General features: G+C 42.6%; 1 protein-coding gene across 1 annotated transcript; it reads right to left on the bottom strand.

Annotated features, from left to right (window-relative positions):
• Positions 1-55,395: 55,395 nt before the first annotated feature.
• Positions 55,396-139,237, bottom strand: ST8SIA4 (ST8 alpha-N-acetyl-neuraminide alpha-2,8-sialyltransferase 4). Its single transcript, XM_035100005.2, has 5 exons — positions 138,854-139,237; positions 128,564-128,695; positions 116,447-116,704; positions 106,601-106,894; positions 55,396-59,968 (listed from the first exon to the last, which is right to left on the bottom strand). Exons 1-5 carry the CDS (start codon positions 138,964-138,966, stop codon positions 59,686-59,688), a joined length of 1,080 nt encoding a protein of 359 aa, XP_034955896.2. The 5' UTR covers positions 138,967-139,237; the 3' UTR covers positions 55,396-59,685.
• Positions 139,238-144,179: the final 4,942 nt, after the last annotated feature.

Genomic DNA, 144,179 nt, shown 5'->3' with positions numbered 1-144,179 from the left:
CATTCAGTTCCATTCATTCATATATTCAGTTCCATTCATTCATTTGCTCCCTAAAAAAAGCTCAACCACCTTGGCTTCCCCCAAAAAGCTCAACAACTTTGATCCATCCAACAACAATGGGTAGATCACTACCAGTTTTTTTACACTGTGAGTAGATCACAGTCTATTGGGAGTTGGATGTCCCTGCACTAGAGTATTGCAACGTGCATGGGAATGGGAGAGTCCAGCCGTTCACATCTCAGACATTCTGCTTAATGGAATAAATTAGTAGTAGTTGCTATATGTGGGGATGCTTTTGAACACAGTTTGGAAACTGCAGCTGGTGCAGAACGCAGCAGATAGATTGGGAACAGGGACAAAGTGGTTGGATCATAATACACAGTTTGTGGCCCAGCAGCAACAACTGCAAATATATTTCTGAGTCCAATGCAAAGTGCTGGTCTTAACCTATAAGGCAAGAGTGTGGAGCCTCCAACCCAAGGACCAAATCTGGCCCAGAATGTGTCCCAATCTGGCCTATGAGCCCCCCCCCCAAAAAAAACCATGCCCACCTACTCCACACCTGATGTCACACATGGCATTAAATTTGGAACAGGTAGAGATGGAGGTGGATCAGCTGCATGACTTAGTTCCCTGTAGCGAATTTAATCAACAGCTGATCCTTGTAGAAAGCAAAGTTGAATTCACCACCCATCAGCTGGATGGAGGTTTGTTCCCTGTATGGGACAGCTGCATATTTTTGCATTGCAGGGGGTTGAACTAGATGATCCTCTGAGTCCCTTCCAATTCTTTGATTCTATGATTCTAAGAAGTGGCATACAACAAGTCTCTATTATAGGTCTAGGGAAGCTTAATGTATTTATTCATTACATGGAGAACAGAACAGAAAGCACATTACTAAAGTTGTCACTATGAAACTGGAAGGGATTGGAAGCAGTTTGGATGACAAGAGCATAATTCAAGACTCTCAACAATTTGGGATAATGGGCAGAAATAAATGGGATGAAATTTAATAAGGGTAAGTGCAAGGCTCTGCATTTCATCAGAGCAAACCAAGGTACAATAACAGCTTTGGGAATGTTTGTTTACCAAGGAAAAACAGAGAAGGTCTGGGGGTTGAGGGCATCATTAATGGTGAGAAGTTACAATGTCTTTGCAACAAAAGCAAAGGGTTGTAGGAAGAATAATGAGATACTTACCATAATCTATTCAGTGTTGGACTTGGCAATGGTGGCGCTGTGGGTTAAACCACAGAGCCTAGGGCTTGCCGCAGAAGGTTGGTGGTTCGAATCCCCACGACGGGGTGAGCTCCCGTTGCTCCGTCCCAGCTCCTGCCAACCTAGCAGTTCGAAAGCACATCAAAATGCAAGTAGATAAATAGGTACCACTACAGCGGGAAGGTAAACGGCGTTTTTGTGTGCTGCTCTGGTTCACCAGAAGCGGTTTTGTCATGCTGGCCACATGACCTGGAAGCTGTACGCCGGCTCCCTCAGCCAATAACGCGAGAGGAGTGCTGCAACCCCAGAGTCTGTCATGACTGGACCTAATGGTCAGGGGTCCCTTTACCTTTACCTTTATGATGATGTTCACAGAACAGGAACACAGAAAGCGACCTTATACCAGGTCAAACTAGCCCAATATTGTCCCATCTGACTGACAGCAGCTCTTGGGCTGGAGTCCTTTACTAGAATACTCTTCAGTTCTGATGGCCCCATTTCAAAAGAAAGATGTAAGGGAACAGTTCATCATTTGAAGGGAATAGGATGGAAAGAAGCAACCATTTACTGTACTTCAGTGTTTCCTCTTATGTCGCTGGACGCGGGTGGCACTGTGGGTTAAACCACAGAGCCTAGGGATTGCCGATCAGAAGGTTGGCAGTTCAAATCCCTGTGATGGGGTGAGCTCCTGTTGCTTGGTCCCAGCTCCTGCCAACCTAGCAGTTCGAAAGCACGTCAAAGTGCAAGTAGATAAATAGGTACCGTACAGCGGGAAGGTTTCCATGTGCTGCTCTGGTTCGCCAGAAGCGGCTTTGTCATGCTGGCCACATGACCTGGAAGCTATACGCCGTCTCCCTCGGCCAATAATGTGAGATGAGCGTCGCAACCGCAGAGTCGGTCACGACTGGACCTAATGGTCAGGGGTCCCTTTACCTTCCTCTTATGTCATATTCATAGACCAGGCTTCCCGAAACTGGCCAATTGTTAGGGATGATGGGAGTTGTAGTCCAAAAAACCTTGAGGCTATCTGATTGGGGAATACTTTCTTAGACCATTGATATTTTGTGTTATTCTGTTTTTACATTCTTTCTCGCATTTCTATGGCGGATGACTAATTTACCACATTCTTGCTGCATAACAACAATTCTAAACAGTAGCTCTGACTGCACAATTCAGAGCATGACCATTTGGAATTTAATCTTCTGTCTGGGGTTGGCTAGAGTCCCCCCCCCCAAAAAAAATGTTAACAGGCTTTGTTTGCTTTGAAAACATCTTGAGAAAGAGAGTTAAATTGAAAGCCCCATTTTGGCTGGCCCATTCCAAAATAGAAGCACAGTATAAATGCTCAGCTGCAAAGTTGGACAGCTGTAAATATTTACACATGAAGAGACATCCTTCCATCTCACCAACACCTGTTCACATCAGATTTGCTCAAATATTTGCATATCTAATTCTAAACATTAAAAACGTTTTTGTCTCTGTCAAGCAATTTCAGAATTACAAGCATAAAATACAACCTGTGACTGCTGATTCGGGTAAACAAGGAATCCTTTTGTAGCTGGATTGTCTAATGTATGTAATTTTTAAAAGAACATAATTTGAGCTTGCTGGATCAGGCCAGTGGCCCATCTAGTCTTCCAAGTGGCAAGCCAGATGCCTGTGGGCAGCCTGCAAGCTGGGCATGAGCCCAGAAGCCCTCTGCCCACCTGCAATTTGCAGCAACTGGCAGCTGCATACATGGGTTGTAGCCTTCTCTTCCACGAATTTGTCTAATTCTCTTATAAAGTCATCCAAGTTGTTGCCTATCACAGGCTCCTGTGGCCGCAAATGCCATAGTTTAACTAGGCACTGCATGAAGAAGTACTTCCTTTTATCTGTGAAGGATCTTCCAATCTTCAGCTTCCTTGCTTCCCCATAAGTTCTAGTGTGACGAAAACAGGTTCTATGTGCTCCAATGGTAGCCAAGAGACTGATATTGATGAACTGCAAGAATAAAGATATGATCCCCTTTCATAAATGCATAGACAATATGATAACCCTTGCAACTTACGAACGGGCTGCTTAGGCTTTGTTTGGCTAAATATGGCAATATTTGGAATAAGTTTATAGAAAATGTAGCAGGCTATTAATATTTACATAGACATTAGGATAATAATATCAAATTTATAAAAGAGTTCCCAGTAGTGATGTATGGAAGTGAGAGCTGGGCCATAAAGAAGGCTGATCGCCGAAGAATTGATGCTTTTGAATTATGGTGCTGGAGGAGACTCTTGAGAGTCCCATGGACTGCAAGAAGATCAAACCTATCCATTCTAAAGGAAATCAGCCCTGAGTGCTCACTGGAGGGACAGATCCTGAAGCTGAGGCTCCAATAATTTGGCCACCTCATGAGAAGAGAAGACTCCCCGGAAAAGACCCTGATGTTGGGAAAGATGGAGAGCACAAGGAGAAGGGGACGACAGAGGACGAGATGGCTGGACAGTGTTCTTGAAGCTACAAACATGAGTTTGACCAAACTGCGGGAGGCAGTGGCGTGCTCTGGTCCATGGGGTCATGAAGAGTCAGACACGACTAAACAACAACAAGAAGTTACTAATAACCCCTAGCTGGGTAATCAGGCAAACATAATACAGGAGATTCTTGCTGTAAAGTTTGTTCATTTGTTCATTTTCCAGCTTCTTTCTTTCTTTCTTTCTTTCTTTCTTTCTTTCTTTCTTTCTTTCTTTCTTTCTTTCTTTCTTATAGCAAGCCCCACAACTGCTCTAGTCTCAGAGAAGAGAAACAGTCTGCTTAGTTAATATACTGTAGTCAGATATGATTATATAATTATAATTATTTATTTATTTATTTATTATTTTTATTATTAATCAGTATTTTACTGACCGTTGACTAAGTTTGGAGAGGTTCTTTTGGAGCTCTTCGCAATTGAGTTTTGTTTTAATGACCCTGAACAATTTAATATCACCAGCAAACTTGGCCAACTCACTGCTCATTCCCAGCTCTAGATTGTTTATGAGCAAGTTAAAAAGCACAGGTCCCAATACTAACCCTTTTGTTCTTATAGAAACAAAGCAGAGAGAGAAAAAGGGAAACAAAACATGTTAGACAAGTTTTTCCTTTTTATTAAAACACTAGAGTTTTCCCCTCAGGCCTTTCATCGGGGGTGAAGGGCAATCAGGGTCTTTTTTCCCTATTATTATTATCAATTAGGTTTATTTGGGTTTATTTGATTGTAACTTATTTTGATTATTGTTTATGTATGATTTGTATGATTTGATTGTTTTTCAATTAAAATTTTTTTTTAAAAAAAGAGTTTTCCCCTCAGGCCTTAAATATTATCAAAATCAGCGTGGCTATCAAAGATGAAAAAGGTTGCTTTATTTCCTGTCCAATTCTCTAGAAGAAAAGCAAATGTTCCCAAAAGTACTTATAGCACAATTTTGCAGAACACATTTGAAGGATCTTATACATAATGGATTGCCACTTTTTTGCTGTCCAACAAAAGCTTAATTCCTCAAGGTAAACAACAGTCCTTCCCTGCCCCTGATCTGCTTACCAGAGCACAACAAAAATCAATAGGATGCTTCCCTCCAGAGAATGGGGTCGTTACCTTTGTGATGCAAAGTGTATTCTCCAAAAAGAGCTTCCTCTCACTCCTAGGCAGTTGGTTACATGCAAATTGTCCTAAATATTAAGATATTTCATGTTTAAAGAGTGGATGAGGGAGAGAGCTCCATAGTCTGCAATAGGTTACTCTATACTGTTTTTGTGGCTCTTTCAAATCCACATTTTTGACATATTGCCAGGGGCTATCTGAAACCCATTGGCTTGCTTGCCATTTGGGGAACCTCTGCATAAGGCTAATATTTTTTTTAAAAAAAAGTGGGGGAGAGAAATTGGATGGCAGATGAGAGTTTGGCATCATGCAGATGCAGTCAGTCTCCAGTCAGCAGCGGAGCAGATGCCCGTGCTGCCCAGGGCGGGAGTGCTCCCAAGGTGGCCATGGCGTGGAGGGTGCCCTCTCAGGTGCAGAATAGCTGCTTGGGTGCTCGGAGCAGCGTACACACCCTGCAGCCGGGGGCGGAGCGAACCGCCCATGGCAGACATTTGGCCCGCCACCTGCACACGACTCCTAAGCCTCCCCCAAGCTGTCAAAATAAAGGGGGAAGGGGGGGGAATGCCACCGGCAAAGCGGCGCAGCTCCCCTCTTACCCTGACAGCTCGGGGTAGGCTTGGGAGCCACGGGCGTGCGGTGTGCCGAATGTCACCCCCCTCAGTGAGGGCACCCGGGGCGGTGCACCCCACTGCCCCCCTTCCAGCTACAATAACCAATGGCAAATGTTCTTAGTCACCTGAGCTTTAAAAAAAAGAGTGGGAGGAGAGCATAAGTAGAGCTCCAGACCAAGGCCCATCTAGCACAGCATCCTGTTCTCACAGTGGCCAACTAAATGTCTCTGGGAATCCAATAAGCAGGACAATATCCTTCACCTGAAGAATTTTTCCAGTAGCAGCCCTCAAGATACTTGAAATCCCAGTATGGAAGGCCCTTGCACAGGGCAAAATATTTCAAGTCATGAATGTAGATGTTCACTCAGATGTAAATTCCATTGTGTTCAGGTAAATGTTTAAGGCAACAATGGGGAACCTATGGCCCTTCCAGATGGACTTTAGCTGCCATCATCTTTGAACATTGAATCTTTCTAGGGCTGACAGGAGTCTAATTATTATCTGGAGGACCACGGGTGTCCCATCCTTGGTGTGCAGAATGAGAGCTTTACTTCAGCTTTGATAGTTGGGTTGTTTGTTTTTTTACCTGGCCCAGGCATTGCTTCTTGGCATGTTAAGGGTTGGGTACCGATAATTGCTACATTGTCTCTCTTCAACTTCACTCTGTCTCAGCCTCAGTTCTACATCTGTAATGTCAGGAAAATTGATGACTCCGTCGCTGGGCTAAAGATGTATGAGCAGCATTGTGAAGCAATTTACGTTCTGTAAGTGCTGCAAAATGATGAGCCGTGATTATCATTGCTATAGCATTCTTACATAATGTGGATTTGATTGAGAACAGTTGCCAGTGATGAGCTAAATGGTATTGCACCTTTTGGCGTTTAATTATGCCAGCCTTCGCCAACCTTCCAGGTGTTTCAGATGACGACGGCCACCATCCCTAGTCTGGGGCAGATGGGAGTCGTAGTTCAAATCACCTGGAGGTTGCCATGTCAGTGAAGGATGCATTATGCCATTACCCACTGAACATTTTTTTTTAAATCTCCTTCTGAGTCAGTGATCTTTGACATTTTTCAATCATATATGTTATACCAGGGGTGGCCAACTCCCAGAGACTGCAATCTACTTACAGAGTTAAAAACTGGCAGTGATCTACCCCCTTTGGGGGGGGTTCATGTCAAAGTTGTTGAGCTTCTTTGGGAGGAGCCAGTGATCTACCAGTGATCTATCACAGGCGTCCAGTGATCTACTGGTAGATCAGGATCTATCTGTTGGACGTGCCTGTGTTATACTATTCCACCACCCTCCACCCTGACCCATTCATCTTCCAGCAATCTTTCCTTGGCCTAGTGCTTTTTTTAAACTGTAGCATGCTGGTGTGCAGTTCCGGCACCTCTCAGGTGGGCACCATTATGGGTTGGCACTCCCCCTGCTCACTTCTTGCCTTTAAGTACCTCTTAGAAGCCCAAAATGAACATTTCAAGTCAAAGTGGAAGCGGGCTAGTGCGTGAAAGTCTACTCTTTATTTTAGATCTGTTACTCCAATTCATATTTCCTTTTCTTCAATGCATCTCCTGTGTAGTGGTGGAAGGCTTTAATTTTTCCAGCCAGGCATCTACTGTTGCACACACATGCATTTGTGTGAAGGTACTTCTGAGCTGCCCTAGCCATCTGCCTGAATCTAAGACGACAAGAGAGGCAGGGGTGCATTTATTTGTCCTGCACCAGAAACAGGGGTGACCCACAAACCAGCTAGGGAGACAACTTGCTCAGAGGCATAGTGAGGTATGTGTGTGCCATGGGCCCACAGGTGCAATTTTGAGAGGGGGTGCAAACAGGCACCTCCACAGCAGGTTCCTTCATTGGACCTTGGCTCCATGCCAGAAGGAACTGTGCCTTGGCTGCGGCGCTTGAGCCTGGTACAGCTACGCCCCCTGGGTCAGGTCTGCCCCAGGGGAGGAGAGCCGGAGGAGAGTGGGCAGTATCTTCCTCACCCCTTTCCTACTCCGCCGCTTAGTTTGCCATAGTTTTTAGCACCTCTGTGGGCAGTGAACATGGCTACTGTCAAACCAGCGTCTATTCAGGGCTGCCTTGAGTCGCCCGGCGACATACTGTAACAACTTCATGGATGAACTCTGCACCTATTTTTATTGGGGGGGGGGGGAAATCACTGCCTTAACCCACATCCCTAGGCGAAAGAGTGCTGTCAAAACAATTTCTATCACTAGTTCAGGGTTCCCCCCCCCCCACACACACTTTTCCTGAAGGACACTGCAATACATTTTGGAAATATCTCCCCTGTTCTTTTCTTTTTGTTATGTAGCCTAATGCAGAAAGCTACTTTATTTCATCGACAGCACCCCCCTCGATATGAGTTTCAGTAATCTTTTCTCTACATGCTTTTACTTTAGGTCTTTCCGATGAAAGCTAGAGTCATATTTTTTGTTGCATTCTTCTGCCTGACAGTGCCTTTTCTTAAGTGGTCGGTTGCTTCTGCAAATCCAGCTGCAGGCTATCTAGTCTTGTTCATTTGATGGAAAAGGCTGTCCCTGAGCCGGTAGTTCTAAGGATGGGTTTATGATGATAAACTAAGTTCCCATGTAAAAGGGACAACAATCCCACAAAGGGCAGAATAGTGGCAGGGGGAGGCATTATTATTGTTTGTGGCAATTCTCTAACGTCTTTGCGTTTTTTAGGCAAGTCGCTCACTAGCAGGGCAGGGCTTCACAAACACAGCTCTTTCTCCTTCCTGAAATCCTCACCAAAGCAGGAAAGTTTGCCAGCGAAAATTTCCAAGGACAGATTCAGCTTGGCAGTAATTTTCAACAATCTTGTGCTAGCATAACACAAAGAATGCACTGAACACTGAACACAAAGAATGCACTAATACCCCTCCCCACCCTCTCACTATATATAAGGCTCTGGTGACTTCTGTTTCAGTGTATCTGAGGAAGTGTGCATGCACACGAAAGCTCATACCAATCACAAACTTAGTTGGTCTCTAAGGTGCTGCCGGAAGGATTTTTTTTATTTTTTATTTTGTTTCAAGCTTTTATTTATTCATTGGTAACATGTTATCAGTGCTTACAATCTCATGGGTAATGTGGAGGAGAGAAAAGCGAGTTGGCTGGCGCAAACTACCTATGCACAGTGCTCTGTGAAGAAATCAGATTTCAAAAACAACCAGAGGAAATGACAGTTCTGAATGCATTGATTTGGCTTCAAGGACAGGACTCAGTAATGATGGAACCCATCCCTAGACAAACTACCGGTAAGCCAAGATGATTAACAGGATGTTTCTTAGGAATCACCTGAACACATGGCACTCTCTGCAAGAAGGATGGTACCTGCAACTTTCGTATTATAGGGTCTGTCATTCAGACCTTGCATTTCACAAGCTATTTGGACACCGAAAATATCTCATTTCTGCCACAGCCTCAGTTGTGCTCTTTGTTTGATTAGTCTATTTTATCTAAATATATATGACAAGATATAACAGTCCAATCAAGCCAAATGCTCAACTGAGGCTAATCTAAATTACCTTTTAATAGTGCCATTTATATTCCTCTGTACATGTTATTTAATCATGAATTGAAATACTCATTTTTCATGCAGATACACAATTTTTAACAGAAGGCACTGGGAACCTTCCCTTAGAATTGCTGGGCTTTCTGTACGGTTAATGAGATTCTTTTTCACTGAGTATCTAAGAGTTGCTCGTATTTGAATGTAGGTTGAAAGAAAGCATCCCCAGGAGAGTCCCTGATATATAGTCCTGATAATCTAAAAAACCCTTTTTAATCCATGTCTACTGTGTAATGTATCCTAGTTCTCTCTTTTGTAACTTGATTTGACAGCAGAAGTGAGAGGGATGCCAAAGGAATGATCCTGAAAACCTGGTTAGCCTACGCCTTGTGATCATGACCTGCCCCCAAGACTTCTCCATCACCATGCCTCTGGTTCTTCCTGTCCCCAGTGGATAATCTTCCTTCTCCCACTCTTATATCTCCTCCCAGTTATGTAAAACACTGCATGAAGATTTGTACTTTGCGGGAATGCTGCCCACATTAAACACTGCAAAAGTGTTGGCCTGGATGGAAGGCCAAGAATGAAAAGTTGCATATTTTGTGAACAGACAAGGGAGCATTCAGATGTGGGGGATATTGTGTTAGTATTTTTATAGTACAATACAAGCACTTCTGCCCCATTTTTAATGCTCGTTTCACACTGCAGTACCTGCTGTGTTACAGAACTGTGGCTTTTTGACCAATATCTATCTATCTATCTATCATCTATCTATCTATCTATCTATCTCTCTATCTCTCTATCTCTCTATCTCTCTCTCTCTCTCTCTCTCTCTCTCTCTCTCTCTCTCTCTTTCTTTCTTTCTTTCGCGATCACTCGTAGCCGAGTAAGATTGTCTTCCATAAACAATGGGTCCGTAAGGGACTGTGGAGGCCAATTCTGGATCCACACGTCCTTCCACAGTGGGGACATTGGTTTCCAGGCGGGAATTGATCATGGTGTGGATTTGCCAAGCGTGCCTTCCTCTTAGCACGGTTCTCCCTTGCATCCTGAGATCGAGTTTCTTCAAAACCCATGACACCTTTGGTAAAGGCTGTTCTCCAACTGGAGCGCTCGCAGGCCAGTGTTTTCCAGTTGTCAGTGTTTATTCTACATTTTTAAAGATTTGCCTTGAGACAGTCTTTAAACCTCTTTTGTTGACCACCAGCATTATACTTTCCATTTTTAAGTTTGGAGTAGAGTAGTTGCTTTGGAAGATAATCAATATACTGGCACGTCGTGCTAAATTTCATTCCCACCCATGGGTGTGGCATGACACAACAGCAAATGTCATTGGACAACTTTGCTACTCCCTTGCCCCTTGCACACTTGCCTGCTTCTGTTCTACCATGATCCACCCCCCCCCAATGAAAACAGCAGGAAAGAACTTTATTTTGGTATATTGCCCCAAATTTCGTCACATTACTCCCATGATTTTCTGGGCTAAAGGTGCGGGAAACAGACTCCCACCCCCCTAGAATCAAATGACACATAAATGTGTGCTAAACATTACACTGTTTGAAAGCTCTGTGGGATGTAATCTACTGGAGCAGTCAAATACAACATTCCTTGTTTCCCTAGAGTGGACACAGGCTGGGTGTGTGTGTGTGTGACTCCAGTCAAGGTAGAGTTTCCTGTTACACCTGGTCTGGAGCATCCTCCCCCTGCATGTGACCCTTGCAGACCCCACAAAAGGTCCACTCATTCTCTCTCTCTTGATGCACTCTCTCCCATTTTGGCCACTGCTCCTGATGAATCTGATGTTGTCTGCCAGCAGCACATTGGCCCATCCTTACAAGGATGTAAGCCACACTGTATCTGTAACTACGAGCTAAAGGCTGCCATCAGGGATCATACTATGGACTGAATGTGAGTAAACTTTTCATTACTTATAAGGAAGACTCTTGTGACTTTGTTCTTTTAGGAGGGGATCAAAGGGGTCTTACCAGGAATATACAGTGGAACCTCAGTTTATGAACACCTCGGTTTATGAATTTTCGGTTTATGAACGCTGCGGACCCATCTGGAACGGATTAATTCATTTTCCATTACTTTCAATGGGAAAGTTTGCTTCAGTTTATGAACGCTTCAGTTTATGAACAGACTTCCGGAACCAATTACACCCATGCTTCAGTTTATGAACGCTTCAGTTTAAGTACTCCGCGGACTCGTCTGGAACGGATTAATCCACTTTCCATTACTTTCAATGGGAAAGTTTGCTTCAGTTTATGAACGCTTACTCCGCGGACCGTCTGGAACGGATTAATTCACTTTCCATTACTTTCAATGGGAAAGTTCGCTTCAGTTTATGAACGCTTCAGTTTATGAACAGACTTCCGGAACCAATTGTGTTCATAAACCGAGGTACCACTGTACTCCAATCTGGGAATGCCAGATTGGATTGTTTAACTAAAGAGATTTAAATGAATCTGCAACTAGCTTCTTGCTGTGTAAAAGGGGAATGAGCTCGTGTGTATGTGTATATGTGTGTGTGTGTGTGTGTGTGTGTGTGTGTGTGTGTGTGTGAATATGAGAGACTCACTAGAGCAGGCATCCCCAAACTTCGGCCCTCCAGATGTTTTAGACTACAATTCCCATCATCCCTGACCACTGGTCCTGTTAGCTAGGGATCATGGGAGTTGTAGGCCAAAACATCTGGAGGGCCGCAGTTTGGGGATGCCTGCACTAGCGTGAGTTAGGAAGGATAATATTTACTGGTAATCAATATATCCTCTCCTACTATCCACAACATTCCCACAATCTATATATATATAAATGTAATAAAGATGAAACTGTGGGCTCCACTTTTCTCCGAAACCGCTTGACCGATTGTCCTGGAATTTGGACACAACGGTCCATGCCACTACCCAAGTGCTTGCACAACCTCGGATTGCTCACATCTCATACCTGCACAGGTAAAAACCTGCTTTTCCACAAACTAAAACAGTGTCCTCAAGTGGCACTATTCCCACAGCTCCTCCTCCACCTCCTCCTCCCACCCCATGGAGTCTAGCCCACACCCACAAACCCCGCCTCCACCACGAAATCCTGTAAAACGGGAACTCTGAGACTCAGGGGGATCTGAAGGGGGCCTATTACCCTCCATTTGACAGACTAACGCACAGCAACACATGCAGGGCCAGCTAGTCTCAAATTTGGTGTGGAAATTAACAGGAAAATGGAATAAGCTTCCATGTGAGTGCAGCCAGGATCTCGCTTCAAATCCATCCATCCCTGAGCTTGAAAAACAGAGAACATAAATCACTCAAGCCACAGAAAGAGAGGTTTAAAATGATGACTGTTAGCTTTACCAACCCTGCCTGGAACCTCAACCACAGCACTATTCATTTATTCTCAGAAAAGATGACTCTTGTTTTCTCCTCTCCTTCTGTCTGGGTGGCATGCTGCCCCCATTGAGAAAAGGGCAGGTTTTCTAGGACAGGGATGCTATCAATAGTTGGTTAGCATCTGTTCAGCTTGCATAACACTATTTTTATTCCTAATTGCTAATGCACTTGTAATATGCCGAGAGCGCTTCACTCCTTATTCTCACATCAATCACGTAAGATATTTATTGTATTTCTATTTATTTGGAACATCTGCTGATGCTCCATCAGCTAAGTTCTCTGGGTGTTTCACACAGAATTCAGGCAATATATAATTACAGCATTAAATGAGGTGTAGCCCCCTAGATCTTTTGGACTTTGACTCCCATTAGCCCCAGCCAGGATGGCTAATGGTTGAGGTGCAAGTTCAGGCCTTAGGAGCACTTACTCTGAAGTTCAAAGAGTGTATGCAGGAGCAATGAATGGGATGGGGTTGAAAAGCATTCCCTAAAGATTCCTTGAAGTAAAGACTCCTAAAGTGCCAATGGTTTTGTCCTCTCTTTTTATCCCATTTCTGGATTTAATCATTATAATACAGACCACGGTGGTGCCTTCACTCCTGGGTTCTCCTAGGATCTTAATTAAAATGTCAAATTAAAATGTCCTAGGATCTTAATTAAAATGTCAAATTAAAATGTCCTTCTGGAGGGAAGATTGAGCCTGTGACTTCTCTCATCTAGGAGCACTAGGAGTAAATAACATTTACTCACTCAGTTTACGTCTTCAAGAATAACAGCAGCTTGATGTAAGCAGGCTTAAAATGCTAATGAGTTACTAACATATGTATACTAAAGTCTAGCTTAAAAATGGAGTCTGAGCTGGGACTCAGACTTATAGATGCTCTCAAATTATAGACATGATAGAAAATATAGTGTGCCCAGGCAGGGAGGAGCATATTAGGTTAAGCCTCTTCCTGTCAGGGCACAAAAGGAAAATAATGTCACAGAGTTCTCTCTAGCAAGTTTACAGCTCTGTGATCCTCAGTCCCTTCATGTGGCCAAACATGAATAGTTGGGTTTGACAGCAGTAAATATCCCACAGAAAGGCCCCAACTTTAGCGGGATTTAAGATATTTCTTTTGGAAGTCGTCCCATTGATTTGATGGAAACTTGTTTCCAAGTAAGGAGGTCAAAGTGTAAGGTTGTGTGCATAAGAATCAAACTTTGCAGTGCACAAGTTCAGAAGATGAAAGTATGCTAAGCAATAGAATAAAGTGGAATTATAATGTGTAAATTTCTTATGCCAGAAACAGAGTATCTAACTACCTAAACACAGTTACAATTTAAAGGAATAAAAAGACACAGAAATCTTTAATCACTTCCTAATCAGCCGTTCATTTCCTTTGCAAGGAACATGTGGAAAGTGCTGCGGGCTGAGGTCAAAAAATGTCCTTTCTCTTCAGGAGATCTTTGCCTTCATTGTACAGCTCATCTTCCTGTAGTGCTGGTTTAGATGGGGCTAAACTGCCAGCATACACTCCAGAGAGCCGTAAATGGTCTGTTAGAGTTTCCTTATCTCAGCTGTGACTGCACTGAAGGCTCCCCCCCCCCACCTCTTTGTGAGTGATAATAGAAGTCCCCTACAGGTACTAGATTTTCAAGTGCTTGCATATTCATTCATCTCTGCAACATTCAGTGGGAAGAATTTGATCTAAACTCCTGTTATTTCTAGTTCAGCGACTTCTCTCTCTTGTTAGCCAGTGAGTAGGTTTGCCAGTGAGTAGGTTTGCTTGTCACTTGAGGCTGAACTGGTGAGCATGTTTAATGCATTTGTCTGACCTACTTAATTAACATATGTTACTTAAAGATAAAACCAGAGCGAACCTCTGAGGCAGATGTTGCTTTCGCTGCCAGGCATGCCTTGCACCGGATCTCATATTTGTACAGTCAAGACTCTGGATCAGGAAGTGAAATGCCTGAGGCCTCCGCTGTGTTTGGTCACAGGGTTTGTTGCATCCAAGGTGGGACAACTCAGCTCGTCTGTAAAGATCCTGGGTCAGGAAGGATTCAGTGCTTTTTCTCTGGGGGTATTCAAGGGTTTGCAGTACCAGCACCTTCCCCCCACCCCCCCAAAAATGTTAAAAGTGTGGCCATTGTTGTAACAACAACAATGGAGATTCACAAACTCTCCTTGGTCACCTCAAAAATAAGTTAAGCAGCACCAAAAACTCTCCAGAATTTCACTGACATTTTCTGTTCCTGTTTTTGAATGCAACTTCTTTTCTCATTAATCAATTAAGAATGGATGAAGAAAATGTGGGATAACTTTCTGTCACAGCACTAAAAATAAAAATAAAAAACCATGTAAGTTAGGTAATGGGGATTTGGAAATGAGGCTTTACATATAAAAACATTAATAGAAGGAAACAACTAGTTTACATTTTGAGGACACAGTCCGGGCGAAATTGCAGGCCAGTCTAATGAAATGAAGTTATGTTGCTAGGAAACTAGTTTGGTGGGAAAGATCTCTCCTATTTTAATTAAGAAATGCAAATCAATAAATGTGCCTTATGGACAATGAACAAAGGTATCCAATGTATTGCCGCTTAAAGACAGAGTTGAACATTTAATGCCTCCACTGAACAGCCAATGGCAAAATGAAGTTTTCAAAGGGAAGGGAGGCAAAGTATGTCATAAGAATTAAGTGCCCCAAGGCTTGTTAAGTGTTTGATTGGAATTACACAGCTCAGAATTTCTCAGAAGTGATTTTTTAGAACACGAATCAAACAAGAATAAATAAGGATAGTAAACAGATGCGGTGGCTTCAAGATCATACAGCTGCTTTATCCTGTAGGTCTTAAATCAAGCTAAGACTGTTGAAGAGGGAGCAATTCAAGTACCTTTGTACATTCTTGTATACATTCTTGATGAGTTTATAAAAACTACAAAAAACATATAACATGTTTATTGTTGTTTTTTAAATTTATACAGAGACCCTCAACTTCTGCAAAACTGGTTCAGTAAAAACAGAAAACTCTTTCCTGAAGTAGAGCTAGGCAATTGCTATTATTTAATTATTTTACGACTTCCCTTTCATATAAATTTCAAGGCAATTGACAATCCCATATTAAAAACTAAAAATGGGTTTTAAAGCAATAAAAGCAATGCAATGTAGGTTTATAAAGGCTCCGGAGAATATATAACATGTATGGTGTTGCTATTCAGTTTATACAGAGACCCACAAATTCTGCAAAGCTGGTTCGATAGAAACAGAAAACCGTTTGCTGAAGTAGAGCCAGACAATTAGTTTACCTTGAATCACATCTCGTATAAACTAAAGATAAGTTTTAAAAGAATACTCAAGGCAGAGACCTAAAACCATTTTTAAACAGCTGGGAAAGCTTGTTGAAACAAAAATGTCTTCAGTTGCTTCCGGAAATGACATGTTGTGGGCACCTATTGTAACTCAAGAAGGGATGACAGACCTTTTGAAAATTATTAGAATGTGAAGCTGCAAATCCAGAGTAATTTTCTTGCTCTGTCCTAAGCCTCAGCCACCTTCTTACAATGTAATGTCTGTGAGTTGGATGGAATCGCATTTCCTGAAGGAGCGTCAGCTAGGCCCCATCCCAGTTTAATTCTGAATGCTATTTGAGAGTATCCTGAGGTTCCCTAAAAGTATGGCAAAGACAATTTCATACATCAAACATATATACCAGCCTCTCCAACCTGATGCCTTCCAGAGCTCCAATACCCATCCAGTATGGCCAGTGGTAAAGGATGATGGAAGTTGTAGTTCAGCAATATCTGATGGGCCACAGCAAAGGATAATGAAGATACTTCATGCAATAAGTATGAATGGAAGCCATGTGGTGAAATGCACCAATAGTTTGAATCAACCATAGGTTTTGTACTCTTTTTGCCTTTACTTCATGATTATTCATGATGGTGTCCTTTATTTGGGAGGGTGGCCATCCCTCTATCCCAAAGACTTCTTAACTTCATGATGTCCATCACGGTATTCATAGAACTAGAGATAAGGCAAGAAGATAAATACTTTGGCCTGACATTGTCCACTGATACCAAGAAGGAAACTGCTCTGACCACTGTTTTGTGTTCTCCAGAATGTTCTGGGGACATTCCATAGCATTCTTGGGGGTCTTTCCATAGCATTCTTGGGGGAGGGAGATGACTGTCACATAACTGTGGCTAAAGTAATTAGTCACACTGTTGTTGCCCAAGCCATTCTCTTGCTTAATTAGCTTTTGTTGATAGCTGCTTATTTTAAATTTCTTGCTGTTAAGTTGCTTTGATCTCTTGAACACTGGAAAAGCAGGCAAAGGACTTTGGCACAATAAACAATGGCAGCTAGGTAAGTAGCCACTAAGTCCCCAGAAGATTTTCATTCTTTCAGCTATGTTTGAGTCTCATGCAGTGCAATTCTATCCATGTTTACTCAGAAGGAAGCCCTGCTGTGCTTAATGAGGCTTACTCCCTTGTAGGTTTTGTTTAAGAGGTTGCAGCTGGACAGTGATGTTATCTCCTCAGCATCTTCCTATCGGCTGCCTAACAAAAGGGTGAGCCATTATTTTAATTTGAAGATCATGCATGTTGTAAATGGCCGACAAGAATCATAAAATCCCATTGATGTGTTCAAATATTGACTCGTGTGCATGCAGTCATTCCGATAGAGAGCTACACAAACTCCAGTTAATTGCATAGATTAAACTGCCTCTCAGGGGGGCAGGGGAGAGTTACTGCACAATGCTATAAGGAGAGTTATCGCATGTCACGAGGGAGTTGGGCCTCAAAAGTGAGTTGCTGCATGAAACGAGATGGTAAATGCAAAGGGACGCTGAGCTAGTCAGCTCACTCATGAGGATATAAAAATAATGGTTTGGAAGAGCAACTAATTAGTTAATGTATTGGAAATGTGAAACACATAAGAAGCTAATTAAGTGGAATTGATGTACATAATCTTAGAGTCTGCTGACCTTCGCTCTGAATAGAGCTGTCCTCCTGTTGTTCGAAACATTATCAAAAAGCAGCAAGCGCAACTCTGTGAGGTCAGATGCAGAGAAGAGCCAATACTTTCCACCTTTTCTTTCTTTTCACTTTTTTCCAAGCCTGTCTTCCCAGTTGGGCTGCCTTCACATGCTGCTACCTCTCCAGCGATTTTATCTGGGAAGTTGGCAAAGAAACACAAAAAATGCATATACATAATTGTTTATAGGCAAAATGCTAGGCTTAGGTTAAAATACAGGGGACTAGCTGCAAGCATCCTTCAACATCAAGGCCATCAGGGCCAAGTGTCCCTGCTATGTTTATGCATACTTTGAAGAGCCAGCATAGAACATATATAGCATGTTGCAGTAATCACTTCCCTCCAGTTAGGGGGGGGAAATGGAAGGGGGAAGTATAGGAAGGAAAGAGTTCATCATTCTTCTTGTACCAGCCTGCCTGCTCTTTATATTGCTACCCAGCCCTGCTTTTATAGGAATTAATTTGGTGGCAAGCTGCATTATAAAACCTCGATATCACCATCATGTCTAACTTGCCCTTTGGGCAACTGCAGCAGATCCCAGCTGTCTGCAGTTGTTGCCATGACAAAGGATTGGAGGGTAACCAAAGATCATCCAGTTGAAAGTTCTGCCGATGCAAAAAATCTGCTGCTACAGCATGTGAGATCTTGGCTTCTCATGGTTTTTTTCAAAGCTGTGTCCAAGGGGACGCGGGTGGCGCTGTGGTCTAAACCGCTGAGCCTCTTGGACTTGCCGATCAGAAGGTCGGAGGTTCGAATCCCTGCAATGGGGTGAGTTCCTATTGCTCTGCCCAGTTCCTAGAAGTTTGAAAGCACTCCAGTGCAAGTAGATAAATATACCGCTGCAGCAGGAACATAAACGACGTTTCCTTGTGCTCTAGTTTCCATCACGGTGCTCCGTTGCACCAGAAGCAGGTTTGGTCATGCTGGCCACATGATCCAGAAAGCTGTCTGTGGACAAACACCGGTTACCTCGGCCTGAAAAGCGAGATGAGCGCCGCAACCCCATTGTTGCCTTTGACTGGACTTAACCATCCAGGGGCCCTTTTACCAAGGGGAAATGTTTTAGAGTATTGGAAATGTTGTTGTTGTTGTTGAGGATGATGATACCTGACTATGCTGGCTGAGACTGATGGGAGTTGTAGTCTAAAACCTCTGAAGGACACCATGTCAGCTAGTTCTGATTTAGAATTATTTTGTTGTGATTCAACATTAACAGCTGAAGCAATTTATAGCAGAGATGCAGAACGACAGGTTCACCATTATGCTATGGATCCGCAATGCAAACAATTTTGGATGAAGCTAAGTACTGTATATTTCTGCGTATAAGACTACTTTTTAACCCAGGAAAATCCTCTCAAGAGTCGGGGGTCGTCTTATACGCCGGGTCGTATTTCTTATACGGCGAGTATATCCCAAACTCTATATTTTAACTGGAAAGGTTGGGGGTTGTCTTATACGCCCAGTCGTCTTATACGCCGGAATATATGGTAAGCCTTCCATCTGTGCAATAGTTTATCCCCTTCTTTCCCCCTGCAAGCAGCTTAAAGCTGTCCTCTGAAGCAGCTTTGGGGAGGACATGGGGCACACATGGGAGGAGGAGAGGGGAAAAGTCCTAGTGGGAAATCGTAGTTTAACACCACTGTAGGTAAATGTCTGGTGTCTGACATACATGAGAGTACAGAATCCCGCCATAGTCCAGTATTTCTAACTTCATAATCTTAGACACTGCCTGCCTTCTAGTAGCTCTAGGTTTCTAGGAATTAAGATGCTTATTGCATGTGATAGTTAGTTACTGATGGTGGTAAATCTGATGCCATGATGACAACCCCTCTAATACTAGCATCACTTTATCTTTATTCACAGCCAGCCAATTCATCAACGCCTTTTAAGGAGGACATAACAAGGCACTTTTAATATTCCCAGAATTGTCTACTTAAAAAGATTTACAAGAACTTCCGAGCGAGAATGGAGAGCAGAATGTGAAATGAAATGAGGTTAGTCTGCTAGGTTTCATCATGTACTGACTGCCCTTTAAAATGCCAGTCAAGATACAGCATGCTCAGTGCAAGGCTAAATGGCAGAGAAAAGTGACTCTACCTCTCCATCTCGCTCCTGACATGATTAACAATTCATATCAACAACACATCAATAAAACATCATTAAATATATATATATACATATATCTGCAAGTACCGGTAAGTGTCATAATTGGTCCTAAAATTCACTGTATCATATTGCAAGCATCCGTTTTGTTTTGGTTTTCCCCAGTTTCCTGATGGATCTAGGTTTGGCAATTGTTCATGGGCCAACTTGAATAAAATATGAGGGGGGGGCAGATATGTCCCACCCTGTAGAATTGATCACAACGAACAGTGCATACACAGCATTTGAATGGTAATGCCCATCAACTTTGAGAGGGGCTGGCCCCCTCAGATATTTTTTGAGGGGACTGAAGGGACCTCAGCCCCTAGGAGTTAGCTTCTATTGTTGAGATCTAGTCTGAAACCTGAGGAGAGGGAGAGAGAGAGAGAGAGAGAGAGAGAGAGAGAGAGAGAGAGAGAGAGAGAGAGAGAGAGAGAGAGAGAGAGAGAGAGAGAAGCATTGTGCTGAAACCAACACCCTCCTTCTAATCTATTCCTTGTCTGCTTGTACCTTCTTGTGTGCATGTGTGTGTTACTTAGCTGTAGTTATGATTATTTCACTAATCCCTTCAAACCTCAGAAATATATGCATATTGTTACTGCGCTTTTCCACACTGAAAGTTGAAAACATTGAAAAGTTAAACAAGAAGGTGAAAGCACACATTTTGATTCTGCCTGTGCTAATAATAATAATAATAATAATAATAATAATAATAATAATAATAATAATTTATTTATACCCCGCCCATCTGGCTGGGTCTCCCCAGCCACTCTGAGCGGCTTCCAACAGAAAAATAGAACACAGTAATCTATTAAACATTAAAAGCCTCCCTGAACAGGGCTGCCTTCAGATGTCTTCTAAAAGTCTGGTAGTTGTTTTCCTTTTTGTCATCTGTTGGGAGGGCGTTCCACAGGGCAGGCGCCACCACCGAGAAGGCCCTCTGCCTAGTTCCCTGCAACTTGGCTTCTTGCAACGAGGGAACCGCCAGAAGGCCCTCGGTGCTGGACCTCAGTGTCTGGGCAGAATGAATGGAGGTGGAGACGCTCCTTCAGGTATACTGGACATCCCAGCACTTAAGACCTGTTTACGTATGTGTAAATTACTGGACAAATCTGCCAAGACGTACTATTGGCAATGCCAAAAGATCCTAATTCATGAGATTCCTGGAATGTGTGTATGTGAAGGCATGTGTCTATAGAGGAGGCTTGCTAATCAGATTCCAAGATCTTCTTCAGTGGCCCTTCTTAGCCATGCCACCAAATGAGGTATGGTCAGTGGTTGCCAAAGAAAGGACCTTTTTGTTGTTGGTGCCCCAGTTGGTATGCTCCCAAGGTATGCTCACCTGGCACCTATGTTGTGGTCTTTTAGCACCAGGTGAAGACCTTAGTGTTTTGCCAGGTATATTAAGATCAGTTTAAGATATTCAGTATTGTTAGCGCTGCAGTATTAATGCCATTGCTGTTCTTATTTATTGAGTTAGTTTTGTGCTGCAGTTGAGGTCCCCCCCCCCGTTTGATTATTACGGTTCTTATTGATTGGTTTTATGATTTTTAGAAAATATCTTTTATGGTAAACTGACCCAGCGGACATCGTTAATCAGGCAGCGTGCAAACAATGTAAACAAACAAATAAATTGCTGTTCAGAAATTGCTACCCTATTGCGGTTTGAAGGCACAACTACACATTCCAATTCAACCATGGGTCTATAAATCCCAACACTGCTTTGCTGATCGCGTGCAAGCAGAGGAAACAGTGGCCTGCAGCTATTTCCTTCAGATCTTCAACAGAGATCCATAAGGGCAGCTGTTCATATTTTGTTTCAAAAAGTGGCCAGCAAAGCAACCAGCCCTTCACACCATTGACAGCTTTGATTGCACCAAACAGCGAGAGCTGGCAACAGCCTCATTCTGGAAACCTATTAAGGGCATTTATAAAAGTAGACTGATTTAGCTGAGAAAATAGAGAAGCATATATTTATTTTCTCTCTCTCTCTCTCTCTCTTTTTATACAGCATGAAGCCTCCTACAAACATGACAATAAGGCACAAACATTATTTTAAAAGAATGGTCAAGAAGCTTCATGTACCAAATCCCATACACCAGGTGCATCTTTCAGTAATGGTGCCACAAATCCTCCTTATTGTATTGTTCATCATTTTCCTTCTCCCAAGGCAGTAACTACCACCCAACTCAGAGTGGTGGGTGACATATTTTCTTTCTTTCGCAGTAGCAGCATCTAGCATCTCACCTGATGGCTCGAGCAATTTTCTTGGCAGCTCTGCACCTGTCCCATGGCGAGGTTACAGCTAATAGGCTGTTTGAGTGATCTGGGCCTCTTTGCTGCCATTGTTCCATGATGTGTCCTTTTCATTTTGATGATGTGGCATGTTCATAGACCATGTGAAGTTTTGCAAGTCGCAGAAGATATTAGAAACATTGTCGCCAGCAGGCATTAAAAAGCTGGAATGAGATTGCCCAGTGGGTTCTGTATTTCATTTAACTGTATCCCATCTCTTTTTGTCCCAGATTGTAATGGTGAGAGTGTATCTGTTGTACACAGAACTCGGTGTCTCTTTCCTTTACAGACACATCCGGCTTTTATATTCATATGCTTCAGAATTATATTGACCAGCTGAAACTTGCAGAACATTTTTTTTATTACAATGCATTACACATATTATCATATTCCAGGCACGTCCAACAGGTAGATTGTGATCTACCAGTAGATCACTGGATGTCTGTGGTAGATCACTGCTAGATCACTGGCACCCCTAAAAAAAGCTCACCCAAAATTTTCCTCCTCCCTTAAAAAAAGCTGAACTATGACCTGAAGCCCTAAACAAAAATGGGCCTCACTCCCTTCTAAAAGAAGCTCAACAAGTTTGACCTAACCCCCCAAAAAACAGTGTTTCCCTTCCTTAAAAAAACTCAACAGCTTTGACCTGAACCTCCCAAATGGGGGTAGATCACTCCCAGTTTTTAACTCTGTGAGTAGATCAGAGTCTCTTGGGAGGTGGCCACCCCTGTCATATTCCATCCATCCATTCCCCACCCCACCCCACCCACCCCTCTCTCTCACACACACACACACACTACATGTTGCCTGAGTAACAGCCGGAACCTCAATAAATGCACCAGGCCCCCAAGTGGCAATACAGTGGTACCTCGGTTTGCGACCGCAATCCGTTCCGCGGAGGCAGTCGCTCGCCGAAGCGGCTGCTCACCAAAGGCACGCTTCTGCACGTGCACAAAGCGCCAATAGAGTGCTTCTGCACACGCGTGAGCTGCACAGATCGCATCTGCGCATCCGACGCCGCGGAACCTGGATGCAAACACTTCCGGGTCCGCGGCAGTCGCTCGCCGAAGCGGTCGCTTGCCGAGGTAGTCATAAACCGAGGTTTGACTGTACAATGATGGGCAAAGATTCACCTGTGTGATTTCTGCCTACTGTGGAGCAGTTAGAGGCACAGGAGGAAAGATATATATGTATGTTTATGTGTATCTCTACAGGAGGACACACCAGACATCTGTCTCTTGCCTTTAATAGTTATGAATAGTCAAACAGTGTAATGCTTTGCTTATGTCTATCATAAGCTATAACTTGAACCAATTCTTTTTTAAAAAAATAAATAAATGTTGCCTTCGAGGATAATTATTACTTTTTATGGTGAGCTTCAGTAAACTAATCAGGAAAGAAAGGGATTGTTTCCAGAGATGATAACAAATACAAAACAGGGAAATGTAGTAACTTTCTAAAATGTTGTTTTCCACCCAAAATGCTGTCTTTAAGCACTAAATGTTTTATGCAGCAGTAATCAACCGTCCTTCTTGCTGAGATGTGAAGATGCAAGGATGTCATGGGATCAAAATTAAAGTGTTTATGGTTTCCTTTAGCCAATCAGAGAGAGATGCTGAGTGCTTACAACTCTCATTAAAGTCAATCTGAGCTGAAAGCATTCAGCAGGTGTTCATTTTATCCTTTGTATTTTTCTTTTTTTAAAAAAAAACCCAACAACTCTGGAGAGGGGGAGAAAAGCATATTAGTGTCTCCGTTTGCACTAAAAAAAACAACCCCATTTCATCCCTTGATTATTGTTCTAATTGCTGTCATTTAAGTACTTCAACCACCTTGCATTCTCCCTTCTCAAATCTTGGGCTCATTTGGTATTGCCAACCCTCTTGCTTGCCATTTAACCACTTATCCATAGAAAGAAAGGACAGGGAATGAGGGCTCTCTGGATCCGTTTGATGAGCTTTAATGGCAAAGTAAGTGTGCCTATGTGGAGAGAATTTAAATAACAAAAAGCTGAGGATAGATGGAGCCATGAACAAAAAAAAATGCCCCACAGTGTTACAGCCCCTTGGTTATTCCCTCAAAAGTTAAATATACTGTGGGACAATGAAGCTGGATGATGACTTGTATCCACTCGCCTGAAGGTTAAAAGCTACCTGATCCAACTATGCCCTATGAACAAAAGTGCAACCTCTGAAAACAGAGGAAGAAAGTGCTACCTTTGAAAGAGCAGAAAGTTCAGCAGGGGGCCTGTTCCTTGGCAATTAGGGTGGGCATGTGTCCTAATATGCAGAAGACATTCATTTATTTGAAGAACTCTGGCTTAAAGATGAAGAAACAAATGAAGGGAGAGCAGGAGTCTTCAGGTTGCCTTTGGACAGCAGGCCGAGCAGGCAAATAGTTCACCTGTCTACAGTATTCTCCACTATGAGGAGATGGATTTATGTGGGTAAAGGTATGGCAATTTTCTAAGGAGGCTTAGCTTGGACTCTCTTCTTCTTCTTCTTCTTCTTCTTCTTCTTCTTCTTCTTCTTCTTCTTCTTCTTCTTCTTCTTCTTCTTCTATCATTTTTATTGATTTTCCAATAAAAACAGCCAATTAACATATCCATCAAATCATCATAATCCAATTAAAAACAGTAAACTAAAATAAAAAACAACCAAATTACAATCCAAATTATTAATTATTATTATTTTCCTGGCTTCCCATAGTCTGCCAGGCATGTCAAACCTGTGGCCCTCCAGATGTTTTGGCCTACAACTCCCATGATCCCTAGCTAGCAGGACCAGTGGTTGGGGAAGATGGGGATTGTAGTCCAAAACATCTGGAGGGCCGCAGGTTTGACATACCTCTGAAGTATATCTACAATATCTTTGCCCCTGCCTTCTTCTTGTGGTTCTCATATTCTCCACATTCCGATCTTAAGATGGAGACCCACCCTACAGATGTTCTTGCTGTATGCATGGATGTTTGGGAGGAGCATGAGATTTGGGGCCATAGCTACCCACTGTGCCACTCCTTGATCCCAGATTGATGGACACCTGAGCAAAAAACACCTGGTCTCTTAAAGCTACTCACATCAATAGGGGGGGAAAAGAGGACAGATGGGAAATTGAAAGAAACAGTAGAGGTAGGAGATTAGTGCTTCAAGGCCCAAATTAAGTGGAGAGCTACAGGGATGAATGACCTGTGAATTTCAGTTTCTCGTTTTTTCAATCTTAAACTCAGTTTACCACACCCGTTTGCAAATGTTGTTTTAAAAAGTCCTCATGATAATTCCCCAGCATTTTAGCATCTTCTAAAATGTACATTTTTTGCACGCAATTTCCCTAATAGAATGTATTTTGATGTGCACTCTCCCCTAATATGCAGTCTCCCCTAATATCTGTACAAGCATGGGCATAGCCAGGATTTTTCTTTTGGGTATAGCCAAAATTGTTGAGGTCACCCCCAAGAGGTGGACATTACAGGGGGCTGGTTTGGGGGGGGGGCAGGCTTCTGCTGGAGAGGGAGGCAGAACCTCAGTTAATTGAGTACTTTCAATGCTTTTCAATATTTTTTGTGGCTATGCCCATGAGGACAAGTGTGAGTTTCAAAGGACAGCTCAGTTTCTGTTGGTGTGTTGTTTAAGGAAGTCAAGGTTAGCTTGGTTCACATTAAATTGCAATCTGAACCAACTTTCTCCCACATCCCTATTTTGTGTTCAGTTGTGGCCAGACTGACTTGCCCTTGTTTGTTTGAACAGAGCTTGTTGTCATCCCCTCCTGCCCCTTTGGCTAATAAGGCCAACTTTCTCTTTTCTTCCTAGCACACCAGAAAATGAAATACCGTACTGTCAGTTTTGCCCTCTTTTTACCACCAGTCTACTGTATTTCCTAGACTTCTTCACTCCTCTGACATGCCCAATGCAATTAACCTTAAAACATCCTTGGAAGCAATCAAGAGGCAGGAATCTTTCACTTGCTCAACTTGCCCAAACTACAGTAAAGTGTGATTGTTTCCCTGTTAGCAACAATGCATCTTATTTTAGTAGAGGCACAAAAACAAATTGAACCTGGCTCCTTTGCAATTCACCTAAATTTGACTAAAGAGCAGAGTTTGGATGGCATACAAAGGTTCTGATGATTCCAGATTTTATTCTGAAGACTGTGAGAGACTGACTAAAACCCACCATGTGTTTTGTTGTCAAACCCTAGTGCTTCGTTACTTTTTCACCCTGCTGCGGTTTTCCTCTGATATTTTTTTGCAATAACTGTATCCTTGTAGTATTTTCAAATCCTGTTTGCAGTACATCAAATCATCTTTAACAGGACAAATCTCATGCATCGGTAGGATCTCTATTAAATACACATAAAATTGTAAGCCCATAAGAAGCGCAATGTTCAATCAGACTATCTAGCCTAGCACTCAGATTGCAGTTGTAGCCAAGCAGATGTTTCCGTGAAATCACGGTAAGTAGGACATGGCAGTCCTAACCCAGTTATACAAGACCAGCACCAGATCTTCAATTGTGCAAGGGGGACCTGCAACAAAATGTGATCAAGGGGAGTGATCTTGTTCAGGATTACAGCTACTCCATTCTTTTCTGCCCCTTATTTTCCCGTTCCTTCCCTCAGCAGCCAGCCAGCATTTCACGCCCACAAAGATTGCTCAGTCCTCATTGGGCTGTATTAGAGGTTCTTCTCTTTAGAGTCCCCCCCCCTACTTTGGCAAACTTTGGCTTTCCCCCAGGCCTGCTTGCATGTCCCATTTTTCATGATTGTTGCCATTTTGGCTACATAAGCAATGACACTCATGAATGATAATTGGATAGAGAAGGGACAACACATTGCTTCAGCTAAACTCAAAGCATAACTTGTGTACAGGGTATGAGCACTTTGCATGCGTTCAAAGCACGCACGAATGTGCACACTTGCACCGTTTTTGGACCCAGAAGAGGACTGGGGTGGTGATGGTGGAGACAAGGCCTGGGCAGAATGGGGGTGGAACGGGGATGGGCGAATTTATGCACACAATTATCTGGAAAACAACCTCCGTGGAAATTGGGGGTTGCCTGTGTTTGTTGGTTATTTCCTAAAACAGGGGTTAGACAACCTAAGACCCGTGGGCCGGATGCGGCCCAATCGCCTTCTCAATGCAGCCCGCGGAAGGTCCAGGAATCAGCATGTTTTTACATGAGTAGAATGTGTCCTTTTATTTAAAATGCATCTCTGAGTTATTTGTGGGGCATATAAATTTGTTCTTTTTTCCCCTCTCCAAAATATAGTCTGGCCCACCACATGGTCTGAGAGACGGTAGACCGGTCCACGGCCGAAAAAGGTTGCTGACCCCTGTCCTAAAAGAATGGGAAAATGCACAGGGGTTAACTTTTGGAAGGGATGCAGGAGAAATTTGATTTGGTTTGCATTCAAAGGTGAGTCTATCTAATTCCCACGTTCCAAAACAGCATAGGGGAAGGGTGTCCCTGGTTCAGTCCTCAGCATCTCCAGGTACGTCGGAAATGTCCTCCATCTAAACCTTGGAGAGCTGCTGCCAGTCAGTGTAGATAATATTGAGCTAGATGCACCATTGGTCTAACTCTGTATAAGGCAGAAGTTTCTATGTTTATATTTTGCATGTTAAGTACTAAAAACAATGCAAAGAGAATGTGATAAAGAGGGTTTTTAAATTTGCAACAGCCAAAAAAAAATAAAAAAATCTAGGTCATTGTTCCTGACGTGGGAGAAACTGATATCCACTATTTCCTGGATGCATTTCTATTAAAGATTTCATTTAAAATGCAGACAGAATATGAAGCTGGCTTTACTTATCAAGGAGAAGGAACATTATTAATCACATTCTTGCGACTGAGATCAAAATAATGGTTTCAAGAGTCGCAAAAGCAGCTGGAGAAAACTTTTGTCAGAAAAATCGTATGTGTACCAGACAATGTCTTTTCCTCTCCTACCAAAATCAATCATAAGGATGTTGCAGTAAATAATAACTTTTGTGGAGAGAGATTACAATTTGACATTACATGGCATTTAAAAAGCAATTTGGGATGGGGCTGTAAGAAATTACTAAGCCAGTTGATGAATGCTGTAGAAATAGTTGATGGAGCTAACAAGAAGATTAGGAAAGTGATATCATGGGTCAGTGGAACTGAAGAAGTGAATAATGTGGAAGACAGTGTGAATAAATTGGCATTTGTGAATATCAAATGTCTAAATGAAATCACACAAGGCTTGAAAATATATGAATAATAATAATAAAAACAGGTGATAGTCTGTATTTCCCAGAAGAGAGGGACAACTGGAATGGAGAGAAATAGAGTGGATTTCATCTTTCACCATAGAATGCCCATAACATTGTGATTTCATACTCTCAACTGAAGAATGAAATGTTTTGATAAAACTCCATCACGTTTTCCTGATACCATGTCCCCGCCATTCTCATCCACCTTTAACCACCAAACTGAAAACACAGAAATATAAGAGCAACCTCTGCCTTTTGAAGTCCATGTTTAAAACTTGGTTTAAGATTAATTGCTCATGCAAAGTTTTTTAAAGATGGCAAAAAAGGTAAGTCCCAATGTACCTACGTATAAAGAAGGTAAAGGGGCCCCTGACCATCAGGTCCAGTCGTGTCCGACTCTGGGGTTGCGGTGCTCATCTCGCTCTATAGGCCAAGGGAGCCGGCATTTGTCCGCAGACAGCTTCCGGGTCATGTGGCCAGCATGACAAAGCTGCTTCTGGCGAACCAGAGCAGCGCATGGAAACGCCGTTTAGCTTTCCGCCGGAGCGGTCCCTATTTATCTACTTGCACTTTGATGTGCTTTCGAACTGCTAGGTGGGCAGGAGCTGGGACTGAGCAATGGGAGCTCACCCCGTTGCAGGGATTCAAACCGCCGACCTTCTGATCAGCAAGTCCTAGACTCTGTGGTTTAACCCACAGCGCCACCTGGGTCCCTTATAAGAAAATACAAATGAAGTTTTAAATGGTATTTCAGTGAAATGATTCAGGATGGCAAAATTAAACCCTTTGGCTTATTCTGGTGGTTCCACATGTACATCCTGATTTTAAGCATGTTTTGAAAGTAGATGCTGTTGCAATGAATGGTACTCACTGCCAAAAATTGCTGGTGAGGCTCATGTAGTCACCAGGAGCCCAACCAATGAAGACTCCAGAGAGACCTCCTCAAAGGAAGAGGTGTGGAATTCCATAGAGCATCTCAGCACACCTGGTGCCCTGAGAGAGCCCATCATACGTCTAGTGACTCGGACATCTTGCCTGTCTCCCCATCACAAACCATATGTAAACTCCTTATCCAGCTTCAAAAGGAGCTGTAGACTTAGCAGGAAGCTCAGAGTTACATAGGAGCACATCATTAGCTGCCAGGAAGCTTTATCACCAGGTCTTCATGGAGGAATCAGAGACAATTCAGCTGTGAACAACGACCCAGCAGGTGATCAAGAAGGGAAGGGATCATCAGTGAAGGTACAACCCTCTCAATTGCTCCTGGACTCTTACGAGGAAAAACAGCTTCAGCTTATGGGCAATGATATCACACAATGGCATCAGGGTTCTTTAAGAAAGGCAGTGTCACACTCTGATTGTCTGTTATGTTCTTGTTTATACTCCCAGTGGCTTGAAGGGGAGTTCCTCTTTCCTTTAGGGATGCGGGTGGCGCTGTGGTCTAAACCACTGAGCATCTTGGGCTTGCTGATTGGAAGGTCGGTGGTTCAAATCCCTGCAACGGGGTGAGCTCCCATTGCTCTGTCCCACCTCCTGCCAACTTAGGAGTTCGAAAGCATGCCATTGCAAGTAGATAAATAGGTACCGCTGTGGTGGGAAGGTAAACAGTGTTTTCGTGCACTCTGGTTTCTGTTATGGTGTTCTGTTGCCAGAAGTGATTTAGTCATGCTGGCCACATGACCCAGAAAGCTGTCTGTGGACAAATGCCAGCTCCCTTGGTCTGAAAAGCGAGATGAGCATGGCAAGCAAGATGAGCATGGCAAGCTGCTGGGCTGTTGTGTCTAGTTCAGGTTGTGAGCCTATACTCACTAAGCTAGGAGCCAACCTCATTAAACTCTGTTGTAAAGCATTCACTTTGTATCATAAGGTCATAGAATCATAGAATCATAGAATCATAGAGTTGGAAGAGACCACAAGGGCCATCCAGTCCAACCCCCTGCCAAGCAGGAAACACCATCAAAGCATTCCTGACAGATGGCTGTCAAGCCTCTGCTTAAAGACCTCCAAAGAAGGAGACTCCACCACACTCCTTGGCAGCAAATTCCACTGCCGAACAGCTCTTACTGTCAGGAAGTTCTTCCTAATGTTTAGGTGGAATTTTCTTTCTTGTAGTTTGAATCCGTTGCTCCGTGTCCGCTTCTCTGGAGCAGCAGAAAACAATCTTTCTCCCTCCTCTATATGACATCCTTTTATATATTTGAACATGGCTATCATATCACCCCTTAACCTTCTCTTCTCCAGGCTAAACATACCCAGCTCCCTAAGCCGTTCCTCATAAGGCATCGTATCCAGGCCTTTGACCATTTTGGTTGCCCTCTTCTGGACACGTTCCAGCTTGTCAATATCCTTCTTGAACTGTGGTGCCCAGAACTGGACACAGTACTCCAGGTGAGGTCTGACCAGAGCAGAATACAGTGGTACTATTACTTCCCTTGATCTAGATGCTATACTCCTATTGATGCAGCCCAGAATTGCATTGGCTTTTTTAGCTGCTGCATCACACTGCTGACTCATGTCAAGTTTGTGGTCAACCAAGACTCCTAGATCCTTTTCACATGTACTGCTCTCAAGCCAGGTGTCTCCCATCCTATATTTGTGCCTTTCATTTTTTTTGCCCAAGTGTAGTACTTTACACTTGGGCAAAAAGGTCACAGGTTTGGTCCCTGGCATCTACAGTTAGACAAATCAGGGAGCCACAATGAAAGAGAAACACCTTCCTCTGCTAGCTATCTTGGAGAGCTGTTGGCAGTCAGGTTCATGTTCTTGCTTTTACTACTGCTACCACTAGTATTATTTTATTAACATTATTAATTTTAGGTATTACTTGCCCTTCACCATAAGGTCTTAGGGTGGGCTGCAACAATTTAAACCACCATATTAAAGATTAGATAATCCTACGCTAAGCAGTCAGATAGTCTGCTCTAGGAATGTATTCCCTATTGCTCATCAAACAGATCCATTGAAATAAATTAACTTGGGTCTATCGATTTCAGTGGGTTTACTGTGAGTAAAACTTAGTTGGACACAACATAATACAAAAAACCAGAACTCATTTGAATAACACTTGGCTTCTTATACTGAAATATCTTTTAGGGCTATTTTATTGTTATACTTTATTAAGTCTATCCATCACTTTAATTATATCTCTTTCATGAATGAGTTCCATGTGACTTATTACCCATCTATTACATTTGGATCTGCAATTTTATTTTGAGTAAAATTAATTTTAACATTGCTCATTGTTGTCTGTGTGAAGTTCTTGGGATGTGAATGAGAACTTCCTTAAGAGAGAAATCAAATTTCTAACTTATCAGTCATGAGTCATGATGTTGATCCATTAGTGCCAAGAAAAGCTTGACATTGATGGGCCATTCATAAGTATCAGTGAAGTGTACTTTACAGAGTAATATGTAGGAAGAGAAAACTTAATTTTTCCCACTTACGTGGGTGAGATCTCATTTTTATTTTGGTGATCTCAAAAGCATACGGTCCAGAGAAGATATCTACGCTTAATTGTACTATGTATATTTCCTCTTAAACTGAGTGAAATATTAAAACATACATAATAGCTGCATTCTTTAAAAGAACCTACAATATCTGTAGTGTAATCCTGATGTAGCTATCTGTGACAATGAGATATGCATTTCTGTGCCTCTGGAAGAAAAGTTAAACATATATTATCATGATTTGCTGCTCAAAAGATTGTGCAGAAAGGCATTAGACACACATCAGCTATTCCTAATTAACCACTTAGAAAGCTCCGCTAGTTCTTTTGTGTTTGTGTTTAATAAACTCTTGTAATAGTTCTAGATTATCTTCAAACGAAACCCTCCCCTCTTCTCTTCTGTAAGGAAAGTAACCCACAGTAAATGGCGGAAATAGTTCGCACTGGGGATTAAATTCTCTCTCCTTCCCTGAATTAATATTTCTTTGCACTCATATATATATATATATATATATATATATATATATATATATATATAATCCACAATTTAGCAAACCTGTACGTGGCGAATTCTTAACAATCCACATTTTAAAAAAATGAAATGGTATTTAACTTGAAAAATGTGAAACCCAGAAGGAACAGAAAAACAGAGATCTGTTCATCTGTTGAGTTACAACATTTCCCCAATTTAAGGACTGTGTCTGCTCTGTGCCATACCATTGCTAACATCATACAGCCATCTTCTAATCAGGTTTTTGTAGCTGGCAATGCATTAATTAACTGGTGCTATGTATGCCATTCCAATTTTAGTGAGGAAATTTTTATAACTACTATACTTGTGTTGTGGAACGCGGGTGGTGCTGTGGGTTAAACTACTGAGCCTAGGGCTTGCCGATCAGAAGGTCGGTGGTTCAAATCCCTGCAATGGGGTGAGCTCCCATTGCTCGGTCCCTGCTCCTGCCAACCTAGCAGTTCGAAAGCACCTCAAAATGCAAGTAGATAAATAGGTACCGCTACAGCGGGAAGGTAAACGGCGTTTCCATGTGCTGCTCTGGTTTGCCAGAAGTGGCTTTGTCATGCTGGCCACATGACCTGGAAGCTGTACGCCGGCTCCCTTGGCCAATAATGCAAGATGAGCGCCGCAACCCCAGACTCGGTCACGACTGGACCTAATGGTCAGGGGTCCTTTTACCTTTACCTTTACTTGTATTTGGAAATGTCACGAAAGGTACATGGGGTGAAAATATGGGGCAGGGGTGGAAATATAAGGAATGTTGTGAGTGAAAGTAAATTATAGTACTGCTGCTTTGAAAACGGCATTTCAATGTCTTGTGGGGGCATTTTATCTTTAGAATACCAGTGTGATCGTGTGTGAGAGTAACAGGAATTTTTAGGTTACATATTAGCTTCTGTGTGGCCTCTGTGTAGCTATTTCAACAACGGCCAATATTATTTTATATTTTGCACAGTGCCACCTTTTCCTTTGATGCAGGCAGTTACCCAAGTAGTCTTCAGACTTTGTGCAATTAATGTTCCCACTGCAGATAATATGGACTCCATTCATGCAAAGATTAGATGATAAGCGACGCCTGCACTTCTTCATTCCTTCTCCATCTTCAGCCTGCTGACAGAATTTCAGCATTTGAAAGATAAAACCAGTAGTTGCTGGTTTGTTGTGCCACCACAGGTGAATTGAAATTTTCTCCTTGGTAAGAGTGGACAATTTACAGCACTCTTCCTATTTGCACAAATTGCACTCAAAACACACTTCAGTCTTTCTATACATCCTTTTCGTACACATTGTTAATGTGGCTATTTTCAAAATCAAGGGTATGTATTTGTGTCAACTCCGCTCTACAGTCACTGAATAACAGACATTTATTAATTAATTAAAGGATTTCTATGGCACTTTCCATTTACAAAAAGAAACATCAAAGCACTTCATCCTATAATAAAGCATAATAATATCTAGTAAAAATCAATATTGGTCAATGCAATGACTAAAATCATCACAATGACCACGGACATCAGGAAGAAGTATTGATAATATTAAGGATGAGAAAAAGTCTGGGTGAAGAGGTATGTAGGCAATTGACAAAGAAAACACCCAACTCAGTGAGAAGATAAGGCTATATGACAGGTGCCACAATGGAGACATGAAAATGAAATGCAAACAGTAAGCTCCTAAAACTCAAAGAATGATAGCCAATGATGTCCACAGGATTGCACAAAGGATTTCTAATTACACAACAGGTCTGCTTCTTCCTTTCTTCCCATTGTAGGCACCAATCTTCTGGAGCATTTTTGGGGAGCTGCAGCCAAGAGGAAGCACATGTCCAATTGCATAAGCAAACATCAACCCATTGACACTGGATTCCGCCAACAAGTTATTGTCCCTAATAAGTCATTGCACTTTGTAGTAAGCCCTGCGCTGCCGATTGCACAGATTTAAGGAACTGTTGGTGAGCCTGCATGCCCCACCCAATCTCCCCCAATCTCCCCGTGTGGTAGGGCTGTGCTGCAGAGGGGTTATTCTTGCTCCTGCCTTTGGAGAAAGTATTGGGTTACAAAGCTGAAATACATCATGAAACGGTTAAAAAAGAGAGATAATAATACCAAGGTAAAACTCTTAGCAAAGCAGATTCCTGATTCCATTGATTCAAACATTTTTTTTCTTCATTGCAGGGAAATATCGTTTGATCTCCAAATGATGGGCAGGTTGTCCTTTGTTTGGTTTCATGAATAAACATTAGTATTCTACTTAGTAGGATGAAAATGAAAATAAAGTCAGATAGTGGGAGGCAATAGAGCACTCATTTTCTGCCAAAGTATAAAGCAAAAGCTGCTGTTTAGATTCCCATGGCCTACCCTCTAGCTAAAATAATCCCATGGATATGAAATATTTTACATTTTGAGTCTTTGGAAAACAAACACCCTTCTACTAATCAACCTGTTTTCTTGGTCTGAAGCAATCAATCCTTGCTGTAAACTAGTCAATATGTTATTCTAAGCCATCTGCTCTCCACTTCTAGAATGCATTTGTCCTGAGAAGCCTACAAAAGCTAAGGAAAATAATTTAGTAAACCCTAGCCGACTGGGGACACAAAAAGGAGCAGTCATGGGAAAGTGTGCATCTCAAAACTGAATTAAGCTCTCAGATCTAATCTCATGCAGTAGTATTAAGGCTTACCAACCACCCCCTGGCTCACACTCAAGTTTTTCACACATTCAGCATTTTACGCCAATCCAAGAAGGCGACAGCCCAAATGAGTCAGCTCAACAGCAAGAGTTTTATTCCCCTTTCAATTCCATTTTTTTCAGAGCAGCTAGAAATGTTTAAAAAGACAGAACTGTAGAATTTAGTCAATTAAAGAGAGAGAGAGACCATTTTAAAATGATATTAAAAGGTAAAGGGACCCCTGACCATTAGGTCCAGTCGTGACCAACTCTGGGGTTCCGGCGCTCATCTCGCGTTATTGGCCGAGGGAGCCGGCGTATAGCTTCCAGGTCATGTGGTCAGCATGACTAAGCCACTTCTGGTGAACCAGAGCAGCACACGGAAACGCCGTTTACCTTCCCGCTGTAGCGGTACCTATTTATCTACTTGCTTTCGAACTGCTAGGTTGGCAGGAGCTGGGACCAAGCAATGGGAGCTCACCCCGTCACGGGGATTCGAACCGCCGACCTTCTGATATTACTTGTCGCAGTACTTGGATTTATTGTTTCTCTCCCCCACCACAAATTATAGCTATTTACATTATTTTAAAAATGACTCAAATGGATGGAAACAAAAAGCAGGATTTGCTGGACAAATGTGTGACTTAAGAACATACAATTTATATTGGAGATGGTAAACAGCCATCATGGCTAGCAGCCATCAATAGTCTCATTCCCCATGAATTTGTCTAATCTTCTTTCAAAGCCACCTAGTGAACCTATTGTAGGCATACAATAGGTGCCTTGGAGATCTCTGTTGTGTAGGCAAGGGAATAAAGGTTATCTATGTGAGTAAGATTATTTGGCTGGTCCATGGGGTCACGAAGAGTCGGACACGACTAAACAACTCAACAAAACAAAACAAAAACCATTCATATAGAGGCAATTATTGATTGAGTGGGTTATGGAAGGGACACCAATACAGCAATACCCATTGAAGAGTGAGTCTACTACCTTAGAGATGGTACTTCACTGAGGGACAATCTCTTCATGTTCCCTTGTCCTTTTGCTGATCTCAGACAAAAGAAGGAAGGAAATGATTTACTAATCTCTGTTGCTTCTTCCTGACACAAGAACTCTCTCAGATGTTACCTTTAATGGTTACATCATTCCCACCAACTTTCAGAAAGACCCCCAAATTCTCTCTCATCTGTCTAGTTTCCTGACATGTATACCCCAGTAGTGTTGCTCGGCTGATGATAAAGGTTCTATCAGCATAATGGAAAGGAAAATATTTTTGGGGTGATTCCTCCTACCACCTACAACTCCCATACCCCAGATCAGCCTCAGAGGGTTGGAGGACTGTGCAGAACAGGTTTAGGTAGGTCACAGGTGCCATGTGGTATAAATCACTGAGCCTCTTGGGCTTGCTGATCGGAAGGTCGGCGGTTCGAATCCCTGCGATGGGGTGAGCTCTCCCGTTGCTCTGTCCCAGCTCCTGACAACCTAGCAGTTCGAAAGCACGCTAGTGCAAGTAGATAAATAGATACCACTGTGGCAGGAAGGTAAACGGCATTTCCGTGCACTCAGGTACTCGCCATGGTCCTCTGTGTGCCAGTAGCGGTTTGGTCATGCTGGCTACGTGACCTGGAAAACTGTGGACAAACGCCGGCTCCCTCGGCCTGAAAGCAGGATGAGCGCCACAACCCCATGGTCACCTTTGACTGGACCTAACCATCCAGGAGTCCTTTACCTTTTTTTTTTTAACCTATAGGGAAAGTGGATTGCTGAAAATGGCTTCTCTCCTCATTCAGTTGTTTATGGTGTGTTGAATGTCACAATTGGATACAACACTGGGTATCCTGCCATGCCCTCCAGCTCCCTTTGGCTTGAAGAGTTTGGATTTGATATCCCACTTCATCACTACCCGAAGGAGTCTCAAAGCGGCTAACATTCTCCTTTCCCTTCCTCCCCCACAACAAACACTCTGTGAGGTGAGTGGGGCTGAGAGACTTCAAAGAAGTGTGACTAGCCCAAGGTCACCCAGCAGCTGCATGTGGAGGAGCAGAGACACGAACCCAGTTCCCCATATTATGAGTCTATCGCTCTTAACCACTACACCACACTGGCTTGAGATTTGGTTTATGAAACCAGCCCTACACTATGGCTTTAAATTGGCCCAGACTCCTGTATGGATTCTCTGCATACAGTCTGACCTAGCTGCATATTTTTGTGTAAGCATGGTTCTTCATGCCACTCTGAAAAGTCCAATGCTTTGAACAAGCTCTTATTTCTAATAACATACTGAAAGCAACACACCACTGAGACTCATCTCTTCTCTACACCTGGAATTGCAGACTAGAGCTAGAGCAACACATCTCCAAAGCTGCCCTAAGAAAACAAGGTTAGATTTGGTTGAGTTCCAGCAGCTGCAGCCAACAGATAAAGAATATATACTCGAGCAAAAATACAAACCACATACAGTTGTTTGATACCAACGAAAGATATGAAAAGAAATATAAAATTGCCGCCAACTGATGCATCCATTTTCCACCCTGTCCCATCTGTGCCAATTTGTGTCTGAGCACGCAATGAGATAATGGAGAAATCATTTTTTTAGGAATTACACAGTGATCGAGTTTGAAGTGATGGGGAAAGAACCAACAGTCAAAAGTAGCAGTCCACATGTATACAATGCCTGCCTCCATATATCCCCAAGTTTGCTGGCTAGTAATCAGATGTTTTAAAAAATGGCCCTGAGAATGACTTAATAATTGGCAGAAAAGATAGTTCCAGAGCTATGAATATGGACATTACATGACTTTTGAGCATTTTCCATTGGTTTTAAGGGAATATATTTGTGTTTAAATCACAGTGAACTTCAGGTGGCAGGTTTGTTTAAAAGGTTGCATGAAGAAATATAAACAAACAAACCTCATAAAATGTATAAGGATTCTATGCTACTATTGAAAACCCAAAGTTTATACAAGGCAATCAGTATCATAAAAGTTTTAAAACTGGTATATCAATGTTTGAAACTAAAACAGCAGCATAAAGCAATTCCCAATGCAGACCAATAGAAGAATAGTATAGCATTACAAGTTTTTGAAAGGAGTCATTCATACCTTCTTGGGGAGAAAGTTACATAGATATGGGACCAACACTGAGGAGGCCCTGTGTCTTGAATGTACCAACTTAATTGACCTTGCTGGTAGGCGTGCAAGCAGGATGCATATCACACAGAATAAACTTGAAATTCCCTGGTAAAAACATCTGAACAGAATAGGGGCGGGACTTGGGGATAGATGGGTCCTTGTTGGTGACAAATTATTTTTCGGATGGTTTTCATACAGATCATGGCTTCATTCCCATAGAAATGTATCTTTCTTTCTTTTTTTCTGTTTCATTCCTGTCTAATTTTTAGTGAAAGCACAGACCAAGGAAATACTACAAGGGACCTGGAAATAAAATTAATAAAGCAGAATTCTTAATTACAGCCTTTATCAATGAATGGCATCTTCTTTATTCCTAGCAAAACAAGAGCCAATTATGGTTTTGCTGAATTGGTCATCATTTAAACAAAAGGCAGTGGACAGGAATAATTTTTCTATTTATTCTGACATGGTATATGTTCTTAATTCATAGTACAGCCAGGATAATACAATAGAAGCAATTTCAGCTTTCATTGTATTAGACAAGATTTTAATAGCTGTCATTTAGGGTTTCTTGAGAAAAATAATAAATATATATTTTATTCAAAAATAGTCTGGGCTCCAATTATTCATCAGAAAGAAAAATCCATTATTTCCAACAATGAAATGTGCTGTACCAAAACTGATTACTTGATATACAAAAAAAAAATTCCTTCAGTAGCACCTTAAAGACCAACTAAGTTTTTATTTTGGTATGAGCTTTCGTGTGCATGCACACTTCTTCAGATACAGTGAAATGGAAGTTTCCAGGCACTTATGTAGAGAAGGGGTGGGGAGGGGTGGGGATGGGGAGGGGGGATCACTCAGAAGGGTAGTGGAAATGGGTGATTGACTGACTGATAGCTGTTGATGACCGCAAACGACTGCAAATGGTTTTGCATGAAAAAGCAAGGGTTGAGATGGCTGAAGATCGCTTATCATGTATAATGAGATAAGAACCCGATACAGTTTACCTTAAATCCAAAAAGAACAAATGCAATTTTAGGTGAATTAAGTGTCTTTTATCCTTTCTTTCCCCCCCCCCACTTTATTTGCACTACCAGTTGGAATAACTTCATTTTGACAGGTGAATGAGTTTGCCTTCGCTCCACGAGCATTTCCACTGAATTGCTTGCAAAATATTTTTTTTAAAAAAAGCAACAACACCATCTGTCAAAAGTGCCTACATTTTGCAGCAAACTCTACCTAGAGCCGGCCCTGCTTACATCCATGGCAGGCTATGCTCTGGCTCTGTGGTAAGAGGCAGTTTCCTTCAGTTGCTGGAAACCGCAGGAGGGGAAAGTGATCTTGTGCTCTAGTCCTGCTTATGTTCTTACTCTTACATGTAGAGAAGCTCTGATTCAAATCTCTGGCAACAAGTAGTAGGTGGGTGAATAGACCTCTCCATCAGATCAGGAAATGGCCATCTCATATTAAAGCTACAAGTTTAATAAGCATAAAATGCTGTGTTTGCATGCATTGTATGTGAACCACTATAAAGAGAGGTTTACATTTGACAGGAGTTTTAACTAAAGCAAATACAGTAAGGAAAGGTTGGATATTTCCTGTTGGAGCTTTTAGGCTAATTGATGAATCATCACTGAAAACCAAAACAGTGTCTAATAAAACAGGAGAGCTCAGTGTCTCCCTGTAGTCTCGGGGATCAGGCACCGAAGGGACCCAGTTTGGTGTGTTGGGAGAAGGAGCTTCCAGCAATGTAACAGCAGAAGCTATGCTCTGCAATTATAAAACAGGCAAGTTACTTAGGATTTCTCTCTGGAACCAGGGAGAAGTAAGTTTATTGAATTGCCTTCAGGACTAAACAGAAGATAGGGCTGCATACTCATTCTTGTGGTGGAGAGCATTCAGCATTCATTTCTACTCTGCACACGGTCCAGATCAAGGATTCCATTGCAGCAAATCATTATTTGCAGCCAAATAATTGCAGCCCGAGACTAGCCATTTCTCACTTCCTGGATTATCTCCAGGCCACAACCCTCACCAGATTTAATCTGTATCCTCTTCAGGTACTTTAGCCAGATTGGAATGTTTCCTTCAACCGTGACTTATTGCTACCTCTGACTTTTCAATATAGCCTACTATACCGAGATAAGAATAACATCCATCGCACCACAATGCCATTGCAGAAGAGGGTAGCTAGTCATAGATTGGAAAGGATTGCCAAAGCAAGCTTGCTGCATTCTGCCCAATTTAACATCGCACCTGGTATCTAATTTTGGATGTTCTCTATTTGACATTCGGTATTTGATAATGCTATGGATAAGATGGAGTTTGGAAGCAGTCCAAGCACAAGAGGATGGAACAGAGTGAAGAACAATCTTCTTGATTCTGCATAACAGTGCCTGGCTCCATTCTGCCATGGGAAGCCTTCTGTAGCCCACATGCTGGTGATTGGTAGGGTCAGACACAAAGACCAGTGCACCCACAGGTATTATTCTTCCCTTGTACAGCCGACTACATTCCAAGCACAGCAAAGCCAGATATTTCTACACCCACGCCCACACATCTCTCCAGATCAGAGGTTTCCAGGCCTAGGGGGAAAGCAGACAGAAGAGGCTCTGCACAAGAAGAGACCATTGAAAAAACAGACCCTAAACCAGATTTGACAGAGTTTGTAATGGAGCAATTGGCTCAACAAAGGAAGGATTTGAATTAAAGACGTTGGAGCTATTCCAAAAAAAATGAGTGTTAAAATAGAAAGTAACACAGCCCAACTTTCACAGCAGATAGAAAGGGTGGTTTAAAAAAGTGAAGAAACTTGAGGAGAGATCTGTTAAATTTGAGGGAACTTCTCAACATGTGGCACAATTGAAACAAGAGCAAGATATGTGTAAGGAAGCCGTGGGCAGGGCTGTGGGTAGATCAGAGGTTTCCAGGCCTACATCTCTTCATTCTGACAACCTGGAGGTATTCTCCTAAATCAAGGACGCATTCCAGCCAGGCAGAGACACTCAAAGAGTGGACTGCAGGAGACATTGTGGACTGCAGGGGCAGTTGGCAAGATGAGGATGACGGGGAGAAGGAAGTGCCCATCAACAATCCCACAGAGTGATTGGTGGGCTGGGACAGACCTTATCCAGTCTTTGGGGAAACCAAGGAGCCACTCAGGGAGGAAGATCCTGAGGAGGTACCGGTATATAAAAGGAGAATTCCTGGATGCCAAGATCCAGTTTGGGGCAAGTACCCCAGCAGAGATTTAAAATCACAAAATACGCAGCAAAGTAAAGCATGTACATTTGAATTCCATAGATGTCAAATTCAAGATTAGAATGTGGGTGGTGGTGCCATTTAATTATATTATATTTTATTTGTTTCTAGGTGTTTTTTTTTTCATTCAGCCTCCAGTCTCTTGTCAAACATCAAGTTCTCACAATTTGAGTAGTAGTTCAATATTGATCCATTGCAATACAGCCCAGGTTGGATATGGCATGGCAATGTTTCCCCTATGTGACTTTCGGGAGCATTTCACAAAGATTAATTGTCCCTGTTGACATTTCTTGATGTTTTAACACTTAGATATTTTCACAATGACAGCCGAGTTGTAACACAAAGTCGGGAATGAAAATACCATGCTTTCAAAATGCATAAACAAATCCTAATGTTTGTTGCATTATGAATATTTTATGTAGCATTTCCTAGGTGTAAGAAGGTGGTTTGCATTCTGTATCCCTACAATCGCTTGAGATTGTAGGTCATTAGCATTTTTGTTTTATAGAAGAGGAATATAAAAACTGGGGGAGGGGGGGAGTAAACTGTAAACACAATGTCAGTTTGTCTAGGCTTGAAATATAAAAGTCCTGTGCTATACTCAAAAATGGGGCGCCATGAGGTCTTTAATATGGCAACATATATTCTTTTATATCCAACTCTTTAGATAATTGAAAAATATTCTGATCATTGAGTAGATTCAAAATAATGGGAAATAATCATTAAGGCACATGCAGTGTGATCCTCAGACTTGCTTTGTTGGGGGCAAAGTATACATGAGATTGTTCACACAATTTGTAAAGGGTTCCAGTGATATGTTTGCTCCTAATGGGCAGGATGGGACCCTGATTTGAACTGGGGCTATAATAGTGTGGAGAAAATGGTTAAAGCCCTTTTAGTGCTGCCAGCCCACCAGCTACCTAATCCACATATGGCCTCCTGTCTACATTATTATGCCTTTAAATAACGACAACAACAACAACAACACTTTATTACTTATACAACGCCCATCTGGCCAGGCCTCCCCAACCACTCTGGGCGGCTTCCAACAGGATATTAAAAACACAATAAAACATCAAACATTAAAAACTTCCCTAAACAGGGCTGCCTTCAGATGTCTCCTAAAAGTCAGATAGTTGTTTATTTCCTTCACATCTGGTGGGAGGGCGTTCCACAGGGCAAGCACCACTACCAAAACAAAACAACAACAACCCCAAAACTATCATACCCGCTTAATAAATGAGTTTTTAGATCTTTCTACCCAATGCTATGCTGTAAAACCCACGGCAAAACATTACAGTGGAAATCATTGCAAAGAATTACTTTATATACCTGCATATAAGACTACTTTTTAACCCAGGAAAATCTTCTCAAAATTCGGGGGTCGTCCTATACACTGGGTCGTGTTTCTTATATGGCAAGTATATCCCAAACTCTATATTTTAACTGGAGAAGTTGGGGGTTGTTTTATATGCCCAGTCGTTTTATATGCTGGAATATACGGGTAAGTGCTTTTTAAAATCCCTCCTCCAATATGTCTACATTGATCTCTTTCAGTCCCCATGTAAAGGCTATTTTCTTTCCCCTTGTTTTCTCTATTGAAGCTGATATTCTGTTTTATGTTACTGCTGGTGGTTTTATGACTGCTTTTGTTACATGGCATTTTGTGGTTTGTTTTATGGATTTATATTTTTGCTGTAAACAGCCCTGGACAATTAATTGAAAAGGTGGTACATAACTGTACTAAACGAATAGTAAATACACAGATAAACACATTTTCATAACAATGACACTGGGGTGCTGGGTGCTGGGTGCTGGGGTGTCTCATTTCATGCCAGAAAGTCAGTAATCTGAAGCTCGAAGCCACTACCTGAGCTAAGCAGCAGTCAGAACAAAATTTTATGTCCCCCATTTCTGAAGTAATCCAAGAATTTCCACTCTAGATCCCCAATGTGGACTAGAACTCTCATCATCTCCTGGTAGCATGGCCAATGGCTGGGGATGATGGGGTTGTAGTCCTAAACATCTGGAAACCACCCCATTGGCTACCCCTGCAATATTGTGAAAGTACCCATCTTCATGCATGTTTATAGTGCATTTAAAATCTTTAAAATCTTTCACTTGGATGATTTCTGTAATCAGTTAACAGATGTCGGATAAGGATGCAACACAAAGGCGTTTTTCTTAGGGCAACCTAGGAAATGCAGAGGATCGGATACCATTTGCTGTGTCAGCCATCGCAAAATGAGGTGTTACACTATCGTCTCTGTCAACACAGACAGGTCCAAGTAGATGCTTGAACATCTGTGCATCTCTTCTTTCAAAATGCTGCTGGTGTGCCCCCAAACTCACATGCTGAAGCTTTCCTGTGTCTTCTATAAAAACAAGCACTCTACCAACACCTCTGAGTTTGTATTGCATGTGGGGAACCTTCCCTGTTCCTAGAAGAAACCAGGGGAGCATCTATGTATGCGTAGATGCAGATGTACACAAGAGCTGCCAACTTGTGGTCCTTGTTTCTTTTCCCCCAGTGCTTCCCTCCTACTCCTCCTCCGATCACTAGTAACCAAGTAAGATTGTCTTCCATAAACACGGTTTTAACAATGAGTCCATAAGTGACTGTGGAGGCCAATTCTGGATCTACACATCCTTCCACAGTGGGGACATTGGTTTCCAGGTGGGAGTTGATCACAGTGTGGATTTGCCAAGTGTGCCTTCCTCTCAGCTCATTTCTCCCTTGCGTCCTGAGTTCTAGTGTCTTCAAAGCCCATTACACCTTTGATAAAGACTGTTCTCCAGTTGGAGCGCTCGCAGGCAAGTGTTTCCCAATTGTTGGTGTTTATACTACATTTTTAAAGATTTGCCTTGAGACGGTCTTTAAACCTCTTTTGTTGACCAAGAGGTTCGCTGCTTATAACAGCACACTTCCAAATGCCACTGAAACACACATACGTGCATATGCACACATAGTTTCCTGTAAAAAGTAATAATACGTCAACCAAAATAAACCTACTGCCTTTGGAGCCATATTTTGTACTGCCAAGCTGTAATCTCTTCCCCCAAAAGTGCATTCCTTCTATTCAGCAGGTCACTGAATAAAGAAAAGAGACATCTTCAGACTTCAGTTGTCTTCCCACACATTGTGCTGTGAATTGCGGCAGATAGAATGGCAAGCCAGAAGCTCACACTCGCCCTGTTTGTCCAAGCCCTGCAACTTTGGCATGCTATTATGTGACAACGGCTGAAAAAGCTATTTTTATATCAAACTACATTTCAGGATCACTCCATAGTAAGCTAAGATTGTAATCAGTGGTCTTATTGTTGCTTCAGCTGGAGCACACATATGTCTCCCCAAGATGCCATGTCTTTCTCACAGTCCCCTATGATACAACTCACAGCCGACAGTGCAATTATAGACTGAGAGCCAGAAATGCAATCATATGTTCGAGCCGCTGATTAAAAAGTGGATATTGTTTTGTTAGGAAGGCATCAGCTGCAGAGCTTCAGACGGGACATGGCTGCTCGCCTTTGAAAGGGTCTGATTCAGTTAAACGCAGATATCTTTCTGGAATACTAACTAAGGAACTGAGGCAGAACAGATTTATTGCTGATGTGGTCTCACAGACAGCAACATAAACGATGGGGCAGTAAAAGTAAATGAAAATACAATCAAAGGGCTCTCACGTCAAGGCCACGTTATGTTAAGGTCTTATTAACACATGTTTTAATGTTGCATGAAACTTCCCCAAGCATCTTGTTGAAATAGTGTAGGTGCTGGGCTCATATCCCAGTGAAGCTGAGCCCTTCTTCCATAGGTCTCTGATTCTGGGATTTCTAGTGGGCATATTTCATTCTGTATTTTTTATCATCACAGTGGTAAGCCGAGGCATTTTGCTGCCTGAAGTAGAGACCTAATTCTATACTTTCTAATTAGGGATAGCACTTCTTTTTTTATAGTGCTAACCCTAACTAGACACCAGTTATTCCAGATTTCCATCGCAAGGTTTTTTTATGCCAGGCTTTAAACTTTAAGAGTATCACAAGTGTTGTTGTTTTAAGAGCCAGTTATACCACAATTTGTGTCTCCTATTTATTTAATTTCATATAGTTTCCAGCCTCTCAAGAGAGCTGTAAGAGTAATGAAGGCATAGCTTTTTCATATATAGATATTTAAAAACCGTGTTAACAAAAGAATAGCCTGCTGGATCACGCCAATGACCCATCTAGTCCAACATCCTGTTCTCACAGTGGCGAACCAGTTGTCAATGGGAAACTAGGGAGCTGCCCTCAAGCACACTCCCCTTCTGGGATTTCCAGCAACTGGGATTCGAAGCATTGTTGCCTCCTGCTGTGGAGGTAAAAAGGTAAAGGGACCCCTGACCATTAGGTCCAGTCATGACCGACTCTGGGGTTGCGCGCTCATCTCGCATTATTGTCCGAGGGAGCCGGCGTATAGCTTCCAGGTCATGTGGCCAGCATGACAAAGCCGCTTCTGGCAAACCAGAGCAGCACATGGAAACGCCGTTTACCTTCCCGCTGTAGCGGTTCCTATTTATCTACTTGCATTTTGACGTGCTTTCGAACTGCTAGGTTGGCAGGAGCAGGGACCGAGCAACGGGAGCTCACCCCGTCGCAGGGATTCGAACCGCCGACCTTCTGATCGGCAAGCCCTAGGCTCAGTGGTTTAACCACAGCGCCACATAATAATTGTGCCGGATAACCATGGCCAGTCCTCTCCTCCCTTAATTTGTCCAGTCCTCTTTTAAATCCATCCAGGTTGGTGGTCATCACTGCCTCCTGGAGGAATCATAGTTCAACAATGTGCTGCATTGAAGAAATCCCTTTTTTTACCTGTCCTAAATCTTCCAACATTCAGTTTCATTGGATTTCCATGAGTTCCATTGTCATGAGAGAAGGAGAAAGACGTTTTCTATCCAGTTTCTCCATGCCATGCATGTTATAAACGATGTTGGAAGCCACTCAGAGTAGCTGGGCCAACCCAGTCAGATGGGCAGGGTACAGTGCCGGATTTATAGTTTAGGGCGCCACTCTCTCGGGGGCCCCAAAAAAATTTAAAGGAAAAAAACCTGGATGTACATTTCCAAAATATAAGGAAAAAAAACAAATAAAATAAAACCTACATACAGCAACAGTGTTTTGTATTGCTCCTATGATGTAAGTAATGGGCCCCGCCTGCTAGCCTGCTCCCTAAAATATCACTGGTTTGCTCATTTCTATATATAGGGTGCCTACATTCTGCAATAGATAATCTATTAGGTCCATAAATTATCTGATGTGTCGAGTTTCTTTATTCTCACGGGGATGGAGGGACATTACCATACAAATGTTCTGAGGTGAGGAAAGTGGCATTCTGAAAAGGAGTTTAATTTCTTATTTATGGCCCATTTCACACTAAGGCCAAAAATTCATTGGTTGAAACAGTAGCAGTGGTTTTTATACTGAGCTTTTTCACAGCAATGTGGCAGAATGCAAGGTTTTCATTCTTTCAGGCAAACTACTGGAGAATATCTACGCAGGTTCCTGTCAGGAACAAGAGAAAATGCACATGGCTGGCAACCTCCTGTGGAGAGATGACAATAGCTTTGAGAAGGAAGTTGCTTTGACTTGAGATATTTTTGATTGAGAGATGAGATTTGAAATATTCCCACATTTCAGGATTTCTTGGAAGACTTGGCTGTGTCTTGTGAAATCTGCATGTAAGAGTAAAATAACCATTATTGTTACTCCACAGTTTAACATGCATGCATTTGCCACAAAGTGTGTTATAGCAATACTTTGGCAATGTGTGTGGCATTTTCCATTTTCACTCCTTCTCTTTAATAGGCTTCTATGGAGCTACTGTATGTTTTTCTTATTCCCTTCTCTCTCTATTTTCTCCCTGTTTCTTTTGACGGCTTTTCTTTCTTACCATCACCCAGGAGTGACCCACTAGATTCAGTCTTCAATCTACTCTTTTTCTTCCTCTCCGTTCTTTCTTTTTCTCTTTCTGTGATCTTATTTGTTCTGCTATGAACACCATGCTAATGGATTTCAGGTCTACATATCTACCTCTGATTTATCTATTCAGTACCATATTCGTGTCTCGTCAACATTTTCCTCTAGATCGCCTGCCGATGTCATTAATTTCATATGGCTACAAAAAATTTCCCCATGGGCTTTCGGTCGAATTAAAAGCTAAATTACACAACTTTACTGGACTTAGCACTGAGAAAACATATACAAAGTATCTGGGTACATTGATTCCAAGAAACTTACTTTTACTTGAGAAGTTCAAACCTATTATTAAAGACTTTAAATTTAAAATGTCCTTGTAGGGGGGAAAAATCACACCCCAGGCAACCTAGTCATTAACTCCCCTGGAAATATAATATATTCCACCGATCCATTGGGCAAGAGTATGATTTCTTTACAGCTCATTGGCCAATTTTTCTTCCAAACCTTTAAATGTTCTCAAACTCCACTGGGAGAGACATTTGAATGATACTATAAATGAGGCTTCCTGGAATAGAATCTGGGAGATTTCTTTTAGATTTTATTCAGTTAAAGTGAGGCAAAACACACTAAAACTCATATCCTGTACTACTCAATAAAATCAATGACGCTCTCCCCAAAACTTGCTAGAGAAACTGTAAAAATGTAGCTTCGTTTGTCTACATGTGGTGAATTTGTCTGTTCATTTTGGAAAACAAGTCTTTTGTGAAATAAGTACTATAAGTAAACAACAGGTAGATCTCAATCCCAAAATTCCTTTATTATTTATGTTTGAAGGAGATGCTGAATAATTGCCATCTAAAAAGTATAAAGGGAAACGCCATAGAACAAACTAAGATCTTCCAATATTTAGGCATAACCTTCTCCTACAATGCCAAATTGCCAACACACGTGACCACATTAGCTACTTCAGCAGGAAGAAGTGCAAATGCCACCCTTAGATTATTCAGAAGGAAAGGCGCTGGCTTCCTTCCTCTGGCCCTAAAAGTTTTTCAGGCAAAATCTTTAGCCCAGCTCCTGTATGGCTCTCAAATCGGACCTTCTGACAATCTTAAGACCCTTGAAACAGTACAATCAAAATTTTTAAGATACTATTCGGTACCCCAAAGAGCACACCTAATGCAGTGTTAAGGCAAGAGGCAGGACTTCCCAGAGTGGAATTAAAAGTCTGGGAGCAAACAATATCCCTCTGGTTGAAAATCCATTACAATCCAAAGGGAATGTTACCTCATTTCCTGGCCGCAGTTCCCTATCCACCCTGGCTTATGCAAATAACTAACAAGATCAAACAAATTGGCCTAAATCCTGAAGATCTTTTTAATGGAACTCTGAACAAGGCAAAAGTAATTATTACAAAGAGACTTTACAATGTCGAATTACAACAAGAAGATGCCATACTCCCAGAGAATTATAGAAGTCTAAAATCGTGGCCTAATTTTACAGCTGCCCCTTACTTATTTAACATCACTAATGAAGCTTATAGATGGGCCTTCTCTAGAGCCCGCTTTGAGGCAATGCCCTCAGTGGTGCTGTATGGCAAATTTATGCGGGTACCAATTCATGAGCGCCTTTGCCCTTGCATGTCTAACAAGGTAGAATCTGTCACTCACATTCTTTTATTTTTTGAATTTTATAGTGAAGAACAAGCTCGACTTATTTTACCCCTTTTATCAAAATTTACACCCTTACCATATTATTTGGAATTCCCCCCCGGAAACTTACGAAAATTCCTTCTGGAAGATTCCTCAAGCCCAGTGTCATATGGCGTGGCCAAATTCTGCACTTTAGCTATTAAGAAACGTAAATCCCTTCTACTGAATGACACATTGCAAATTCCTTTTGTGTAATTGTTCTATTACTAGTGATGTTATTGCTGATTTTCTTTCATTTGGAATTATGATATTCTGTATTGCTAGCTTTTGCTGTAATAAAAATTGAACTTGAACTTGAGCTTATATTACAATTGATAATAGCTGCTCGCTTGGCCATTGCCAGGAACTGAAGAACTCTAAATGTTGACTTATATAAAATGTGGCTGAATCAAATTGGGGACATGCCATTAACGGATAAATTGACTGGAAACTAGGTGACCAAAGAATAGACAAAAGAGACACGTTCCATAACACTTTTTTTTTTTTTTTGGCACATGCTTGTACAAAGAGCATGACTATCAACCACTGGCAACTCACAGCAAATTGTGGACAGATACTTTTATTTATCTTATTGGGACGCAGGTGGCGCTGTGGGTTAAAACACAGAGCCTAGAGCTTGCCGATCAGAAGGTCAGTGGTTTGAATCCCCGCAACAGGGTGAGCTCCCGTTGCTCGGTCCCTGCTCCTGCCAACCTAGCAGTTCGAAAGCACATCAAAGTGCAAGTAGATAAATAGGTACCGCTACAGCGGGAAGGTAAATGGCGTTTCCGTGTGCTGCTCTGGTTTGCCAGAAGCAGCTTTGTCATGCTGGCCACATGACCTGGAAGCTGTATGCCGGCTCCCTCGGCCAATAATGCGAGATGAGCGTCGCAACCCCAGAGTCGGTCACGACTGGACCTAATGGTCAGGGGTCCCTTTACCTTTACCTTACTTTTATTTAACATCTCTTAGGAGGGTGACGTTCAAATGATATCTTTTCTGTATCTCTTGTATGAATCTGTTCTTCCATGTGGGGCAGAGAGGAGCTTATTGAATCTTATTGTTCTGTATAATACCTATAAAATATAAAGAGTTTTTTTTAAAATATATAAAATAGCTAGCCTTTCACAACACCCCAAATTAACTCCTCACTGTGTCTGATGGTGGGCCCAGTCTTGCCTGATATTTACAAAGCAGCCACAAAAATATGATTTGCATTATTTGACGGTGGTTTGTTGTAACTTTGTGGGGTTGCCGTATATTTTCTTGACTGCATATTTTCTCTTGGGCATTATTTTATTACTTTTTGGCTGTATTCCTTTTGTCAAGCTCTGCTGTCACCAACAACGTGAACTTAAGATGGTGGTTTAGCATACCGTGTACTCTGCATAATAGCCCAGACCTACAGGAGCTCCTGAGAGAGAATAGCATGGGCCTATTTTAATGAGGAAAAAAAGATTTGCTATTAGCTATGCATTAGGAGCAAATTTGTGAACTGATAACCCTTGAGAGCAAAGAAAAACACAGAATGGTAAGAATTAATGTTAAAATAATTGTCATTTTATACCTGAATGGAGATAAACAGGTTCCACATTAATACTCTTATCTCATTCACGGACAGTGATGGATGGCTTTGTAATTTTTTCCCTCCAAACTAGCCAGCTACAATGAGATAATTTCTTTGAAAAAGCATTATGCACCGGAGAAGCTGTAGGTGGTGGGGGCCTCTGATTGAATCATATATTTTAGAGGGGGAAATCTACATTAATTCTCTAATTTAGTCAAATTAAGAGGTAGCTGAGGCAAGCTGTCTTTTTATGGTGTTCATGCATTTGTCAGCCTAATGGATAGTTAAACATTTCCATCTATTGCTATATAAAGCTTTGGTGTAAACAAAATGTTTTGGAGTTATGAAAAGGACCTTGCACAGGCCGAATCAACTGTTGATTCTGGATAAAGATTTGGAATATCAGAGAAACATATATTTTTTCAGGGCGATTCTTTAATCCTTTTTTTTTTGGCAGAACGAACTCACCCCTAAGCAGTGTCTGTCCATACGATGAACCCAGGTAGCACATCTCTTCCCCTGTGGTGTAGTGGTTAAGAGCGGTAGACTCGTAATCTGGGGGACCGGGTTCGCGTTTCCGCTCCTCCACATGCAGCTGCTGGGTGACCTTGGGCTAGTCACACTTCTTTGAAGTCTCTCAGCCCCACTCACCTCACAGAGTGTTTGTTGTGGGAGAGGAAGGGAAAGGAGAATGTTAGCCGCTTTGAGACTCCTTTGGGTAGTGATAAAGCGGGATATCAAATCCAAACTCCTCCTCCTCCTCCCCCCCTCCCCCCTCCTCCTCTTCTTCTTCTTCCTCTTCTTCTTCTGCTTCTGCTTCTGCTTTTTCTTCTTCTTTATGGTATAAATCAGGCTTCCTCAACCTCGGCCCTTCAGATGTTTTTGGCCTACAACTCCCATGATCCCTAGCTAGCAGGACCAGTGGTCAGGGATGAGGGGAATTGTAGTCTCAAAACATCTGGAGGGCCAAGTATAAATTAACATAATGGTGTGGTGCATTAACCAATGAGAACAGAATCACTGTCTTCTCTCTGTGTTTTGGATCCCTTGGTAGTCCCATAAAAATAAGAGTAATCTTCAAAAAGCAAAAAAATAAATAAAAAATATTTCCGATATACCATTGCTGGTAATTCAAGTGGTCCATCTGCTGTTTTCTTTCTGGCAAGCATTGAAAGCAAGATGATATCCAGAATAAGGTCAGGTGGTAAAGTGTTCCACAAAAAAACTTGGTGATGGACTCAACCAACACTTTTGCATGTGATGATTTCAGATTTTCAAAGGCTCACCTTGGACCAACCAGGCAAAAGTCTTCAAGCATACCTACCAGCCATGTGTTCTGGTCTCCTAAGTGATTAACAGCAAGAAAGTGAAGGAGGAAACAATAAAAATAAAATAAAAAATATTTTTTTATAAAAACAAAAAAACAAAAAAACAAAAACAAAAAAATGCTGAGAATAGAAGCAAAGGGGAAAATTGAAGGGCAGGAAGATGATTCAGTATTCCAGTTGTTTTTCTGATCCCTCACATAAATGGAGGTATCAAACAAGAAAGGACAAAGAGGGGTTGTTCTAAGCACGGTGTTCTAAGAAGCAATATGAAGGTCTTATTGAAGAAGTCATTTAGAAGACACTTTTGGTTTTGCAATCTGAAGCCAGTATAGATACTCTGCTTGTTTATATTGGAAAGCATGGGCGGATCATGATGGTAAGTGTCTGTGTGTGTGTGTGTGTGTGTGTGTGTGTGTGTATTCACGGTGTCACTTGTCTCCTTGCAAGTAATGCTTCTCGCACTTTTGCCTTCAGTGTGAAGACTAGCACAGTGAATGTCAAGTCATGTGTACCATTTGATTGCAATGATGGCAATTATTTGATAAACACAGCTGTGCTCAGTGACACCTATACCATTGCAATGAATGGCTTCAAGCAGAAAACCCAAACTATGCAATCGCTTGCCCATCTTTTCCTAATAGCAAACCACCATTATGCAATGGTGGCTGGAGTCCACTGAGATCAGCAGGGTGAAAGGCAGCGAAGTCAATAGTAGGTGGCGCCAAAGCCAATGAATACTGGATAAATATGTTAATTTCATTGTATATTAGGCCTTAGAATTCTATAGAAGTGTTACAAAATCTAACAGGATTATTATTATCTATTAAATTTGTATACAGCCATACTTCGGGTTGCGAACGCTGCGGGTTGCACATTTTCAGGTTGTGGACTGCGCCGAACCTGGAAGTACCAGGTTTTTCCCCAGGTTTCGGTGCTCACGCATGTGCAGAAGCGCAAAATGGCGTCACGTGCATGCGCAGAACTGCCGAATCGCGTCAGATGCAGCGCTTCAGGGTGCGAACGCTGCGGGTTGTAAATCTGCCTCCCGCATGGATCACGTTCGCAACCCAAGGTATGACTGTATTGCCCTTTACCCATAAATCTCAGGCCAGTTCACAACATTAAAGCACTATATGAAAAACACAACAGACACAGTGAAAATAATAACAACAACAACAAACCAATAACCCCCACCCACAACACATTTAAAAGGGCATTGGATGTCAATCAGCCCGAGGCCTGGTTGAAGAGGAACATTTTTTTGCCAGGCACCTAAAGGTGTATAATGAAGGTGACAGCCAAACCTCCCTGGGGAGCGTATTCTACAAATGGGGAGCCACTGCAGAAAAGGCCAGTTCTTGTGTTTCCACCCTCCGGACCTCTCATGGAGGAGGCACATGAAGAAGGGTCTCAGAGGATGATCTAAGGGTATGGGAAGGTTCATATGGAGAGAGGTGATCCTGATATGTGCAAATTTTCTATTTATGGGCTTTTGGTTAAATGAAATTATTGTGTACAAAGAGTACAAAAACCTCAACAAAAGAAGTACTGGAAAAAAGTCTTAATTTATTTTACAGGTTGTACAAGTAACAAAGAATTAACAACAACTCCTGTACACAAAATAATAATAAAAAAGCATCAGACAAGATGACACTGACAGAATACATCTCAACAGTGCACACAAATGAGAGCTGGGGATGCTCGATAGCAGTAGTACGGGCCAGGAAGGCTGGTTTTGGCAAACTTCCTTCCTTTAGTATATACAGTTAAAACAATTGTGCTTTTGCCTATCCAGGGTAAAAAGAAAGAAAGGGAGAAGGGGGAAAAAAGGTGAAATTGCACCAAGATCTAGAGATATGTGTCCACCATCACAATCTAATAGGAGAAACAGATGAGTGCCTGTTTCATAGAGGTCAAGGTCTGATCCAGATATTGGAACCTTTCGGCCCAGGAAACACACATGCAAATACTTGTTTGTAACTGCCCCCTCCCATTGGATTGGAGCACATATTTTAAAATTAGAATGGAACTTTTCAGTATTTTTAAAGTCAATTGCCCCATTCTTCACCCCGCAACACATGTCACTTACAAAAAAAGAAAAAGGGCCGGAGCTTTAGCAGTTGAGATACTGGAATAAATACGGAAAGGCTAATTGTGAAATATATTTAGGGGTGTGCGTCAGAACCAGAACCCCAAGTTGAAGAAGGATGCCTTGGAGAGATTTTGAGCTTTCCAAAAGCAAAGCAGGATCTGTTCAAGGTGTCATGAATAAAAATAGGCACCTCTGAAGCATTTCATGGCACCTCAGCAATCCAAATGTCAAAAAATGCTGCAGACAAGCATCTGATAAAAGCAAAAGTAATATCTATAAGTGATGGGGAAATGGACAGCTGACACCAGAGTGGGAAGGGGGCAGAGGGAGAGATGTGTTATGAATGTCAAATCAAGATTATGGAATTATTGTTCCCCAAAAGTGAAAACGGTTTTGTTCATCTGCCCCCCAAAATAAATGTCACAGGTGCTTAACACAAAAGGCCCCAGACCTATTCACCTGGAATTTGGCCTGTTTCTTACCCAAAGGCAGCTTTCATATCTACAATTTTCAGACCTATTGCCCTCAAAACACTAACCTGGGAGATTAAGGGATACCTTTTTTTTAACTATCCTAAAACTTTAAGAGACATTCTTCTGAAATTTGGCAGGAGTAATACATTGAGAAGGGGCAATATTGTCGGTAAATTTCTTCCAATTCTGCCCTCCAAATGAAATAATATAGAGATCTCCTTTACAAAAGGAATTATGCCCAGCACAAAAGCTCGAAAATGAATGTGCTAGTAATTTTGAAGGGTCGATCCACTCTGGAGGGACTTGCAAATTTCATCCACTGTCAAAATGAGTTATAGCTGTTTTTAAATTTCCCAATAGTGAATTCAGATGGTGGGGTGGAGGTGGTGGACTGGAACACCAGATATTTGGATGGTGCTTGAGCTGATGGTCCCTGGGCTGTTTTCTGAAGGGCAAAACTGGGGTCTGAACGGAAACCTGCGGTCAGTGCACACACCACTACTGCTTGTTTGAATAGATGTTATCTCATGGGATCACAGCCTACCTAAGCCTTGGAGGATCTAAGAGGCTGCGTAACTTCCACACTTGCTGAAAGCAGTGGGTAACAGTATTGAAAGTTGCCACAAAGCAGACTAATTGGAACCCTCACTTTTATGGACTTTCAAGGTATCCAATGTGCACAGGCAAACAGAATACTAGCTGGCAGTTGCATTTATTTTCGCTTAGCTCCATTACATTGTATTTATTTTTTTCGTGGGGCGTTATTCTGGCATTGTTGAAGAGAGCGACTCCAAACTCAATTGAAACGTTGAGTAGTCTTCACATTTCAGAAAGGGAATAAGAGGGAGAATCCCCTCAAAGGATAAACATGAATATATTATGCATTTATCTTCATTAATCTGAGGAGCTCCAGAGCTCCAAACAAAAAGAAAAAACATGAATTATAAAACACCGCTTTATGAATTACAAGTCTTCACAAGTAAAATTATCCAAATGATAACAAATTCCCTTTCTTACTGTGCATTTCTAAAGAGACTGTTCCTATAGTTTTGCATTAAGGGATCAGATTTTAACCACTGGGTATGTGTTGGAGATAGTGCTGGTCAATTATGATTCTCTATCACAGTAGGTATTTGTGGTAGGAAACAAGCAACAAATATGTGTTATGGAAAAATTATGAAATGAAAGAAGCCATTTATTCCTTACGTGTATTTGAACACTTATAACTTTTTGCAATGTGATGAGCAAATGTAAACCCCACTAACTGTAACCTTGCCATAGTTTCTGTAGGCTACCTTTTCGACTCTTGAAGTTCTAAGACAGCCTTTTCCATCCTGGTACTCTCCAAATTTTTGGACTACAATTCCCATCAGACCCAGGCAATAAGATTATCCTGGCTGTGGCTGGTGGGGGTTGTCGTCCAAAACATTGGGAGGGTGTTGGGTTGTGGATGGCTACTCTAGGGATTGATCCCAACAGGGAATGTAGATGTTACATTAAATGGTAATCGTTTTTACTACTCAAGAGAGGGGATATGTAGTAAAAGCTCAAGGCAAAGACACAGGGCAGGATATGAGAAGTTTTCATCAACATCCCATTGGTTAAATGCAGGGCTGCTGTCATTCATGGAAAATTCCAGAATCTGTGCTCATGTAACTAAGAACAGAGTTGTGACAAAGAGAAAGAAGCTCATGGTCTCTGCATAACATGCAAACAATGAAGGGGCTGGAGGACCCAAAATGGCAACGCGCATAAAAAAGTGACAGTTGTGACATCCGTGTTTAAAATTACTGTCATTTTAGATTTTCAATGAAACAAGGCCTAAATGAAATGCTGAGCCAAACACTGCAACATTGTATTTTAAGCAGACCATTCGGTCATTTAAATCTTTCCTAGCATCTTTTAAATCATCCTTATTCTTCATCTAAGTGGCTTTGTTTTCACACTCCCAAGTCTATGCACTGCTACTGAGAAGTAAGTCCACTGTGCTCAGCGGTGTTTACTCTCAACCAAACTTGCATAGTATTGCAGCCTGATGGATTGCAGTATACCTGAAGGAGCATCTCCACCCCTATCGTTCTGCCCAGACACCGAGGTCCAGTGCCGAGGGCCTTCTGGCGGTTCACTGCGAGAAGCCAAGTTACAGGGAACCAGGCAGAGGGCCTTCTCGGTAGTGGCATCCGCCCTGTGGAATGCCCTCCCATCAGATGTCAAAGAGATAAACAACTACCTGACATTTAGAAAACATCTGAAGGCAGCCCTGTTTAGGGAAGTTTTTAACGTGTGACATTTTAATGTATTTTAATCTTTGTTGGAAGCCACCCAGAGTGGCTGGGGAAACCCAGCCGGATGGGCAGGATACAAATAAGAAATTATTATTATTATTATTATTATTATTATTATTATTATTATTATCCTATTCATGTTCCCTTGAATTCTTCTAAGGTGCATAGGACTGCAGCCTCATTCCATTACATGAAAACCTTGCCTCTTCTTTTTTATGTAATATGATAGGCTTTCATCCACTTTCAATTCTATCTTTTCCTGTTATGCTTATATTGGAAAACTGATATTTCCCTGAGATGCAAAACATAAAAGTGGTTTTGTTAACCAGTTTATTAGCCCTTTACAGACACGTGGAAATAGTCTAGATAAGGGGAGGAAAACATGACACAAAAGAATTAAGTAATAGGATTGAAGTTATGCATGAGGATGAAAAAGGCACTAGTCTCAACTTCTTTAAGGTGATTGTGTGAAATCTAACACCTTTTATGGAAAATCAGTCTAGCTAGATTGCTCTAACATTACTATATTTCAAAAGGAAACATGCCAACATTACTACAGTGGCACCTCTGGTTAAGAACTTAATTCGTTCCGGAGGTCCGTTCTTAACCTGAAATTGTTCTTAACCTGAGACACCACTTTAGCTAATGGGGCTTCCCACTGCTGCCATGCCGCCGGAACATGATTTCTGTTCTCATCCTGAAGCAAAGTTCTTAACCCGAGGAACTATTTCTAGGTTAGCAGAGTTTGTGAGATGAAGCGTTTGTAACCTGAAGTGTTTGTAACCCGAGGTACCACTGTATTATGGTCATTAAGCAGCCTGAGGAATTTTTATTTTGGACTATTTTTCTCTTGAGGTCCCTCTCAGACTATTACGCATTGAGCACTAAAACCTGCATGGGTCCTGTCTGTTCAGCTAAACACACTAAATATGTGAAGGTCATATGACTGTGTGAAAAGGGCCCTAAATATCTGAAAAGGACTAAAATGAAGAGTTATTCTGCATTTGTTTTTCTTCTAGTTTTTTATTCTTCTGCTTCTATATGGCATAAATCTGCAGGTGAAACCACATGAGAGAACCGCTGATTGTTCCCCCAACATGCATTTCTGAAGCCACTCCATCAATTGTGCTTTGATACTCTAGATTTACAGCCATTCTGTTTACAACCCTTTTTGTTCATACAAAACCATTAATAATTCTCATTGTCTGCTGTTTCAGAACAAAAAATACAGCCCCATATAGAAAGTGGAGCTTCAAAGAAGCGAAAAGGCAAGGGAACTCGTCAGTGGTATTTTCACATATTGCTCATCAGAATGCTATAGAACAGGACTAATGCACATATTGTCCAGCACTATGAAGAATCTGCATTTTAAAAGTGGTTTTGTAAACGAAAAACAAAATCCACTATGCCAACTAAACTATACAGACTTTGACATTTCAATGTTATTTATAACTTACATTAATTGTGATTAAATATCTTGATTCAAGAATATTATGGTCATAGTCTGATTTTTTTTTAAAAAAGGGAAAGCATCTGTTTCAGATTTTCAAAGCCTATATAAAAAGCAAAGTCAAGTTAAGGAATTTGTCCTTCAAACAAAATCTAGACACCAAGTTAGCAGTAAACAAATAAACAGCAAAAAAGGAGACTGAAAACAGTTTCTAAAGCAGCACAGCAACAAGTACTAAATTTTACACGTTTTCATCATTTGAAGGAAAACAAATCTACATCGATTACAAAATCAGCATAATCTTTGGCACCAAATGTAAGGGCACCTGCTTGTTAACAATATCATCTTCATAACAAAAATCTTGCCTTAAAGACAGCTCGAAACATCAGATTGTTTAAAAGTGCTAGCTTGCAATTTAGCTTCTGCTAAGTTTGTACTTTAGACCAGACTAAATGTTACAATAAACACACTTTCAGGGGAAAAAAGTATGTTTAAACTACCGGTAACTACTTCTGTTTTGAAGAAGAAGCAACTTTGGGATCTGGAACACACACCCAGATCAGGACAGTATCCTGTGGAAAATTCCTTGCCCTTGCTACGATCTGTCTCCCAAAGATAAAAATGTACACTCCATACAAGTTTGTACACACCGTGTATTTCGTATGGAGTTTTCCTAAATACACTCGGGAGCCCTCAGCAGTTGGACAGAAGAGGTTAGCAGAAAAATTAGTTTGGAGCCCTGATGAGGAATGTTTCACCAGTCCGGATTGTGACTTCACAGCTGCTTTTTGTTCAGAAGTTTGAGCACACTTTTGTTGTGTGTTTATTGTAACATGCAGTTCACCCTAAAAGAAGCACCTAAAAGCAGTTGGGAGACCCTAAGCTTTTTTTCAACGAGTTATACCATCCAGAACAAGCTAGTGAGATGACCCTCCCCGCTCCCATTTTCCATACACGTCCCAACATCACCTTCTCCAGCAGAACATGTTCCCAGCAGTGGCTGGTGCTGAGATATAGGGCTGCGGGGGCAAAACCTGATGGCTGGCTCTATGTGATACAGCAGCAGCAAGTTGTCACGTGGAGGTAACTTCAGCTGCAATGTATAAGCTGAGCAATAAGATGCAATGAAGATTTTGTTTAAAAAATAAGATCTTCTAAGACCACTTCTTGACGATTACTTAAAATGTTCATAGTATTATCTTGTCAAAATCCCTTAAGGGGCTCCAATACCCAAACACCATAGAAAATGAATGACAATTTTTAAAAACAGGGAGGAAAAAGAGAAAGGTTATAATACAAAGCCGGGGATGCCCCCAGCTGAAGGTATTTTGCTTGATGTTTGTGATGTTATCCACTGCTCTGCCAATTCCGCCTTGATTGTTGCTGCCGAATGCAAAGTATTTCCTCAAGGGCAGATCCCACCTCTTGGGTATTTTGTTACACGCTGCCAGGCTTTGTGTTGGCAAATGAGCAGTAAATGGACTATTTGCTTCTTTAACAGGTGATGAATGCATCGTTGGATCTTGTAAACACTACTGATTTTATACATTCAAGCTTTGATCTTAGAGAAAGTGGCACTTACTCGAACCATTGCACTCGAGATTTAGCACTTCAACAGGTAAAAATGTTCGCTGGTACGGGAGTTCCGGTGCACTTCCTTGTTCTCCAATGGCTTGGTACAGTGCACAGGGATAAATCCACTGTTTTGATCCCACTGCTCGTCCATAAAATCTGTGTGGCGAAGCCCATATCTGGCACTTCTCCTAGTCCTCGACTTGTGCTTTATTGCTGCGCACACCGCCCCGTCGTCAATTTAAGTGCTCCTCTGTTATGTAACATACTTAAAGTTTTAAACTCTAATGGCATCCTATGTGGGCTGGCATTAGAAAAAAATCGATACTTTAAGTCATCATAATAATGATATTTGACTGGCTTTCCATTTATATCCTTCGGGAAGGGCCAGAATCCATAGAGATGAATTTCATCGCAGAACCTCGTAGCAAGTGTGTACATTAGGAGTCCTGTGCTAGGTCGCTTGATGAAAACCTTGTTGGTCAGCCAGTAACTGTAAGGTAAGTGAAAAACAAGAGATGCACATTTGATTATTCGGACATCTTGTTTTAACTTCAGCATGCAGAACTCTCTCTCTCTCTCAAAAATAAAATAAAATACAGTAATAACAACACTGAATGCATTTTGATAATTACAAATGCTATAATCACCATGGAGATGAAAGTCCCATCCTATTTATGTGGCCCATCCCATCCTATTTCTGTATTAATCTGCTTTAAAAAATTATTAAAATTAAAGTATGTATTGTTAAACATGGTTCCTTTCAGGAAACACACTTGAAAATGTGTTTTCTATTAGAGTAAACTTTGTGTGTGTGTGTGTGTGTGTGGTTTTTTGGTTTTTTTTAAGGAGCATTTTGATACAGTTTTTGAGCTGATAACTGCATTGGAACATTTGAGAAGTGAGAAAGCTGGTAGATAACAGAAGTTCAATCCAAGTACAGTGGTACCTCTGGTTGTAGACACGATCTGTTCTGGGGTGCCCTTCACACCCCCAAAAGTCCGCAACCAGAGTGGCGCTTCTGGTGAGAGAGCACTTCCACATGCACGAAGCTTCTGCACAGGTGCGGCGAAACGCGGAAGTAAACACTTCCGGGTTTGCCGCGTTCTTAACTTGAAAAGATGCAACCTGAAGCGGACGCAACCAGAGGTACCACTGTAGTAGCTGAGGAGGTGCAGAACAGGTCAATTCATATTGAAATCTAGAAAGACTGAATTACTCACACATCACTAGTGGAGAAGGCCAGGAGGAGAATACGCTTTGCAGGCACACAGTTCAAGTATAAAGTCCACTTGCCTCCCATGCATATTACTATTTTAGCTTCTTCAATGATTGGCATTCTATTTCTTTTCCTGGGGGTGAGGCATAACACCTACATATTTTTCTCACACATGCACAACCCAACAAACCACCAAAATCAATTATGACTATACATCTTGCTAAGTATGGATATGAGATCAAGGGATCAAGTGGGCTAACTTACAAGATCAGCAACAGCTCGTACCCAATGGTTGCATGAGCTGAAGACACCTTGTCCTTTTGTCCCTTGCAGTCTTGTGTGGCCCTGAAAACGTTCTTCCCAGGGCTGCAGGACCTTCCTGAACAAGCTATGTGGCAGAGGGCTGCAGTGTGAAGGGGGAATTGCCCAAAATCAGGTGCAGAAATATTGCACCAATAAAGCTGGCACGTGTGATACAATATATGCCTTGTGCATTATTGATCACCATCATTATCTGGGTGAATGGTATTTTCAAAGCAACGAGTAAACAGGGAGATTGAATTTGAGGCTTCTGTTGCTCAGCGGAGGAAAAGTGGAGGGCAGAAAGGATCTGAAGTGAGCCTCCTTCCACCTCAAGTGACCAGCTGACAGTGGCAACTGTCAATCAGGTGCTGTGTACAGTATGTATGTGATGAACTAGTTGCAACTTTTGAGATATGTGACTGGCTCTAGCATCTCTTTATAGCAACCGTGCCTCCAGCCCCAAATTGAATCGGAACCACCTTGTGGGAATCCCTTGCAGACGACCACAGTGCAACAACAGTCAGGTTGTCTATCCACAGCAGTGACCAGAGGAGGAATGACCGCTAGCAGGAGCACAAAGAGAAGAAATACCCGAGTGCGTCTGCAGCAGCACAACTGGATCTGCCACAACTTCATCTGCCTCAACTGCAACAAAACATGTCTCTTCCACAGGGCTGGATTTAGGTTTGATGACACCCTAAGCTACAGAAGGTAATGGGGTCGGCAGAGACATCACCTTGCTGACAAAGGTCTGTATAGATAAAGCTATGGTTTTCCCAGTAGTGATGTATGGAAGTGAGAGCTGGATCATAAGAAGGCTGATTGCTGAAGAATTGATGCTTTTGAATTATGGTGCTGGAGGAGACTCTTGAAAGTCCCATGGACTGCAAGAAGATCAAACCTATCCATTCTGAAGGAAATCAGCCCTGAATGCTCACTGGAAGGACAGGTCCTGAAGCTGAGGCTTCAGTACTTTAGCCACCTCATGAGAAGAGAAGACTCCCTGGAAAAGACCCTGATGTTGGGAAAGATGGAAGGCACAAGGAGAAGGGGACGACAGAGGACGAGATGGTTGGGCAGTGTTCTCGAAGCTACGAACATGAGTTTGACCAAACTGCGGGAGGGACCAAACTGCGGGAGGCAGTGGAAGACAGGAGTGCCTGGCGTGCTCTGGTCCATGAGGTCACAAAGAGTTGGACACGACTAAACAACAACATATGTCCAGCTGTCTTTTGTCAACAACAAATTGTCGCTGTTTTTTTGTGTTGAATATATGCTATATGGTAATTTATGGACCTAATAGGTCCATACACAACACAAAACACTGTAACCTCCAACAATTTGACTTCACCCCAAAGGTGCACCCCTCCATTGTTTCCCGAGACAGACCAAAGCCAACTGGGTGAAGAAGGGTGTTAACCCTTCTCCCACTGTTTTCATGTGAAATAATCTTCCCTCCTACGCATTTTGGAGAAATGTATGTGGATGCAATATGGGTTCTCCAATAAGGCAAATAGCAGCTTGGGGGAAGGGGGGGGGCATAAAGGTCACAATGAGATTGGATTTACCCACCCATCCTGTTGTGCCGCACTGCGGTCCATCATTACCCTCCACCATGCTACTTCAAAACAACAACAACTCTTAAGGGAAGGGTGATCAGTTCACAAATCTATAATTCCTTGCTTAGTTTAGAATGTTCAGTCCAGAACTAAGAACCAGCCTTTTGCTCATGCCGTTCCCACTCTATGAAGGCTTAAGCACATGGAAATGTATTTGTGCGAAATAGAAACGATCAAACAGGATTATCTCTTTTGTTAATACTGCGCCTCAGCCCTTCTCTGGTTTTCAGCAAAATCTCCTTCTGAATATAGCTGAATATAGCAACATTTTTTAAAAACTGTTTTGCCAGGCTTAGCTTTGGCTGTCATTAATCACATGTTGGGCAGGTCCCCCCCCCTCCAAAGCCTACATTAGTTGTGACTTGAAACCTCTAAAAAGCAAATGTTGAAGCAACAGTAGCAGACCTGGGTAAGGGATGGAGTATGTGAAGCATTTGCTAATTTTAGAGTTATTTTCTTGTCTGTTAAGAGGGGGGGGGAGGCAGGGAGAATCCTGACTCTCAGCAAATCCTTCAGTAGATAATTAAGGGCCACTTTTCTGGTATGCTATGAATAAACCTAAAAGAAATGTAGTCCGAAAGCAGACACTGAGCCAAAACACTTGTCTTACCGAAGTTTGATTTTTATTCAAGCTTCTTACCATTTCACAAGTTCAGCCAGGAGCACTTTTGTTCTTGCTATAAGCAGAATATGAGACACATAAAGCTATACATATTTTGGTTCCAGACTAGGCTCTGGACGCTTCCAGGCAGGAATTTATTCTGCAATGTCAACAGCTCATGTATACAGGTTTTGTGGCATCGTTGTCATCAAAATGCCAGGCACAACTCTTTTTTTAATCCGGATTTTCCCTTACTGTGAAAAATCCAATTTGTAAAAAAAGAAAAGAAAAATCTATTATGTCGTCATAGTCACCACTGGTGTGGGAACTCATTACTGGGGGGGGGGCACTTCATTATGGGGGCAGGATATGTGTGTGGTGATGTTTTGAGGGGTGTTCTCTAGAACTCTCCCTTACTCCCATTTGTTCACTACCAAATCACAACCTACCCATTTGGTTTAGTTAGCCCCCAATACCAAATGATGTGTGTGTGACTCCTAAGTATGCATTTGACACCTATTTCCAAAGATTGCTGCAATGTAATGGCACCTCTGAATTTCAACAACCCAGTTCAAAGGAGGATTTCCACACAGAAGAAGAAGAGGAGTTTGGATTTGATATCCCGCTTTATCACTACCCGAAGGAGTCTCAAAGCGGCTAACAATCTCCTTTCCCTTCCTCCCCCACAACAAACACTCTGTGAGGTGAGTGAGACTGAGAGACTTCAAAGAAGTGTGACTAGCCCAAGGTCACCCAGCAGCTGTATGTGGAGGAGCGGAGACGCGAACCCGCTTCCCCAGATTACGAGTCTACTGCTCTTAACCACTACACCACACTTGCTCAAGTAAATGTGGATAACTGATGGTTGCCTCAAGGTATGCAATCACAGTACATACACTGGCCTTTAAAAAGTTATTATATCGGTTTTTTCCCCCGGAAGACTAATTTTGTCCCATGTCTCCACTCCCCCATTTTTGTGGGAAAATATGTGATTGTCTGTCAACTGTTACAGGGTCCTTCATGGTATTCTTGGGGACTTTTATACTGCCTCTCTGCACCCCCAAAATTAAACAGCAGACAAATATAACCAGATATCAAGCTTGTACAAGACCTCCATAGAAATGGGTCTTGAAGTGCCAAAACTTCAAGCCTCCACTTTGACCACTGGAAAAAATGATACCTACGGGGTGATCAAGGTTGTCTGCTTCTGGTGATTTTTCTTTTTTCTTTTAAGAACACATGCACAGGTACAGAAATAACATGTACAGTGGTACCTTGGCTCCCAAACGGCTTAGCTGATGAACAAATCGGCTCCCAAATGCCGCAAACTCAGAAGTAAGTGTTCCGGTTTGTGAATGTTTTTTTGGAGGACTAACAGCTGTCTGCATTGTTTCTGGGGCCAATCAGCCAATCAGAAGCTGAGCCTTGGTTTTTGAAGGTTTTTTGAAGTCGAACAGACCTCCAGAACGGATTGAGTTCGAGGACCAAGATACCACTGCATACATGTCCAGAATGGGGAAAGGTGGAGCGGCAGCAAAGTAACAGAGTAAAGACAAACATTCAGTCAAATTCCCCCCATTGGTGTGAATGGCAAACACCAAAATAGCAGTGAATGCCAAGGAATGAGAAGAATGGACTGTGTGGAAGCGAACACACCAGTTGTACACATGGGGGGGGGGAATAGATCTGAACAACCCATTTGCTATATAAAGCTCATGTCAGGAAGTGCTCCTCCAACACTGGGAGGAAACTCTGTTGGCAATTGTTCCTTGGTCCTACTAAAAGAGATGAATAAATGCACAGCAGCAGAAATAATGAATAAGGCACAGCTGCATATATTTGAGACATTGTCACTTCGCCAATGTGTGCAAAAACACTGCAAGTGTTAGAGAAATAGATTGCAGGCTTCTATAAACATCTTGCTTGGACTCGAAGTTCTGCTGATCCTCATGTGCCTATGGTACAGAGCACCTTCTTTGGCTGTTGTGGAAGGAACAAAGGTCCCTCTTATTGTGTGGTGCAGGAGAAACTCATGCCAGCACTGGCGAAGGAAGAGGAGTGCGGGGGGAGCACACCGCCCCCGGCAGCACAATCCCAGCGGGGTGCCATTGCGGCTGTTTCCCCCCTCCCCCCACGCGCCGCAGGCCAGCACCTTTAGCCAGCAGAATCTGGAATCTTGTCTAGTGATGGCTGTAGTTTTTTTTGTAACATGAACAGTCTCAGCTTTCCAGGAGTGCAGTAGAATAGGTTTCTATGGCTCAAATAACCCTGGCATTTCTATTACAGGGAAAGAAGAAATAACCCAAGCGTATTTTGGATCGTAGTCAAGCAATTTACAAAAGTAGAGTTGGTCTCATGGAGCTGAAGCAACTTTAAAATGAAAGGTGAAGATGGCACACTCACACGCACTGTCCCACATACAGAAGTTTGGGTTTATCAGCTGGAAGTTGGTATCAGCTTCCTTCTACATGCATCTCATAGTGCATCTGGGATTTGCCAGATGCACTGCTCTGCCTTGGGCTAGCTTCCTTGGTTAGGCTGGTGCCAATGCCCGGTTTTCTCTGCTTGGACCCATGCCTAGAGTGAACATCTGCTGAGTTTTTAATCCTGGACTAGATTTCCAGTGCCTACTGCAAATTCAGATTTACTATGCTGGCATATGCTTAGCACAACCAGTTCCAGGTTTTACTGGGTGCTTGCGAAAGAAAATCCTTGTCAGTAGGTCCTCCTAGTCAACATTTTGCCCACAGAGCTTCCAAAAACAAGAAAATGCCCTTGAGAATGTACAAAATGTTTTCTCGCTTGCTTAAAAAAGCAGAAATTTATAGGACTGCCAAGTGCCAACCAACATCAAGCCAATAACCTAGCAATAAATCCTGGCTCATGGTGTCCACATGGGGAGACACAAAGACATAACTGAAGAAAGTATAGAGTTTGAAGAAAATTAGGCAGAGAAAGTCTCTCTCTTTGGCTACCATCAGTCTTATTGCTCAGCTTCAGCATTTTCCAAGAGGCAGCTGCTTCTAAAAACACCAGTCACCTTGTTCTTGCCAGGGAGTGGTGGTTGCAGCTTAGGGCGGCCTGGTGCCAGATGATGTCATTTCCTCCTCAGCTGCGGGAGCTGTCAGAGCCCACCCATGGCTTTAGGCAATTGTGGGTGGGTGAAGGGGGCATGGCTTGGGAAGCGGCCCAGAAGGGAGACTCCACCTCCCTCTGTTTTCGCTCTTTTCTACAACTCCTGATTGTGGATGGTTTTTAAATAACTATGAAGAAATATCGGTTTGATTATTTTTTAAATAAAACAATTATGACTTGTTATTTGGGACATCACTGAAATGCCCTTATGATATCAGAAATGTGTTGCCATTGAAATGTGCGCTGTTCATGTTTATTTATTGGTGTAGCTGATCATTTATCTTGTATATTGTGAGCTGCCATGAACACAATTTCCTTATAATAATATATTAATAATTTATTATTTATACCCTGCCCATCTGGCTGGGTTTCCCCAGCCACTCCGGGTGGCTTCCAACAGAAAAATAAAATACAATAATCTATTAAACATTAAAAGCCTCCCTAAACAGGGCTGCCTTCAGATGTCTTCTAAAAATCTGGTAGTTGTTTTTCTCTTTGACATCTGATGGGAGGGCGTTCCACAGGGCGGGTGCCACTACCAAGAAGGCCGTCTGCCTGGTTCCCTGCAACTTGGCTTCTCGCAGTGAGTGAACCGCCAGAAGGCCCTTCGGTGCTGGTCCTCAGTGTCCGGGCAGAACGATGGGTGTGGAGACGCTCCTTATAAAAAGGGGGTGATACTTTTAGGGCTTGGGAAGGGGACCTTCCTTTCTTCTCCTACTTTTTTTTACCTTCATGCCTCCTCAAAGGTGAGCTGGAAGATGCCCCAACCCTCCAGAGCAGATTTGCGGCTGCATGGGAGAGTGGTGAGTGGAAATGTGTTCCACAAGTGGAATGGTATTCAACTAAAAGTTACTTAGAACAGACCCACTAAAATTGATGGATCTAATGTAATCACATTCACTCATTAAAATATATGAGTGGGTGGCACACATGATGAATGAAATTTGCATTTTCTTGAAATGCAGATGAATGCTGGCTCATCACATCTGCTGCCTGGTTCACACTACAGGCTATGAAACTATATACACAACTGTGTGAAGAAATTCAGTAGTTTTAGTTGACCCTTAGAAAATAAGAGGGAAAAAGAACAAACAAAAGACACATTTCCCACATTCTGCACAAGTCTTGATGTGGTGATATTAAGCCAAAAGGCAGAACCAAAAATAACGGCTGGGTGCTTTATAAATGAGGAAGGAGCTCAGGCTCAATCTCAATTTCTATAAATCTAGGACACCTTGAAATTCACAGTGAAATTTTGCGGCTTCTAACCATCTCAGAGAGAATCCAAGTGCATCCAAGTAACAAAAATGACTTGAGGCATTTAACCTGCAGTTTAGAACTTAAATCCCTTTCCAGAGGCTGAATTTTGTAATTAATCAGTCAATAACACATCTCATCCCAGTAAATCCCTGGCTTCCAGTTTCTGCTTAAATGATTTTAAAACTGACCCGTGGGTTTATTTGGCTTCTATGATTCGTTTCTAGATTATACAACTGAACCGGTTAGTGAACAGCATTGCTGCCTAAGAGATCAGTCAAACCTGATTATTGGAAAATTGCTTAACCAGAAAAGTAATTGTTTGATTAATAGTCTGCTTGCACTGTTTCTGTCCTATGGGTGAGTAAATTCAGGTAATTCTTGGTCATTAAGAAATCCTGACATGGCAGTGTTTCTTTGAAGACACAGATTCTTCTTATGGAAATCCTTTCCCCAACAATAACCAAGACAATGACCCAACAGGATTTGGGGGTTGGGAGGGGGAGAGAAGCAGTTTGAGGCCTTAATGAACATAAATTTTAACAGGCATGGAGCAAGCACTTTAGAATTATCTGATAAAATGTCGCATTTAAAATATCCTGTGCATGTGATCCAGCAATTGTTTTATCTGCACATTAGCTACTGACATGCACACACACAAGTTCCCAAGCCTTGCTGACCATCTGTTAACAAGATGCATGAGTGTATATCTGGATGAGATCAATCTGGATTGTGTTGGGGAAGGAAGTAAAGGGTGCGCATTATGCATGCCTTTAAATGGCTCCACAGCTGCTCATTACACATGTGTTATTTTCCCATAATGGAAGCAGTATTTTTGGAGCAGATCCTTTGAGAAAAATGATGGAAATGGTGTCATCTGTGAAAACTATGATTAGTAACAAAACTAAGTTTTCCAAGTCTTAAACATGGATACCACATTGAATCCATCTGTGTAAATGCAGTGGTGTGGGGAAGGAAGTGGAGCCACCTCACTTGCAATAACTTGCAGGTCCACCTCAATCAGATCTAATCTAGGCCCGACATTTTTTGCCAGTTGTTATTGTCCATATGGCTGATATGATGAAGGATCAGATTGGTGTGGCTGAAGCCACTGTGAGCTGTCTTCTATCTGTGGAAAAACACAGCCACTTGTACATAAAGAGCATTCTTTGTTGGTTGGCAACCACCATAAACATAGCCCACCTCGTACATCCTTGGATTACTGTATAAACTGGGGAATGTCAGGGCATTATTGGAAGGCACTTCCGGAAATAACCTTCTAAAGATTAGTAAGGTCTGGGTCTGATCCCTGCCTTAAACATAAGACTATCAAGGAACAAAAAGGAAGAATATAAACATAATAAATAAAAAAAGAAAACTATCAGGAAAAGATAAAACAATCCAGCCTATTCATACAAAATAAGTAACCATTTGCTCAACAATGATTTCACACTGATCTCAGACAATTTCTATTTTTCTGGGTCTAGCAGTTTGAAGACCCTGATAACACATCAATTCATCAATCACCACAGAATGTACTTGTCATTTTGTCACAATCTGTTAATCTATTCAATGGACCTCAAGTAGTGCATTAAGTAATATAATTGACATCTGTCACTGTACAAGCCTCATTTTGTCTTTGATCTCATTTTCCCCAGGGGGAAAGATGTGTTTTTGGAAGAGTTTTCTTTATGTTATCCAAAGCTTGCTTACTCAAAATTAAGAGTGATATCCAACAAAGTTTTACTCAGAGCAGACCCATTGAAATTAATGGCCCTAACTTTCATTTATTTCAGTGGGTCTATTTTAGGTAAGCTACTAACATGGGTTTGAAACTACGGGAGGCAGTGGGAGCTGGGTATGTTTAGCCTGAAGAAGAGAAGGTTAAGGGGTGATATGATAGCCATGTTCAAATATATAAAAGGATGTCATATAGAGGAGGGAGAAAGGTTGTTTCCTGCTGCTCCAGAGAAGCGGACACGGAGCAATGGATTCAAACTACAAGAAAGAAGATTCCACCTAAACATTAGGTTGATGCGCTAGACCTGGTTGATGCTCTAGACATAGAGGTGTTGCTGAAAACCCCTGCATCAAGTTCAGCCTCCTCTCCTTGTAATGCCTGCTGTGACATCACCACTTGTGCTACATCACTGGCTGCTTCTGGTGGGGATATGGAAAAGCACGTAAAATCACACCACAGAGTGCCTAAATATTTTGAAGAGGAAGGCAGATAACTCAGTTTAAGCCCTCATGTTTCAAGTGTAATGGCTAGTTCCTCCCTATAATGACAAATGAACCCATAATATTCCTCTGGACAGAAAAGATTAATGGGAAAGAATGCATTTATCAATACAGCCTGCAGCATTTAACGGGGAAGCAAGGAAAATGCAAACAAATACCAAGGAGAAAGTTTAGACACTTTTCTTCCCCTTAAAGAAAAAAAAAATATCCTGAGTCCAAGCTCTGTTGGTGAGATTTCATATGCAAAACACCGAATGACTGATGTGAATTTGAATTGTGTTAGATGGGTGCTGGTGAAGTAAAATAGATATTGCTCACGCTGCCATTATTGACTAGATTTGTTCTGACTAATCTAGAGCAATGCTTTGCAATATGATTCACCTTAAGGACTATTCAGATACTGCAAAATCTGGCATGGCACATGAGACAAGATAAAATTTAGAGCTGTGCTGAGATGTTGACCGATTTTTTCCTCCTAGCAATTTGCATGGGGAAGTCCTAAACATACATCACCCTAAAAAGAGGGGGAAATAAATTTGTTAGAAATTCTCCAAATTGTGTTTACCTTTCTTAAAGGTTTAAGGTGTGTGTGTGTGTGTGTGTGTGTGTGTGTGTGTGTGTGTGTGTGTGATATCTGGCTCTGCAGACACACCAGAAGCTCATACTTTCTGGAACGCATTCCTTGCAAGAGGATCTGTGGACAAGTGGAAAAGCTTCCCTTGGTAGCAATGCAAATATATTTGTTTAAGGTTAAAAGAGATGGTGAGGAATCCTAAAATTTAAAAGTACAGTCCTTTGTGTAGCCAAAATAGCACCATCTACACATAAGAGGCAGCTATGAACAGGTTTGGGGAAGCAGCCAATTTTAGAGAAAGGCTGGATAAATATTGATTGTCCAGAATGTACATTTATGCAACATAATCCAGAGAGACAATGCATCCTGTCACACCATTTCTGATTTCTAAAAGTAGACATTTCTGAAACATAACTTTTCAGCCTATTACACTGAAGTGCCATGCTTGCATTGTTACTTCCTATTTAACAACTGACATGTAAGAGTCAGATTAGATTTTATTGGCAGTTGTAGATGAGGAACATGTGGATTGGTCAGCTGTGTAACGGAAGGGTCAATAAATTTAAGGGACTGTGGGGGATATGCTTGTAAAAGCAAATATTCACAATCATAAGAAATGAGCTCAGCACAACAGTGTTTAAGGAGTGTCAACATGTACAAGGTCTACCAGGGACTTTCTAGCAATCCCCAACCCATGTAACACTGGTCCTCTTCAGAGGATTATGTTTGATGAGAAGTGTTGAACAATCAATCAATCAATCCGGGGTCCAAATAACAGTGATACTAGTCCTGTGTGATCAATGGCACTATGGGCTTGCATTTCTCTTAACAGCAGCACTTATGTCACATTGCGAACCACTTTTGAACCAAAGGTGACTTTCAAAAATTATTTGTGACGTGCCATGTAGATCTCTCCTTCAATAGGAAAAAAAAAATCAATGCCTAAAGCAGCTTTTGGATACCAGCCTAAGAATATTATTTCAAATATTGCAGAAGGCTTTTTTTTATAAACCAGTTCATTCCTTAAAAGCTGATTCATCCTTTCCTCCAATCCTTCCCCAAATCCCACTTTTGTCGTGAATCCCCTCCTTCCCCAGTTCCCATGCCCTAGTATAACTAAGCCTAAGCGCATGCTGTTGAAATAAACACATCTGCTTTCCGCTGTTTATCCATGCCTCTTTTTCTTGTTTATTCCTGCCTCTTTTGTTAAATTATAGCAGGGGTGGGGAACCTTTTCCAGTACAGGAACCATATTTCCTCCTGGGCAACTTGCTAATGATGCCAGACGCAACAATGTGCAGAGCCATGAATATAACTTTTACCTTTGTAGACTGGTTTTGGCATACAAGCACAGCCTCTATCTATAAGCAAGCAAGGATAATTGTCCGAGTTCAAGGAAACATTCCAGCCAGCCAATGATGCTCAAGAAGGACATGAAGCAAAGTGAAAGGTGTGGTCAGGAGAAAGACAGTATGTTCAGGGAGGGAGTGTGGCCAGACAGATATGCCTGAAGGGTTGGATCTAGCCACGGGCCTGAGGTTCCCAACCCCCTGACTGCAGGTTCTATTCTTGTAAAGCAACAATGCACAGTCATGGTACAATATAAAGCAGTGTTTCCTAAACTTGGGTCTCCAGCTGTTTTTGGACTACAACTCCCATCATCCCTAGCTAGCAAGACCAGTGGTCAGGGATGATGGGAAGTATAGTCCAGAAACAGCTGGAAACCCAAGTTTGGGAAACACATATAAAAAGGAAGGAGAATAATCAACATACCCGTACATGCTGTTTTCAAAATGACCCCCAAAAGATTTTTGTTGAAAGTAGCAATTTGTGAGTAGCAGAAGCAGTTTAGCTAGATATGCAAATAACTATCCACACAATGAAACTGTCTATACATCTGCAATTTGATTGCATTTAGACATGCGGAAGAGCTCTGTGTGCCTGGAATTTGCTCCCATTTTTTTTTTACCACCTTCTCAGTATTGTATCTGGAGTTACTTGCCTGGTGGACCCAGTTCAAATGGATTAGCCCCAGGATGGAAGATTTATTATACCCTGGATTAGAAAGAGTTAATCCACCTCCAGCTTAATTGACAGCGCATCTTTAGGAGGCGGGAAGGAAGAGGGAGAGTGAAAGTGTGGTGATGAAGAGGGAAGAAGAAGGGTGTGGGGCCAGGATAGTGGTGGTTTAGGTTAGGTTTAGTATAACTTGAAGTTAAAGTCTTGCAGAGTTAATGTATAACTGTAACTAAGCTTTAGTTACAGGTAGGTAGCCGTGTTGGTCTGAGTCGAAGCAAAATAAAAAAATTCCTTCAGTAGCACCTTAAAGACCAACTAAGTTTTTATTTTGGTATGAGCTTTCGTGTGCATGCACACTTCTTCAGATACACTAAGCTTGTAAACTTATGCATCGTTAAGAAAAGAAAAACCTATGTTCTCAAGAAAATAAAATTCATCTTTTTTTGTGCCAAAGAGTATCGTCTTGGTTATTCCAGCAGCGTATTAAAACTCACAGAGGTGGAGACTCAGAAAAGGGCAAAACTTACCTAAGGAAAAGGGGATAGTTTGTGTCCTAGAGTCACAGAGGAAGGGCAGTATGGTGAAAACCTAGAGTGCCACAAGTTTGCCAGGGTGATATGGCAGACTGATACAGTGGGGATCTGAGTTGAGGGAGTCCCTGTTCTGTAGGCAAGAGGTTGTTCATTCAAATAGCCCAGAGTGTTTGTGAGATCAGGCCACGAAAGCTGGAATTAGACTCTCTTTACTGAGAAGCCCAGAATTGAGGGGTTTATTTTAAAGCATAAGGAATTGAGTGGGGATTGCTTTACCCCTGTACCCTTTCGTCTCATAATCTATTGGCAACGTTGGCGAGGGGGTTCGTCGCAGACCCAGTTCCAAAAAGCCCACCACCACACACTCCATATGTGCAGCTCACTATTGTGGTCTTTGGTTCAGGTCCAGATAACGTGTCACCCAAGTGATGGTTTCAGCAACCAGTGTGTGCCAAACTGCACCATATAAATGTGTCAGTATAATGTCAACATTATGAGCATTAGCTAAAGAGCATTCTCAAGTAGGTCACATAAAATAAGACAAACAAGCTGTTTTATCCAAGGTAAAAACACACTGTAATAAAGGGAGATAAGAGTCAAACATTCCATCTCAGTTCTACTCAGTGAATCAATACCTCTCCTCCTCCTCCTTCCCGCTTTGACCTCAGTCAATGCTAAGTGTTTCTGCTAAATATTGCAGGAACAACAAGATTCCTGTTTGTAAAGCAGATATTGAATGAAAAGGCCATTAGTATGGCCTTTCATTTTATGTCCCCTGTTCTCCTACAGAACAAGGAGCTTCAGCTACTGCAGATTTAAAGCCAAATAGAACATGTAGCACAATCCTATGTCTGCTTAGCAGGAACTCGGTCTGTCCACAGTTTTCATGAAGCTTACTGCCCATTAAGCAATGCTTACTAGAAAGTAAACCCCTTTGGAACCAATGGTCTAAGCACAGCCGGGCCAAGGTATTTTGCTGCAAGTCAAATGGCACCCCTCTCTGTTCCACATGACCAAGGCAACTGGACTGGCAACTGAATCTTCACTGAACACTGGTGGTTAGGTATGGGCCAATCAATTTCAGTTTCTCAGTTTCCCACTCTTAAATTCATATTTCCACATTTCCACGTCAGTTTGCAATCTTTTTTTGGGAACCCCCCCCCCCCAAAGTCCTAATGAAAACATGGCAGCATTTAATGCAGATTTCTCCTAATATACTCATTTTTGTATGCAGTTTTGGCTAATATACACATATGTGCAAAACAATTTCCCCTTATATAATACATTTTATGTTATTTCCTTTTTAAAAAAAACACCACAAATTTTATATATGTCATTTTCACTAATATATGCATTCTTATGTGCACTTTAGTGTATGCATTTTTGTACACATTACATAGATGAAGAATACCACATTGCAATAGTCAGAGAAGAGCACATTTCAAAAGAAGGCTGTGCTTCAGAAAATGTAAATTAGGCAGATTTGTCTATAAATGCACACTGATTTGAATTTCACCCTTATTCCCACTTGTGGTTGTGTAATGTAAGCAAGTCACATAAAGCCAGCTAGATACTTTCTGCTCTGTATTTATTTATATTGCTGTGCTGCGGATACACTGGATTTTAGTTTAGGTTTACTGGGTTCTTTGTGAAGAAGAGCATGTTAGCAATAATTGAAAATAAATAAATAAATACCAAAATAAAAAAGCTGTGTTGTAAGACAACCATGTGTATGGACAATTCTATCAATGTTTGATCATATTATTATATTATATTATATTATATTATATTATTATATTATATTATATTATATTATATTATATAGTCTAAGTTCTGCACTAACATGTGAATGCTCCTTTTTATTCTAGTGACATAGCACAATACTAACTCCACTTAATTCGCTGATAGGACAATATTTCAATGTCCATGGTTCCTTCTGAAATTATTTTTAGATACATGTATCTTAAGGTTGCCTTCTAGTATGCATAAATATGTCATTCCACAATGGTTAGATGTGCCTCTATTTCTCTGCCAAGCACTAAAAGTCATCAGTTATGCTTTTTAGACAGCAATCTAATAGCAATTAAGAGATGAATTGTGAAACAGTTCAGCAATGATCTACACACCAATCATTTCCACACTTTCTAGGACAGGAGACAAAAATAGATCTATTCCTATCCCAGAAATTTATTCTCCAGCATATTGTTTCACTTAGTTTAAAACAACTTTTTCTAAACTCTTGCTGGCTTAGGAGCTTCCCTGGTAATCTTTGCTTCCTGACTGGAGTGTTGCCAATGATCTTGCAGAGATATTAAGAGGGGAAAGTGAGAATAGGAGTTGAAATAATTTTGATTCGAGCAGACTCATTCACTTTGGTTGACTCATGCTGCAACCTCTCACCTAGAAACCTACAGTGGTACCTCGGTTTATGAACACAATTGGTTCCGGAAGTCTGTTCATAAACTGAAGCGTTCATAAACTGAAGCGAACTTTCCCATTGAAAGTAAGGGAAAGTGAATTAATCCGTTCCAGATGGGTCCACGGCGTTTGTAAACCGAAAATTCGTAAACCGAGGTTCCACTGTACTGTACTTTTCACTGCTGAACTCTCAGCCCAACAGTTTAAAATATGATTAGACTTTTATTCATCTGAATTTTGTCTGCTCTAGTCTTATTTCCGGAAAGAGTCAAGAAAAGGCTTCAAGCAGAAGGAGCTTGGTTAAGCTGGTAATGTTGATATTGCTGGTTACGTCTTCTGTTTGTGGAAGCTCTTTGTTTCTAAAAGGCTGAAATTACAGAAGGCAGAAGTTTACCAGGTGGAGTAGAGCTGCAGTCCTACCTTCCTGGCAGGTGGATTGTTGTGGATCATCAGGAGGGTTCACATTGCTTAATAATATAATCAGGAAATATTAGGTTATAGGACTATAGGTCATATCCTGTAACTTAAATAATCCAGTGTTAAAGAATGCTTACAGGAGACCCTTTTAGGTCAGACATAAAACTAGCAAAGCTCATATTCGAGCCAGTAAATACAATATATGTCAGGATGGTTTTGACACCTGCCCCCTCATATCACCTTGGCTTCTTCTCTTCCCTTCCTTTGGGGCAATCTCAGAGAGGTAATATGGGAAAGACTTTTTAAAGAATGGCTTACTCTTTAAGAATGCTTGAAAAGCTATTGAAATGTGTTCTGCTTTTACACCTACTACTAATGCATTTTTTAAAAAAATGTATGTTCTATGCTCTCATTTCATATCTTGTTACCCTGTAAATATTGTCCAATGTTTTAAAGCAAACTACGCTTTTATAAAGTCCTTTCTCTCAAGTGATTTGATTCGTATTAGTACAGCTGTACTTTCTTTATTGGTAATTCCGCATGAAATACTTGAAAGCATGAGAATTTGCTTGTAAAAAGAACATTGCAACAGTATGTTCAGGGATCTAAAATAAAAAAAATTCTTTCCAGTAGCACCTTAGAGACCAACTAGGTTTGTCATTGGTATGAGCTTTCATGTGCATGCACACTTCTTCATATATGCACACGAAAGCTCATACCAATGACAAACTTAGTTGGTCTCTAAGGTGCTACTGGAAGGAATTTTTTTATTTTGTTTTGACTACGGCAGACCAACACGGCTTTTGTTGTTGTTTAGTCGTTTAGTCGTGTCCGACTCTTCGTGACCCCATGGACCAGAGCACGCCAGGCACTCCTGTCTTGCACTGCCTCCCGCAGTTTGGTCAAACTCATGTTCGTAGCTTCGAGAACACTGTCCAACCATCTTGTCCTCTGTCGTCCCCTTCTCCTAGTGCCCTCAATCTTTCCCAACATCAGGGTCTTTTCCAAGGATTCTTCTCTTCTCATGAGGTGGCCAAAGTATTGGAGTCTCAGCTTCACGATCTGTCCTTCCAGGGAGCACTCAGGGCTGATTTCCTTAAGAATGGATAGGTTTGATCTTCTAGCAGTCCATGGGACTCTCAAGAGTCTCCTCCAGCACCATAATTCAAAAGCATCAATTCTTCGGCGATCAGCCTTCTTTATGGTCCAGCTCTCACTTCCATACATCACAACTGGGAAAACCATAGCTTTAACTATACGGACCTTTGTCGGCAAGGTGATGTCTCTGCTTTTTAAGATGCTGTCTAGGTTTGTCATTGCTTTTCTCCCAAGAAGCAGGCGTCTTTTAATTTCGTGACTGCTGTCACCATCTGCAGTGATCAAGGAGCCCAAGAAAGTAAAATCTCTCACTGCCTCCATTTCTTCCCCTTCTATTTGCCAGGAGGTGATGGGACCAGTGGCCATGATCTTGGTTTTTTTGATGTTGAGCTTCAGACCATATTTTGCGCTCTCCTCTTTCACCCTCATTAAAAGGTTCTTTAATTCCTCCTCGCTTTCTGCCATCAAGGTTGTGTCATCTGCATATCTGAGGTTGTTGATATTTCTTCCGGCAATCTTAATTCCGGCTTGGGATTCATCTAGTCCAGCCTTTCACATGATGAATTCTGCATATAAGTTAAATAAGCAGGGAGACAATATACAACCTTGTCGTACTCCTTTCCCAATTTTGAACCAATCAGTTGTTCCATATCCAGTTCTAACTGTAGCTTCTTGTCCCACATAGAGATTTCTCAGGAGACAGATGAGGTGATCAGGCACTCCCATTTCTTTAAGAACTTGCCATAGTTTGCTGTGGTCGACACAGTCAAAGGCTTTTGCATAGTCAATTTTGCATAGTCAATGAAGTAGACGTTTTTCTGGAACTCTCTAGCTTTCTCCATAATCCAGCGCATGTTTGCTATTTGGTCTCTGGTTCCTCTGCCCTTTCGAAATCCAGCTTGCACTTCTGGGAGTTCTCGATCCACATACTGCCTAAGCCTGCCTTGTAGAATTTTAAGCATAACCTTGCTAGCGTGTGAAATGAGCGCAATTGTGCGGTAGTTGGAGCATTCCTTGGCACTGCCCTTCTTTGGAATTGGGATGTAGACTGATCTTCTCCAATCCTCTGGCCATTGCTGAGTTTTCCAAACTTGCTGGCATATTGGGTGTAGCACCTTAACAGCATCATCTTTTAAAATTTTAAATAGATCAGCTGGAATATCATCACTTCCACTGGCCTTGTTATTAGCAGTGCTTTCTAAGGCCCATTTGACTTCACTCTCCAAGATGTCTGGCTCAAGGTCAGCAACCACACTACCTGGGGTGTACGAGACCTCCATATCTTTCTGGTATAATTCCTCTGTGTATTCCTGCCACCTCTTCTTGATGTCTTCTGCTTCTGTTAGGTCCTTACCACTTTTGTCCTTGATTATGGTAATCTTTGTACGAAATGTTCCTTTCATATCTCCAATTTTCTTGAACAGATCTCTGGTTTTCCCCATTCTATTGTTTTCCTCTATTTCTTTGCATTGCTCATTTAAGAAGACCCTCTTGTCTCTCCTTGCTGTCTCTCCTTGCCAACACGGCTACCTATCTGTAACTAGAATTCAGGGATCCAGTTCTACATAGACTTGTCTGCTAAGCAGCCCATGGAAATCTAGATCGTCATGTTGCATGAGCACATTTTAAGGCATATAGTGAGCTCGTGAAATGCACAGACAAGAGCTTCTTCCCCAGCTTGCAAAGACCAAAGAGCCAGCGTGGTGTAGTGGTTAAGAGCGGTAGACTCGTAATCTGGGGAACCAGGTTCGTATCTCCGCTCCTCCACATGCAGCTGCTGGGTGACCTTGGGCTAGTCACACTTCTCTGAAGTCTCTCAGCCCCACTCACCTCACAGAGTGTTTGTTGTGGGGGAGGAAGGGAAAGGAGAATGTTAGCTGCTTTGAGACTCCTTTGGGTAGTGATAAAGCGGGATATCAAATCCAAACTCTTCTTCTTCTTCTTCAAAAATGTTCTCAATAACTCAGCCAATGCTTATTCCAAGGAACCTCATAGTTCCCCCAAACACAGTATGAAAACTGCATGACAAAGTGTGTAAATTCATGTGTCATTTCAAGTAACTGTCATATGGTAAGACAAAACATTTATGTAGACTCTGTACACTTCAGGATGTGTGAGACCAAAAGCATCAATAGCTACGGAGACACTGCTACAAGCCATTTCATAGCTGATGACAGGGAAGTACCAGAGGCATTTGTGTTACTTGGCTGTTGGATTACAACCTTTACGTTTTTTATAAAAAAATAATAATAATCTTACATTGTGGACACCCAAGAGGAACTAAATATCTGGACACATAAAATGGCAACGAACAAACCAATCGACAGACAATAAATACGTTTGCAATTATTATGACAAAATTATTAACTGGTGGGTTCCACATGTGATGTGAGAAAGATGCACATATGTCTACTTAAATGTTTGTTTCAGCATGGTAGCAGGCCAAAATTAAATACATTTAACTTTTCTGATATATATTGGGGGGGGGGGTGGAGGAGACAAATGGTTTCCCCACTGTCGTAGGTATTTCCCTCTCCTTAGTTGTGTCAGCAGCACTACTGCAGCATCTGACTGAACAACATCCGACAGACCTTAAGGGCATGATAAATCACTCTGACTTGCATCCTCAAGACAAAAATAAAGTGTTCTTATTTTTCAAGAAAGAAAGAGGTTGAAATGTGAAATAAATGGGATATGCACAACAGCACTGCATTTTTGCAAATCTCTCATTATTTTAGCTGCTTTGCAGTGGGCTGTTCCCTAAATACAGTGGTACCTCGCAAGACGAATTTAATTCGTTCCGTGAGTCAATTCGTTTTGTGAAAAATTTGTCTTGTGAATCGCGGTTTCCCATAGGAATGCATTGAAATTTCTTTTTTTGCCCATAGGAACACATTAATTAAATTTCAATGCATTCCTATGGGAAACCGCGATATGCAAGACGAATTTTTCACAAAATGAATTCGTCTTGCGAGTCACCATCAGATCGCAAGACACATTCGTCTTGTGAAAAATCCGTCTAGCAGGGCATTCGTCTTGCGAGGTACCACTGTAAATCCCTGGTACACGGATAATAATAATAATAATAATAATAATAATAATAATAATAATAATAATAATTTATACCCCACCCATCTGGCTGGGTTTCCCCAGCCACTCTGGGCGGCTTCCAACTGAATATTAAAAACAATACAGCATCAAACATTAAAAACTTCCCTAAACAGGGCCGCCTTCAGTTGCTTATTGCTTTGACATCTGCTGGGAGGGCGTTCCACAGGGCAGATTTCATTTATTGGGTCATTTTAAAAAACAACACCATTGGGTTGTATCCAACACTGGCCTGTCATCCTCATAAGGACTTTTCCACATTTTACCTTTCTTCTGCAGTCCTCTATGCCAGTGTTTCTCAACCAGTGTGCCTCCAGATGTTTTGGGACTACAACTCCCATCATTCCGGACCACTGGTCTTGCTAGCTAGGGATGATGGGAGTTGTAGTCCCAAAACATCTGGAGGCACACTGGTTGAGAAACACTGCTCTATGCCACCTCTCATGCCATTCTAGAGGGCACCCCAACACTCTGGACCAGGGTTTTTTTAAATGGGTGGGGTGTGCACTGGGGACTGTAAGGGAACCAGCAAAAATTGTATTCCCCCCCCCTTCCAATTTTGGGAATCCTCAACTGGATCAATGAGCTGTCAACAAACGGATGGAAAGCAATGGATATAATTCCCTAAAAATAAATGGATCACTTTCAACAATGTACTGAACAATCAAAATGTATCTCACTCCCATCGCTCAAAATACTGATCCATGTAAGCACATCTCAGAAGAAGGTGGTGGAGAGACAGACTCACAGAGGAGACACCTGTCCACCCTTTGCCCCTGAACCCCTTTGACAAAATGGGCAGGAGAGATACCATTTGGAAGCTGAAAGGTAGAGAAAGATGAGACCTTTGGGGAAACCTAATGCATTTCATTTGGCAGAGAGCTATTCTCTCCAAGGAAATTTCATTGCTTTCACTTGCTTTGGGGAGTTATCAGTGCCTTTGCAACATCCATCATTGCAAAGGTATGTGCCCTCTTTAAAAAGATAACCTTCTGTCAAGATGGGGGCATAGAATTTGGCAGCCTTAAAAAAGTAGTATTCCCCCCCCCCCAATAAAAAACCCTGGTTGTTACTAATTCCCCCCAACGCCTTTGCTTTCCATATTTACCTGAAACCTGCCTGTTCTTATTAAAAATAAATATTTCAAGCATTGTAAAGACCTATGAAATTAAACGACACAAGCTGAAGAAAATTAGCAAGGAGCAGCTCTAAAATTATTTCTCAACACACACACACACACACACACACACACACAAAACATTTTTCTTTGGAGAATATGGCAATTAGGATTAAGGACTCATGGATAGCATTGTAAATAATAAGAGTGTGGAAACACTCCCCCACCCCAACCAACAAAAGTGGAACTCCTTGCATTGGCTGTTCATCTGTAACTATGGTGCCTTAGCAACAGAGTTTGTTTCCCTCCCCTTTCTCTATGGAATGCATTAATTACAATGCTGCAACAGAATTATTTTTCATCATATATTTCAGAAAGAAGCAAATTTTCAAGCATTTTTATAGGGCATTCTCAGCATCAACACCATCCTCATTATTACATTTATATCCCACCTTTCCTGCAGCGAACTCCAGGTTCTACCTCTCTGAGATAGGTCAGCCTGAGAGATCCTGACTGGCCCAAGGTCACTCAATGTCCTTCAGGGCTGGGTGAGGATTTTAACCCTGGTCTGACACTTAACAAATACAGTGGTACCTCGGTTTAAGTACACAATTGGTTCCGGAAGTCTGTACTTAACCTGAAGCGTACTTAACCTGAAGCGAACTTTCCCATTGAAAGTAATGGAAAGTGGATTAATCTGTTCCAGACAGGTCCGCGGAGTACTTAAACTGAAAGTACTCAAACCGAGGTATGACTGTACACCATACAGAGGGCATGTGGCCCTCAGCCCAATTTCAAGAAATATTTTGCAGATTTTCCCTACACTTTTTTGTTTCCTACAATTTTTTTTTGTTTTAAATTGAGATGACTGGAAGAGAAATAGGCTTGCTTTGGGCAAGTATGGTAGCCAAGTTACCCCAAAAGGGTGAGCCAACGGTGGATAATATTGTTACACATATACATATTTATTTCCATCTCAAGGGAGATGGATCGGTGTGTGGATACAATGGCACCGCTTTGAATGTGATTACCCATAATATTTCATTACCCATAAGCTTCATCACGTGCACTGCACATTCTTCTTACTAGAACTAATAAAGCATTTTAATAATAGTCAGACTTTCGATTTCAGACATTATTGCTTCACACACAAACTTTGCAGATGATCAAATCCAAGCACATACAATGTGAGTACAGAAGTGCCCTCAGTTTGAGGGCTCAAGTAGCAATGTTGATTTAAAACAGCAACATGGGTACAGTTATTTGCAAAATTCATTTGTACTTGTGTGAAGTCTCGAGTTCATGTGTAATGAAAGCAATGTGCAAACACTATTACATCATGCAGAGCAAGACTGCCTTTTCCAACCCATAACCCCATCACTCTCCCGATCCACATGGGTTGGGGTAGGCCTGAATAGGGGAGCCTGTTCTCTATATGTAGGTTCCCCACATGGTTTGAAAGCCCAAAAATGTAGATCTCCCCGCAACATGTGGAATGCGGTGGGCATATTGGTGAGGACTTTTATGACAAGCGAGGGGGCAGCAAGCAAAGCCCTGCTTTTTCCTTCACACAATGGTAACTGTGTGAAGTGCTAGCACTCAAATAGGCCTTTGAATGCCTTGAGAATCATGGATTCCTTTGAAGCTGTTCTGCCTATCATTGCAAGTGTTTCAACAAGTAAATTCCCATGAAAATGCTGTGAAACTCATCTGGTTTCAGTGGATTCAGACATTAACGACCAAGCCACACTTTGTATATTTTCAAACATTAACATTTAAAGCGAGGCAAGTGTTCAGGAGGCGGATACCCCCATGTCCATCTCCCTCAGAGAGATATGAGGGCCCCCACTTTAGAAGTTTATAGCATGTCGTTAATAGATAATATCATTAATATCCAAGGCCACTCTGAGTTCTTGTTGCTCCCTCAGAGCAGTTATGTTTGCAGAACACAGCTTTTCAAAAATACCTTTGGAGCTTCAAGCATGGCTCAGTGCCTGAAGCCATACCAGAATGCTCTCTGTGCCTGGAATTTTGTCACTCCTCATTATCTGCACACCCGCCCAAGCCTTCAGTAGTCACTGCTTTTCTGAAGTTCTCCTGCTTTGATAAATGTATTGTGACGGCCCCTCTGAGAATACTAGGATTGTTGTTAAGTTAGGGAAGAGACTTTGATGAACAGTAGGCACTGGAATAAATTTTGAGAGTAGGCTAGAAATTGGTTCATGCCAATATTATATTGGAGAATATAGCACGCACACACACACACACAACTGGTATGTGTGTGCACACACAAAAATTAAACTACCCATCAATTTACTATAACTTCATGCATAGCAACTCAGTACCATTGTTGTTAGGCTAAATGTATTGGGACTTCTGGGTGGCATGAGTGCCAAACCCACTTATCTTTGCTTTGCAGTTCTCCTTACAAAAAAATAATAACGAGAGCACGGTTCTTACCAGTACACCGTATGCATTTCTTTATAAAAAATGGACTCGCTCTCTATACCAAAATATAATCTGCTCTTGCCAAGAATTGATGCTTGTGTAACAAAACAAAGCAAAACAAGAAGGTAAAACTTTACTTTCATAAAGAACTTCCATTAGTTTGTGAGAACATCACAGTGGGTTTTAAGGAGGCCCTTTGAAGTATTTCAGAACAAAGTTGCCTTCTAAGAATTTTTTTTTTGGGGGGGGGGGAGTTTCATATTTCTTTAAAGCATATCAGCTCCTTTAAGAACATCTGCAGGCAAGAGATAGTTCACTCAGCCTCCTGCCATATGATTTGCCAATCTGTACCAATGCCAAACAAGCATATAGGCTCTCTAGATTCTTGTAGTACAGCTGGCAGGAGTGTTTAAACGAAATTTAAATTACTTAAGTAAAGCTTAAATAAAGTGGTGCCATTCTATCACCAATGCATTAGGAAAGGAGATGGGTTGATCAACTATTCAGAAACTTGTTTCTGCAAAGGTCGATGTCATAAATTAACCTTTCATCATATTTCCAGGCAATTTTATACAGATAAATAAATCATCATTGCATACTTGAATACAGAAACATCCTTTCTGCAACATACACAGGCAGATTTCCTATGAAATAGATGAAAATTGCTCTATCAAGAGCCTAGTTTTTCAAAATGGGGTGTGTGTACTTGCCATTCTTGGCGGCAGTGGAAATTGTGGGATGGTGCTGCTCTGGGAAAGCGGGGTGGATGTCAAAAACCCCCTGTGCCATCTAAGCAGGTGCCCCTCACTGTGGGAGGAAATTCCATAGGGACTGCCCCCTCCCACTTGCCCCCCATGGACACGCTCTTGGGTACTATTGTTGGGCACAATTACCCAAAGGATTAAGTTAAAGCCAGAACTGCTGTGGAAAAAATTTGTCTGTTGAGGGAAGGAAAAGCTGCAGAGTGGCACCACGCCACATGTAAGGCGGGAGTTTAAGATTCTTGCATATATATGTACCCTGCTGACTGAACACATTACAGTGGTACCTCAGTTTACAACCACAATTGGTTCCGGAAGTCTGTTCATAAATTGAAGCGTTCATAAACTGAAGTGAACTTTCCCATTGAAAGTGGATGAATCCGTTCCAGACGGCGAAAAACACCCCCTAAAGCAGCTATTTAAAATGAATTTTACTGTCTACCAAGACCATTGATACATAAAATGAAGGCAATAATCAATGTACTGTACTATAAAATAATCAAGACAATTAAAATAAATAAGAGCCAACCAAGTGAGTAAGGCTGTGGGGGGGGGAGAGGGGGGCTCATATTTGTGGCAGTTGGCAAGGGAGGCGGGAAACAGAGAAGGAGGGCGGGTGGGTGAGGGGAGGCGCAGGCATGGAGGTTTCCCTGAGGGGATTGAAATGAGCCAGATTCCTACAGCCTCTGCCATTTCGTCTCTCCCTCGAAAGAATCCCGGGCTCTGCGCTTTATCCCCTCGCGGAGGTGCAGTTCCCAGCAGCCCTTTTAAATGAAGCGCCCTGGGGAAGAAAGCGCTTCCTTCGAAGGCCGCAGCCTCTGCCGGCGGGAGCTGCTTTGGGCCAGGGGTGGCGAAAGCTCCGAGCGCACTGCTTTAAGCTTCTGCGGGGCCCCAAGGTATGAACCCCCCCCCAATAAATAAGCCCGGCGGTTAAAAGTAAAGGCCCTACACACTCTTTTTTATTTCTTCCCTTGCCGCCGGGGGACTGAGCAAGGCGGGCATGTAGGAGGCGAGCACCAGGGTCGGGGAAGGAGGCGGCAGCCAGGCACGCCAGATCAAGTCCAAGCAGGGCGGGTGGGTGGCCTGGCTCGGTGGTGGCGGAGGTGAGTCGAGGAGCGGGGAGTGGCATCAGGAGCAGGAGGGGAAAGCAGCCGGCACCTCCGTGCGCGCTCGCATCGCTCCGTGCTCGCGAAGGCATCGGAGCGCCTCTGCAGCTGCGGCCCAGGCCTCGGAAACCTCGGTTTACACTTCCGGTTTACTAATAAATAATAATAATAATAATAATAATAATAATAAAACTTTATTTATACCCCACCCTCCCCTGTCAAAACTGGGCTCAGGGCGGCTAACACCAATAAAATCACAATAAAACATAAAAAGCAATTAATTAAAATACAGATTAAAATACAATATTAAAATTTAAAATGCAGCCTCATTTTAAGTAGTCCATAAATCCAAGCCATGAGGGAGGAAAACACAGGGGTCAGACTAAGTCCAGCCCAAAGGCCAGGCGGAACAGCTCTGTCTTGCAGGCCCTGCGGAAAGATGACAAATCCCGCAGGGCCCTGGTCTCCTGTGAAAGAGCGTTCCACCAAGTTGGGGCCAATACTGAAAAGGCTCTGGCCCTAGTGGAGGCCAATCTAGCCACCTTATGGCTCGGGATCTCCAGAGTATTGTTGTTTGTGGACCTTAAGGTCCTCCGTGGGGCATACCAGGAGAGGCGGTCCCCTAGGTACGAGGGTCCCAAGCCGCATAGGGCTTTAAAGGTCAAAGCCAGCACCTTAAACCTGATCCTGTACTCCACCGGGAGCTAGTTTTCGTAAACCGAAAATTTGTAAACCGAGGTGTTTGTAAACCGAAGTTCCACTGTATTGCAAAGTATAACAGAACAGAACCACACACCTTTGCTCGACTGCAACACCTCAATCAATCCATACTGCTACGACTGCAGATCTGAGGTTAGAGCCTGTAAACGGCACAGACTTGTGATCTTGAAGTAGATAAACACACATCAGGGACCTCCAGGCTTCTTTGAACTACCAATCTAAATCACAATTGCCAGATGTTAAAAGACTAATGCTCTGTCTCGATTTCAGGGTGTCAGTGCTGTAATTCAGCTGAGTTAAGAGTTGTGGAACTAACAAGCATGAGGCCAATCTCCTTGGAAGCATAAACGCTAAATGAAAGGCAAGTATTACACAAATATCTCTCAAGCCTATTTCACCCGAGTATTTGTTCTGAAAACACTAGGCACCCACAAGTACGAGGTGGGTATCCAATGTCCCTAAGAAACACAAACAAAGCTTGTCTCATTCAATTCTCCATCAAGGAATGTTTTACACACATGGGCATGCACAAACACATTATAGGGCAGTTCACATTGTGCAGTGGAACAATGACACAAAAGAGGAAACGGTAGCCCCAGCATATGTGGTGCCTGGCAAATACAAAGTAGGTCCACCCCAGTGTTGCTTTAAAAATGGTATAACCTACACATATATTAAGTGCAAAAGAACTTTCCTGGGGTTGTGTTATTGGAGGGGGATAGGCATATACGGGAATCGCATGACTGAATACTTCCCCTCATGAAAAGTTCCCTGAATTTACTTGTATTGATAATCAGCACTTTCATACCAGTACAAGACAGCAGTACACAACATACAGGTAATAAAACCAGTAAAAGCAAGAGTAAAAACATAAATACAAGCATCGCTAAAACATCAGTAAATAAGGGTCAATTAAAAAGAAATGATATTCCAAATACCTGTCTAGACAATACAGTTTTCAAAAGAAGGCAGCGACAATTCCCGAAGAACCTCTATAGGTGGGGAGTTCAGACCCTCCAAGTGTCCCTATTTTTCAGGAATAGTCCCAGATTTACAGAAGCTGTTCCAGTTTCTGATTTGATCCTGGAATGTCCCGCTTTTCCTTAGAACATCCCTATTTTGATCGGATAAATTTTGGAGAGTATGAAGTTATGCGAACCCTGAGCCAAGGAGATAAAGAACTATACAAGCTTTAGAAGACATCTGAAGGCAGGAAAGTGTTTCTTTTTTAATGTTTAAAGATTTATTATGTTTTTATATATGTTGGAAGCTGCCCAGAGTGGGTCAGTCAGATGGGTGGGGTATTATTATTATTATTATTATTATTATTATTATTATTATTGAATAGGGCTGCTTTATTTTCATCAGAAAAATGTTGGAGGGGTTGGGAGTTTCATAAGGCAGGGCCAGCAACTCTAATAGTATGGTCCCTAACAGTGGCCAACCAAACCTCAGGGGTATGGGGAACCACCAGAAGTGCCCCATCAGAGGATCTCGGTGATCAAGGTGGAACATAAGGGATCAGGTGTTCCTTGTTCCTTAAAGTACTTTGGGCCTCGGTTGTTTAGGGCTTTGTGAATTCACACACATGCCTTGATCCTGGTCCAGTGCTGCTCTCTCAGCAGTGGAATAACGTGGTGCTGGCAATCTGCTCCTGTGAGCAACTGCTTGCTGTTTAGAAAACTAGCATTTCAGAGGAAAAGTTAAGCTAATGTTCTTCTTCCAGATGTGCCAACGATCCAGCCAGGAAGGTTTTGACACGCAAGAAACACTCCAGTGTGCAATTTCCCACCTGCCTCCTGAAGGGAACAGGCACAAAAGCACTAAATCAAGTCCTTTCCCCCCTGAGGTTGGTCCCAATTCTATTTTACACCAGCTTCATCAGTTAATAAAGCAAACATAGAATACAGGCACACCCAGTGCTTTTTTCTGGGGGGACGCAGGGGTACACATACCCATAAACATTTTGTGAATCTAAGTTTGGCCTCATTGAGGGGCAGTATTTCAATATGAGTAGGAAAATGAGAGTACCCCTAAGCATTTTTTAAGGAAAAAAGCACCAGGCACACCAATGACATAAACTGTAACCCACCAATTTAGTCCTGCATCTGCAAGATAGGATTTTCATTGCAGGAAAGGGTAGTCATAATCTCTGCCAGCAATGGGAGGCCCGTAAACATTTAAGGTTCTGAATTACAGACAACATGAGACCTGAGAAATGCACACCACTTCAATATAATTGCAAGGCAATGATGGAACTCTGGGGCTTAAATTCTACCCAGGATTCTCTTCTTCAGGCACACTGCTATGAATCAGCTGTGGTTTGTATTCCTGATAAAATCACATATTTAATATTAATTTATCATGCCGCCAAACTCTGACCTCTTTCCCCTTCAATCAATGTAATGCAAAACATCCTTTTCAACGCCCTATCATATCAAATATCCATTTACAGATGCTTAGGTTTTAAACAGGTTAGATTAATCAGATATAAAAGCTATTGATTTTACCGTTGTGTATCCCACTGGTGCCTGGGCACAATTGCCAGCCAGAAGAACCACAGTGCATTAATATAAAAGATAACCCTCTAAGCAAACAAAGGAAGTATCAATTATCGTGAAAGCAGAGAGTTTAAGCTTGGGAATCCGTCACAGGCAAAGCTGCCAGGATAGATGTGTATAGTCCAGTATCAACGGCAATTTATTTCTGGCAATTTATTTCTACATTTATTTATTTTAAAGGCTTATATACTACATAATAAACAATGTATCCATGCAGTGATGGAAAATTCTTTGGGTGATTCCAACTTTTACATGGTCACAAAAATTCTGTTCCAGCTGAGGATAAAGGTGGGCAATTGTGCAACCAGAGCTTGATCTCCTACCCAACTTAGGATACAGGTGTGTAAACCATTGAGCCTCTTGGGCTGGTTGATCAGAAGATCAGTGGTTCAAATCCACGTGGTGGGGTGAGCTCCCGTTGCTCTGTCCCAACTCCTGCCAAACTAACCGTTCAAAAGCATGCCAGTGTAAGTAGATAAATAGGTATCGCTGCGTCGGGAAGGTAAAGGGCATTTCCATGCGTTCTGGTTTCCGTCACGGTGTCCTGTTGCCCCATTGTGCAAGAAGCGGTTTAGCCCTGCTGGCCACATAACCCGGAAAGCTGTCTGTGGACAAATGCCAGCTCCCTCAGCCTGAAGTGAAATGAGTGCCGCACCCCATAGTCGACTCTCCTTTGACTGGACTTTACTGTCGAGGGCGCGGGTGGCGCTGTGGGTTAAACCACAGAGCCTAGGGCATGCCAATCAGAAGGTTGGCGGTTCAAATCCCCGTGACGGGGTGAGCTCCCACTGCTCCTGCCAACCTAGCAGTTCGGAAGCATGTCAAAGTGCAAGTAGATAAATAGGTACCTCTCCAGTGGGAAGGTAAACGGCGTTTCCGTGTGCTGCCCTGGTTCGCCAGAAGTGGCTTATTCATGCTGGCCACATGACCCGGAAGCTGTCTGCGGACAAATGCGGCTCACTCGGCCTATCGAGCGAGATGAGCGCACAACCCCAGAGTCGTCCGTGACTAGATCTAATGGTCAGTGGTACCTTTACCTTTACCTGTCGAGGGGTCCTTTACCTTACAGGTGTGTACATTTACGGCCCCTAGCTGAATCTGGATGGCACTGTATATGGTATTGTTATACATTTTCAGCGTACTAAGCCCTGTACCATTTTTATTCTCAATTTGGCTCATCGTCATCCTCCCTGCAAATATAATTAATTTCCATTTTCTGATAAAATCTGACAACTAGATTGCAGGCAGGCAGAGTACACACACATGTTTCCTCCTCTTGTCTCATACCTTAAAACCTTTCCTCTCTCTCCCCCGCCCACCCCACATTCTGAGCTAAGGCCTTGGTTACCTGGTTACTATCTCGGTCAGGAAGTCAAGCATGCCTGCAAGGCCAGGAGGAAATGGTGTTTTTCCACATCAGGCGCCAAGGTATCACTCGTTGTTGTTTAGTCGTTTAGTCGTGTCCGACTCTTCGTGACCCCATGGACCATAGCATGCCAGGTATCACTCAGAACACTATAATTCACTAAGAAGCACCAAAATGGCTTCGTTTCTCTCTTAAATGGCTAAATACAGGGTGGGCCGTCACCTGGGGTATGTCACATGCTCCTCTTAGCAACTGCCTGGAAGAAGAGAGCTTTCTCACTGAACTTCTCTCAAGTATTTAGAAAGCAAACTTTGAGGTCATTTTTTTTAAAAAAAAGAAAACTAATAGTTAGGTGCCAAATTCACTACAGGATGTCAAGCACTACCGTTCTACTTAATCAGACTCACAGCCTGATCTTCAACAAAATCAATGGCGAAACACTCCACAACAGGAGACAGAGAGGAAATATTGAAGGATATTTATTTAGTAACCAACACTACACTTTCGGAGCCTGATATGAAATTTTCAAAGGTGAAAGGAAAACGTAAGAAGCTGGATTATCAGTTTTCTGCAGCTGTCATCAAAAAGTATGTCCGGCCTCTGCCCCCCCCCTCAATTCTTGTCCCTCATAGCCACCGCAATTGATGCTGTCTTCCTCTAGATGAAAAATAAAAAAATTCCTTCAGTAGCACCTTAAAGACCAACTAAGTTTTTATTTTGGTATGAGCTTTCGTGTGCATGCACACTTCTTCACTTCCTCTAGATGTTTTGGGCTCCCGCTCCTATCTGCTCCAGTCTGCAAGGCCAGAGGTGGTAGCAGTTATGGTCCAGCAACATCTGTATGTCCATAAGCTTTGTTGGTGTGAATCTCTACCTTACATGCTATGCCATCTTCAACTTCACATGAGCACAACAACTCTGCACAAGCAGAACAAAAATTATTTCACTGCTCGGTGAAAATTCAAGGAAGAAGAATGAAAGTATCTTAACCCGAAACTCAAAGCAGAAGGCAGTACTTGGTTATCCATTTCTAGTTTAGTAAGTGAGCACATAATGCTTAAGGTAGCTATTAATACATTTACCAGTATACACTAATTTGTCTTTCCCTTTAAGATAAGGTAAATAGGGTGATTTAGATAAAAGTGATTGCATATGGAAGTCAGGGAGGGGAACAGGAGGAAGTCAAAGCTCAATTTGAGCAAAGATATATGTGATGAAATTTTATTTGGTTGTTATAAAGGGAAAAAGAAAATTTAATAAACATATTTTTAAAAAATTGTATTTCCCTTTAGAAAGTCTTAATTTTTGTTTTAATTAATGTATCTTTGTTCTAATGCAGATAGAAAGGTACAATGGAAAAGAAGTTATTTTCTTCTACATAAGAACTTTACAATAAATTTTGCACCTGCAATATCAGAGTTTATAGTAGTAGAACTTTTATTTATTGATTGATAAATACAGAAGCGGTCAAACCATTCTATTTGCTGATAGCTAGGGTTGCCAGACTCAATAGAGGACAGAACTTCTGTGCCTTTAATTGCCCTGCTCTCTTTTGAGTCTGGAAACTTTAAAGAGAAACCAGCAGACCATTTGTTTAATTTCTAAGCAAAGGGTCTGCTGGTTTCTCTTTAAGGTTTCCAGACTCAAAAGAGAGCAGGGCAATTAAAGGCACAGAAGTCCTGTCCTCTATTGAGTCTGGCAACCCTACTGATAGCCTTTCAAACAGTTAGTCAGGTGCAGATGTGTTGCCATAGAAACAACTAGCTAGAGAGACCTCCAGAAGGAGCAGATAGACTTCCTCCCCACAACACTGACATGGCTGGATGACATATCTGTCTAGGAGAACAACAGGAGTTGGGAATACATCAATGTCCAACTTGTCCTAGAGACCCAATGAGCAAGATATGTTGAAGCAATAATGCTGTTAGCTCTTCCATTTTATGCTCTGGTTGTATATCAGTGTAAATAAAATTCACATATCGAAAAGACACCACACTCTCCAGTGGCCTTCATCCCATGGAAACCGAAATCCCTGAAATGTCTCACTGCTTGGAGATGGGGGTGGTTTGTCATTGATAGTTTTTGCTTCTTAAACCTGGTTTTTCAATCACTATATTAAATTAAAGTATTTCAGTGAGAGAACCGATCACGTGCCTAATCTTGTGCCTGGACTCGGTGAAATGCTGTTCTATGGAGCTCAGTGTGAAAGAGATGGCAGCCATGTTTTAAGTTCTATAAGGAGGAGGGGCAGGATATTGTTTCCACTGGTGCATTCGTGTGCAGTCTTCCTACTGCTGATGTCTGCAAGAATGCCAGAAAGGATACCTTATGCACACAGGCTAGGCTCTCATGTCTGACATTCCACTGAATGTGCTGGAGCCAAATGTTCAGAGCCAAAGAGTGTGGCCCCGTTCCGCCATTAAAATGTATTCCACATGTGCGGAGGACTAGCAAGCAAACAGCTCTTAAGTCATCTTTCATCTGCTCGGACTGACCTCGCATTCCAGTAAATAGCGAAGTCATCTCAAGGTCTCACACCTATTCTACCTTCATCTCCTGTGCAATTTCCCCCCAAATGATAAACAGCTTTAAAATTCAATATGTAGCAGCAATTCTGTAGCAGCCTCTATTAGGTGTCCTTTCCAGATCTCATTTGCCTGCAGCGCAGCAATTAACACACACTCTCCAGAGCACAACTTCAAAAACCAGCTGGCCCAAATTTACTTGATGCTCAGTCATCAACATCATACCTGACTTGCTTTGTGGGATGCATGGCCACCGGAGACTGTCTTTCTGAAAAAGAGAGGGTTTTGCCTCTGGGGATCATAGCTGCCAAGTTATCCTTTTTTACAGCGATTTTCCCTTATGCTGAATAGGCTTCCTCGCGAGAAAAGTGAAAACTTGGCAGCTATGCTGGGGATGGTGTGGAAACATCTCGAGAAGAAGGTTCTTCATCAATATGTGTCTGCATCTTAATTATAAATTTAATCATAGGACCAGCTTCTCAAGGAACTATCAGATAGAGAGGCATGTATGTATGTATGTGTGTGTGTGTGTGTGTGTGTGTGTGTGTGTGTGTGTGTGTGTGTATCCCACTGTCAGAGGGTCATCGTGGCTACTCTAGAGTAGCTCCGCTTGAGTCCAGTTTGTCTTTAAAGACTTTTATTGTCAAATTATTTACAGTGCAGACAGCTTAAAACATGACCTCTCATTCCGAATCAGAATCCGGCAATGGCGTACATCTGTTCTTACGCCAGCAAAGTAGTTGGGACACCCCAAAATATCTCCCCCTTGACCTGCGTCATGGTGCTCTCCTTAACTCTTGCGCCAGAAGGAGTGATGCCCTCTCTGCCTCCTCCCTGTCAGGAGGACAGCATCCTTGAGCCCTTGCCTACATCCCTCTTCCCCTGAGCTTTCCCATCGTTCCACACGGTGGCTTCTCTCTCCCTCCAAGTCTCCCCCCTCCCCCCTGGCTGCTTCAGTGCCACTGCTGCTCCTTGTGCTTGGCGAGGTGGACGTTAGGATGATGGGGGCTGGTTCCCTGTAGGGAGTCACCCTTACACCCACCTTTCCACCAAGGCAGTTAGATGACAGAAAAGGAATTGCACCTCTTCCTTTCTGAATAGTCTATTTTGCTTGATGCCTCTAAATATGTACATTACTGAAGAGGGGAAAGGAGAAGAAGGGTGGTTTAACTGCTCTAAGATTGGCGTTAAACTGCAGCACAAGAATAATCCTGTGTTCCCAGATGACTGCAAAGTGACGGATCTGGCTAAGAGTGGGTACCAGGAGACTGGAAAGCCCAGCACACAAAAAAGAAGAAGATGTATTAGAGAGAGGTCTTTAAATATCTCCCCCTAGCCATATTCCTAAAGACACCCTCTGCCTTGGAAGAAAGAAACATTGGAATGGAATGGAATGGAAGCCAGTGTTGTACAGTGGTTAGAGTGTCAGGGTAGGACCTGGGAGGCCAGGGTTCAAATCCCTGGTCAACCATGAAGCTCACTGGGCCACTTTGGACCACTCACTGCCTCTCAGTCTAGCCAGCCTCACAGCATTGCTGTGGATTAAATGAGGGATTAAACGAGGAGGCAGAGAAGCATCTACACCACCTTGAGCTCCTTCTGGAAAAGATGGGAAATAAATGAACCAACCAAATAAACAAATTAAGCAAAACAGAGAGTTGATGGCAATGACATACCTCTTACACACAGTCGAAGAATGGGATTCTTTTTTAGTTAGAACTTACAAAGACCTATGTAAAAACGGGGCAGCTAAACTTCCTCAGATGGATGATTTGTGGCACAGCTGTTAACGGAAGTTTTGCCCAAAGAAGAAAAAAGAAATTTCCCTGGAAAAGTAATCATAAATAGCCATCGTCTTCCTGAGCACATACTCAATTAAATCATTCCCAGCATTTGGTAGGAAGTACAGAGGCACAACGCTATTGTCTTTCACAAACTAGAGTTGGAAATGGGTGTGTGTGTTGGGGGGGGGGGGGGGAGGGAGAGAACAGGATACTCTTTGTGCAGTTGCTTGTATAAAGGAATGAGTAGGAAAGTGCCAAAGGTTCCTCCTAGATTGCTGAAGGTGAAATTATAAAAATAAACAAACATGATGGGTTCCTCCATTTAAAATAAGGCATGCAAGGCCCTGGCAAAGTATAGGTGGCAGATGAAAGGACACAAAATATCCTCATGTAACAAAAGGATACATGTTTGCCCTTATGGAATTATCTCGTGTATTGCCAAATAGCAGACTATACAGGGCACTGAAGCCTCAGTGACCTGTGGCTGTGTGAACAGAAATGTAGCATGGGGAAGCCAAGGCCCTGGGCACACATTTTTGAGGGGGCACAATTGAGTGCTCCCACGACAGGCACAGAGCCCTGGCAGCTGAAGCACAGAGGCAGACAGGTTGGTCTAGAGGGTGGGTGGATGGAGGCAGCAGGCGAGGAGCCTGTTGGAGGCCGGCTCCATTCACCCTCTGTGCGGGCTCCACACACCACCACCCCGGTGTGCACCCCTACCACAGTTGCCCAGTCCACCAAGGAGAGCAACACTTGCCTTGCCCCGGGTACCGGCAATCCACACTACACCACTGTGCCTGAAATCCCTGACTCAAGACAAGCTGTGGAGTATTAAGGGATATTACTATACATATATGTTATCTTCTCTCCACTGAATTCAGCTAGGAGATCTACGTTCAAGGAAGTCTGGCTGCAATGCATTTCATGTCCCCAAAAACATCCATCAAATTCCTCTTATGTTTCAATGTTACATTTCTATCCTGGAAACTGGAATGACTTTGCAATTAACCTGACACTGAAGTCTAGATGCAGAAAGTAATAATTTTAATGTCACCTTTCAGCAATTGCTTTCAACTGTTAATGAACACTGCAGTGCACTGATTATCCCAATTATGTTTTCAACAATGTACCCACAATTATATAACAAAATTTAGCAAAAACTATTTAGAAACAATGCACAAATACGTTGCACAGTTATCCAAAGCACAGCTCTGATGCCAAAAAAAGAAAGGGAATGAACACACAGCATTTATTGCAATACAATAGTTAAAAGAAACTGTGCTTATTTGTCCGCAGAATAGTTTACTGGGCATAAACTATTGATCTTTCTAATCAAGAGAGGTACCTAACTTTGTTTAAAGTTAAACAAAGAGATTGTTGAAGATAAATATTTACTATTAAAATATATCATGGTGCAGCAACATAAAACAGGTTCTTTTCCATGGTGGCTCCTTGGTGGCAGAATTCCCTCCCCGTTGCAGAAAGGCTGAAGTCAGCCCGACTTGCCTTTTGGTGACAGCTTTTGTGGAGAGCACCTGATGTTTAAGCTGTAAACTGGTGTTGCATTATGTATTTTTTAATTTTAAATATTATATATCTATATTCTACCAATTTCACATGTTGTATCTGATTTGTTATTTGTTTGAACAGATTTTTCTGGTTGTTTTAATGATACTGTGTGCTGCAGCATTAGCTGGTATCAAGAACTGATGAAATCAAAATAAATAAAATAAAACGTTTTTCCAATTTATTTATATACCACTTTTCAGCCAAAAAAGGCCTCCAAACTTCAAGCTAAAGATGGTAAGTCAACTCAAGGTCACACCAAAGAGCTCTAGAGATAGAAGCGGATGCAAAATAATCTGAATATTAAAGGTTGCTGACAATGAAATTTTCATGCTTCGACTGCATACCACTACCCTGTTTCTCATATTTTAAGACATACCCATAAAATAAGCCATAGCAGGATTTTTAAGCATTCAAGGAATATAAGCCATACCCCGAAAATAAGACATAGTGATAGGCGCAGCAGCAATGCCGGCCGCGGCAGGAGGAGGAGGAAAAAAATAAGACATCCCTTGAAAATAAGCCATAGTGTGTTTTTTTGAGGAAAAAATAAATATAAGACATGTCTTATAATATGAGAAACACGGTAATATCCTGAGCTGTATTTTCTACAAAAAGTAGAACAATGGGGCCATATGCTCAGCTGGAAACTTTGGCATTATTACTGTGATATAAATAATAAACAATTCAATTGTGTGTGTTCAGGCAGTTTTTAGAGATAGAACTCATAATATAATGTTATATTCCTGAAAAAAAAGAATTCTGTTCTTTTCCAGAGTATCTACTGAGCAGTTGTGTTTTTCTGAAGGTAAAACCAGAGCCTGTTAGAGAGGCACAAAGGGACATGTTACTATCGGAGATAAATATTCCTTTACTCCAAAACAGTTTAATGGACTCACTTAGGCTATTAAATATAATACCGTCCTGTTTATGTGTTCCCTACTCAGATTATATTGATTTGAGTTCAGGTTGCTACTTGAGGAGATGTTCCTAATGATGTGCCTCTGGTAGAGCTTAAAAAGAAAGATTCCTGCATTATTATTATTTTTTTTAAAAATGACAGTGGATTAATTTCTATGTATTAAAAAGTGCCATAACAGCCTCTGTGACTTTGCTGACTAACAGCCTCATCATTAAAATCTAATTAAAAAACAACAACACTTTTCGTAAATGGATGTTCTATGCAAATGTTCCTATTTTAAATAAAACACAAGGCAGTGCCTGGTTGCTAATATGGATCAGAATGAAATAAACTGTTTGCAAATGTTAAAAGGGAAGCTTTCCTTTACCTTCCAGATAAAATACATTAATTTATGAGGGTATGTCTTACATGTCAGTACAACACTGGTACTAAAGTGGCAATTGCTGTATCATCAGGACGTCGTTAGAGATGATATGATTACCTACCTGCTATCTAGGTGGTACTGGAGGCAAGTTTCTTTAATATTTGAAGACTTTCCTGATCTTTGGGCCATAGGTGATAATTCTGCTAGCCTGCCTCTTAGCCTACACTTGGGTGATGTGATCTATTGCACCAGGAGTGGATGTATATATGCATGTATGCATTCAAAAGCATTTATATATTGCTTAATGTTTGTTTGTTTTAATCTAAGTACTGTACAGTCTAATATATTGTTACATGCCACCCCCAATCTCCACTGCAGTGTGAGATTCCAGGGGGTTCCAGGGACTTACCCAAGGGTTCATGTTTCCTTTGGAAATGGCACACAAATGTGGTATCTCTATGATATATAGTTTATTTACACATATTTACAACCTGAGCCTAGGATGGAAGGGCTCCCAGCTTTACACTCCAAGGTCTCGCTTTTCCCATTCTGTCTGTTGCCTTGCAGATTGCCCTGCTTTCCTGCTCACAGGTTAACTTCTAACCTTTCCTCTAGAGCAGGCATGTCAAACCTGCGGTCCTCCAGATGTTTTGGCCTACAACTCCCATGATCCTTAGCTAGCAGGACCAGTGGTTGGGGAAGATGGGAATTGTAGTCCAAAACATCTGGAGGGCCGCAGGTTTGACATGCCTGCTCTAGAGCACACCAGGGAAAACTGCAATGCATTTTTAATGCTTTAACTTTTATTGATTGATTGATTGATAAATACAGAAAGAAAAAACAAAGAATTAAGCACAAAAAGGAGGGGGAAAATACAATTAGTTGACTTCCCACCCATCCTTCCATGGTTTCCTTCGATTAAGGCTACATATTCTAGTTTAACCAAATCAATCTTACATGTCTGCTCCCCTTCCCTGGGAGGGGGCGGTGTTGTGGGAGGGCATCCAGGACCACCTAGTGACCCGGCTGGAGGGCGGAGGGGTGCCACCCACATCATTAGGGCATGGCCACTTTCCGTTTACATCTTTATTTCCCCCCATACAATTATAAACTGCTGAGCTTACTCCCAACTGACTGGTGTCTTAACATTTTCCCAAGGACAAACTGCAGTCCTGGAACTCTGCCACAGGCCTTTGTTCTTTTACCCAACGCTGAGCTCAATGAGGGGCTTCACCCATTTTCCCGCTGGCACAGACTCTCCGCTTTGTTAATCACCCATCTTTTTGCTCCCTTTGTTTGCTTTACTACTTAGTCATTTCCAGAGCAGCCCTGTGTTCCTTTTCCACTGTGCCACAAACACAGAGATCCAGCAGGCACTGCTACCACTACTGCAACTATTATCCGGCTCGGGATTTTTTAAGCTTGAACAGGCAAGTGGCATTGCCAGCCATTCACTTGGGAACCCCCTTCCACAAAGCCTGGGCTGGAAGAGGTAGTGGCAGCTGTTTCAGGTGCCTGTGTCCATGCCCAGGGCAGGCATAATGTGTGGACTTGAGGGAAATTGTTTTCCTAAAGGCTAAACTTCATCCTTTCAGTGATCAATGAGGTAAGACTAGAGTGCTTTTAATTTGTAGGAAGAACAGGCCCAAGGTGTCCCAGCATCACCAACAACTTCTCCCCAATGCTGTCTATAAATATGTTAGTACCTTTGCTATGGGACAGCTCCTGTGGTTTATAGACTGAGAACCTCCAATCAGTGTTCGAAACTGCCATTGTTCTAGGCGCATTTTGCAACAGGGAATTTCATCAGCGCAAGCAGTTTCTGATCTCTGGGCGCAGTACTGCACCTAAGATTTCAGATTATAACTGCAGAGTGGAAGGAAAGGAGGACCTTTTCCTGCCTCCCCACTTCCAGCTACTCTCTGAAGACTTAAAAATATTAGGGAAGTGGGCATGTGAAAAATGAACATAATATTTTGGCTGCAGTTCATTCATTTTCAGCTTTGCATTATTGTTATTTTAAAAAGTGTGCCTAAACATTCTGTTGTTGCACCCATAACCTAGGTTTAACGTGTCATTTAGCTCCTAGCTTTCATATCTAGCAGTTCTGAGGGTAGTGGCGGCGAGCGAGTGGCTCGTGTGGCAGTTAGGCATTGGATTAGTGGGTGGGGGGAGGGGTGGCCATCACCTGCCCCTCCATAATAAAGAGTATTCCGTTCAAGGAATCCGGGGGTCTGGATTTCGTCCGAAGCCTGCGGAGGGGTGAGGTCCATGCCATGTCCCACCGGGAGCCCCGGGGTAGAGCTCAAGTTTATTGCCATCGGCCAAGCTCCCTATTCGGGTGGTTACCCTTACCAGACTCCCTGCAAGGCGGGCAGGAGTCAGTTATAGTTTGGGTGCCAATGCCTAAACCAATACCACTCACATTCTGCAATCAATAAAGTTGTGGTCAAATTTTGCCCATTAATGTCATTGTGTCTTTATTTCATGTGTGTGTGTGTGTGTGTGTGTGTGTGTGTGTGTGTGGATTGTGGCCTTTACGCGCAACCTAGGTTTAAGGTGCCATTTAGCTCCTAGCTTTCATATCTCACTTTCTAACACTGCCTCCAATGCTGAAGTGATGGCTTCGGAAAAGCAACAGTAATTCCTACTACCGACCATGCTGTCTGGGAATGATGTGAGTTGGGATACAGCAATATTAGCCATTCCTGCTTTAATGGAAGAGGCTGGAGATTGATGCTGGGGCTTTCTGAACGCCAAGTGTGCACTCTACCATGGAGCTATGGCTATTCTGGCCTTATCTGCACATTCCTCCTCCCACAGTACGCAGAGCCATCTACTAGCTGGGAGTGGTGGTCTAAGAGTATATACATTAGACTAACTTCCATAGGTTCGTATTTCCCACAAATCAGATTCATCTGTGTTTCAACAGTAACACCCACATTATCTCCTCTTGGTGTTTCCGTGCAGCCAGTGATAACTGGTATTATCTAATGGGAACATCATAAGAAGCTTTTTCACAGCTTCCTCCCTTCTTCAATTAAAAGGCAAGGCCTCAGCGAGTACGTTGCTATTTCCTGACTCTTCCACACACACCCCGCCTCATAGAGCTAGCAGCAATCTTCAGTTCCCCATTGTACTCTTTCTTATGCCTCTGCTAAATGTGCATTCCTTAATTTGCCATAATTTGCTTATTAGATAGTAACTTAATGGGTCATGTTTTCAAGATCTTGCTGTGCTCAATAGCAGCTGAAGCCGACAACAATATCACTCCCTTTTGTCGGAAGAGCAAGATTGCTTTGACGTGCACAGATCATATTCAGTGCATACGAGGCTTGATTCATAATAGAATAAAACACAACACTGTGCCTGTTCAGGCATTGCATCCCAGAGGAAATTCTCTACCCAGCGTGAAGCACACACACACACACACACACACACACACACACACCCTCTGCCTCTCTCTCACACACACACATCTACTTTCTTCCAATGGGGAGAAGAAAGGCTTAACAAATGAATACGGATGTGCAACATTTTCTGAAACAGTTTCCCCTAGGCCAGTGGTCCTCAACCCCCAGGCCACGGACCGGTTCCGGTCCGTGGATCAATTGGTACCGGGCCGCCCAAGGAACATTAAATACAATTAAATTAAAATTATTAAATCAAAACAATCTAAATAAAATATAAATAATCAATGTCCCCCCCCTCGGCGGGCGACGAAACAATCAACGGCCCCCCCTCAGCGGGCCGCAGTAAAATTATCAAACGTTGACTGGTCCGCGGCGATAAAAAGGTTGGGGAGCACTGCCCTAGGCAATACAATTTTTAAGTTCCATTATTTTTGTGGTCAGGACAATATGTATGTAGTACTTTCCAGTTTGTTCTTACTGTTCTGCCCACAGAAAGGAAGTGTGGTACCCAAGAATCCAAGACTCATTTGATTTAAATATTCTTTAAAGTCAGCATAGGTAAAGATAAAGGTAAAGGTAAAGGGACCCCTGACCATTAGGTCCAGTCGTGACCGACTCTGGGGTTGCGGTGCTCATCTTGCTTTACTGGCCGAGGGAGCCGGCGTACAGCTTCCGGGTCATGTGGCCAGCATGACAAAGCCGCTTCTGGCGAACCAGAGCAGCGCACAGAAATGCCGTTTGCCTTCCCACTGTAGCGGTACCTATTTATCTACTTGCACTTTGATGTGCTTTCGAACTGCTAGGTTAGCAAGAGCTGGGACTGAGCAATGGGAGCTCACCCCGTCGCGGGGAATCGAACCACCAACCTTCTGATCGGCAAGCCCTAGGCTCTGTGGTTTAACCCACAGCGCCATCTGCGTCAGCATAGCTTAATGTATTTTGCACTTCTAATCTCTTATGGATGAGTGCAGATCAATTATGAAGGTGGTTGTTGTTGTTATTAAAGGTTTCCATAACAAGAGAAGAGGATACACACACACACACACACACACACACACACACACACACACACACACAAATATGAAATGTACAATTTCATTTAAAATATTACATTTTTATAAATTTTAACCACCACATAATACTCATATATTTTCTTCTTGGCAACATTATTTCTGAAAAGTCCTGTTGTACACTCTGCTAAATATGACACTAAAAATACTAAATATGTCCAATCAGGAAAAGGGAACTGCCTCAACCAAAGCCATGTTGACCCAGCATCATTTATACCCAACTCTAGTATCAACTCCAAGAATTGTCCCCAATCAGAGCCAGCAGGTTTCCCAGTTTTTCTAGTCACTGCATTGTTTTCCTATAGCACCATCTCAGAGAAGGCCCACATAGTCAGCACTTTTCAGTAGCAGTTGGTGTGGTGGGGCAAAGATGTGGGACTGCACTCCTCACGCAGGCATTGCTACAAACCCACACGGACAGAACTGGGGCAGGGAGATGGCAAGGACAGGGTTTAACAGATGCCCAAGCAGGCCTGCCAGATGACCTCCGCTGGTGTGCCCCATCACTGCTTTTAAGCAAGAAGTTAAAGAGACACTTTCCCTCTGTTTAGCTAGGAAAATACAGGTCTTCTAGTGGGTTCATATGGTGGCATAAACACCGAATTAGTGAACTCAGTACCTCAGAGAGGGCTGGGGAAAAGAGGGGCAGGGACACAAGTCCAAAAATGGGATAGTAACAGCAACCTATGCAGGTCCTTCATGAAGGTTTGGCTTCTCTACTCTCTTTAATGCCCCTATACTTCTTGATTCTGGTAATATTTAATGGGATGGAGCAACCTTGTTCCATCACATTAAACAGTAATGAAATAAGTGGCTGGTAGAGGTTCTGGCAGACAAATATTCAGCATGCCAAAACTATTTTCAACTGGATCTTTTGCTGCCATGATGCCTGGCTGATAAAGCTTTGCTCATCCAGGAGACAGCTCTCTTCTGGCCATGGAAAGCATTTGTCAGCCAGGGAAGTTGGCACATCTTTTCTGCCATGGATTTTCATCCAAACAGAATAATGCCAGTAAAGCTCGCCTTGCCTTTGGAACATGCTTTTTATGAGCTCCTAAAAGATTTCCCTAAACCTGGCTCAGGAAAAATTTGCAAGCATCTCTGATTAAGACCATCCTCAAATGGCCCCCTATGGTCCCTTCACAACTGAAATTGAAGCAAGTACAGGACCTATTTCATTGGAACACCACAACTCTCCCAAGAATTATAGAATCATAGAACTGTAGAGTTGGAAGGGGCCCTCCTGAGGATCATCTAGTCCAACCCCCTGCAATGCGAGGAAGGTGACCTTCCATTCATTCAGATTTCCTTTCAAAAGGAGGCAAAGATCTTTGCTTTTTAGTTTTTAATCCTGATTTTTTTAATTCTGAAAGCCTGTCTGCTTTGTTGTTTGATGATTCCCCTCCCCCATAAATGGCTCTGATGGTCTTAAATTCTCCCCAAACGATCCAACAGCAAACAAAACAGCTGCATGACATACAGAACTTCATGTATAGCTTTCTTCCATCACTGCATCTTTGAACCAGGCTTTAAAAAAACCCCAAACCCTGCAACTGTTTCATTTCTGGTTTGTCTCCTTGATTTTTGTGCAGCTCTACAGGAGCCCAACCAAGTATAATGATGGCAACTCTCTACCTCTGTAACTAACAGGTGATATGAGCTTATTTAACAGAGCAATCAACAAAGCTATGGGGAGCAAGGGCCCCAGAAAAGTGCTGCTGAAAAATGTTCAGATGCTAGAGTAAAAAGATCATTCATGTTGCTGCGTGGAATGTCACAGTTTTTCTTCTTGGGAAGATCTGAAGATGGGGATAGTTGGATTTAAAAGACCAGCTTAAACATTACAGCTGAGTAAAAAACCCAGCCTTTTCAAACAGGGCCTGCATTTGAATTCTTTCAACTGCTTGTGAGAAAAGTCACACAGAGAACAATTGGAAAAGGCATTCAGGTATTTGGCTCTACTCTCTGTGTGTGAGTGCAGTCTTTCCTTGGATGTACGAATAATGCAAATATAGCCAGCATGTGTTATCGAGAACAGGGATGAGAGAATCTGTCAATTGTGGTTTCTCTAAGTTGCTCATTTTTCTAATCTTTTGTTCAGTTCTCCACATTTCCACGTCAGCTGTCATGAAAATTAATTAGTGCAAATTTCTCCAAATACACACATTTTTGCAAAGCTCCTTTTCCAGATAGAATGCATTCTTGTATGTCATTTTCATGAATATATGCATTTTTATGCACACTTTACCCTCACACAGACATTTTTGTAGACACTGTACAGCCATTTCGAAGGATGGCTGTGTTTCAGTTCATGCAATGTTTTGGAAATTAAGCAGGTTTACCATTAAATGAGAGCTGAATCAAATCCTTCTCCCATGCATGCTCAATCCCTATCTGAGCGGAAATAAGTTGAACTTCTATCAATACTCTCACAGGGAAAATATGAAGGGTTTTGTTTGTTTGCTTGTGGGTAACTATAGACTGGGGAATATGATGGAAAAGCTGAAAGGAGACTTCTCTATGGCAGTGTTTCCCAACCTTGTGCCTCCAGATGTTTTGGGACTACAACTCCCATCATCCCTAGCTAGCAAGACCAGTGGTCAGGAATGATGGGAATTGTAGTCCGAAAACAGCTGGAGGCACAAGGTTGGGAAACACTGCTCTATGGAAGTTAATGTATGCTTGATTTGTTTCTAGATTATTTCATTTTTAAAAAAAACCCATTTACTGCATTAAAACTTTTTTAAAAAAAGATTGTTCATTTGATTAATAGCTGTGCTTGTGTAATATACTTATAATTTTCAAATGACTTGTGAACATATGTGGATACAAGAAAGAGTCCCATCCTAACAATATCAGGGACACTTGCAAAATGGACAAAACCTTCTGGTACATATTTAAAATGTTTTTAACGGGGAACATAGAAGAGCCTGTTGGATCAGGCCAATAGCCAATCTAGTCCAGCATCCTGTTCTCATAGCGGCCACCCAGATTCCTATGGGTAACCTACAAGCAGGACTCGAGCCCAAGAGCACACTCCTGTCCTGCTGTTTCCAGCAATGGGCATGTGAAACTTCTAACTCTGATGGCAGAGCCAAGTCAATCTCCAAATCGATGCAATATTCTGAATAATAATAATAATAATAATTTATTATTTATACCCTGCCCATCTGGCTGGGTTTCTCCAGCCACTCTGGGCGGCTTCCAACCGAATATTAAAACAGTACAGCATTAAACATTAAAAACTTCCCTAAACAGGGCCGCCTTCAGTTGTCTTCTAAAAGTAAAATAGTTACTTATTGCCTTGACATCTGCTGGGAGGGCGTTCCACAGGACGGGTGCCACTACTGAGAAGGCCCTCTGCCTGGTTCCCTGTAACCTCACTTCTCACAATGAGGGAACCGCTAGAAGGCCCACGGTGCGAACATTTCAGGTGTGTCCAATTGACATGCGATCGCCGACACACGGGTTATTTTGGACTCGGAAGAGGGAAGAACGGGGGTGGAATGAGGCAGGCTTATGCACACGCACAGGGACTGGAAATAGACACACACACCCCGCACAATATGGTCACCGCCTGTATTAGATTAATATCATTCGAACATTCTATCAATGAAGAAAATATTGTGTTGGATCCAGAGAAATGTGTGCTTAATAGGAACTTCTCCACCAGAAGCTCTTGGGGATTGGGGGACATTGCTGGATGGGATAAAGCAGTGGGCTGAGAGGAAAAAGAGGGGTTATGAAAAAAAATGGCTGAAGGCGACCTCTGTTTTCAGGTATTCCCTACTCTCTCAGACCCGTTCCACAGCTCATGGGGGAGGTTTTCTGCCAGGGAGGAGGGGTATTAAAGTCTGCTTCTTCCAGTTCCTTATGCACACATTTCTCTGCATCCGACCCACTACATACTTGACAGTTAAATTTGCATAGGGCACAAATACTGTCAGCAAGTTCAGTATGAAAATCCTCTAATTTCATAAAGCACCTTCAATCCACAGGGTATCTCCCATTTAATAAGCAAGCAATGCTTAATGGACCGAAAAACTCTGCTAATTCTAGCCACAAATATGCTATGATACCATTTTTTAAAAAAAGAAAAGAAGAAAAAGCAAAACAGGAAAACACACACCACAGCAATGCAGCGCATTGAAGAAATAAATCCCCGAAAGAAGTGTCTCTAAGAAAGACTTAATACAACACAACAGACAAGAATTTGACTTTTGTGACAAAATGACTAATGCAATTCTTAATGCATAAACAGAGGAACTAGGGCAATAGGAGCTAGACATGATTTTTACACAACCAGGTAAACTGAAATTAGAATAGCACCTTTGTCTATTTTTTCTAAATTGACATAGAAACTTTTGGGGAGGATTTAAAAAGAAGTACAAGAAGGATTGAGAGAAAAACAAATCACTAAGAGGTACTCCATGCCTGGCCTGTTAAGCTTATCCATCTTCTTGATTGTACAGGAGAATTATGGCTACTAAAGGCCTGTTTCAGAAGAAGAAATTTAACGCATACAGCTGGAGGACAGAAACACAACTTTCAAATAAGAGTGTTCAATATTGGGATTTGCTGGTTCTGTTATAAATAATTCCTCATAAAGTCACTCTGTCCCATAAAAAAGAGGAAAGGGGGATCACCAAATTAAATCATTGCCAATGTTTGCCTCTGCCTGGACTAAATGAGTGGGGAACGTTTTCAGGCAAACAAGCATGACTTTATCAAAAGCATACTCCATTGTGGTCAGAACAGAATTATCATAAACCTTTCCAGTGCTATTCTTTCACTCTAGTGAAATTTTTAGTTATGAGTTCTATTGTGCCAAGGACAGGCCAGTCTTTTCCAGACACTTACCCTCTGACAGCATGAATAAGTCTCAGTGATGGATAGGCAGTTCGCACTTTCAATTTATTCTTAAGGATTAATGCATTAACCCACTCCACATGCTTCTCTCCGCCTTTGACCATGAAAGCAGGGATCCAAAGGACACTGTCATTCAGCATGGATAGCCTATGCACAAATTTCTCTCTGTCACTCTCATTCCGAAAGCCTCCAAATGCTCTTTGTACAACTGATGGGTTCATGGTAATAAAATCTGATTTAGTCCCCACATCGGCAGCATACTCCACCACGGGAGCTAGATTGCACCTGAAGAGGAAGAGATTAATGGGGGGGGAAATAAAATAAATAAATATGAAACATTAACTCAGGTAAAAAGGTGTGCGTGAAATAAAGGCTGAAAATGAACGCGCAAGGCTGTGGCGTCCCACATGCTTTCACAAAGCACTGTGTGGCATCTAGCCATCTAAAAAATATTGGGTGAAATCCAGAAGCATCTTAAATCCCACTGAAATCAGCAAGGACCTCATACTTTATGATGCACTTAAGCAACACGAAGAACAGCGTACTTGCTGAATGAATGGGCCACTGATTTAAAGCACGTTACCTAGAAGATAAGCACCATTTCGATCAATGCAACAAACTTCTGAAGAATATTTTATAGTTAGGCTGTAAGGAGCTAACCAGTGCTCTTGAAATTAACACAGTGTTCATTTACTCACGCGTACCACAAAGGTTGCTTGAGGAATTTGATTTCTCTGATATCTAACTGCAGACTAACCTGATCCACACCTCCCAGACTAATGTGTAAATCATCACACAATTATCCTAGGGATTTTGCACTTCTCCGAGTTTTGCAACACAGTTTTCTCGGCTTCAAAAAGTGTCTAAACGTGTTTAAAATCCATATTCTCCTGCAGATTTCATATATTAATTCAGAAACAGACAGAAACGGGTTTATGGATGAGCACATGCAGATCTGTCACAGATTGGAATAGAAGGATTCATCCCCAACACACACACCCTTTCGACAGTTGCCATCAGGATGCACCGATAAGAATGCTGTCATAAGAGCCATCAAATTAATCAGACTACGGCTGGTATTTCAAACTAATGTAGCCCTGATCACATATTTATCTGTAAAAACATGTATATATATATTTTTTAAAAATGGTTGCCATGCTACTTAGTTGACATAAACCGACTGCTTATTATTATTAAAAAGTATAATACATTATAGAGGGGTGCACATTTCGGAAGCAATTGGAAGCCACAGCTCATAGAACCACTCTCCACCCACCAGCACTTTTCCTGATTTCCTTTTTATATATATATGTATGTATATCATTGCACAAATTTGCCTCTATACCAGTGATGGTGTCAGACATGACATGCAGAGCCCTCACTGCTGGCACACGCCCCATCGGCCCGTTCACGCTGTTGTTGTTGGTCCCCCCCCCCATTTGTTCTCCCGCTCCTCCTACAGCTTGTCTCGCTGTTGCTGGTAGCCAGAGATTGGTTTTTTAACCCTTTCTGTGCTGTTTTTTTCTGGCGCTTTGGCAGACTATGATTGGGTGTAACAGCGTTCATTTTTTAACCCGTTCTGTGCTGGTTTTTTGGCGCTTTGGCAGACTATGTCAGTGCTGTGTGTTAGTTCCAGCGAAGGTATTATTCATCATTTATTTCTGTTCTCCCCCCAAAAAAAAGCACAGCAGCATTTGGGGCACCCCCCCCCAAAAAAAAACAAAGCAACTTTTGCACACACACCCAAAAAAAACCTCCAAAACTTTTGTTAGCAGCTCCCCCCAAAAAAAGCTCCACAACTCTGGGCACTTTGTGATAAATAAGGGTTTTTTGGTTTGGTTTGGTTAAATAATTAGTTTTTGGTTTATTAAATACAGCTATATATTACAATTATACATTTGTGTTATTTAAACTATAAATATCATGAAATTATGGGGTTTTTTTTTCCTCAAAGTGACACACCACCCGAGTTATGCTCGTTTTTTTGGCGAATTTTGACACACCAAGCTCCAAAGGTTGCCCATCACTGCTCTATACCATTCTTCAGAAGCAGAGAGCTCTTTTCAAGGTTTTCTGTGTCCAGCTATTTCATGAGTTTCACTTTTCCACCATACCCTCTCGGGTTTGGTTCTTCCATACAAAGCCTGTGGCACATATGCGTGTATTGCTGTGAAATGACGAGGTTAACCAGAAACAGACACTAAACTATTTTGCTGGTCTTGGCATTACCAACGAATACTTATGGGCCAGACCAATACAGAACTTAAACTTCAAAGTTTCAAGTGTCCGGACACTGACACTTAGGCTACAAATGGACAATTTATTTAGCAGTTCATGCATGCAGGAAATAATAAAACATGTCATCTCTTAAGTTTTGAAGCAGGGCATGAAAAAAGCAAGAGTTGTCGTGAGAGATCAAGAAATGGCTGCAAAAAAGAAATGAATCGGAGCACCCTATCCAGCCACCCCACAGATAAGGAACCCAGGACTCTCCATTCATTGTTGGACTACAACTCCCAAGAGGCTGATGGGCTCCAACAACATCTGGAGGGCCATAGGTTCTACATCTTTGAGCTAACCTTACTAGGACTGTAAGTGCATGCTGCTTGCCTAATGTATAGATCAGGCTTCCTCGGCCCTCAAGAAGTTTTGAGACTACAATTCCTATCATCCCTGACCACTGGTCCTGCTTGCTAGGGATCATGGGAGTTGTAGGCCAAAAAACATCTGGAGGGCCGAGGTTGAGGAAGCCTGGTATAGATCTCGTTGCTAATCTGGATTTTGAAAAAGAGGAAATATATTTCTTTCCATGGAGGCGCAGGTCAATTTTGTGTCCAGGGCAGCTGTTTATCAGCTCCATCTGGTATGCAGGCTGAGACCCTACTGTGTTTCTCATATTATAAGTCATGTCTTATAATCATTTTTTCTTATTTTCGGGGGGTGTCTTCTTATTTTTTAAAAAAATTACAGTATGGTACCTCCCCTGTCCGGCGCCCGGAACTGGCTGCTGCTGAGCTGCTGGGCGCGTTGTCGGCGCTTCAGCAGGGCACGCTGCTGGGTCCCGCCGGGTCGGGGCTTCACGCGGCGCGCGCTGAGGCTCTTGCCGGATCCCGGCTCGGAGCAGCGCGCGCTGCGGCTCTTGCTGCGTCCCGCCGCCGGGTTGGGGCTTGGAGCAGTGCCACGCCAAGCGCCAACCCAGCGGCGGGACCGGCGGGACCTGCAGCACGCGACAGGAAGAGGAGGGACCAGCGAGTGGCAGCCGCGGCGGCCAATGAAGGCTCGGCCGGGTGTTTTTTGTCGTTGTAGCTGCGTCCCGCTGCGTCCCTCCTCTTCCTGTCGCGGCTCGGCGCCCGGAACTGGCTGCTGCTGCGCGCGTTGTCGGTGCTTCAGCAGGGCACGCTGCTGGGTCCCGCCGGGTTGGGGCTCCACGCGGCACGCGCTGAGGCTCTTGCCGGGTCTCGCCGCCGGGTCAGCGCTTGGCGCGGTGCATGCTGCTGGACATTTTGGAGGGGCAGCAGCAGCCGGTTCCGGGCGCTGACAGGCATCTTCCTCTTCCATAGCGCCATCCAGACCTGCTCCCACCACTACGGCTTATTTTTGGGGTATGTCTTATATTTCTTCAACTCAGGAAAATCCTGCCATGGCTTATTTTGTAGGGATGACTTAAAATATGAGAAACACGGTACCTGCTTGCGGACTACCTCGCCAGAGTGGTGCATGCTCTGGTTATCTCTCGCTTGGATTACTGCAATGCGCTCTATGTGAGGCTACCTTTGAAGGTGACCTGGAAACTACAATTAATCCAGAATGTGGCAGCTAGACTGGTGACTGGGAGCGGCCGCCGAGACCACATTGGCTCCCAGTACGTTTCCGAGCACAATTCAAAGTGTTGGTGCTGACCTTTAAAGCCCTAAACGGCCTCGGTCCAGTATAGCTGAAGGAGCGTCTCCACCCCCAGTAATGTCACTTGAGAGTCCCCACTTTCACAAGCATGCAGTATGTAAATCAATGGGCATGATGCCACTCATTCTGTGCAGAAACATATTTAGGAAAGTGAATTTTATCTTTTTACAGTACCTATTTATGGACAGTGTGTTGCTTTGTAAAAACAGTGGCAGTGGTTTCAGCATGCTGCAATTGATTAGTTTGAGGAAGAAAGAACAAAGTGGGGGAAAGAACTCACATTCTCAGTTCTTAGTTGCATGAAGGATGCTAAACATAGTTCTCAGATTGTTTCATTTGTTGAAGCCAGTAGTTGATAAGGGCATGAAAAAAATAAGCAAAAGGGATATATTTAAATTTCAGGGGGGAAGAGAATATGGGGTAGCCAGTTTCACCCATGTATTAAAAGCTCACCATACAGCTTTTTAAGTCTCTTGAGAGTGAAAGCTTCTCCAGTCCTGCCATCTGGTCTTTGGGCAATATTAAAAACCTGCCTGGTAAAGCAATAAATTCTCAGACTATATGAAGAACAGGCTGAGGCATTGTTTTCTTTAAAAAAAAATTAAAACATTTTTAAAATAGATGTCACTCATTTCAGTCTCTCATTGTTGATCTACAAGATCTCAACTCATTTGGAGGGCCAACAATACCTCCACTCGTTCTTTTTTTTTTTAGTGACTTTTTCAGCTTTGTATATAAAAGGGTCTTTGGGGACCTGCATAACCTTTCGTGTGACAGCTTCAAAGGCTAGTTTTTCCATGTGAATAACAGGTAGCAAAAATAACACAGCATAAAATAATGTTTGTCATCCTCGATCTATATGCATCTACCTCCTGAAATTACTCTAATATTTTCTGTAGGAGACTGGAGTGTTTGCTTCAAGCAGATGTGGCCTAGACACATTATTCCTGGTTTTTTTTAAAAATCTACAATCCAGTTCTTCAAATCTGCATGCACATTATCTTTCTATCTGTTTTGCTATGTAAAAATTATACAGATAATACAGATAATATGCCTATGAGACCACCAGTTGGAGAGCTAAAGATCTGCTGCATGGAAAAAAATATCCACAAAATATAAATGTAAGACATTGAGGCATAATCTGCCACAGGTGTTGTGGAAATTGCAGAGGTACAGTGGTACTTTGGGTTAAGAACTTAATTTGTTCCAGAGGTCCGTTCTTAACCTGAAATGGTTCTTAACCCGAGGCATGCTTTCACTAATGAAGCCTCTTGCTGCCGCTGCACCGCTGGCGCGTGACTTCCATTCTTATCCTGGGGCAAAGTTCTTAACCTGGAGCAACCACTTCCTGGTTAGCGGAGTTTGTAACCTGAAGCTTCTGTAGCCCGAGGTACCACTGTACTGGGAATCAGAATAGTGCATGATTTGGTACAGCAGAGGGGAACTTAAGGCCTGCGGGCTAAATTCTGCCTGCCATGCCACCCCATTCTCCTCCAATAGTACATTCTCCTCCACTGCAGAGCCATGAACCTTCAGAACCAGCTGCTATGACATTTCTGCCCAGCCACTTACAATCAGTAGAGGGGATTGTTGCTTTGTCTCCTTGGTGCTACACTGAATTCTAGCTATGTTTAGTGATAATAAAAAGGTAAGCATCCTTATTAAATATGACCTAGTTCAATAGTATTTTGTGAAGCAGGGATAAACTACTTGCTTGTAATTACATAACCAACAAGTTACCATCTTTTTGCATGCATGCTTGTTCTTGAGTGTTTAGACGCGGACATAATGAGCTTTTATTCCAGTGTTTCTCAACCAGTGTGCCTCCAGATGTTTTGGGACTACAACTCCCATCATTCCTGACCACTGGTCTTGCTAGCTAGGGATGATGGGAGTTGTAGTCCCAAAACATCTGGAGGCACACTGGTTGAGAAACACTGTTTTATTCAACACTGCATGAGCATCGCAACACAACTTTCCTCCTCCTCCTCCTCTCCTTGCATCCCCCTTAATCTGCTCCCTAACAGATATTGAGGGTTTGAGGTGTGGTGGTGTCTGCAATCAAGAGGAAAGGGAAGTTCCACTGTACGAGTGAAAATTGGTGCAGGCAATTGGTGCAGGCACTGGTGCAGGCAGAGCACCAGTGTTGGTTGCAACCAAGTATGCTGAAGACCAATCTCCTTTATTCAGGAGGGACCTGTTACTTCCTGAGTCTTGGCTAAGTATGGCTATTTTACGGGCATTCCTCCTGAGTCAAGAAAGCTTAAGCCCATCTAGAGATTATACTTGGCCATGTGGCAGACACCAAGAGTATCTCGAATAATACTAGCAGGTTTCTCCCACCATGTAGAATGCCATGGCACCATTAGCTAGCACAACAATGCCACTCCATAAAAAATCAAAAACACTGACCACACATCACTCTAGAGAATGAAAAATATGACTTCTTCTGAGGTACACAGGCCACTTAAGGAATCAGGTTCATTAAACTTTGCCTGTGTAATAGTGGGCAGGAAATTTGATGGAGTGGAGAAAGAGAGGGAAAAAGAAAGTGTATCCAAACGGAATCTACAGAAGTTCCGTCTTTTGACTTAATCTCTGTGATATTTCACAGTCTTATTCTACATTCCTTGTCTACATGCATACAGGTTTATTTGTCCTCCCTTACGGCTTTTCACATATGCCTGATTCAATTCTTACACTGGAGCCAGAAGAGCAAGAGAAAGTCAGTAGCCTGATTTGTGCTCACACTAGCAAGGATGCTCTAATCAACTGAACAAACGTTTGATTGCCGTTTCTGGTGGGAGAGTGCAACATTCCTATCATTTTATTCATATAATTCATCAATAAAGTCGGTTGCGACCTATCTGATCAATTTAATAGTAGGTGTTTCAGCTTAACTATCTAGTCAGTCCTTGACTGAATCTCTGCAAGAGAGCATGCAGGGAAAGGATAAAGTAGGACCGTGCCATTTACAGATGCACAGAGACTTAGCAATAAATTTTCTTATCTTATGTAATACAGACCACTTCCAGAGAATTGCCCTAGGAACAGTACAGGAGTATTTTTTGTGCTACCTTACAGAAGTGCAATATCTATCAAGTCTAGCCCCTTTAAAAATAGAAATCCAGATTCATATAATAGAATATAATAAATGAATACATTGCTGATTTCAAATACTTCGCATACTGCATGCTTGAATATCCTATACTATGCATTCATCTTGCTTTAGCAGATTCACTGCTAGATAAATTGGAATTACTCTGCAGATATTGAGAGTTTATACATCCCTGGATTCCAACATGCCAGCTCTAGCAGTTAACTTGACTAACACATTGAGAGACTTGTATCCAGTGTATTGAATGTGATATTATTTTCAAAATTGAATCCCCAGACAGCTGCCTGCATTATGCTTTTCAGACATGCAATGACTCCTGTGAGTCTGTCCCCTTCCTGAACACATGCAAATAAAAAGAGCAGTCCCAGAATCCGGCTAGCAGGAATGGGTCTGCATTGGTCAGGGATGAAAGAAGAGTAAATCACAGGGCATTCTGTGTCCAAATAGAGCAATATGAGAACCTAAGTTAGGAGAACAGGTGGCGGCACTAATAAAAGATCCAGGCCTCAAATATGCTATTCTAATATAAACCCAAAGAATCTACTGTATATGCTTGTGAAACACCCTAGATGGAGTCGATGGATTAACAGCGCATGTCTTGGAGATACCTAATGTTTGTTTCACTTACTGTTTCTTTCACTGTATACACAGAAAAAGCAAGTACCTTTTAACTTCTTTTTATCTTACATCCTTTAAGGTCTAAAACTTTTAAAAAGTATCAGGTGCACTTATCTTAACAAATAATTGAGAAAACATCACATTTAGCATGTAGACCAGGCACCCCCAAACTGCAGCTCTCCAGATGTTTTGGCCTACAACTCCCATGATCCCTAGCTAACAGGACCAGTGGTCGGGAAAGATGGGAATTATAGTTCAAAACATCTGGAGGGCCGAAGTTTGGGAATGTCTGATGTAGACTAAGGAGTGCCTTGTAGGGTTCTGGGTGTGCATCCTTGGTCTTTTTTAAGTCTCTTAATCAAGGACAGCATTCCGCAATTAAAAGAAAGGTGCATAAATATCTTGAGATACCATTCCATCTCTCACTTCACTTAGTCCTGGATGTACTTTTCAGTGATGAGAGGGGGTGTCAGGAGTGCGTGCAGGAGCCAGGCCCTGTGACCAGTAGGGCTTTGCATGATGGGGGCTTTCCTAAGTTTGTTCTGAAGAGGCAAGGGGCGGCCGCACAGGTGAGGCCGATTGGTAACTCACAGCACCTGGTGGCAAGAGCCGGGAAGGGATATAAGCTCAGCGTTTCCCTTTGGCTCTTTGCCACAGCAACACGCTTCCTGCCTTGGGCTTCTTGACTCCTTGCTTCCTGATCCTCGGACCCTTGGCTTCCTGACTCCTGCCTTCTAGACTCCTGTTCCTGCTCCCGCCCCGCCGTCTTGCCTCCGGTCCCGCCATCCTCAGCCAGGACTTTGACCGCCCGTAAACCGCCCGTAAGACCGCCCGTGACAGGGGGCAGAGGTTCAAACCATCTAAAGTTCAGCACTTTCAACAGCGAAATCCTATGCATGATTTCAGTAGCGCTGAACTAAAATAGCATAGGGCACGTTTCAAGAAAATGTTTACTTCCCATGAAACATACAGCCTTTTGTAAAAGCACGGGTACTGTTCTGGGAGGCAGAGGGGACAGGACATCCAATATGAGGGCATGTGTCACCATGACCAAGGCAATCTGGCTGTTCTCCCCTTGCCCCATCCAAGTCACATGTAGATGACTAACTGGGGCAGAATGTACAGAGTGATGAAGCAGCAGTATATTAGGGCAACAATATCAGTAAATAGGTGCCAAAAACGTGCAACGATCAAGTTTTGAATTTTTCACAGACCTCTTCGTTCTATGATCTGAAACAACGTTCACATCAAAAACCAAACCTCACAAAAATGATGTGCAGCAATAATTCACACTGATTTCAATAGTGTACATAGTAAGTACTTAGGAATGCCTACTCAGAAGTAAGTCCCACTGAGACTTAGGCCCACTGATTTCAATACAAGAGCTGAGAATACGCTATTCAGACAGATGAAAGTGGCAGGATCTTGTCCATTCTATTAGGCATGGAAAACTGACTTGCTAAAAGCATAGTGGGCATAAAACATATTCCACTCAAGCCAACAGCAGGACTCAGATTGATTTTTAATGGTTCTGGATGGCACCCAATGCCTCATATTTTCAGCTAAAACTTGTTTTACATTCGTACGTGACAGTCTATTAAACAGTGCCCACAACTCCTTTTAATTTCTCGCTGACCTTTGACAAAGTAGAACACTTTGTTTTGGACAAACAAACTAATTATTTAAACTAAAATATGTGAATACATTTGCACATGCAGTCAGAATATATTTTTGGTGCAGCACACAAGGGTTTAGATGTGAGACTTCCAATTCCCTTAATGGGAGCTATCTGGCTAATCCTCAATGCATTTCACATAAATTGTACCCCATACAGTGCATATATAATAAGTAAAGGTGGTGATTTTCTGCTATGACTATTGGCAGGAAGGAGAAAATGAAAACATTTTCATTTTGCAGAGCCAGCTTGCTATCGGAATAGTGATTTTTGCCTGCATAAAGAGCAAAACCAAAACCTACAAAACAATATGACAAATCTCACAAATCTCCAACAGTGCAAATTCTCATTTGCAATATAAAAGATGGACCTGTTCATTTTATTGTGAAATATATTTAACTCTGGGCACCACACAGTGAAAGTTATCACTTAGCAGTTCCAAATCATTGTTCCAAGTTAAAACATTTGTGCTCATTACTGCTGAAGTAAAAAACAACCTGTCAAGTGAGAGATGAATGCTCACCTTATAACAAACTCATGGTTGTCAATCTCTTTTCCACAGCCACTATCAAGGAGAATACCGGAATTTCCTACAACAGCACATGCCTTAAATCGGCGGTTCTTCATTGGTGAAACTTCAGGAAGAAGACTGTGTAAATCCTGAGAAATATTTAGTGTGCGGCGTCTGTCTAGCACGTAATGGATTACATCTCCTGGCTTGAAACTGCTTTTGACTACTGAGACATCTCTTTCTGCATCCAAGAAACGAAGAATGTTCTTCCTGTATTGAAAACAAGAATGCAAATTTATGATACCTCTGCAAGATACACAGTGGTACCTCGGTTTTTGAGCACCTCAGAAGCTTAATGTTTCAGTTTTAGAACGCTGAAAACCTGGAAGTAATTGATTCCATTTTAGAACGCTTTTTGGAAGTCAAACGGCTTCCGCTAAGCCCCCCCCCATTTTTCTCCATTGAAATTGCCCTTTGCGCCTCAGTTTTCGAACATTTCAGAAATCGAACGGTCTTCCAGAATGGATTACGTTCGAAAACTGAGATACCACTGTATTCCAAAAGAGTTGACCGTTGCTTGGAGCAAAATTGCGGTGTAATCTTGCATGGACTTTTAGAAAGGTTTACTTGCAACATCAAACCATGGCTTGGTACTGATTTTCAAGGTGAGTGCCACAGTCGAATTTTTTCCAATTCGAAAGAAATGAAATGTTTGCTAAAACCAGGAAGGAATTACCATAGGGAAATCAGGAGGTAGAGACAGCAATGAGAATCCTTGATTGTTCATTCACATGAAATAAACCAAGCCATGATTTGACATTCCAACCTCAACCACCCTTCACCCATCTGATCACACTGACTCTGGCCTCCTCAAAGTTAGCCTTCAATGTGCAACAGCACTTTTCTTTTCCCACTAACAGCTGACACATTTTAAAAACAAAACAAAGTATGAAAACTGTTACTTTGGTGGGTTTCATTAAACTGTGATGAGACTGCATTTGTAAACCTATGATTTAAAAGCCACCACTTGATTTTAAAATGTCAAAGCTCAGTTTCCATCGATCCATCTCTACTGATTTTCTTTACAAAAAGTATTGATTATTATTTTTAAAATGAAAACAGCAACCAACAGTTCTAGAGCAAGAATCAGATTCAATAATATTGTTGAGAAAATAAATGTAACTCGTGGAGCCCCGGCTCAAAACCAGCCTGTTTACAGTTTCTAATCACATAAGGCACAATAAAAAGAAAACCCATAGAAGTCAGCAGCAAACATGGCCATTGATTTTAGCAGGATTATAATATTCTAAAGTATAGGCTCATATGAAATTCTCATCTTATTAAGTAATTATGCAAAGCAAGAGACCGGTGAATTTAATTCTGGTCTGGCCACTTCCACATTTCTACCCATTTCCTAATCAATCTGCAATTTTTAAAAAGTCCTCTTAGAGTACATATAAAAAGTTCTCAAATTGTGTCTGTGAATGCATATTATGATACATTTAAACACCAGAGGATTATATTGCAATATTCAGAGAAACACAAAATCCCAGGGATAACGAAATTTCAATGTGCACATTAGTTCCAGAAGTGCAGATTCGTTCATATTGCATAGCAATATGCAAAGAGTGCACTGTTTATGGACACAAGGCATGGATACCTGCTGGTCACTTTTAAGCTAATTCTGCACATTAGCACTGAGCCCTAAACCAGGAGTTCCCAAACTGTGGGCCCTGGACCACTAGAGGTCCTTGAGTTCCATTGAGGTGGCCCGTGACATTTCTGTGGATTTGGGGTTGAAGACAGGAGATGGCACAGCCATTGCATTGAATATTCAGCCGCTCTGGGAAGATGAGAAAGATCCTTCCCTTCTGCCCTGAGCTAATTGCACAATTTCTTCTGCTACAATACACACAAGCTACCCACAGCAGTGGTGCAGCATGGGGGGGGGGGTGCACAGGGGAGGTTCCTCCCGGTGCAAAATTGTTAGGCGCACCCGGTGATGCCTCAATAATACAGCTGTGTGCTTCCATTGCTGGGCTCCATTGAGAAACGGTTTCTCCGTGTGAACCAGGAAGTGACCTCTCCAGACAATGGAATGGCTCTTCTTAACTCTGCAGCTGAGATCTCCTGGGTGACGCAGACACCATTAGGCAGTTGAATGCGCATGCGTGCTCCATACATTTCGCTCCCTCCCCCCTTTCCGTGCGGCCCCGGAAAGTGGCAACCCACGTATGTCACTGCTCAGAGCAACTAGGATCTCTGAAAAAGAAATACCTTTTTGAATACCTTTTGACATTCCAGACATCTATAAATTAAAGACCAGCCTGAGATTTCTGTGAGAACAGGCTGGTGAGTCACTTTTTTAGGAAACAGACAGTGTGCCCCAAGAGACTGTCTCACTCACACATTATCTCTTCAAACATAGTACACATCCTGCCCACCTGATAAATGTCCCATCAAGTAGAGATACTTAAGGAACATCTATGTCTTAGCACATAGTTATTCCTTTCTTCTCCCTTGGCACCTTGGTAATTAACATCCTACTTAGAAGACAGCTTCAAAGCTAGCTTCAGCAGTGGCTTCTCCTCTACCTTTAAGTTTGTCCCCATAACTCCAGATTGACCTACAGACCTAACAGAAAATCCCGCACTCTAAAATATCCTTTTGAAAAAGAGGTGCTAGTCCCATGAAGGGGGTGAAAAATCACTCATTCAGGGAAAAGGATGGGACCAATGAATTCATGGCAAGAGACTAAAGATTATCAATTATTACTATTGAATTTTATTTTCAAAAAGGGATTTCTATGGTATGTCATAGTAGCGGGGCATTTTCCACAGAACGACACCGAATGTAATATTGAGTTTTTCATAACTCAACTTTCCAAATAAATGAGGCCAATAAACAGTTACGTAGACATGGAGTGGGGTGTGTGTGTGGCTTCCAATGTATTGCAGAACCAGCTATATGTAGCCTGTCTGCGAGCTGGACAGAAGATATGGGTATTTCCCACCATCGGGACACCCCCCTCCCCACCATCCTGCATGTCTGTCACTTGCCCCCTCCCCTACTGCTAACCCCTTCCTTACCCACCTGCTTTCCCCCTCCTTCCCTCCCCCCCTCTTAGGGTTGCCATATTGACAGACTTACCCTTCACGCAGAGGCTTCCACTTGCTGGTGCTGGTGGTGTCTCCAGGTCACTGGGCAGGCTCCACTATGGGCTCCACCTCTCCCTTTCAGGCCTTCGGCCTCCCTCCAAATGGCTGCCAGTAAGTCGTATCCAGGAGTAGGCCTCAAAGGCTGCTCAAGCATAGGCGGCTGCGGTGGCTGTGTCAGCTCTGTGACCTCTCCGGTCCTGCCTGGGCACCCCTAACCGCTACTCAAACCGCATTGAGTAGGACCCGAGAGACTGTGGAGCTGCTCTCGCCACTGCGTCCCCTTCCACACTTGAGCAGTCATTGGGGGGTCACTGCTGCTGGGGAAGGTTCAGGCAGGACCAGAGAGGCCGCAAAGCAGTGAGTCTCCCTCCCTGGGCCTGATCCTGGATATGACCTTGCCAGTGACCACTAGGAGGCCTGAAAGGGAGAGGCAGCTCCACAGCAGAGCCACTCAGTGGCCCAGAGTCACCCCCGGCACCAGCAAGCAGTAGCCTCACGCAAACAGGGTCTCGGCAAACAGCGCAGCCAGAAGAGGGCACTGGAGGGGGGGTGGCAGTGGTGGAGCTTCTGCTTCCAGGGCACAGCTGCGGCGCAGAAAGGTGATGGTGAGTGGCTGACTCTGAAGAGTGCCTGCCCTCTCCCATCCTTCGGCGGCATGTGTCTGCTCCCCCCATCTGTCACGGGACTGCCAGGGAGAGGTCTGGAAGGGAGGGAAGGGTCGGAGCTGATCTAACTGCACTAAATGAGCTGATCTAACTGCACTAAAGACCTGCAATAGGACAATACATGAGATAGCAAGAGAACTGTGTAGGATTGCCAACTCCTAACTTATAAAGGTAAAGGTAAAGGTAAAGGGACCCCTGACCATTAGGTCCAGTCGTGACCGACTCTGGGGTTGCACGCTCATCTCGCAGTATTGGCCGAGGGAGCCGGCGTATAGCTTCCAGGTCATGTGGCCAGCATGACAAAGCCGCTTCTGACAAACCAGAGCAGCACATGGAAACGCCGTTTACCTTCCCACTGTAGCGGTTCCTATTTATCTACTTGCATTTTGACGTGCTTTCGAACTGCTAGGTTGGCAGGAGCTGGGACCAAGCAACGGGAGCTCACCCCGTCACAGGGATTCGAACCGCCGACCTTCTGATCAGCAAGCCCTAGGCTCAGTGGTTTAACCACAGCGCCACCAATGGCTTTCCAGATACTGTTCAACTCCAACTCCTATCAGCCCCAGTCAGAGTTCATGAGAGCTGGAGTCCAGCAACATCTGAAGGACTACAGGTTCCCTTCCCCTACTATAAAGGGTCAGGCATACTAAATTGAGTTGCTCTCGGTTGAGTCAGGCCAAGCACTGTATTGTCCTAAGCAATCCTTGTGAGAATGATGGGCCAACAGTCTGCCATGTCAGTTGGCAGGGCTGGGCGGTATATTGATATATTGCCGCAAAGTGGTTTGAAGTCCATATTGTGACATTGGTTTCATAATTTTTGACCTGGCAAAGTATCGTGAATCATGGTGTGTGTGTGTATGTGCGTGCGATGCAAAAAAACCCGTGAAGCCAGTCAATGCTTCTCTCGATTTCTGCAGCCCCTGTTAACTCTGCCGGTTCAACTCTCCCCCGTTTCATGCAGGGGGCAGCGAATCAGAGCAGGCACTGGCAAAAATCACTGTGAAGCCAGCCAATGCCTCTACATAGCTCCATCCTTATTTCAGACGTTGTGATATATTGGTAAATCCCGATGCTTAGCCAGTGATATGTCACAACGTTGTAAATCAGATATCAGTCCTATCAGTAAGATGGACCATTGATCTCATCTAACAAGATAACCCATATTTTCTTAGAGAGGAAGAGCATAGGAAGCTGCTTTAAACTGAGTAAAGACCACCAATCTCACAACCCTATCTGGAGATGCCTAGGACTGAACCCAGGATCACAATACACAAGTTTTAACACCAATCCATGGCTCCTCCCCCAACTCTAAGGGAACTCCCATGCTTCTTCTGACACTGAAACACTGTTGAACATCCCCTGATTCATAGTTACTAACAACACAGAATCCTTAGATCTGTGGCTTTTCAAAGGAGGAAATGAGGCCTATTGATACAGCAGAACACCTGTGCAGCATCAAAGATAAGTTTCAGAGAAAACCTTATCTCTAGATCAAGTTATGAACAGAGCACAGGCCTTTTTGCTCTGCAAGCTGAAGCAAACACAGCACAGCTTCTCAAAAGGCTCACAGAAGGCAATGACTTTTTGATCTTTTAATCTTGAGAACTGCTGCAGCATGGTGAATATGAGTGGGAGATAGGAAGTCCCCACAGATCACCTCAAATTCAAGCTTGCTTGTGGTTTTGGGCAGGGCACAGTTCCTTCAGCCTACTGTCTGCAAAATGGTGATGGTGATAAGCATGCTGTCCTGTCTTATGGGGATGCTTTAAAGATTTCCGAGGTCATGCATTTGAAATGTGCAACAGAAGTACCAAATCGTTGCAGCTAATCAGCCGGATCCACACTGCAGCCAGCCTTATACCCTGATTGACTTGCAACCCAGACCTCTCATGGGATGTAAAATTTAATGCTGACTTCCCTTGTCTGGTTAGCATTTGGGCCTTGACACCCATACAATGGTACCTTAGGTTAAAAACTTAATTTGTTCTGGAGGTCCGTTCTTAACCTGAGATACCACTTTAGCTAATGGGGCCTCCTGCTGCCACTACACCGCCGCCAGGCGATTTCTGTTCTCATCCTGAAGCAAAGTTCTTAACCCAAGGTACTATTTCTGGGTTAGCGGAGTCTGTTTCCGTGGCTTCTGACTGGCTGCAGGAGCTTCCTGACTGGTCAGACTGAGTTCATCAGAGTCCGGGGCGGTTTATATGAATAGAGCTGGTCCATGATGTCATGAGCTGTTGAAGCTAGGCTTGCCAGACTCAATAGAGGACAGGACTTCTGTGCCTTTAATTGCCCTGCTCTCCTTTGAGTCTAGAAACCTTAAAGAGAAACCAGCAGACCCTTTGCTTGGAAATTAAACAAAGGGCCTGCTGGTTTCTCTTTAAGGTTTCCAGACTCAAAAGAGAGCAGGGCAATTAAAGGCACAGAAGTCCTGTCCTCTATTGAGTCTGGCAACCCTAGTTGAAGCTCAACTGGGCTGACAAAGTTTCTAAATGGACTGCATGCAGATATTTTAGATGTTGTCTGTCTAGCCTCTATCTGGTTTTTTTTAAAGGTACCTTCTGTAGCCAGAAGTCAAAAGAAACTGACTAAATTTCTGCCTGGGGGGAAAGCTCCAAGCTGGTTCTAAAGCCTCTAAAAGTATTTCAACAAGAACAACCATGCTGTTGTTCAGATACAACAAACATGCATACACAAGACCTTCATCCTCTACTGAAATGTTGCAGATTAACCGGCTTGTGTGCAGCCAGTCTTGGGTAAAACAGCTAAGTACTCAATTAAACGTTAGTTTCTCAAAACTGCAGAGATCTTAACAATACAATCCGATGCGTAACTACTCAGAAGCAAGCCCCATTAAGTTCAAGAAAAAGTGTGCACAAGATTGCAGCCTAAATTACCTTTGTTTCTAATTGCACATTGCTATGCAAACATAAATGGGGGGGACAACATTTTGTTCTGAAACCACAGAGATACAGCTCCTGCATACTATAATGAAAAAGGAAGTTGTGCAGAAAGTGACCTTTTGTTGTTGCTCTTGATCTTACAATTTAAGTTTGACTGTTTATATGAAGAGGCTACATTAAGAAAATCATTAGGGGAAAATGCATTCCAACTGTTCTGTCTTCAGCATCCAAATGTAAGAAATTTGTGACTTTTAACAATCTAAGGTAATGCTTTTCGCTAAATGAAAAATGCACCATTTAACTTGATCGGCTTTTTGTTTTAACATATTATTTCCTTCTTTAAAGTGTACCATATGCTATGTAGATCAGAAGTTAAGTACGTACTCCTAACACTGCCAAGAATAAGAACGGCCCAACAACTGCTTTACAGAGGATGCATTTAGGAAAGCTCCCACATTTGGATTTGCAGCTAATTTAATGTGAGGATTGAAAATGGAAGATTTATGTTTAGATTCTCCTGGGAGTTATTGATTGCCAAAAGACAAATGGCCACTATTATAACTAACTCCACATTATTTTATTTATCTTATGAGGCACCTTTGTAAACAAAGCCTTCACTTCATTGATCATTTTTCTAACAATTGAAATCACTTCCTCTGAACAGTATAGGTCCCAAATAATAAAAGTGTGAATTGTTTTCTTGTTTGGTTTTTTTACTTGAACCCAACCTTTGCAGCCTGGCCATTTAGCTGGTCTTAATGCTTTATTTTTTATTTTTTGTTTGTATGAGGTCAATGCACAAAACTGCTTACAATATACATATGTATACATATGTATACATACATACGTATGAAGACTTTAGTCCCAGTGACAGCTAATGCTTCTGATTCCTTCAACTCCACCAAACCTTTAATGAGGACAGGGGGATAAAGATCAACAAAAGTCACCCATTCCCAGCCAGTAAGATTCCTCCACTGGATGAAAAGCCTTCCATGGATGGAAGGTGCGACGAACCCCCTCGCCGATGTTGCCGATAGATTATGAGACGAAAGGGTACAGGGGTAAAGCAATCTCCACTCAATTTCTTACGCCTTAAAATAAACCCCTCAGTTCTGGGCTTCTCAGTAAAGAGAGTCTAATTCCAGCTTTTGTGGCCTGATCTCACAAACACTCAGGGCCATTTGAATGAACAACCTCTTGCCTACAGAACAGGGACTCCCTCAACTCAGATCCACACTGTATCAGTCTGCCATATCACCCTGGCAAACTTGTGGCACTCTAGGTTTTCACCATACTGCCCTTCCTGTGTGACTCTAGGACACAAACTATCCCTTTTTCCTTAGGTAAGTTTTGCCCTTTTCTGAGTCTCCACCTCTGTGAGTTTTAATATGCTGCTGGAATAACCAAGACGATACTCTTTGGCACAAAAAGTAGAGAACATAGGTTTTTCTTTTCTTAACGATGCATAAGTTTACAAGCTTAGTTACAGTTATACATTAACTCTGTCTGACTTTAACTTCAAGTTGTACTAAACCTAACCTAAACCACCACTATCCTGGCCCCTCAACCTTCTTCTTCCCTCTTCGGCCTCCCCCTCTTCCTTCCAACTGCCAAAACGGCACCGTCCTGCCTCCTAAAGATGCGCTGTCAGTTAAGCTGGAGGTGGATTAACGCCTTCTAATCCGGGGTGTAATAATTCTTCCATCCTAAACTGAAACTGACACGGGGACAAACAGAAGAAGACACCTTCACCCCAGTATGGTTCCCCTTCATCACTTATACAGCCCAACAAGACAATGACAAAAACTTACCGTCAGCATACAAATCAATATGGCTAACCTAATCGAAACACCCTCCCTCCCCACTCACATAAGAAACTAAGGATCACCACAGCCAACCAAAAATGAACAATCACATCCTAAGACAAATCCCGACCTCTCTCACCAACAAAGAAGCACGAACAAACAACAGAGAACCTGCACAAACGACGCTGACACCGAACCCCTACACATATCAAGAAAAACAGAAACATCGGCAATCCACCACACCCAACTTCCCATCCCACCCACCTCTTTCCCCCCTTCCTCATAATGTCTCAACAAGTAAAATTGATGTGTAAAAATGATACATGGAAGGGGGGGAAGAGACTTTGCACTACCTTTGTAACCCAAGAAAATCCTTAATAAAAATAATTATTAAATAATAATAATAATAATAATAATAATAATAATAATTCCATCCTGGGGCTAATCCGTTACAGAAGGCAAAACTTCACTCCAACCCAACACATGACAGAGACTCGTAGTGGCTTAATCCTATAACCCCAGTCAATGGAAACCAGCACCCATTGTAATAGCACCCATTAGAGGAAAGTGCATCAGGCCATAGTCTCAACCGAGAGACTGCCTGCACACACACCAAGCCATCACATGGTGCTGCAGAGCCATGCAGTTCACACATCACAGTAAAGCATACTTAATGGTAATGAATTTGGACTCTTGCTCCTCCCCATCACCACACTGAGGAAACAAAGCACAATGCATGCATGGCTTATCATTACTTTCGGACTCTGGGGCATGTTTTGCTCCCAACAAACCATAATGAAAAGCTGAGAGTTGATTTTGGTGCCCACCAACACCGTTATAGGTCATCCAGGTGAGCTGTCACTTGTCAGGTCCAAGATGCTGTGGTAGGTGCCATGCAACAATGTGGGGCAATGTTTCTTCTGCCACTACTGATCTGGACTGCCTGGTTACTGATACGCCATCTGTTCACAATGTCTGCAAGGGAGAATGCCTGACGTGCAGCTTTAGTCAAGATATTTCACACCTATCAATACCCAGCAATGATCGAATCTCAATTCTACAATTAAGTTAAATTATGCCAAATGAACAGATTGCTATAACGGATTTTCATTTTCAGCCCAGCCCAGTTTCTTTTCCAGAACTTTGACTTTTGCAATTTGCTTCTTGTGTGAAGGAGCAGGAAGGAGGCTGAAAGGAGGTAAATAAATCCACAATGGCAAGGATTTAAAAAAAAATGTCTGCTGACAGCAATCATGGCTTGTGTCCTTTGAATTGCCAAGCCCCTAATGCTTTTAAATGGGCAACTCCTCCTGGGCTGTAACTGACTCAAACTGGCTTTGAAACTAAAAGGATAAGTGGGACCCACAAACAAAATGTTGCTGTGTGCAGTGATCCAGTTTGGGGTTCCATACACCAAGCTATGTCCTCTTGTAGGACACTCCATCCCACCCTGTTTTTCCTCACCCTGCTGGCCCCACATTCCGTGACCAATAAGCATGCTCAGTTCTGCTTATTCATCTGTTTGGAAATGTAAGGGGAGAGTAAAAGTATTTTTGGACTTTTGCAAAATTTGAGGTTTCCCCAAGTCAGCCAGTACTTCCCTCTTGGGTGGGGATGGTCCAGTCTTGCCTACACAAAGATCCACATCCAGAAAATTGAACTTCTTCTTCTTCTTCTTCTTCCTCCTCCTCCTCCTCCTCCTCCATTTGTCCCCCCTCTAGGCGACTTCCAACAAGTATAAAAGCATAATAAAACAACAGTCTTAGTCTTTAGTATTGCATGAACCATCAATCCCAGATGAAGATATGACCAAAACACGCTAGAAATCTGACCCTGAACCACCTTTAAAAGATACAAGCACTAGCCTTCCCAGAGTAAAGGGTGTGACGGTTACCTATGTATAGTGCTGGAGGGGAAATAGTTAACTGGGTGACCCAATCAGGACCCAAGGGGGTGGAGTCAGAAGGACTATAACAACCAGCACTGAGGGGTAGTACAGTAGTTGTTGAGGAGTGGAGTTGAGAGAAGAGGTTGAGGGAGTTAGAGAGTCTGTGGGTGGGCTGAGTTAGTGTGAGGAGTTCGGAACAGTTAATTGCTAGGAAGTGCAGAGAGGAACTGCTTGCAGTAAGGAGGGCGGCGGATTACAGCGAGAGAGCAGGAATAGGAAGGTATAGGCCGGTATAGTAACAATTCTTTATGTTGACTGAAGACTTTTATTGCAACCACACGCTTGTTAAACTGCAAACTAATAAACATAATTTTGTGTTACAATTTAACCCTGACTGGGCTCTGTATTGTACCATTTAGAGACTGGTTGGTGGCAGCGGGAGAACTCAGTGGTGGCACAGGGATCAATAGACGGTGAAAAGTCCGGGGCCACAAAGGGTTTGAAGGCTCCCAGCACAAGAGAAAACAGTCCTTAACTGTCCTTAAAAATAACCAGTAATGGGAAAGATCATAGTAAAATATCAGGCTGCACAATGCCTGGTGGCCCAAGTCCTGTCCAGGATATAATCTGCACCACTAAGAACGGATCGTGTTGTTCCTTTACTGTAGAGTAGTCAAGGCCACTTTCACACCATGCATTTAAAGTGCTATGATACTGCTTTAAGCAGGAAAGAACCATATGCAAACATACCACCCCAAATTTTATCACTTTATTCCTGTGAATAATGGGGTTGCAAGGGAATTGTTTTCTGGAAGAAATTAACATGGAAATGAGAACTAAACTCCCACTATATTTCATTAGATTTTCCAGAAATGGTTTCCATGTGAAAGCTCACATATAGCATGGAAATTAAATTAGGAGAAAGGAATAAATCGATGTGTGGATGTATCCAGGGAGAGACATGCAGCCAGATGTGAGCCCCAACACCTCTCACTTTAAAAGATGTCCCTTTTCCTTCTCGCAGAATAAAATGGAACACACACACCCCAGCCCCGTTTTGCCATTGTGGTTTTAGACTGATGCAACGGAAAACGAAAGATATGACTCAGAGACACAAACCCTTCAAAAGCAAGCAAGCGCACTTTATTTTAACAGAAGTGATTTGCTGATACCTTTTTCTTAACCAAGTATGTACAATGATATTAGTAAGATCAAAAAAGAGGGAAAAGATCAGTAAGTCAAGTGTACTGAAATACAAGTTGTCAGAATCACTGTTGGCCATTTGCTTTTACAGTGATGAAACAGTGGGATCATTCACAGGCGAAGCCTTCCAAGAGCCATCAAACTAGAGGCCTCCTGCAGATTTCTTTTAATGCAACTCTGCACATATTAATTAGCCCTATGCCATTAATATCTCTTTTTTGTGCTTTATTATACAGCACACTGAAATGGTGAGACCAAGCCAGTCAAACTTACTGGATGCCCTTATACAGACCCGATTCTGCATGGAGAATTTAGTTTTGACTGAAGGAATGTTCAAAATTAAAGAGACACCTTTTACACTGGAATCCCCAAACTTTTGTCTTCCACATTGCTAAATACCAACAGCTGTAAAGACAGACAGATTCGCCAGTCCTCACTTGCATATACCCAGTTACGAGCTACCACAATGTATAAATGAGCTCTGTGTGTTATTTAAGGTACTCACCTTATTTCCAGTACCAAGGAAGAATTGATTTTCCATCTTTCTACGGAATGCTGGAACATTGAAGAGCCACTCTTTTGGTTTATTTTATCAGAGCTATTGACCATTGATCTACTTAAACTTAGCTCACCGTCTCTGAAAACACAATGCAAAAAGAGAGCGTTAAAAATTAGCTCGGCACTAGCCACCCAGAAACCATTTTTTCCCTGCCGTATCTACATCACAAACAGCAGTGGTGTTTTATTTACAGTATATCCATGTAGGATCGTGGCTCTGCACCAAGCACCCACTGGATCACTTCCTACTCCAAGGGTGACTGAGAGCCACCCTTTCGGTTTCTCGCACCTTACCTGGTGTCATTTCAAGGTATTGAAAAGAGAACATGGGGAGAACAGGGCAGGTGTCAACATCACCACTAGTCCCAGGTCTGGAAAGCTAGCTGTTGATACCAGACCTATTTATATGTTGAAGGCCAATGGTAACCACCTGCCCTTTGATGAGGAAGAAGCATGTCGAGGGGCAGACACAGACAACATCAAGGCCTGCTCTGGTCAGACTGTCTCCTTCTCCCAAGTTTGCATGTTATCTTAGGACTTTAAAAATTTGCAAGCCACCTTAGGTGCCTTGGCATTAAGTCAGTATATAAACACAATGAATAAATATGTCCATGGCAAATATGGTCAATGAATAAATCCTTCTATACTCATTGTTGGGCCTGGGCAACGTACTGATACATCGCCCAGGGCTGGTTTGAGGGCCAGAGCACGATGCCACCTTCACTCCACAGTATATCACAGGTGGGCTTGCCTGTGCCTGACTCCCTCTGCCGCCAGCACCCAGAGAGAGGAACAAGATACATTGTCCCCATGAGGAGAGCTGAGGCAGTTTCACCCCAGCGCCTTGTGGGGCCGGGGACGAATGCAGCTTGTTCCTCCATCCGCTTTTCAACATTGTGATGCATCGCTATATCACGATGTTTGGCTGGTGTTACACTGCGATGCTGAAAAGCTGATATCGCCCAGCCCTACTCATTGCGAAATTTACTCAGGCGAAGGGCTATAGGTTAGTGGTAGAGCTTCTGCCAGATTCAACCCCCAGCATCATTAGGTAAGGCTGGGAATGTACCCTGTGCGAAACTTTGAAAGGCCACCACCAGTCAGTGTGGCCAGTACTGAACTAGATGGACCAGTGGTCTGACTCGGAATAAGGCAGCTTCCAAAAATCCTCTCTCTCCCTTCAAAGAAACAAACTGTTTTTAATTGGCTGCAACAACCTTCAGAAACATTTGCCCCCCATCTTCCCAAGAGACATAAGCTTCCTGCTAGGGTGTTGCCCCTCAAGCCCTCTAGCATCACTGCATCCTAAAAAAAAATATTAGTTTTTTTGCCCACAAAAAGCTATTGCTACAATAAATTGTTTTTTTCAAGTGCTATAGGAAAGTTGGCTGTTTCCCTGCTGTGGTAGAAGAACAAGGCTGTGTATTTTTTAAAACTCTGAACATCCACTAGATTCTGAGAGATTTCTGTAGGTAGCTTTTACATTGTGTGAAAGATTACATAACACACAAACTGGGGAAATATCAGGGAAAACAGAGTGATGTGAAGTCTGAATGCAGCCAACATTGTTCTGGGATTGCAGAGCAGAAAGGAAGCACACCCTGACTTCCGACATTGGCCAAGAGGACCAAAGACCACTGAATGATTGAACTTCCAGGAAGAATATCATGGAATGGAACAGGGGAAACCAACATGGTTCCATCCATCAGCCAGAGAAGAAGCAGCTACAAGAGACTTGCTTTCCTTCTCCTTGCCGGGAAGAATCCTTGGCTCCAACAGTCAATTTTCTTGGGAATGCAGAAGCAAAGGAAAAGGATACTGTACTCCAGCCCATTCATCTGCCACACAAACAAAGATCCACCAGCCACTATTCTAGCAACAATACCGTTATTAAGGGATGGGAGAGAAATTCAGTTCTGTTTACATTTTATTCTGAATCTTGCCCAGCAGCATAACTCCATTGTTTGTTTCCTGCCAACAAAATGTGTTCTGAAGCCAGTATGTTGCTGGCTGACAAACTTTGATTTGTTTTATCTATGGCTTGGTATTATGTGTAAACCCAGCACTCTTCCCAAACCATGGTTTGTTTCACCATCACGCCGCAGGTGCTTGCCAAGTTATAATGACATGAGACAACGGCAGCTGGGAAACAATAAAATTCTGAGGGGAAAACAAGCCAAGATTTGTTTTATCACCCAAGAAACAACTTGTAGCTAGTGTTATGTGTGAACCAAGACACTGCATATGTGAAGTTGGTTGAGAAACTGACACAACTTCCACAGTGAAAACAGATGCAAAGAATTCATACAGCTATTCTGCAATCTTGTTATCTATTTCTAAATCAATGGCCCCAAACTTGAACTTACATTTTGCCAATACAAACAGCAACTTCCCAGTTCCCACCTTGATGCCAAACTGGTTTTGAAATCTGGCTGACTTCTTCCCTTGGAAATTCACGTCATAATAAGCTAGCTAAGTCTCCATTCTATATTCATGTCCTCACCAGCCAAACTGACAATAGTAGAACTTACTCCCAAGCCTGCATAGTATTGCAGCAGAAGCCTATAGCATGCTAACAGGCTATCTTTTGCCACAAGAGACTAACATGGCCTCCCTTTCTGAAATTATTCTGTATGAAATCATTGGGCTGGGCTGTATGAGTAGGAGTCTTGTTTGGCTTGCTTCCTGACAACGTATAAACTTCTTATTTTCTTATTTTCCTTTATTAACCACAGGAGGCAAGATTCTCATGCATTAGGCAACACAGCTCTCTCTCTCTCTCTCTCTCTCTCTCTCTCTCTCTCTCTCTCTCTCTCTGTGCATTCTAACCTGCACAGTTCTTAAATTCAGAATGTTTAAAACTAGTAGAATGAGCAAGAACAGATATGTTCTTCCTAACTATGGAAAGCTCTTCCCACCAAAAAGACCTCCTCTTTCTGATCAAATACGTACGCAGAATATTTCTTTGCCAATTGAGACGCACTTCTAGGGACGCACATGCCAGGTCTAACTACATGGTCCATCTAGTCTAGTATTGTTCACTGTGACTGCCAGCAGCTCCCAAGAAAGTCTTCCCCGTTACCTGCAACCTAATCCTTTTAACTAGAGACACTGGTTATTCAACCTGGAACATGAACTGTGGTGCCTTCTCCAAACATTCACAAAAAAAATAAATTGAAAGATAAATAGATAAATAAATAAATAAATAAAACTTAGGGAGGGATTTGAGTTAATGTCCCTTAGAAGTATACCGGCTGTGCTTGTGGAATGGCTTCTGCAAAAGAAAGTCCAGGAAGCCATCACAGTTCATGTGGCTGGTTGCTCAACAGATTGCTTTAGTCCTAATACTTCCTGTTGCACAACCAGCTTCTGCTAGTGCAGCTGTGGCACTGGAGTTCATACTGCTCAACCACATTTCTTGCCTTTCCACTAGCCCAGCAGCTCCTGTGCCGGCAAGTGAAAGAGAACACCGAACCCGGGTCTGAGCATCCACATGCAGTCTCTCATCAGCAGATCGCAAGTCACTTCAAATGTCTGTGGCATTTTGTGCACTGCAGGTAGAAATCTTATCCAATACATTGGTATGCATAGAGGCTTTAGTTTGCTCAAAAGCATCCAGGAACCTGACTATGTGAAGAAATTATAGGATCAATGATCATACATTAATATATACTGGATTTGCACCTCATCCGATATGCAGTATTGATTTACAGCTAAGAGTGCCACCTACTGAAAAACCAAACACGCTTTACTCCTCACTTCAGATACAATTATTTTTGTGGGATGGGGAAGGATTTTCAAATTAAAAACCATGGTCTTTAAAGTGTCATGCCGTGAAGAATAATTATATGATCTTCAATGAACACTACTTATATGAATCCAGAGGGAAAGAGCAACATAGAGATTCATTACAAGGTGTTTTTCCGTCTTCTAATTCAATACGCAATATATTCCAAAAAGCCCTCGCAAAACAACCACCACTGATTTTCCTTCTTTATCCTCTGCTGCATTGCAATATACACTTCAAAAGAAAGAAAGAAAGAAAGGCATTAAATTGCAATGGAAAGGATTCTTGCTTGTGCTGGAATAAGTGTAGTCCATTAGAACTTTCAGGAAGTGAGTGGCCTGGGGAGCAGAGGTTGGCTTTTCACAACGTTTTTGTCCCTAAAAGTGCTAATGCTTGAAATACAGCAGACCCAGGAGCTCACAATTTACTTGGAGTGCCCACCAACAGATTTAAAGTGCATTAAAGCAACCTTAAATCTGTTGTGGGCACTCCAGGTCCCAACTGTTTATCATTAAGACATTTCTCCAAATCCCCACTCAAGGATGCATTTGGTTCATGTTTACTTTCACTTTGTCATTTAAAAGACATTCTTTCAACTAGCAAAACTATGACACTGTCCTTGGGATCTTAGCAACATCTGATTGCTATTAAATCCCACTGGGACTTCAATGTGCTTAATGTTAGCTGGATCATGCCTCTCTGGTCCTTACTTGAGCTACTGAACATAATTTTTAGGACCCCACCAATGTTTTTAAGCAGAACCTCTCTTTATGTATTGCTTATTTATTCACCACGGCAAAGCCTTACCCTAGTTTAAAAGCAAGCTTCTTCTTTTTACAGAAACTGTGAAGCAATATCCTACAAAAGGGCAAGTCAGGCTTAACTTTAAACCCAAAGCCAAATCTAGTAAGACAATTCATCGAAAGACGCATCATGCATATTATCAGCAGTCAGCATTTACAACACTCTTAACACAAGAAAGCATGCTTTGTTGTTTGTGGCATGTAGGCAGAGTATACACAGAACAAGAATGTATTTCTAGATTTGTAAGGAAGTTGTCCAAAAAGTAACTCAATTGCTACTTTGATGGTCCATAGGGCTATATATAATAGCTGCATAAAAGAACGAATTTTAGCCCATGTAGATTCTCATGCAATCTACACTTGCTGAAATTCTCTCTCCTGTTGTTATTGTTTAGTCGTTTGGTCGTGTCCGACTCTTCATGACCCCATGGACCAGAGCACGCCAGGCATTCCTGTCTTCCACTGCCTCCTGCAGTTTGGTCAAACTCATGTTGGTAGCTTCGAGAACACTGTCCAACCATCTCATCCTCTGTCATCCCCTTCTCCTTGTGCCCTCAATCTTTCCCAACATCAGGGTCTTTTCCAGGGAGTCTTCTCTTCTCATGAGGTGGCCAAAGTATTAGAGCCTCATCTTCAGGATCTGTCCTTCCAGGGAGCACTCAGGGCTGAATGGATAGGCTTGATCTTCTTGCAGTCCATGGGACTCTCAAGAGTCTCCTCCAGCACCATAATTCAAAAGCATCAATTCTTCGGCAATCAGCCTTCTTTATGGTCCAGCTCTCACTTCCATACATCACTACTGGGGGAAACCATAGCTTTCTCTCTCCTACACAACTATTAAAGAGGCAGGAGTCCTTGCCTCATCTGCATCTAGCTAGCCTATGGTCCACTCATCCCTTAACTTGACTTTTACAGCCTGATTCTAAGCGAGTTTACTCAGAAATAAGTGTCACTGAGGTCAACAACTAAATGTACAGAACACAACCCTGGAATGCAAGCTGACAAGCTATGGCTGCAGGATTAGGCCCAATGCCCCAACCATTGCTTCTACAACATCATATGTGCATTCTACGACATAGAGGATATTAACTTTAAAAAGACAAATAATAGAAGCACACCGTTAAAACTAATTGCTATGGATGTTTGTTTCAAAAGGCTCTTGCACATTACTTGACCAGAAGTCTAGTGAGTGATGCCATGTAACATTACTTCTCAAATAGCAGGTCCAACAGTTTGACTTGACCTCCAAAGTCACACACTCCATTGTCTCCTGAGATAGGCAGATGTCATCATGCCAAAAACAGTACCCGGTTCAACATCTGCACCACATGCAAAAAAAAAAAATCAATGTAGGTTTTATATCTAGCAGACAGCCTTTACTGAGATTAGGTATCTTAGTAAAAATGGAAGTCTTAGCTTCTTACACCAAGTTTCACTATAAAATATCTCAAAGGCAAACAGAAGTTGGGAGGCATGCTATGACTAAAACTATGCAAGAGTAGATGGTGGTTATTTCATTCAGAAGATGCTAAAGCTGTCTACAGACGAAATACATTTATTTTACTTCAATGTGTTTTTATTTCATGTTATAAAAATAGGCTTATTTTCCATGAATTCCATAAAATCTTTCAAGCTGATACTAAATAAGCATTTAAAGAATTACTGCAGCAGATATAAAACGAGAAAATGTAAACGAAGGGTGAATATATGCCGGATGCTCCTATTTGCAATATTATTTAGCTGCAGCTCTCTAATAAGCCAATCTTTTAAACAAATATTTAAAGGACTCGGAAAGAAGTTTTCTGGGGTTCGTGGAACTTTCAAGCCAAGGGCTTCACACTAGAGAGCTAGTAACAAGATCCACTATTCTGGTTAGTAAACAAGAGGCAGGTGGATTGTTGTTTTCCTCTGCCCACAGAAAAGTGACATCAACATACATGATCCAGGAGAAAGCTAGCAGGGGAGCAAAAGGCTTTCCCAAAAAACAAGAGTATTGATTGCTCCATTTACAAGCAACAAGGAGACAGGGAATACACACTCCTGTTTTGCTGTGATTTAGGGCACGTGTTTCACAATGTTTTTTGGGGATTGTTTTTTTTTTGTCACAGATGGAAACAAGATCAGCTGCAGCTCCACTGGAAGGTCCCATCACCTTATGCAAGTCCTTGCCCTGCCAATTACTTCTTGCAAAGTTAAGTAGCATCGCAAGCACCCAGCAAAGAGCAACCAACTCTTGATTCTACATCTCTGCCGCTATTTTCCCTTCTCCTGAAACCTTGCAGTCAAAGGATGGGAAAAGCCCGTGGCCTTTAGGACTCTAATAGTAAAAGGGTGTTAAAGAGATCTTGTGCATAGAGGGTCATTTTAAAAGCTTTGGAGACACCCCCTCCCCCGAAAAACTGATATGCACTCAACCTATGCTTTTAATACATCGAGGGCACTTTCAAACTGTCACTATTTTCAGATGGGATTCAATTCTATAGTGGAAAATTCAGGTGTTACAGCTAAAGCCGATTTGGCACTCTGCAAAGTCGGAAACAACAGGAGGGAATGTACTGCAGTGTGGGATGTTTTTGGTTTTTTTGCACAGCCATATAACCTCCCTGCAAACGAAATCGGAATGAATCAATAGATCACATAGGTCATCTAAACCACCTGCAAATGTTGGACAGACACATCAGGTTGAATGCCAAATAAACAGATCACCTGGAGGCAACCAAAGTTTGGACAGGAAAGCCAACAGGGATGAGAACTTGTGATACTCATGAAACCCAACTCTCCTCAGTCCCAGCCAGCATTACCAATGGCCACAGATAATGGGAACTAATTCAACTACTGCAATTCAACCACAAGTTCCTCATTTCTGGGTTGGAACCTAGTCTTATCTGGGAGTTTTTGATTTTGCAAATGAACTCGAAACAGGAAGGATGGGTGAAAAATAAAATAAGGGTTCTCTGCACAATGTGTTTCCCCCTCCAGAGTTGTAATGAGTGGACTCAATAGAGGAAGAAGCCTCCGCACTCGTGTTCTATGGGTTGCGCAAACTCTTCGCAGGAGAGGAGGAGCAGGAGGTTTCCTATTTAGCTGTCAGAGGAACAAAGAGCCTCGTCTTTTGTCTTTCGTACACGGGAAACCAACGCCGATTTAAAGCCAAGCGGAGAGCCGTTTCCTCTTTGTGCAAACCTCGCAAAACCGCCGCGCGGATTTTTAGGCAGAGGAAGTGCAAAGGCCCCCTCCCCCGCCTATTTTTCTTTTCTTTTTTGCTCGCGGGAAAACACTGCCGAGGGCTTGCTTCTGCTGCTTGCGTGCTCTCCGCTAGGAACCAGTTGTGCGCATCTGGCCTGGCGTAGCCCCGGGATGCAAGCGGCAGGCAGGAGAGAGGGAGGCAGCGGAGGAACTCCAGCGGTGGGCAGCCAAAAGTACGCGCCTCCCCTTTTGGGCACGGCTGCCTAGAAAGCCTCGAAGCCGAGAGAGAGAGAGAGAGAGAGAGAGAGAGAGAGAGAGAGAGAGAGAGAGAGAGAGCGCCAGCACAGATCACTACGCGATCCGTAGCTCTCCGGTAAATTTTGGAACTGGGCTCAGGTGCGCAATGATGCCGCGTGGGAGGGGCAGCGCCGCGCGCGATCCTAAACGCAATGCGCATAAACTTCAACACCCTATACAGTAACAGACGCAAATCCAACTGAGTCTCATGGGGCTTACTTACTCCCGGGTAAGTGAGGGATGTTCCAGCCTTCTTGGAAGCAATTCCCATTGGACTCGAGGAAAGATGCTGCGGGGATGAGGCTGCCCGGATACAGGGAAGGCGATGCCCTCTTGCGCACGTTTGCCTCAGGCAGCCTCCAAGCCCTCCCTCCTCGGAATGAGGCGCTACCTCTTCGCCTAGCCTCCCCACACGGAACCGACGTAGGTTTTCCAAGGCGCTGGCATGCATGGAAAGGCGAGGGAGAGGGAGAGACAGGCAAGCGGAGTGACCGGCTGCATGATACTGTATCGACACTGGACAACGCGCAGGAAGGATTAAAAAAAAATCGCACATTGGATGGGGAGAGGGTTGCAGATTTCCTAGGCGTTTCATATACCCTCTCCACAGCATCTGTGCAAGGCAAGCACACAAAACACACACATCCCAACTCGCCCCACGCCAAACCAGCCTGCTTGAGCATTAGCTGTTATTGCCACGCTTGGAAATGCTTGCAGGCGCCAATGAAATAATGCAGCAACAAATACCCTCCGCGGAGCTATCAAAGCTCTCCGGTTTGTTGCTGCTGCCGCCGACATGAATAGAACAACCTCAAGATGCCACCATCCCCATCACTCCCTCTCTCCTTGGTGTAGCTAGTTCGGCAAGCCTGCGAAAATCAAATGCGATCTTGTGCAGGATGAAAACAATAATAATACATTTTAAAAATGGGGTTTTTGTTCAAAGACTCAGACAACTTTACAATGATACGATTCTATGATTCCAAAGCAACTTTTCACAGGTTTTAAAGCTTTTAAAAACGAAACAACTCACCACGCGTGACAGACGAGAAAGGACAACAAAGCCCCAAGTGGGAAGCCACACGAGACTTTTGGGGTTTTTTTTTGGGGGGGGGGGTTGACAATAAAAAAGAGCGACAAGAAAGAAACATATGGGGATCTTTGTAAGAGATGAGGCGCGTGTTTCTATAGCGAGGCACTGACAAGCAGGGAGAGAGAATAGTATTTAGAGTCCCAGGGAACTTATCCTACGTGCCACTGAACTAGCTAAGAATAAAACTTCAAGGGGATCAAGAGAGGCCGAAATCTCAAACACGCTCGCTGAGAAGCAAGTCCCGTCAGTGGGACCTGGAGACAAATCGCCTTTCCGGCCTTATTATCCTCCTAGTGGATCCATTCATCTCATTCTGAGGGTAACTAGCGAAGGGGGCTACTGAAGTTAGCACGCTTAGGATCGCGCTCCGCAACAGCTCTTAGAAGGCTCACTCCCCTACTGTGGGCGTGGTACAAGGGGGACTTGTCAGGAACGCTGCTCTGGGACAGCAGAGAGAGAAGGCAAACCCCACCATCCTGTGCGCACTTACTTGGGAGTAACTCCCAGTGCACAGCAGTCAAGGATGCGGCTAGGAGTTCCGGGTAAAACGATCGGTGGTAGCCAAACTTCGGAGAAATGCCACTCCCCCTTATCAACACAGAAACATAACAGAGCCGGCGTGACACCGCTTTCTGCATTGCAAACCTCCCGCTACTTTCGTACCAGGAGCTAGGAATTTATTTTTTAAAAAAGCAAAAAAACCGCACCCCATCCCTTCGCTTTGTTCAGCTTATCCATTGCAAATTAACCCAGCCGGCGTTAATCATTTGAGGCCACTTTTTTTTTTTACCCCCGCGATTTATTTCTGCCTTTGCAAGGCATCTTCTCCTGGATCCCATCGGAACGCTTAATTAGGCGGCGGCGGGGGGGGGGGGTTCTCAGGCTACAGATCAAAGCACGCGAACATCATCAAAAGGAGGCAGGTCTGATGAATGGAAAGCGGCGAGGTCCAGGGGGGGCAAGCCGAACGGGGCGCTTGCATCTTACCCGCTCTTTCCCCCTTGGTCAAGAAAAATAAAATAAAAGGTGTGTACAGACAGACAGACAGACATCCAGACCCTTTGCATTTACCCGTTGGCTTGTGTCTTCTGGTGCTCCTCCGTTCTCGCAATCTCTTTTGTCTTGTAAAAAATCAGGAGGATACTTATCGTGCAGATAGTCCACCGCTTCCTAATCGAACGCATGTCTTCTTCCTCCGGCAAATAGGCGTGCGCGCGTTTGTGTGTATGTTCCTTCTGTTTCCTTTGTTTGGCAGGATGGGTTTTTTTAAAAAAGGAGAGGAGGAAAAAAAGCAAGGGCTCAAATTAAGAACCAGCAGCAAAAAATCAAAAGCCGGCGTGATGCTGGAGGGATCAAAGGCGACGGCGGCGGCTTTTTCCCCTGGGCAAAGTCCTCTTGCCCACGCGCTCCCGCGAGCTCCTAGCTCCAGCCTCTCTGCGCTCCTCTCACGCTGCCTTCCAGTTTAGGTAACAGCAGAGGCGGTAGCCGCCAGTCACCGGGGCGTCATTTAGCCCCGCCCTCCTCCTGGCGGTGAAATGATGAGCCGAGCCCGGCCAATAGGGGGCCAGAGGAGGCGGAGACGGCGCCTGCCCGAACTTTAAAACAGCTCCCGGCTCGTAGCTGCTCAGTAAAGCGGAGAGAAAAAGGATCTATAGAACGCAAGCGGCATCTCTTCCATCTAAGGGGTTGCAATTCAGTCCCGGGGCGCAGTTTTGCTCGGAAATAAGTTCTAAATGAACGCAACGGGGTTTAGGGAGCGTGCGCATGATCGCTGCCATTTAACTGTCTTGCACTCGGGAGGAATGATCCTTACTTGCAGCGCGCTGCCCGGTTTTGTTCGTAGACCCGAAAGATGTGAACGGCAACTGATGGTTGGAGAGGACGCATCTGAAATCCGACCCCTCTAATGCAGGAATCTTTCGCCCCAAGTGGGATTCGAACCCACAACCCTGAGGTTAAGAGTCTCGTGTGCCGAAAGCTTGTGCTGTCAACGCAGCCTGGAGCAGACTCCTTGCTGGGTCTGTGTTTTATTGAGGTGTAGTAAGTAATGGTGCCAAGACAGGAGTGCCTGGCGTGCTCTGGTCCATGGGGTCACGAAGAGTCGGACACGACTAAACGACTAAACAACAACAAAGTAATGGTGCACTGTAAGTACAACCCAGCCTCCGTTCTCTCTCTCCCATCCCACTAGGAGAAATCCTTCCTTGGAGTTGTATATCACCGTGTTCAAGAAACGTAACCGTGTGCGTGGACTTTGAATGTCAAGCTTCAACAGACAACCCAGGACGGGTTTCAGGGGCGTTTTAGGTTGGATTAAGCTGCATTCCAATCTTCCAGGCTGCTTATAGCTGGGACTCGGTGATATAGAAAAACATTCAAAGACAAGCCAGAAAACAGTTCAGGCTCAAAGGCAGAGGCATTCTAGAAATGTATGCCCCAATTCTTCTTGCATGAGAGGGCTGGGGATGTTAACTGGACAACCGTGAGGCAGGAGTGCCAACTTGAATAAAAATATTGTGCAGGCCCAGGAAGCCCCGCCCCGCATAATTGATCACATGCAGTGCTTTTTTTTCTGGGGGAAAAATGTTTAGGGGTACTCTCATTTTCCTACTCATATTGAAATAATGCCCCTCAATGAGGCCAAACCTAGTTTCACAAAATGTTTAGGGGTATGCATACCCCCAGAAAAAAAGCACTGATCACATGACACAGTGCACACACACCATTTGAATGGGAATGCCCATCAAATTTGTGGGGGCCCAGTCCCCTCAAATATTTTATTTCTAGGCCCCCCACTGCCCCTGTAAATTGGCTCCTTTGCTGTGAGGACTATTAGTAGAGTCTGTGATGGGTTCATCTGTGTCTTAGATTCAACATAAAACCCAACCAGAGTTTAGCATTGCACACACTAGCCTTGGGCTGATGCACACTCGTCTCGTCTCCCCTTCTCCGGTGCAGCTGCATGGGGGAGGACATGGGGAGCTTTGATTCTATTTTCAACTAACCACAGTTTCTTGTTCAGTCCAAATCTAGACAAACTGAGATAATTAATAGTTGTTGATTGAAATACGCCAACGTCGAACCATGAATGATAATTGCGGCTTCTTTCAATAAACTATAGTTGGCACCGGCCATAGTTCCCAATTCAAACAATAAGAAACCAGTCAACTGAAAACAGAAGCAAAAGTGTCCTGTCTCTTCCTTACGGCCATGCTCTTGCAGGTAACACTAAACCAGGCATGTCCAACAGGTAGATCGTGATCTACTGGTAGATCACCAGATGTCTGTGGTAGATCACTGGTAGATGACCGGTTCCCCCCAAAGAAGCTCAACAACTTTGGCTTCCCTTAAAAAGGGGGGGCTTTCCTCCTCCCTAAAAAAATCTCAACAACTTTGACCTGAACCCCCCAAAATGGGGTTCACTGCCAGTTTTTAACTCTGTGAGTAGATTGCTGTCTCTTGGGAGTTGGCCACCCCTGCACTAAACTATGGTTTAGCACAGGGATGGCCAATATGGTACCCTCCAGACCTTTTGGATTCCAACTCTCACAGCTTCAGTCAGCATACTTATTGGTCGGGGAATCATGGGAGTTGTAGCCCAATACATCTTCAGAACACCATGTTGGCTATCCCCAATTTAGCATTACTTCTGAACCAGGGCATAGTTGAGTAGCAAACACATGTATTTTGGATATTTGTTGCATGTATTTTCAACTTTAATTCAAAATAAAATTCCATGTCAAATTATATAGCCGATCAAACAAGTGACATGTTTCTAGAGCAATTTTGTATATGCACTTATAAGAGTCCCATTGCATGCATACACAAGATATATGGTTAATTTTCAAAGATAATGTTTATTTTGATTCAAAACACATCTATTGAAGGAAAAAAATAATCCAGGCACAATAACCTACTGCACAAGCCATCTCCAAACTCAGCCTATAATAAAATCAATAATAGTTCTCCAAAAGCTGTGAGATATGTTTGCTTGCGTGGGTGGGTGGGTGTTACTTGTGAAGAGGAGTATCCCAATAGATTGTGCTGTGTGACTCTGGTTTTAAGTTGTGTTCCAGTGGTGGGAAGGTACAAAAGAGACAAGAAATGGAAGCCCTGTTTCCAAACAACGCCAGCTATTTGATAGCAAAGCTGACTATTGAAATATAAATTATGTGGCTTGTGTCAAACGAATCATTTCTATGTATGAATGTTAAATAGTTCAATTAAGGGAATGAAGACACCAGCTGAGAAAAATCCAGTTTCATGGCCGTTAAAGATGACACAGTTTGCTTCATGAAGTGGTCCTGAAAGAGCAAATGTGAATAATAGAAATAATTGTACATTTAAGCTATTCAAATTACAATGTGCTAATTAGCACAGCCAGTGTGCATTTTAGGGAATGCACTACATATCTCGTAAAATAAAATAAAAGCATTATCATGCAAAAGCCTTAACTGCACTTCTATTACCACATTTTATTGAACACAAATAGAGGCAGTTATTGAATAATGGTTAGAGTGTTGGACTAAGAACAGAGAGAGCCAGGTTCAAATCCTCATTTCGTCATAAATCTCACTGAGTGACCTTTGGACAGTCATTGGACTAGTTCGCACATAACACTAAGCCATGATTTACTAATATTTTACTTAGTAAATACACATGGTTTGTTTGATCATCCAAGCCTAGCTCAGCAGCTTAACATAAGCCATGGTTTGTTTAGCTTACAAAGCTTGTTGTGTCTTAACTATAGCTTAGCATTGTTTGCAAATGTGACCCCAGTATCTTTATTTTATTTAACAGGATTTAAACACCACTTAATAATCAAAACCCCTCAGCAATTTACATAGAATATAGGCTACATTAAAAATACCAATAAAAGAAGATTTTAAAAACAAGTTGATCTAAAAAAATGACAAAATATGAATGAAATCAACTGTTTTTAAAACCCATACATTGTAAAATAAAATTAGATATTAAAACAGGGGTCAGCAAACTTTTTCAGCAAGGGGCCGGTCCACTGTCCCTCAGACCTTGTGGGGGGCCAGCCTATATTTTGGAGAAAAAAATAATGAACAAATTTCTATGCCCCACAAATAACCCAGAGATGCATTTTAAATAAAAGGACACATTTTACTCATGTAAAAACATGCTGATTCCCGGACTGTCCGCAGGCTGGATTTAGAAGGCGATTGGGCCGCATCCGCCCCCCCCCCCGGGCCTTAGTTAGTTTAGGGACCCCTGTATTAAAATGTCATCTGTATACATCTGAGTAGGCTTGCCAGAGCAAAAAAGAAGTTTAGCCTCCTCTACTTTACTAAATGATTGTGAAGATAACATGGCTCATTGCTCTGAGCTTCTTAGAGACAAACTGGAATAAAAACACAATAAATCTGGAAGCCATGCCCACCTCAGTAGAAGGGGTGATTTTCCAAAAACCTGGTGTGGCTCCTTCGGGATTCTCATAGCTTTAAGCCAAGTGTCACACGCTCAAGTGGGTTAAAACACCCGCCAAGGTGGAGAGTGCTTGAACTTTTGAGTAAAGAGAGGGGGCATCACAATAAAGAGGGCATGTTGGAAATGGAAGATCTTTCTAGATTTTTTAGCTGTACTGTACTTGCTAAGAATTAGAGAGAGCTTTCGTCAGGTGTATGGCTTAGCAAGGTTGTTCTATGTTTTTAATAAGCATGGATTCACTCTTGTCATTTTGCTAGCAATCCTCTGTGGGAAGCCCAACTTGATACCATGGATTAGGATTCAGAGAAGGAAGCTTTGCATTCAAATTTATGACAACCATAGTCAATTTTCAATTGTTGTCAGATAAGAGAGCCCCCAACCTCACCCTCTTTTTCAGTTTGGGATAGTGGCTTTTTGTTTTGTAAAGAAGCATGATTGTGCTTTTTAAGAAAGCCGGTGTGCTTTCTTAGGCAGATTCCTCCTTTTAAATAAAAAATTAGAAAAGCGGAGCCACATTCCAAACATCCTCCAAATTAATTTCCCAAAGCATCAGCTAACTCTTAAGACAGGCATCTTACAGCACCTGAACTCAACTTCCATGATGCTTTTGTAAACCCTCCTAATTTGCAAATGAAGCCCGCCTGAGTAGCATGCAATAAAAGTGCTTTCTCCAGGTGGCTACTGTTCAAGACCGTTTCTCCCCCTCTGTGGCTTACAATGCAGTTTCTGACTCTTGAATAAATAATTCAGCCACCCTTGGAACGAGTCTTTGCTGATGCAACAGACAAATTATTATAGGCTGCACAATAAACACCTCCTCTGTGTTACAGCAGTCCAAGTTTGGGCTTTGGTCTGTTATATATATAGTACCTGTATTTTAAAGAGGGCTTTACCGAAGAGCAACTCAACCATTTATTACTACAGTACTACTCCAACTAAACTA

This window comes from Zootoca vivipara, chromosome 11, assembly GCF_963506605.1.
Source record: "Zootoca vivipara chromosome 11, rZooViv1.1, whole genome shotgun sequence".
Classification (NCBI taxonomy): Eukaryota; Metazoa; Chordata; class Lepidosauria; order Squamata; family Lacertidae; genus Zootoca; species Zootoca vivipara.
This window is presented reverse-complemented; position numbering and strand designations above follow the sequence as displayed.

Excerpts from the sequence above, each read along its gene's own strand:
- ST8SIA4 (XM_035100005.2), bottom strand. The coding sequence starts at position 138,966 with ATGCGTTCGATTAGGAAGCGGTGGACTATCTGCACGATAAGTATCCTC. Across the intron at positions 128,696-138,853 it reads CAGAAGACACAAGCCAACGG|AGACGGTGAGCTAAGTTTAA; the intron begins GTAAATGCAAAG and ends TTGTGTTTTCAG. Across the intron at positions 59,969-106,600 it reads CTTATTCATGCTGTCAGAGG|TTACTGGCTGACCAACAAGG; the intron begins GTAAGTGTCTGG and ends CTTACCTTACAG.